The sequence below is a fragment of the Chrysemys picta genome, chromosome 1 (assembly GCF_011386835.1).
Source record: "Chrysemys picta bellii isolate R12L10 chromosome 1, ASM1138683v2, whole genome shotgun sequence".
NCBI classification, from domain to species: Eukaryota; Metazoa; Chordata; order Testudines; family Emydidae; genus Chrysemys; species Chrysemys picta.
The window spans coordinates 42,946,585-43,068,480 of NC_088791.1; the positions used below are offsets into that span (position 1 = coordinate 42,946,585).

Here is a 121,896-nt window from a genome sequence, read left to right on the forward strand (position 1 = left end):
AAAAAAAAAAATGTTTAGCTAACCAAAATTAAGCTCTGCCTTCAATGGTATTATTTTTTATTCTTATATCCTGTATTATTTACTACAATGTTTATAGACACACTATAGTAAATAATACAGTACAGTATTGGTATTATGGGAAGGCACTTAATAGAATGACAAAAATATATCTAATATATCTGTCTTATATTATTTATATATCAATATATGTTTGCCATTCTATTATGTGCTATCCAATAGTACCAGTTGTCCCACTGTGGCAGCTAAAGCCTTAATAATCTTAAACTTTTGAAACATTTGTTCAGAGACTAATTTTTCTCCAGGAGACCCAAAATCACTGAGTCATCCATATAATTTAAGACAGGGGACTCTGGACTCCTCCCATTTGTTAAATTAGAGCCTATTTATATTAATACCCTTCAAGCAACAAGAAATCAAAAGGGTAAATAATATTAGGATATAGTGACTAAGGCAGCTCATACATTTCATTGAAAAATTAACCAAAGTGTATATAATGGATTGCATCATGCTTTGATTAAATAAAAACATTATCATATAAAGCAAACAGACTTAAGGAGGCAAATGTTTAGGTACATCCAAGTAACATGTTATAAATTAAGAGCAAGTTATCACTTATTTCAATAGATACCTTTTTCAGTGTAAACGTTATGATTTTTATCTTCTCTGCAGAAAACTGCAGATTACAGCTTTAGAATTTGTGGGCCTGATCCTTGTTCCTTGCTTGCATTCTATCTGCTTTGCACCAGTCAGCAGATGAGCTACTCTCCTAGTGTGAGAAAGGTCCCCAGATGGCATAAAGCTGATGTAATGACCCTATACTGCCCTCTTTTATAGACTTGTCCTAGCATATGGACATGGCCCGGGAAAAGGGAGGTGTGGCCGTAACACCACTCCACTCCAGTGACCCTAGGCTGTCAAAACGGCTCCTTGAGGCCCAATACAGCTGGACATAATTTAAAGCTGCCTTGAGGCATCTCTAAATTACATCAATGGACAAATGAGCCCCTGTCTGACAGCAAAATTGTTGGATGGGAATGTGGCATAAAGATTGTATGAAGCTACATTTGCCTCCTACCACATCTATGCCAGACACAGCATCTATGCAGATGAGAATATGAACAAAGTCATGTGCATTCTAGCAAATAAATCTTCGCTAGACATTAATTAGAAACTTATATCTTTATTCCAGCAAAGTTCCATAGTCAAAGCTCTGCATGAGTGTATTTTGTGTTGGCTGTATTTTGGCTCTCCAGATGGCAGTCAATGGCACAAGGCAAATGGCAACTGGCTAGAGACACAGGGCTTCCAACTTTCTTCTTCTGTTAATATTCAATTTCTCAGTTAATGATCTGAGACACTTTGTGTTTGGTCACTGGAACCAGCAGGAACAGTGGACAGCACTCACATATCCAAAATTATCCTCTTAAGGTATAGAAATATCTTTCTCTTTAACTTAAGGATGATCCTATCTCTCATATAACTACCAAGTTACCAGTTCTTGGCTAACTAAATTCTTGGACATATGTTTCTATTTCCCAAACTAAATGTTTACACCTGGTATTTTCTTATGATGATATTACCATCTACTTTAGCTGGGTGTATGGTTATACCTTTTACTCCACCTCACATTCTCACTCACTCAAAAGCTTACTTTTCTTCCCTTCTGACTTCCTTTTTATGTCTAACTTCATTCTCTATTTGAATTTGTCTCCCCTCTTTCCTTTTCTGCTACTCTGTGAATAAAAATATTTGGCAAACACAAATCTAAGAATACCTTTCCCAACATATACAACTATCATAAGGACTCTTTTGTCTTATGTGAGAAATTTTACCAAGTTGCCTTCTCATATCTAGGAGTATTCAGCTCAGAATACTCCTTGTTCTTGTAGTAACGGGCTCTCTTCACTCCCCACCAAATCCAAGGACAAACTAGCTGACATAGTTAAAAATCCCATTAACCCTTAGTTCATCAGTTTTGAGCAAATGATTCCACACCACATAGAATGTAGACTTAGTTATTAGGAGGTTTATTGAACAAACATACTCCTCCTAAACAAATGCCACACAGGCTATACTTAAGGAAAATTATTCTCACAGTAATCAGCTGTAAATGCTGACAAACTGGTTCTCTTCTGGGTTTCCTATTTGTCTACCAAACCTCCCTCTGGCTCATTGCACTGACCTCTATGAAAAGGCAATATAGCAGCATTGATGTTTTCCCAGACAGCCTCATTGTCTCTGCTATATGTTTCTAGTCTCCAAGCAACTGCTTGTTTTAGTCTAATGAATTTTAAAATATTCTAAGTCAGCAAACTTGGTGTTATCTATTATACAGATGTGGAAAAATCCAAGGCCACAGAACATCATTGAATAAGTAAGCTCAGTGTGCAGATTATGGAGTAGCAGCAAACACTTCATCGCTAATGTTCCAGATGAGTTTCCATTATAAATCCAATTCTGACACTCTTCTAAAATCCATAAAACAGTCATATCAGCTCAAAATTAGTAAGTTAGATCTGGGGCTGATTAGAATTTCTGTCAGATTTGAAGTTACTAAGATAAGGGTTTTATGAATTCTGACTCCCTAAAAATAGAGACTTTCACCACAGTTCAAAAGTGGTATAACATTTATTAGACAATTTTTGGGAGAGGGACGAAGAGAGAGAAACTAGTTGACAAGTCTGTCCATCTTGAGCACCCATGATTACTTAATTACTAGCACACTTGAAAAGTTTTAACATTTTAATAGGAAGATCACTGTGGATGTTCATCTACAACAAGCGTAATATTTAGGGCTTTTTGGGATTCACCTTGGCTCTCATATGTGATTGTTTGTGACCTCTGGACATTACTGTAATACAAATAATAAATAACAATAAGAAGACAAAATAGCTAGACAGTTGCTTGAAAATAAAAAAGCCCCAACTTTTCCACCTCCTTCATGTTGTTTTGAATTAATTGGCAAGCATGTTAAGTGGGCATCTGCATACCACATACTCATTGTTATGTGTCGTTTCATAACAATTGTTTATAATAGGGGAGACTAGCTAACCAAGAGTAGTGATAGAGTAGCTATGAAAACATTACTTAGAATAATTTGGCTGTTTGTGTTAACATTCTTCTAGACATTCATAAGATCTTAAAAGAATTGTGTAATCTTCTTTAAATAAGAATCTTCTTTCTTTTGGAATCTAAACAAGTCTTCCTCAGAAAATGCAGATTTCTCAGACTCACTCAGACTTCACTTAATAACAAGACTGATTGTTGATTTTCTTGCCTCACAGCCCATTCATCCCCAGTACCTAGTAGTCAGCATAACATTTTTGCAAGTGATTTTCTTATATATCACTTTCATCTCCCTTTTCAAGATAGATGTTAATTTGTTTACTTTTTTCTTCTATCCACAGATGAAAAGCTGCCATATTTATTAAACATATTCTCTTTTTTCTACAAAAACGAAGACACAGGAAAGTGTATGTTCTATAGGCAAATTTTCTCTCCTAAATATGGATGTGAACATTTTATCCAATCTCTTGGAAAATATAGCATAGAAGTTAATGCAAAACCGGCCAGAGGTAGACAGTTATTAAAAACCCTTACAAAAATGTTTGAGCTAAATAATACTTAATTATTCTTCTGATATTTTATCAACAGTTCAGGTGAACTTATGTCACATTCAGGGCTGAAAACAGTGCCATTTTTCTTAAGATAAACATTAAAAAGAATTATAGTTACTGTAATGAATGATACCAACAAAGTCAACTATGAAGATCCAACCCGGGGGCGATACTTACTGACTGAACGTCATTACCATTTGACAGCTGTTCAGAGGCCTATGTGAATGAACTAGTGATATTGAATCAGTACTTAATGGACGGTTTTCACATCATACTTAGTAGTCTCAGCAGAAGTGCTGAAGTTTGAATGGACATGAAGATTATACTACCCTCTCCCCCAACATGTTCCTTCCTCGTTAAGAGAGAGGCAGGTTGGGGTGAGGGGGTTGGTGACATTACAAAAGAGAATCCACATTTCAAATCTAGTGGGAGCTTTTAGTTGTTAATGAAATGGCAAACCAGGTGCCAGCTCTTTCCAAGACTGCTGGTATTAGCTAAGAACTAACAAACTCATAGCTGGAGAGCAGACCAGTTCACCTGTATGTTAGTTTTGCTCAAAACAGGTATTAGCCTTATAAGTATTTTGTGTTTAGACTCTATGAAATGCTAGTAAATTGCTGCATGCACTAAACTCACTTGTATTGTCAGTATTCTATGCAATAAGTAGGGCCCTACTAAATTCACAGTCCACTTTGGTTAATTTCATGGTCCTAGAATTTTAAAAATAATAAATACCAGGTGTTCAGGTATTTAAATATGAAATTTCACAGGGAGCAGTGGGGGGCACAAGGTTATTATACAGGGGATCATGGTATTGCCACCCTTACTTCTCTGCTGCTGATGGCAGTGCTGCCTTCAGAGCTGGGTAGCCGAAGAGTGGCAGCTGCTAGCCAGGAGCCCAGCTCTGAAGGTAGTTCTACCACCAGCAGCAGCGCAGATGTAAGGATGGCATGGTATGGTATTGTGACCCTTACTTCTGTGCTGCTGCCTGCAGAGCTGGGCCCTCGGCCAGCAGCTGCCACTCGCCAGCCGCCCATTGCCACCCTTACTTCTGCACTGCTGCTGGTGGTTCTGCCTTCAGAGCTGGGTGCCTGGCCAGCAGCTGCCGCTTTCCGGCTACCCAGCTCTGAAGGCAGCGCAGAAGTAAGGGTGGCAATATCATGGCCGCCCTAAAATAACCTTGCAACCCCCCAAAACCTCCTATTGGGTCAGGACCCCTAGTTAGAGTAACAATAGTCTCCCCTATGAAATCTGTATAGTATAGAGTGAAAGTGCACAAAAGACCAGATTTCACGGTCTGTGATGCGTTTTTCATGGCCATGAATTTGGTAGGGCCCTAGCAATAAGAAAATATGTAAGTTTTGCTTTATAACTTTAAAAATATTTGCTCTGAATTTGTGAACCCAGCATGGGAATCGTCTCCATCACTATCCCTCCCTTGCCCATCCAGAAGGACTATCAAAATCAGATGGGCCATCAAGGAACACCACAATACAAATGATTGGTTAATGCACCTTTGAAATGCTATTGCAAAGAAGCTTATTCTGGGGACTTGGAAGCTGAATAAAGGAAATAAAACAAAGTTGCAGGAAAATTTTCCATCTCTCTTGGTTGTTTCCACACTGACATGGCCAGAGACTCTAAACTGAGGCAGATCTCCACGAGTTACCCCTGGGTCCACTATGAATTGAATTGACAGATCTCTACAATTCTGCCACTCTTAGGATTGAGATAACTCATTTGTGTACATAAGTTTGCTTGCTTTAACCTGTAAATAACTCTCATTTCTTTTTCCTGGTTAATAAACCTTTAGATAGTTTATTACAGGATTGGCTATAAGTATTGTCCGTGGTGTAAGATCTAGGGTACCAATTGATCTGTGGTAATTGACTCGTCTCTTGGAACTGGAAGCAACCTAAAATTTGAGAGGTTTTTTTTTGGTGAAAGTGACCATTTATCACTAAGTCCAGATTGTCCGGGTGGCAAGATAGACTGGAGAGTCTTAGGGGACTGTCTGTGACTCCATGGTAAGCATGTTAGCTTGTTCAAGGAGTTTATATTTGTTACTGGCTTGGTGAAATCTAATTATAGAACACATCACCAGCTTGGGGTGTCTGCCCTGTTCGGACAGACTGCCCTGAGGTGAGCCACTCCAGACAATGTGACAATCAGTTTGAGGGATTATTAGACCTATCTGGGAAATTAAATGGCAGTATGCCAAATTTTTGCTGTGGGGTTTTTGGTTATTGTAAATATGCTGATTAGAGGCTGAAGAGGGATTTACAGGAAGGTCTATTTCATTTCTGTATTATTTAAGAATTGTCAACCTTATAGAGAGGAATAGGTGCCCTTTTTCACAGATGTGTATATATAAATCAAAATAAATATATACCATCAAGCACATAGTTATTGAGTGTGTTTCCAGGTTTAAAATCAGAAATCACACTTCCACCAAGGTATGAACCAACTAAACAAAATAAGCTGAAAATACAAACAATACGCCAACTGTCCAAAAAAATCCAATGGTGGTGTGCTGATGTGTGGTGGGGCAGGGAAAGAAAAATACTTCCCTCCATGCTGTAGAGTGGCTGTTGAACTGCTCCGCAAAGGTTACTGCAGACTAATGGCCAGGACACTTGTGCAGCTCCTATGCAGGAAGGGTGTAGGAGCAGAGATAGGAGGTTCCTTGTAACACCAGATTTTCTGTTCTTTCCTTATCACTGAACAGGGGGCTCATGCAGGCCAAGGCTCCATGCCATTCAGGGACTCCACATGGACTCTCTTGGGTTATGGAGAAGTGGGCTGGATTTGCCCCTTAGTGATTCTAGGGTCAAATCAGTATCCCCACTAGGTTTATTCTTCAACAGTACATTCCAAGTCAGTGAAATCTGGCTCTATAGGTAAAACTAAATTGGTGTTGTCTTCTGCTGAGCAAACTGGAATGGGTACGAACATGGAAATTCCTCCTTCTTTATCTGAAAATAAACAGATCAAGGTTTAAAAGGTATATCCAAAAGATACAGTAAGCAGGAAGAAATGAACAACAGGCACAATTAAAACTCAGCTCTAGCTAGCACCCCTAGCAGTATTAATGAAAGGTGATGAAAAACCCTATTGTCCTACCACACCGAGTCTCAGACTTCAGTCTGGATACTCTGGTGGCTAAGGTGCATTTCCATGTGGTCTGCAGATCTGTCAATGTTCAAAAAGAAATGCTTCCTGCTAATAGTAACCCTGTCCAGGACTCTCAGAGAATTATCCATGGATTTATTGACTAATTAAAAGAAAACATAATGTGGCACCCATGTTAACCCTGTATGGCTGTTTCATGTCTTTCTGTGACAGGAGTTTCTCTGGCATAAATTCAGTTAAGAGCGAAACCTGCATACCACAATCTACCCAACTTTTATTTCAAAGAAAGAAAATAAAATCTCCATGGGAAAAAGAATACAGTGATTATGTCTGAACTGAACAATAAAATGGTAGATGCTTCAGAGTTGCTTCTGCAACAAGCTGGCATTTCCTCATATATTTAAAGGTTCAGTACCCAGAGAGTAAAAAAGTGAATGAATTAATCTCCTGACAGTAAAATAACTATATACTCATCTATTCAATAGCCTCATTGATTCAATAGCCATTTGAATGACTAGCTCTGTCAGACAAATTCTCTCTTGGGGGAAAAACAATGCTGTTTTCCTAAAAAGAGAAGTGTTTATTGTCACAGCTCAAACCGCATCTTCAACCACAACTGGAGTTTTTTCTTGGTTACCACAAGTGGTTTTGGAGGAAATGGAGTAACGTCCTCCACAAGGACGATGAGGGAAACATGGCCCCCCTTACACTCGCCCATTTTTTTACTATCCTGTTGATGTCCTCTTTCAATGTGGCTGCAATAATCATACATTCTCACTTCTGGTCTCCACCAATCATATTTATGTGGCAGCAACTATGATGTTCTTGCTCTTCATATGTTGTGTCATTTAGACTCTATCTTCTCTGAGATCTGAAGATGTGAGATTTGAACAAAAAATGTTTGTATTAAGATCTGCACTGGCCTTTGATTTTATTTGTTCTTGTGGCCAAATCACTTATCTCTTGGTCTGCTGGAAAAATTAAAAAACATTACTCTACCACATGTAGCAGTTACCTTGAATTCCTGCTTTAAAAAAGTTACACTGCCATGTAGGGCTTTAACACATTTTGATAAAGTTATCTTTACCATTAGAGTAATGGGGGAAATGAAGTGAAGGGAAATTTGGCTGAATAATAAAAAAAAAAATCCTCAGTGAGTTTCCAAAGGGATGTAATGGACGTCACTTTGGGCATTTAAAACTAGACCTGACAGAGCATTTAAAATATTCTATGAGTAGGTCCCTACCAAATTCATGGTCTATTTTTGTAAATTTTACGGTCATAGCATTTTAAGAATCTTGAATTTCACGGTTTCAGATATTTAAATCTTAAATTTCACATTGTTGTAACAAACATGAATCTGTATTTTAAAATGGCAAAATATAAACATGTAAAGCCCTTAAGACTACGCATTTCTCAAACTGGGGGTCCTGACCCAAAAGGGAGTTGCAAGGCTACTGTAGGCGGGTCACGGTATTGCCACCTTTACTTCTGTGCTGCCTTCAGAGCTGGGTGGCTGGAGAGCAGTGGCCGCTGGCCGGATGCCCAGCTCTGAAAGCAGCACTGCCACTAGCAGCAGCAGCACAGAAGTAAGGGTGGCAATATTGTGACCACCCCCCACAATAGCCTTCTGATCCTCTTTTGGGTCAGGATTCCCAGTGTTAGAAATGCTGTGTACTTTTGTATACTTTTACTCTATAGTATAGAGTACTTTTATAGTATAAAGTAAAAGTACACCTCTACCCCGATATAACGCTGTCCTCGGGAGCCAAAAAACCTTACCGCATTATAGGTGAAACCGTGTTATATCGAACTTGCTTTGATCTGCCGGAGTGCGCAGCCCCGCCCCCCAGGAGCGCTGCTTTACCGCATTATATCCGAATTCGTGTTCTATTGGGTCGCGTTATATCGGGGTAGAGGTGTATGCAAACGACCAGGTTTCATTGTCCGTGATGTGTTTTTCATGGTGTGAATTTGGTAGGGCCCTATTTAAGAGACAATACACTGCAGGGAGATTGACTTTAATATTAAACAGGCTTCTCCATCTCTATTCTCTATGTATGTTTTCTTTAATGTTATTTATAATTTCAGATTAATTCTGACATTCAATTCACAACCAATGACAAGTCATAAAATATTTTGTGGAGATTAATAACCAGAATTCATAGAATCATAGAAATATAGGGCTGGAATGGATCTTGAGAAGTCATCAAGTCCATCCCCCTGCACTGTGACAGGACCAAGTAAACCTAGACCATCCCTGACAGATGTGTGACAGGTTGGGTCACAGAGACCCCCTTGGGACTGTCACCTGATGTGCTGAGACTACCTCTGAGCCCATTTTCCCTGCCAGTTTGGGACTTCAGTACCCTGTCTTGTTGAGCCAGACATGCTAGCCTGCTGCAAACACAGACCCAGGGTCTGAACCACGTCCCCCAAAAGCTGCAGACTTAATTGAAAACAGCTTAAGAAGTGCTCCTGTCTCTAACCCGACTCCCAATTGGGTCCAAACCACAAATAAATCTGTTTTACTCTGTATACAGTTTATACAGGGTAAACTCATAAATTGTCCACCCTCTATAACCCTGATAGAGAGATATGCACAGCTGTTTGCTCCCCCAGGAATTACTTACTTACTCTGGGTTAATTTATAAGCAAAACGTGATTTTATTAAGTATAAAAAGTAGGATTTACATGGTTCCAAGTAATAACAGAGAGAACAAGCAAAATAAAATAAAATATGCAAGTCTAAGCCTAATACAGTAGGAAACTGAATACAGATGAAATCTCACCCTCAGAGATGTTCCAATAAGCTTCTTTCACAGACTAGACTCCTTTCTAGTCTGGGCCCAATCCCTTCCCCTGGTACAGTCCTTGTTCCAGCTCAGGTGGTAGCTAGGGGATTTCTCATGGCTGCAGCCCACTTTGTTCTGTTCCACCCCCTTTATAGCTTTGGCACAAGGCAAGAATCTTTTGTCTCTCTGGGTCCCCACCCCTCCTTCTAATGGCAAAGCACCAAGTTTAAGATGGATTCCAGTACCAGGTGACATGGTCACGTGTCTTGGGAGACCCCAAGTCTTCATTCTTCCTGGCCTGACCCACAGGAAGGCTTGCAAGTAAACAGGGCCATCTTCAGTCAATTGTCCTGGTTAATGGGAGCCATCAAGATTCCAAACCACCATTAATGGCCCACACTTTGCATAATTGCAATAGGACCTCAGAGTTATATTTCATATTTCTAATTTCAGATACAAGAATGATACATTCATACAAATAGGATGAACAAACATTCATACAAATAGGATGAACAAACTCAGTAGTTTATAAACTTTGTAATGATACCTTACAAGAGACCTTTTGCATGAAGCATACTCCAGTTACATTATATTCACACTCATTAGCATATGTTCATAAAATCTTATGGAGTGCAACGTCACAAGATGTTTGTCCAAGTTTTTCTCAAAAACCTCCAATGATGAGGATACTTCTTGGAAGACTATTCCAGAGCTTAACTACCCTTTTAGTTAGAAAAATTTTTCTAATATCTAACCTAAATCTCCCTTGTTGCAAATTAAGTCCATTATTTCTTGTCCTACTTTCAGTGGACATGGAAAACAATTGATGACCGTCCTTAATGATTACTAATGAAAGTCATTAATGAAAATATTTAATAGTACAGTGTTGCATGTTTTTTGTTCATTTCATGCTCAATATAGTCCTATGCACTTTTAGCTGTTTGTTATTACATTTACTGTTATTAGTACAGGTTAGACAGGTGTGTGTCTTTAAAAAGATTAAATTAGTCTGAGCAACCATTGCTCGGGGGATGTCCTTTATAGAGACAGTCAAGGTGCAGTCTTTTCTGTGCAGTGTCAGATCTTTGGATCAAGACCACCAGACCAGGCAATCAGATCAAGATGACCAGCAGCTGTAAAGACATTGAAGACTATTAACATCTAGCCACTTACCTTAAACACTGTGTTCCTGAGTTCCAACTGTGATGGGTTAGATCACAGAGCCCCCCTTGGGAGCAGCCACCTGATGTGCCAAGACTACTTCTGCCCCTGCTTTTCTGCCCTGTCAGCTTAGGACTTTAGTGCCCTGCCTGGTTTGAGCCAGACTCGCTAGCCTACTGCAAACCCAGACCCAGATTTGAATCACGTCCCCTAACAGCTGTAGGCTTACCTGAAAGCAGCTAACAGAGGTGTTCTTGTCCTTAACACTCAGATGCCCAACTCCCAATGGGGTCTAAACCCAAATAAATCCGTTTTACCTTGTATAAAGCTTATACAGGATAAGCTCATAAATTGTTCACCCTCTATAACACTGATAGAGAGATATGCACAGCTGTTTGCCCACCCAGATATTAACACATACTCTGGGTTACTTAATAAGTAAAAAGTGATTTTATTAAATACAGAAAGTAGGATTTAAGTGGTTCCAAGTAGTAACAGACAGAACAAAGTGAATTACCAAGTAAAATAAAATAAAACAAGCCAGTCTATGGCTAATACAGTAAGAAACTGAATACGGATAAGATCCTCACCAGTTCCAGAATGCTTCCTTTTACAGACTAATCTCCTTTTAGTCTGGGTCCAGCAATCACTCACACCCTTTACAATCACTGTCCTTTGTTTCAGTTTCTTTCAGGTATCTGTGGGGGTGGAGAGGCCCTCTCTTTAGCCACCTGAAGACCACATGGAGGGGTCTCCCCTGGGCTTAAATAGACTTTCTCTTGTGAGTGGAGACCCCCTCCTTTCTCCTATGCAAAGTCCAGCTACAAAATGGAGTTTTGGAGTCACCTGGGCAAGTCACATGTCCATGCATGACTGAGTTCATTACCAGCCAAGCCACATTCCTAGGAAAGCCTAGATGTGGATTGGTGTTTCCAAGTTCATTGTTGGCTTAAGTGTTTCTTGATTGGGCAGTTACTGAGAATAGTCTTTTCTCAGGAAGCTGACCAACTGCTTCACTACAGCCTACTTAGAATCAAACAAGTATGCAGCCAATATTCATAACTTCAAATACAAAAATGATACATGCATACCAATAGGATTAATAGATTCAGTAGATCATAAGCTTTACAGAGATATGTTATATGGCATATGTAGCATGAAACATATTCCAGTTGTGTCATATATATACACTCATAAGCATACATCCATAAAGCCTTATGGGGGGCACCATCACACCAACATCTTACCTTTGGGAATAGTCACCAGGATCCTGAGGGCTCTCACCTTTGGGTCCCACTACTTCAGCTTCCACATCCCATGAGCCCATGGATTACCTGTGAAGACAAATGCATCTTAACCTCATTCCTGCTGGCTAAGAAAACCTAGAGACAGTAAAGTATCTTGGGGTATTCTTTTATTCAGTTGTTGCCAAGGTTCGGGTTAGTTGGGGCCTGAGCTTTATACTCGCCTCTGTTAAACCACAACTCAGTTGTTATTTGGTTATAGTTCATGATTTTCCCGTTCCCGTTGTTACTTCCCTTAAATAAATCTGTTGTTGTTTTGGAAAAGTCCTCTATCTCTTTTGTCCACTACACTTCACAAGGGAGGTGGGAGGCACACCAACTTCTATCTAACCCCAGGTGATATATCCTGAGGGGTGAAAAGATCCCGCTGCTGAAACTAGAATTGTAGCTGGCCTATTTACTCTGAGTTTCAGGTTAACAACTGGATATAAGCAGTGTTCCCTCTAATTTTTCCACAACATGTGTGGAATGAATTTTGTTATGTGCATCAATATGGAGGTGATGTGTGACCTTCATATTAGTGCACATAACAAAATTTATGTGGTGGGGCCAAGGGGTTCAGAGTGTGGGAGGGGGCCAGGGCTGGGGCAGATGGTTGGGATGGGGGTGCAGGCTCTGGGGTGGGGCCAGGGATGAGGGGTTTCGGGTGCAGGCTACCCCGGGGCTACAGCAGGGAGACAGGACTCCCCTCACCTCTCTCTCTCCCCTCCGCAGCAGCTCCAGGAGGGGGGCGACAGGATAGGCGCCCTTCCCCTGGCCACGGCAGGTCAGGGGCTGGGTTGGGGCTGGGGCACGTCTCCCACAGCCGCGTCAGGTCCGGGTCGGGGCTGGGTTGGAGTCGGGGTGCCCTCCCCCGGCTGGTCTGGGGTTTGGGCTGGAGGAGGTGCACTCCTCCCCCAGCCATGGCAGGTCTGGACAGGAGCTGGGTTCGGGCCAGGGGAGGGGTGCCTCTCCCAGCCACAGCAGATCCCAGCTGGGCAAGTTCCTTAAGTGCCTGCATGGCGCTTAATAGGCTGCTGTGCAGCCGTACAGCTTGCAGGGAACTTAGGATATAAGACTGATCCCTGATGAACTCCCACTAGATACACCTTCCCAATCTGACAGCAAACCATTGATAACTATTCTTTGAGTAAGGTCTTTCAACCAGTTGTACACCCACCCTATAGTAATCTCATCTGCACCATATTTCCCTAATTTGCCTATGAAAATGTCATGTGGGACTGTGTCAAATGCTTTACTAAAATCAAGATATACCTTACCACAATCAAGATATTAACAGATATGTTTTGTTTACAAAGATAAGTCCTCTAACAAGAAATAAAAAATCACTAAAATTTCACATTTAGAAAAAGCCTACAAAAATAATTGAACTTGCTCATATTGAAGAATGTATGTCATGGTGTTATGCGATGGGCACTTTTATAAGTAGGTTCAAAAACAAATGCATTTGTATGACTCTAAGAACAGCCACCAGTTACCACAAACAGTGACAGAGTTGTAGTTACTGTCACCAGCAATCCACTCAGCTTGAATCTTAAGAGGACAAGGGAGAAATCTAGAACAAAGCCCAGCAGAAACAAGAATAGAACTTTTCAGGAAAAAAATCTAAGGTTCAGAAGCCCACCTGGGCAGTATATAGAACAGCAATCCCCCTAAGAGCTTTTCTCAGGAGCCTTGCAACCTCTTAAAACAGTAGCCCATAATTCTGGTTGGTGACCTAGCTGGAGATTTATTTGGGACCGGGGAACAGCAGCTCTTTGTTGTTGGTGCTGCAAATGCCATTATCAGAGACAAAAAAGTGATCCCCTGATCCCCTGGCCAATTACTGATATTTTCTATCCCACTGCTATGCCAATGCGTCAGGAACAGAAGAGAATTTTGCATAGATAGGATTCACACAATGATAGTCATTTCCCCTCTGCCTATCTACTACAATTAAAACAGTAAGTAAGATCCTTTGGGTGAGGACCCTATAATAACAGAGGTGGAATATTGGAGTTTGAAGGTTCTATGACAGTTAGGAATGATTGCTGAACAGCTGGGTTGACCAAAGAGATGCATGTGGCGGGGAAGAAATAATGCCAGTAGCATCAGGACTCTCAGGTGTGGGAGTGGATGGAAGAAATACAGGAAATGAGGAACAGTCAATAGGAAGTGGAGAAAATGTCAGAACAGTCAGGGTGAACAAGGAACAATACAAAAGATGAATCTGCCAGGTTTTAATGGCCAGAGGTTTGTCCAATTTCCAGTACATGGTTTGGCCAGCAGTAAAGCCAGGTTTATGAATTTATCTACAGTAGCTATTGGCTACAAAACAGTGCATTATTTGTAAGACAGAAAAAAGCTGCAGTAGCTTGTAAAGTATTTCCATGTGTTATCATCTGTGTATATTTTCAGTCAATGTAATGCTGCCAACATTCTAATAAGGGGCTTCCACTAAAATGTTTCTCTCAGCATGTGTCTCAAGGGTGCATACGCTTACACAGAAGAGGGATGAGGAACTGCAGTATCCATATAATAAAATTCCAGGATCATCACCTGTCTGCATCACTCTGAAGCCTAGAATGTCTGTTGAGTCAGTGTGAAGTGATGGAAATAAGCAGGGCTGAGGGTTCTTTTTGTTCAGAACATCACCAGGTTCAACCATCACTGGGATTCACGGTTTGTTGCCGTCCATTTTTTAAGTTTTCAGCCATTTTGACTTTACCAATTACACCCGTGCGACAGCAAGGCATGTATCGATGCCATGCCACATCCTAAGCCATTGTGATACAAGAAATAACTCAACCAATCACCACCCTTACTCTACAGCTAATTTGCATGCAAAATTTAATTGATTGTATGAAGGAGACTGCACAGATGTTGGATTACTTGGCCCAACTGTTACACCCATGCAACAGCACGGGCTTTCAGCTACAAGTTATTGAATGTTTTTGAAGGATCAGGGCCTAAGCTATTTGTTTTCACTTTTAAAATAAATTACTTTCTCATAACCAAGGCCCAGGTCATCTCCTCTTCCTCCAGAGATCTGCACTTCCCATGCATTGATCTCAATCTCTCCACATCGGAGGCTCAGGACTTTCCACAATACTATGCCTCCCTCACATTCCCAGATGCCACGATAGGCTCTCTTAAATTTGAACCTATTAATTTTTTGTGGTTTCCCCCCAAGCCTCCTCAGTTCATTTTTATCCAGGCAGGTGCCAAACTCCAACAAAGAGAGGGAAGCTGACACAATATTCCCTTTAAAATGCGGAGAAAATTTTAGCTAGGGGCTCTGATTGACACCTGCTTTCATCTCAGCCCTGGTGGAGGCTTGACTGTTTCCCCTTTGCAATTGGGGGCTATGTGAATTGTTCTAAAGTGTAACAGGAGTTCTAAAGTGTGTCTATAGCTGTCTTAAGCCTCCATCTCACGAAGACACCCCACCCCTGCCATAGGGAGGGAGGAGAAGCCTAATTGAAAAAAGTACTGACTTGTGTATCCATTTTATGATGATCTCTAATAGCTGGTCCACAGAGAACCTAAAGGATCTATTGCCATTACTACTAGCTAAAAGGAAAGTTTCTTTGCTTCAAATGGCCTGTGTTTCAGAGTCTAACATCCCATTATCCTACTTCCTGCTCTCCACATATGTGTGATTTATTATAGAGTTGTAATAGCCTCTCTACACTTAGGGTTTTATTGGGAAATTTATACAACCCTATTTTACCCACACTACAACTTTGGTTTGGGAAATTATATTGGCTTGAAAATTTGCCAGATGTATTCTGAAAAGAGAATTTTCCTACAATGAAAGAAAAAAAATCATAGGATTTTTAAGTTACAGGTCACTACAAAATTACCTTGAATTCAATTTTTGACTTCTATCTAATGTTCCCTTTCTCCCTTTCACTCAAAACCAATACCCCTTCAAATACTCCATAAAGTAAAACCTCCTTGAAAACTCAGACACCAATTATAGATAATGAAAATAAGTTACAACTAAGAAAATGTATCAAAGTTTTTTTAGTGAATAGTTCTTGATGCAATCACACTCCACTTAATTTTAATGGGGCTTAAGGGTCAAATCTCTCTCCCTTGCTCCTTGGAGTTGTTGAGTTTTTGTTGTTGTGCATGCTATTGACATCAGTGGGAGCAAGATCAGGCATCCTGGGTTTGATTTACAGAGATGCTGAACAACCGCAGCAATCATTGACTTCAGAGAGAGTTGCCAAATCAGGCCCGAAACCTGTGTGTGTGATGTTACCTGCGACTGTCACATTGCAGATTAGAACCAATATATGGATAGTTCTATAGCAGAGAGCTAATACAGAGCTTCATTAGAAGAAGTCGCAGAAGTCATTAGCAACCCAGGTTCCCTCACCCCATACCCTCCCAGGGCATTTGCAACCCAGGCTTCCTCCATTGCCTGCCCCCCTTGTCATTTGCAACTCAGGTTCCACCATCCACCATTCCCTCCCCCCCAGACCATTCACAATCCCGGTTCCTCCATCCCCTGGCCTCTCCCCCCAGCCATTCACAACCCAGGGCTTCCTCATCCCCAGGCCACTCACAACGTATGACTTCCTCATCCCCTAGTTTCAGAGTAGCAGCCGTGTTAGTCTGTATCCGCAAAAAGAACAGGAGTACTTGTGGCACCTTAGAGACTAACATGCTCTAATAAATGTGTTAGTCTCTAAGGTGCCACAAGTACTCCTGTTCATCCCCTAGTGACTCTCAACCCAGACTCCCTCATCCCTTCCCCCTTCCCCCTTGCCATCTGCAACCAAGGCTCCCCCTATCCCTTGCTCCCCAGACTATTCGCAAACCAGCCGCCCCTCCACCCCCACCCCTTGGCCCACAGAGGCCACTCACAACTGAGGGCTCCCCCCTCCCCGCCATTACCAACCCACGCTACCCCATCATCTGTGCACCCACCCAGGCATTAGCAGAGCATCAGGCTCCCCGCCCAACCCAGCCTATTTGCATCCCTGCAAGCGCCTTAGTCCCCGAGACAAGAGCCCAGCACCGCCCCAGGCCCCTCTCGGCTCCGCCGCGCTCGCCCGCCGCACCGGCTGAGCAGGTCGGACCAGGCGGCGGCGGGGCAGGTATTTAAGGGGAAGGTGAGGGCGGCGCTGCTCACTAGCGGCACCAGTTCCCAGCCAGCCAGGCGCGGCCCAGCACAGGGGCTGCAGGCGGAGCCGGGCTCCGTCAGCGTGTGGCGGCAGCGGCGGCGCAAGTCCCGGCCTCCCCTCTTGCTCCGGTGCCGTGTGGTCTCGCCCGCCCCCGCTGCCATGTTGGATTGTGCGGCCGTGGGAGCCGGGGAGAAGTTGGAAGTTTAGTGCTGGTCCGAGGGGGTGGGGGCGATCGGGCCGCGGGAGCCGGTGCTGCCCCGCCCCGTGCCTGGGCTGCCGGGCGCCGCCAGCTGCCCCCAGAGGAGAGGTGACTCCGCTATGCAGCCGCTGTGAGGCCGCTGGGCCAGGGGACGCGGACGGCGAGTTGCGAGAGGCGAGGGCACCGCGGAGCCCCGGCGGCCGGCCCCGGCCATGAGCAACAGCCAGCAGCAGCAGCCCCCGCCGCCGCGGAGGGTCTGCAACGTGGGCTCGCTGCTCCTCACCCCGCAGGAGAACGAGAGCCTCTTCGGCTTCCTGGGCAAGAAATGCGTGGTGAGCCCCGGGCGGCGAGGGCAGGGAGCGGCCCGGGGCAGTGGCAGCAGCCCCTGGGGAGGAGCCGAGCGCAGTGCTGGGGGCCAGGGGCTCGGGCGGGTTCATTCATCCACCCCGAGAGGGGCCCGGCCCTGCCCGGCGGGCTCCCTGTGCTGGGTGCGGGCAGTTCCCTGCCGCGGCCTTTCCCCGGGCCCCTTGGGCAGCTGCCTCGCCGAGGTGCTCCCCCGTGTCCCAGGGAGCTGGCCCGAGGAGGCACCGGGACAGCTCGCTCCCTGGGCGGCTGGGTGCCCTGCTCAGGGGGCTTCCTGCCTCCCCCGAGGAGAACCGGGGGAAGGGGCGTGAGGAATGAATGAAGCTGGGGCGAGGGGCAGCCGCCGCCGCCCCCGCGCTACCCGCCTCCTAGCGCTCTGCGCTGCGGAGGTGCTGGGCGCAGGTGACTGGGCGCTTCTTGCCGCCCCCTGGGCTCTTGAAGTAGGAAATGCCGCTGCTCTGCTTCCCCCGAGCAGAGCACGGAGGGCTTGTTTCCCCGAAATTCTCCGCCAGGCCTCGCCCTCTCCCCCCCCTTGTTGGCTCCTGGGATGCTGCCATGCGCAATGGAGCCAGCGTCTACGCCTGCTGGTTCTGGAGGACTCGGGAGTTGGGCCAGGTTTAGGGACTTGAACTGCTGAGGAGCTGGGAATGTCATTATGGGAAAGGGGCAGGGGTATTCATTACACTGCCTGGGTGGTGCAGATCTGCTCAGACCTGCTTTTTCAACGGCTGGTCTCGGAATGCTGTCGGCAGCTCAGTTCCTCCTCCCCTCTCCGTCTACCTGCTGCTGAGTACTTTTGTAGGTATGTGTGACCAGGGCTTGCCCAGTATGCAGTGCAGCTAATCTATGACTTGGTATGGGAGCTAGTCAACAATAAAGCTATTGCAGCATCCGGTAGAAAAGTTTAATCAGTTGACAAGGTTGAACAAATCTGGCAGATTGCACCTGTAGTAGGACAAAGCTACTGGAAAACTCTTAGCAGAGCTGGGTCTAACTTGTTTTTAGCTTGTCTGTCCACGTGACTTTGTTAGCCTAAACCAGGGGTCAGCAACCTTTCAGAAGTGGTGTGCCGAGTCTTCATTTATTCACTCTGATTTAAGGTTTCGCGTGCTAGTAATACATTTTAACGTTTTTAGAAGGCCTCTTTCTATAAGTCTATAATATATATAACTAAACTATTGTTGTATGTAAAGTAAATAAGGTTTTTAAAATGTTTAAGGAGCTTCATTTAAAATTCAATTAAAATGCAGAGCCCTCCCCCCGGACCGGTGGCCAGGACCCAGGCAGTGCGAGTGCCCCTGAAAATCAGCTCATGTGCCGCCTTCAGCACGCGTGCCATAGGTTGCCTACCCTTGGCCTAAACAATGGATTCAAACTTGCAGATGCAGTAACTCGGTTGCTGTGTTCATCCCTGCAGGAAAAAAAAATACAATAAAAAGATTTTAAAAGCCATTCATAGACCTGGTCCTAGCCACCTTAATTCATTTCAGGTTTCCTAAATGACATCTTGTATCCTAAAGGTAGAGGATAAGCTGCTTTGGGGCTACAAAAATGGAAAGATTACTGTTCAGATCTTTGCCAAAGAGGAATCAGATCTATGGAATACGCCTCATAATTTTTGAAGGTTTTCAGAATCATCCCTTGTTAATCTGGTATAAAACTCATTGATAGGCTATAGTATAGTACATTGACTTGATGCTGTTCTTTGTATGTCGTGCCTAGAACATCAGTAATAGGCACCTAATATTTTTATAATATATTTTTATTGTATGTATGGTTTATATTGTAATTTAATACTTATTTTTAAACAGGGTATCATGCACAAGTCTTAGCAGAAGTCACAAAGGTTACACATTTTAAGTGAGGTCTGATCAAACTGACTACTTTCTAAATTGTAAGGGAAGTATGGGAAATATGGTGATTGAACAGGAAGTATGCAATATTTGCATGTAGGCAGACTACATAAAATTATAGTAATTAAACTACTATCACCTTATTCTAGGTGTTTAGATGGTTCAAAATGTGTAGTCATAAAGCATGAAAAGGAAGAGAAAAGACAAGAGAAAAGATTTATAGGGTTAACTTAGAGCCAGCTTCACCCAACTACTTGAGCTACTCACTCGCACTATAGTAAATTATGCCTATGCATACTTCTGGGGTCTAGAAATAAGATTTGATTAGGTCAGTGAATTCATATATGCTTGATTACAGAAGAAAACTTAGTGGCTTGTTAATAAAAAAAAGCATACGAATTACTCTTTAAAAACAAAAAGAGATACAACTCTACCTCGATATAACGCTGTCCTCGGGAGCCAAAAAATCTTACCGCGTTCTAGGTGAAACCGTGTTATATTGAACTTGCTTTGATCCACCGGAACACTGCTTTACCGCATTATATCTGAATTCGTGTTATATCGGGTCGCATTATATCAGGGTAGAGGTGTACTTCCTGGGGAAAATTGTTGGTTTACAAGCCATTCTACTACACCTAAGACTTTCTAACTTTTCTTAGGGGAAGGGATAGCTCAGTGGTTTCAGCATTGGCCTGCTAAACCCAGGGTTGTGAGCTCAGTCCTTGAGGGGGCCATTTAGGGATCTGGGGGGGAAAAGAAAAAAAATCTGTCAGGGACAGTACTTGGTCTTGCTAGTGAAGCCAGGGGACTGGACTTGATGACCCTTCAAGGTCCCTTCCAGTTCTGGGAGATAGGAATATCTCCATATAGTATTATTATTATTATTTTTTTAATTATTAGCCAATAGTTTGCTCTCCTATAGTGCTTTCTCTGAGGCACTTGGAACTCACTATAAACACTGATGAATTAAGCAACTTCTGAGGTAAATACCACTATTCACATTTTGCAGACAAGGAAACTGAAACACAGATAGTTATTTGAGTGTGTCAGGATGTCCGTGCAGATGGCAGCTCTTTTGGGTTGACTTTTTAAACCGTGGTGGCCAAACAACACTGGATTTATCCCATCTTTTCTTAGATTCTGTGCATATTTGTGGCATACTCTGAATCTTGGTTATTTTTTAAATTGGTTGAAGATTTTAGGAATTTAAGAAAGATTATGCTTTTATTATGGTCTGACTAGTAGGGCTGCCTAGAAAACAAGAGTTCCATTTTGCAAAAACAATTGAGATTTCAGCATTTGGTTTTCTTCTGTAGCAGAATGAAAACTAGGCCTAAAAAAAATTTTTTTGTAGAAAAAAATCAGACTCCACTCTGGAATAGCCAATAGTCCAGTGGTTAGGGTACTAACTTTGGATAATAGGGAATTGAATCTGGTCTCCTGCTCTAAATTATTTATTTATTTATTTTTATTAATGGAGATATCCTATCTCCTAGAACTGGAAGGGACCTTGAAAGGTCATAGAGTCCAGCCCCCTGCCTTCACTGGCAGGACCAAGTACTGATTTTGCCCCAGATCCCTAAGTGGGCCCCCTCAAGGATTGAACTCACAACCCTGAGTTTAGCAGGCCAATGCTGAAACCACTGAGCTATCCCTCCCCCCAAGTGCAGAGCAGGCACTTGAACCTGGGTTTCCCACTCCCAATTGAGTTCCCTAATCGTTAGGCTCTGTGCGCATGTTTTTTTTTTGCTGGTTTTGACCAGAAATTCCATCCTGGATCTGCAAGACATTTTTGATTAAAAAAAAATTGTCAAAACAATACATTTCCACAGAATTTTGGTTTTGCAAATCAGCATTTTCTGATGGAAAAAATGTTTCATCTAAAAATTCCCAACTAGCTCTATTGACCACACAGCACACTCCAGTTTGCAATTAGGGACACCTTAATTATTGTTGTCGGGACCTGTAACTAAAGTCTGCCTAGGGAGTCTTCTGGATTAGTCTTCGGACATCTTGAGTGTAGTACTGTGGATGCATTAGGACCATCCACTATTCCACAACCATCATCCTTAACGCTGTCTCCTTCTGTATCATCCTCTCAAATTGCTGTGCTATGCATCTATATGACAGATGAAACATAAGGCAGAGGCTAGAGTACTGGTGACCTGACAGGCTTCAACATCAGAGTATTTAAAGTTGTATGCTATGCTGATGCACGCTTTCTTCTCTGTAACATACATAGTATTTCTTCACTTTTCTAGGTGATGAGCACTTGCCATTTTCTGGAAACAATCAAGTATTTCTCACTATGACAAGTTAACCTAACTTCTTGGGATCTGAGATCACTTGGATTTAGACTGGATTAACTGTGCAAACTGTGGGTTTGCGTTCAGGTCCAAGTCTAGATGGGACATACATCACTAGTCTGTTTTTACCAGTGTAGCTCACTAATACGTTGTATTAGATGTTCTGTCAGACTTCAAGCTATTACTGTTTACTCATCTAGTAAAATCAAACTAAGAGGTATGGGGTGCATTGCTGGTGGGGAATGTCATTGCCACCCGAAACACTCTTTTATATTAATAATAGATTTAGGGCTAATCTACACTGGCAATGTTAAAGCACTGCCGCGGCAGTGCTTTAACGTGCCTTGTGTAATCGCAGCAGAGCATTGAGAGAGAGCTCTCCCAGCACTCTAAAAAAAAAAAAAAAAAACACCTCCATGAGGGGCATAGCTACCAGTGCTGGGAGTGCGGATTCCAGCGCTGGTGCACTATCTACATTGGCGCTTCTAAAACTTGCTGCGCTAAGGGGATTGTCTTTTCACACCCCTGAGCGAGAAACTTGCAGCACTGTGTAGACAAGCCCTTAGACAGTACTGTTGGGGAGAACATGGTGCTGGCATCTCAAATATGTGGGTTTATTATCTGGGGCCTCATTACCATTGTTTGATATTAACTCTTGTGCTAAACTTTCAGCTGTAAAGTTTTAACACTCCTCTTTGGGACAGATTTATTTGAGAAGGTGGTAGGTATGGTGTCACCTGGAGGGTTTCATCCCATGCTAGCATATAGACACACAGATGGCTTTTTGTTGGTTATCTCTTCCAAGTGATAAAGGTGTAGGGTGTCCATGTCTTAGATTTGCTGGTAAAGTTGGTAATGTTGACCCTTTCAGGATGGTATGGCCTAGTGTGGCTGTGTTATCTTGGAAGATGTCTTTGTAAGTGCTCTTACACTTTGCATGTTCTGTTACCTATCTTGTTACTCAACATGTATTGTTGACCAGTAAGGAGATAGCAAGGTGATTTGGGCTTCAGAACAATGGACATGCAGATTGCCAGCAGGTTTGTCTTTCATTGGACGCAGACACTATTGATGCCTGACAGAGGATGGATGACAACAAGGTAGCGGAGTCTCAGTCCATACAAGAGAGTAGATCTTGTTCGGATAAGCATCTAAAGACGATGATGATGGCAATGTCTGCTCCATCATTAACAACAAATGAGTTTACCTGTCATTGAGAGTTGGGTTTAAAGGTTCTCATGTGGTCTGATTACTTCTGATGGTTTTGATCTATAAAAATACCCGTTTTGTTGGAAACTGGCATTATATTAATGGCTTTTATGAAAGAAGTGGTCATAGTCTTCCAGGTTAGACTATCGTAATACTCTCTTAGTAGACCTACATTTGAGATTATTTGGGAGCTTCAGCTGTACCAAATGTGACTGCCTGCTTGTTTAGTGTTAGTTTTTCTGTTTGGCAGACTATGTTGGCTTTTTGTTTGCTTCCAGGGGCAATTCAGGTGCTGAAACAAAGTTGCTTTTGGTCCTTGTTTGCACACAATCACATTTGCCCTCCCTGTGTGCCGCCACAACAGTTGAGACTACCTGATGAGTTCATGCTAACAATATTGCATTCACCTAAATTCATGTGTCCGTTTAACAAATGGAAAAATAAAATTGCACTGCTAGGTAACTTCATTACGCGTTTGTTCAACTTAATGAACATTTTAACAATAGATTTAAAGCTTATTTTTGCTCTGAATTGATCATTTTTAGTGAATATTGCTAGTCTTGCATTTTGTCTTTCAGACAAATCTACTGTTAGTTTTTATTTGTATATTGTATTTTAGCTAGTCTCTAATGACTTCCTGTCCATGGCTTTGTTATAAATTCAGTTTACTGATTATTGCTTATCTTCTAAAGTCACAGTTGGGCTCGATGGAAGACATTTTGGTGATCCTAGGTAGAGATTAATAAAGGTTAGCAAGGCAGGTCATAAATATTACTGCTGAAATTAAGTGCATTTATTTATAAGCCTGTAAGAAAGTTGTGTGTGTGTTGGGGGGGGGGAGGGTTGATCCAAAAGTTGGGGCTACAATGTGTTAGGCTGTATGTCTTGAACTGCAACTTTATCTTCCAGAGTTGGGCAGCAGCACAGAAGAGACACTATGGGCTTGTCTATACTTACGCGCTGGTTCGGCGGCAGGCAATCGAACTTCTGGGTTCGATTTATCGCGTCTTGTCTGGACGCGATAAATCGAACTCAGAAGTGCTCCCCGTCGACTCCGGTAATCCTGCTCGCCGCGAGGAGTACGCGGAGTCAACGGGGGAGCCTGCCTGCCGGGGCTGGACCGCGGTAAGTTCGAACTAAGGTACGTCGACTTCAGCTACGTTATTCACGTAGCTGAAGTTGCGTACCTTAGTTCAATTTGGGGGTTTAGTGTAGACCATGCCTAAGTCTCCCACTTAAGTCTAGAAGGCAAGTGTGAAGGAGGGGTGGCAGTGCTGAATTTGAGCAAGTGGCTTTGGAACCTGGTGTGCAAGAGTGGAACACTAGTCAAATTTACAGCAACTATAAGAAGGTGTGGTGTGTTGCAGTTTCTGCGATAAAATCACAACCTGTGACTTTTGTACAGCCTTATTTACTGTGAATGATGCCAGAATGATGTTACTAGGAATAGAAACTGAAGTCCTGTTGTCATAACTATAAAGGGAAGGGTACAGTACTCTCCTATGTACAGTATTCTAAAATCCCTCCTGGCCAGAGACTCCAAAATCCTTTTACGTGTAAAGGGTTAAGAAGCTCAGGTAACCTGGCTGACACCTGACCCAAAGGACCAATAAGGGGACAAGATACTTTAAAATCTTGGGGGGGAGAGGGGAAAGGCTTTTGTTTGTGCTCTTTGTTTGGGAAGTCGTTCGCTCTTGGGAGTGAGAGGGACCAGACATCAATCCAGGTTCTCCACATCTTTCTAAACAAGTCTCTCATATTTCAAACTTGTAAGTAAACAGCCAGGCAAGGCGTGTTAGTTTTACTTTGTTTTCTCAACTTGTAAATGTACCTTTTACTAGAGTGTTTATCTCTGTTTGCTGTACTTTGAACTTGAGGCTAGAGGGGGGTCCTCTGAGCTCTTTAAGTTTGATTATCCTGTAAAGTTATTTTCCATACTGATTTTACAGAGATGATTTTTACCTTTTTTCTTTAATTAAAAGCCTTCTTTTTAAGAACCTGATTGATTTTTCCTTGTTTTTAGATCCAAGGGAATTGGATCTTGATCCACCAGGAGTTGGTGGGAGGAAGGAGGGGGGATGGTTAATTTCTCCTTGTGTTTGGATCTGTATTCACCAGGGAATTGGTGAAGAGTTTTTCAAGGCTTCCCAGGAAAGGGAATTAGCTTGGGAATGGTGGCAGCGGACCAGATCTAAGCTGGTAGTTAAGCTTAGAAGTTTTCATGCAGGCCCCCACATTTGTACCCTAAAGTTCAGAGTGGGGAAGCAGCCTTGACACCTGTACTTCAGAATAGGCTTGAGCAGCCAAGGCTCTATGCTATCCTAGCAGTCCTGTTCTGGAAACACTACATGCAGGGCTGTGAATAGGTAAGCTAAGTCTTCATGGCCTCTCTGAAACCTGTCATGGCCTCTCTGTCATTGGTCTGTATGCTAAAATGAAAAATTCAGTGCCAAGTGGGCAGATTTCTCTAGACTGGGAGGATGAGGTAGAAGCAGTTCCTAAGTCAACTATTGCAGAATGTAAGTTGATTTATTTTAAACCCACATAGTTATGTAGGTAACTTGCCCTTTTGAAGGGGAGAGGGAGGGTAGGTGGATGAGCCAGGCTAACATGCTTTGGACTTCCAATTACCATCCTAGCAGTTATTGACAGGAACCGTTTACACTCAGCCAAATATTTACCATTATTTAGCATTGGTGGATAACACATTGGCTGTATGTTTCATTGTTGATAACTTCAGCTTAGAAATCATAGAATCATAGGACTGGAAGGGACCTCGAGAGGTCATCTAGTCCAGTCCCCTGCACTCATGGCAGGACTAAGTATTATCTACACCAGTGGTTCTCAACCAGTGGTCTGGAGCCCCCTGTGGGGCTGCAATTAGACTCACTGGGGCCCAGGGCAGAAAGCTGAAGCCCCATTGCATGGGGCTGAAGCCTGAGCAATGTAGCTTTTCAGGGGGCCCTGTGGTGTGGGACCCTGAGAAATTGTCCTGCTTGCTACCCCCTAATGCCAACCCTGGCTTTTATATCCAGAAAAACCGTTGTTGTGACACAGGTGGGCCGTGGAGTTTTTATAGCATTTTGGGGGGGCCTCAGAAAGAAAAAGGTTGAGAACCCCTGATCTAGACCATCTCTGACAGGTGTTTGTCTAACCTGCTCTTAAAAATCTCCAATGATGGCGATTCCACAACCTTATAGTTAACTCTGAAATCTATGGTCAATTTAAATACTTGTTAACAGCCCATTGAGATGAATTGTGTAATTAAGAACTTTTATAGCTGTTTTGTGCTGTCTGATCAAACTCTCTAAGACAACTCTCCATGGGCTTATGTTCCGTTCGTGTTTGTAAGATTTCCTCTGCAACCAAAAGAACTAAAAGCCTTTTAAAATGATACCTTAAGTTCTTCTCACACAGCTGCAGGTGTGGGTCTGTGCTTACTCCACAGCCATAGAATATGTAGGGCCCTTCCTACATATATTTCAAAGCTTTCTAATAGATTGAACCAGTGCATTCAAGGGTTTATTACAAGGCATTGAAGCACCTTACATTTTCTTCATATTCTGTCCAAATAGAAAGCAACAGTCTGCAGAAAAGACCTTCGTTATAAATTAATACTGACAATTTCAAAATCACAATTCTTATGTGCCTTTAATGAAAAGTTAATACCATTAAAATTACATGGGAGGGATGGGAGCAACAATATATAATTGTTTGGATCATTCGAGCTGGTTGGAATAATTCGGATAACATGTTTTTGTTAAAATCTGCTGTTTTAAAATCACAGATGCTGTTACATTTGACTGAACTTCTGACGGAACACTGCCTGCCAGGCAGATTTCAAAACCTGTCTAATTTCCTGACAGTTTCTCCTCTTCCCTCTCCATCTCTCTCGAAGGGGCTCCTCAGCAACATATATTATGGGCTGCTAGGGAGCCTGGGCTGTCCTGAAGCCAGGGCTTCCAGGGTTCACTGCTCTGGAGCAGAGATTCCACTCCTTTTTGCAGAGAATTCTGAAATTTTTGAATTTTGATCCAAAGCAGAACTAAACCATATTTTAACATACTGAAACAGAATGATCTTTCTCCATCCAGCTCTAGTCATGAAAATAAAGTGATTGTTTAATTTGTGACACTTTTTCTGAGCACTCTCATATCAGTGCAGTATTTAATATTAAAGTACTAAGTGCTAATCATAAAATAATTTGAAGCATTTAAGTTCTTTCTTCTCTCTGATATTCCATATCTTTACATATCTGGAAATGGCTTCAACATAGTTTAAACTCAAGCAAACTAGTATTGATACTTTGCTTCTAATCTTCATTCTTACAAGCATTCAGAGGAACATGAGCACTCTGTTTTCATGTTAGTACAACACCTAATGTAGTAGGGCCCCATTCCTGATTAGTCTCTGGGGCTCTATAAATAATGTGGTGCATTTCCACCCATAGTGCTGGAGCAGCACATTGAATCTGACAGTCATCTTGTCAGTTTTGCCTTTTTACTCTTGCCAATGTCATAAGCTGTCCTTGACAAAGGAAAAGTTGAAAAGAGGAATTGCTCCTGCAATCCAGGAGGAAACGGAAAACGAGGGAGACCTAAGTAACTGACACATGTAGCTGCTTGCATGTGTCACAGTTGCAGGGCTGGCTGCATCTGTCCTCTTTTTGATTAGTTGGAGTACATCCCCCTCAGGTGTCTATCCTTGTGACTTTACCTTTCCTGGGATGAAATACTACAATTCTCCCATTCTTACACAGGGTACTGGAGCCCAGGCCCTGGTGCATCAATCTTGCTTACCCAGCAAGTTGTGCACTTGCATTTCTTCCCTTTGTGAATAGGGAATACAGTGAATACAGTCACCAAGCAGCCTTTTTTTAAACCAAAGTATTTAATTTTAATAGTAGAAACAAAGTACTTGCAAGGAAAGGATTTTAAAACAATAAATAGTCTAACTACACATCTGTTTTACCTAATGCTCTACCATCTTGTTATGGTAGCCTTGGCAGGCCTCACTTCTTCAGACACACTTGTGGAACCTGACTTTCCCCAAATAACTATCTCCCTTTTTGAGAGAGAGACCCTCTTGTTAGTTCCCGGAATTTTGGCTCAGTTTGTCAAAACTGGGTCTGTCAGCTCAATGGGAGGCTGAGCCAAGCTCCTTGGAGCCATATGTTATTGTCCCATAACGACCCTCAAATGTTTGCTAAGGGGTAGCTTATCCTTAGCTTATTCTTCATCCTTCCTGCTTGTTTTCCTTACAGCCTGCTAGTAAACTAAACCAGCATATTTCTGACCATAAACATCCCAATTACCAGGTCAGCACATGGTATTCATAAAATATTTCAGAGGAGCTCCATGTGTGTCGCAGCATGTTTAGGTGAAAATTTCTCTTGGTGTAGACCCAGAGTGTATCACTCTTGTATGCCCTTCTGATCAGCTGAAAGGAATATGGACAGACTCTGGACAGGACTGGGTGTGATTCATTCCAAAGGGAGAGTCGCTGGTGTGGGAAAAGCAGAAATATGAGAAACTGGGCTCTCTGTCCCTTGCTCCCAGGCCCCCCCTGCTGTCTCTGATCTGCATGTGTAGAGGCAGCTGGGCAGAGTGCACTGTGATTGCGGTGAGTGGGAGCCAGCCCCAAAAATTCCTCACAGCCCTTCTGGGATTCCTTATCTCTGCCTCCTAGAGTGCAGCAGGGGCAGAGAAAAGGGATACCCCAGGCAGTTCTGGAGCACACTGCATCCCAAGCCCTGGGGTTGCACTTTACGGTTCAGCCGTTGGCGGCAGGTGGGGGGTGTATGTGTATGCTTTTTCTTCTGAAACCTTTATTTTACAAACTTCAAAACAGACAATAGTAAATAAAAAAGACAGCCAAACAAAAACACCTTAATTGAACATTCCATTTTAAAAATTAAGAATTGCAAAGTTTCATTTTAATAGTTTGACAGCTCTAGAGACTGATGTCCTTATTATCTTCAGAGTCAGGTGCACATGGGCATTTTCCTTTCAATGTGACTGAGTTTAGAGACAAGTAGCGCAATTCTCAATTAGATTGTCGTTCAGTATAAAGCAGTCATTCTACCGAGACAGCCATCAAAGTAGCTAATTAAGCACTTTATGTACTCATGTTGCACCTGCGTCCCATCAGTAGAACCATCAAAGTTATGAAATGGTGGGCAGTAGTTTTTTCCCATAGTACAACACATTCGTAGGGCTAGAGTGTCAACATCGGAGTGGTGGCAGGCACTAGTCTCTCTGGGATAGTTATTTTGTTTGACTCAGGTCTGTGCACTGCAATATGGCCACTAGAGCCATAGGTTTAAGAATGGGTCAGAAAATCCTTAAAATAGAGTTAAAATGCTGTGTAGATTTTTCAAGCCTAGGGTTCCCTGACTCGAGTCCCACTAACCTTAGGCTTACATTGCTGTGTAGACATATCCAGTAAGAGGTATCTGGTCTGGGTACTGCCATCCAGTAGGTCTGCAGAGCTCGTGCACTCTCTTTTGGATTAGCTTGCAGACCTCTTGAAACTTCTGCTGCTCTCTTGAAGTGGTCAAAAATGCGTGTACCTCTTGAGGAGGGTGCTAGATAAATCTCCCACCTTCCCCACAAGAGTTTAGAAGTGTTAGTATCTAGAGAAAAGATCAGCCACACTCATGGTAGTGCATCCCAGAATCCTGAGACGCACCACTGGAATTTAAAGGGAAGAAGCTGGACTGCATCTGCAGCCCCTTGCATCATAGACTACTAGGGCTTTATAGCCTGGTGCACTTTAGTATGAAGGCCTTTACTCTGGTCCATTTTCTTCCCCAAGAGAAATGTTGGAAAATGTTTAAAAAAAAAAACAAACAAAAAAAAACCTTGGCTCCATGTTGGGTACAGGTAGGGTGACCAGACAGCAAGTGTGAAAAATCGGGATGGGGGTGGCGGGTAATAGCCTATATAAGAAAAAGACCCAAAAATCAGGACTGTCCCTATAAAATCGGGACATCTGGTCACCCTAGATACAGGCAGCATTTAATGCATGTGTGAATATAGAAGGCAGCTGACTATGCTCACAAAGCACTTAGCTGCAAGCATTGGGGTTTCACCAAGAAGTCCAGAGAGATTGATGATCTGCCTTGCCCTGGAAAGAATTTGGGAAACAAGTGGTGGTTTCTTTGCCTTTTGAAAAGGAGACAGAAGTCACACTCCGATTTCTTGAGCCTTTATCTCACTCATCTACCTTTTTCTCCATGGGAGGAAAGGCAAAGGCTGTGCTTTGTACCTGCAGCATTGGAGTATATAGAAGTCCTGCTAGATGTAGCTGAACTCAGTGTTCTTCCCCATGACAGGATCCAGAATGTTGCTAGTCTGGTAAAAAGGGTGAGCATGAGTCAACAAATGACTGGTCAGACCATGCTTTAAAAGTTGGGTCTAAAGTTCATAACTATTATTAATGTACATGGCATGTCCCCTTGTAAGGCAGCCAGAGTGGAGCATTAAATCCTAGTGAAAGCCAGCATGACAGGTACTCTTGCATTTCACGTGGTTAATGTCCTACTGTCAATTCAGGGACATCTGACAGTTGGGAATGGACATCCAAATTGATTCAACCACATGTGCATCCAACTTGATATATGGGGGCCAACACAGTGGGACACCACACCCAGATAACTTGATTTTTCCAAAAATAGCAGTTGCACATAAACTTCTAGAGATGAGGGTAGTCCTGTATGGTTTAATGACCTTCAGAGATCTGGAATCTCTAGTTGAAACACTTTGTTTTTACATAACAAGGAAGTTACCAGTTCTTGCCTACTGGATCGGGAAGCGCTGCAGATCTGGAAATGAGCTCTGTGTCACAAAACATTCCTTGTTGCTATATTCTTGACCATGAAGAAGGACATTAGTGTGACTGATTTCAATATCCTTGAAAACCCTTATTGAATTAAGTTTAAGTATCTTTGGAGTCCAGTGCAAAGGTTCTGTATTGTGGGCCTGAAAAATCAGAGGACTATATTGAACAATGTGGCAGACAGGAATGGTTGGGTTTTTTTTTTTTGGGACAGTACGTGTGAAGTGGATTTCTTGGGAAGTATCTAGTAGTATGTGAAAACCCACTCTTTTGATGCTGTCCCCAGAGCAAAGGACCACTGTCTACTGATTACCCATTCCCGGAACCTGAAAATCCTAAGCGAGTGTTGAATAAAGGAAACACTAATCTATGTATGGGTATGCTTGCTCGGAGTTAAATCTGTTATGAACTTCTTGTAACCACAGAAAAACCTGCTGGTGGGGTTTGCAGGACTGACCCTTACTGGAGACCTTGTTGGAATTGGGGGTGATCTCTGGTAAGCTTATTAGCATGCATGCAAGTTCTTTTCTTGTTTTAATATGTTTTTTTCTGTAATGCTTTCACCTTAAGAATAAATGTGCTTGTAGAAAGAGCTGTGTGGTAACTTATAACTGAGGCTCAGATTTTGTCAGAGATCTTTTTAGTAAAAATAAGGGACAGGTCACAGGCAATAAACAAAAATTCATGGAAGCCCATGACCTAAAAAGTTCCCTGACAAAATGGGGAGGGAGGAGGGTCCAGCACCCACAATGGTTGGGGGCTCGGGGATCCCCTCTCTCATACACCCCCCACAGCAGCTGGGGTCTCTGGGATCCCCTTGTTCCCCTACACACACACACACAGCGGCTACACTGCTGCAGAGGGGTCCCTTGCCGGCTGCAGTCACTGGGAGCTCCGGGGTCCCCCTGCAGCCTGGCTAGGAGCTGCTGGCGGCCCACTGCCAGCAGCAGCTGAAAGCTGCGGGACTGCCTGCTGATGGCTCCAGCCCCGGGGCAGAAAATGTCACGGAGGTCTCTGGAAGTCAGAGATTCTGTGACCTCCATGACATAATCGTAGCCTTATAACTGTGGGCAATTACACTGTTGATAGCCTCTGGAGAGAGCAAAGTACAGATGCTGGCCTGTTCAATGGGTCGGATTTGCTGGGAATAACACTGTGTAGGCAGAGAAATGTGTAGCCTGGAAACCCCCAGTTAGGAGCGGGAGTGACGTGGTTCTCTGCCCAAGAAGTGTGATGGCTGAGAAACTTAGGGGCTGATCATGATTGTGGGGAGAAATACTGGTGCAGTTCCCCTGAACTATAACAGGTATCAGAGAAGTGGAATTGGTTCATGATAAATCCTTGCAAGGGGTTCCTGAGTCAGGGAGAAGCAGATCAGATTTCTCCCCGGTGGATAATGGCTATGCCACTTCTGTCTGTATAGGGCTCCCCTGTCTATTCTATATGCTATTCTAATACATCCCTCCTTACCATAGCATCTGAGTGGCTTCAAATAGTGCATTAAGTGACATGACTAACATCAGTCACCTGTGTTTTGTTTTCTTACAATTCTCCTGCTAGGGAGAGAATGAATGTGCAATCTAGTTTTCTTTTGGTAGGTTTTTAAAATGTACATGCTGCTATTTGTTGAACAGAGAAAGCAGGTCAAAGAAGTGTGCCTTGCACTTGAAGTGGAAGGTAGTGAAGTTTATAATCCTACCTTAGTTCATGTAGGAGTTGATTTCACAGTCTTAGACCAGCCCCTGAGAAAGCTGTGCACAGATGAGCGTTAGTTTTATGGTAGAACGTTCCTTTCCACCTGAGAAACTGAGTTGTTGACCACTGTCCTCGTTCCCGTGTATTAGGTGTTCTTTTAGCTATCCTGGGCCATGACAATTCAGTGTCTGGAAGATCAGGGCTAAGACTTTGAACTTGATTGCATAGGGGGAGGGATAGCTCAGTGGTTTGAGCATTGGCCTGCTAAACCCAGTGTTGTGAGCTCAATCCTTGAGGGGACCACTTAGGGATCTGGGGCAAAATCAGTACTTGGTCCTGCTAGTGAAGGCAGGGGGCTGGACTCAATGACCTTTCGGGGTCCCTTCCAGTTCTATGAGATAGATATAGCTCCATTTAAAAAAAAAAAAAGATTCTATATGAAGTTAGTGTAGAGAGAAAGGACAGGTTTGATGTGCTTGCAGGACCAGTATCCTGTGTTGCTTAGAAGACAGTGCAGAACTGTGACCTAGCTGTAGTTTCCTGAAGGCCGATGGCTTCGTAACCTCATATGTTGCATTGCTGTAGTCCAGATAAGAGGTGAAAGAGGCATTGCATAACTGAGGCCAGGTCATTATTGGAATCTTATAGCTAATCACAGATGGTAGAAGGTGTTACTTATTACCTTGGGATAGAGGGAATTCTCAGTTTGTTCACTGTGCACTAGTCAAACAGTGCAAAGCAGACTAAGTGGACCTGAGACTCCAACCTGGTCTGTGATTTTTTTTTTCTTGACATTTCGGAAGCAGTGTACCAGGAGGGCCAGGGGGAAGAGGATTGTTTGCACTGTACTACTCCTGTATGGCCCCCTTACTTGTCCCACGCAGCCTGAGTCTAACTTAAGTATGTTTGGCTGCTAGCTCAACCTTTCATGAGTGAGTTAATGGCAAGTGACTTTTTTCTGCAGCCCCTTGTCACATTGACGCAGAGCTAGACACCTTCGGAATCTCCTATTAAAAAGCTTCTTGTGTTGTGGAATATTAATGTGGTCCTGAAAAAGGTGATGAAAGCTTCTCTTGGACCGTTCAGTTCCTTTGAGCTTATTTTGGGGTGATTTTTTTTGCATCACGGGTCACTGTAACCAGGAAAGTGATTTCAGGTTGCAGGGTTTCAGGCCCTAATGGCAGATTCACTTTGTTTCAGATTTTACAAGGATAAAGTAGTGCTAAGAACTCATGCTAGATTCCTCTTAACGATTGTGATGGTATTATACACTAATAAGCATAACATCCTGTCAACATTTCTTAACAGCTGTACCCCCACTCCATTGAGACCTTTATTCTTAAGCTCTATATCAAAAGATCTTAGTATTCTTGTATTGCGCAGACTAAGGCCCTTAATATCCATCCAGCTTTCTTGTTTCATATACATTTGCTGGGCAGTGTGGTTGGTGGAGCTTCTATGGTTTTGATATGGCCAGTCTAAAGCTAGAAGGTTGTGTCAAGGCTCATGGTCAAAGGTGAGAAATATTCCTCATAGGTTTTCCATTTTTTAACGTTAACATATATTTTCACATGCTCATAATGTTAAAATGTCCTTTTGTGTAGAAACATCTATACCTAGCCATAACCCAAAAAGTGAGATTTTTTTCTCATATTTTGAAAAACTAAGGGAACTTTCACGTAGCTGTTTGAATTCTGTAAATACGGAAAAATACCTTTCCTATTTTTTTAAAAGTATGAGTTTTTAGACAGAATTGTAGGAAAAACACCTGAAACTTAAAATTTCCATGTAAATAACCTTCAATAAAGAGTATCTTTTTGCTAATTTCTCAAGGAATTTGTAAGTTGTGGTAGACTAGTTATGCCAATAAAATTGAACCCTTTATATGTCAGATGAGTAAATTGTGTCCTTTAGAACCAGGCTTTGTACTGACCGACTTAAATTTAAAATATACAGTAACTCCTCTCTTAACGTCATCCCTGTTAAGGTTGTTTCATTGTTACGTCACTGATCTATTAGAGAACAAACTCATTTAAAGTTATGCAATGTTTGCTTATAACGTTGTTTGGCTGTGGGGGCTTGGAACCAGGGTGGACCGGCAGCTCCCCTCCACACACCCCTCAGCGCCTCCCGCCCACCGGCAGCTGGATCAGCAACGCCTCCAGCCTGCAGCAATCAGCTGTTTCGCAACATTCAGGAGGCTCTGGGGGGGAAGCGGAGGAGCAAGGACACAACATGCTCGGGGGGAGGGGTGGACTGGGGGCGGGCCTGGGGCAAAGCTGGGGGTTGAGCACACACCCTCTCCCCTGGCACTTTGGAAAGAACAGCAAGAGGAGCAGCTGAACCAAGCTTCACCATCAGCATTGCTGATGTTTAAAATTGTTTAAAACGTATACTCTATATGTATATAATGTCCTTTGTCTGGTGAAAAAAATTTCCCTGGAACCTAACCCCCCATTTACCTTAATTCTTATGGGGAAATTGGATTCACTTAACATCGTTTCACTTAGTCACATTTTTCAAGAACATAACTACAATGTTAAGTGAGACATTAATACAAGAACTAGGGGTCATCAAATGAAATTAATAGGCAGCAGGTTTAAAACCAATAAAAGGAAGTTCTTCTTCACGCAGTGCACAGTCAACTTGTGGAACTCCTTACCTGAGAAGGTTGTGAAGGCTAGGACTATAACAGAGTTTAAAAGAGAACTGGATAAATTCCTGGTGGTTAAGTCCATTAATGGCTATTAGCCAGGACGGGTAAGGAATGGTGTCCCTAGCCTCTGTCTGTCAGAGGATGGAGATGGATGGCAGGAGAGAGATCACTTGATCATTGGCTGTTAGGTTCACTCCCTCTGGGGCACCTGGCATTGGCCACTGTCGGTAGACAGGATACTGGGCTAGATGGACCTTTGGTCTGACCCAGTACAGCCTTTCTTATGTTATTACTGTATGCCTTAAAGTTAATACGGAATGTTAAGGTTTTTATCAAGTGTATAAAAACTTGACTTACCAGTAGTACATTAATGGAACAAATATTGGATGGAAGATGGAGCAACAGCTACTTTTCAAGATGAGATTTGAAACCACAGAATTTTGTAGTATTGCTTTGAATGTAATGCAAGTTATTTCCTGTTTTTGTATTCTCATGACTTTTATCTCTTTCTCTAAGATATGGTCAGACTTTGTATGTAGACATTCTTCCTTTGCTCACTCTTGCCCCCAGCAGAAGCCAATAGAAACATCATTTGGTTTGTGAACAGACTTGGAAGGATAAGATTTTTATCAGTAAATGTTAATTTCACTGTACACATTCAAACCCAGACAAAATATTTCCATAGGTGGTGATTGAAATGTACAGATAAGCAAAGTAAGAAAAATACTACATGAAAACTTACTAGAATTTGATTTAAGGATATTTGCTTTGTATATTTTGCAATGTGATGCTTACAGTTTATGTTTTAACTGTTGTAAAGACTTAACTTTTTGAATCTCAGCATGTCATTAAATAATTCTGCCCCCCCATGACTGTCCCCAACATAACTTCCTGCAGCTGTGAAAATATAAATCAACAAAAATGCTTAAAAATATACATTGACATGTCAATTATAAAAAAAAAAAATCTGCCCAGCCTATTTATGATGCTAAATAGGCACAGCCACATCTGAAAAAGCTCCTCTCTATTTAAAGCCCAAGTTGCTTTTTTTGGTTAATTGAAAACAGAGAAAGAAAGTTATGAACCTCCTATGGTGGTGTGGTTTTGTGGCTTTCTTTTTTTTTTTTTTTTTTTTTTAAGTGAAATACCACAGATTAGCTTCCTCCTTCAATTGTTAAAAGGAAGCAGTAGGGTCAGAAAAATGAAACTACTCAAATGTCTTTCCTACTGACTTTAGTTGATAGTTAAGAGTATATATCAAACAAAACCTTTTTCTCCTAGAGGGAAAATGAGACTAAAGAATTCATTCAGTCATTTGACTAGTCAGTTAAACTTATTATTTTGTATACTTAGCAATTGCAATGTACCTATTTTGGGAAGGTGAAAGTTGAGGTGATCAATTTAGGAATTAGTCCCAAGTCTACACTAATCAGGCTCTTTATTTAAGAATAAAGGAGTTTAGGCCTACAGTAGAAGTAGAATATGCCTTATGGTTTGACCTTCCTTGGGCAATAACCTTGGCCTGCACCTTTGGGCATTATATTCCCCCATTCATCACCTTTTCAGTCTATGAATCTCTATTCTACCACAAACCAAAGTTCCAGTTTGCATTGTAGACAATTTAAATGTCACTGCAGAAATATGAATTGTATTAGCTTGATTTCTGGCAGAAAGCCCAATGTTGATATGACAAATCAATTCTTTAAATTAGAAGAAATGAATGATGTGTAGTTCTAAATTTGAATGATTAAATCAGCACAGATGTGGGTTCTTAATTGATTAAACCAATGAGGCAGATTGCTGCACACCTGAGATATTGCTGACGTGCAATTTGTACATCTGCCACAGTAAAGCCACTAAAATTTATTCCTAAAGTCCTCCATTTATGCAAGGAGTGACAAGCCCTTGACCTGTCTCCAGTACTACTGCTGTATTTTCTGTTGCATCAGAGAGCCACTAACCATTGAAGAGTCGCTCATCAATTTCAGTAAATTAAGAAAAGATTCCAGGACTTGCACAAATGGATATAGAAGTATATAACACTTCAGATCTAAAATGTGATTAGTATGCATTGATATTCTTTGGACTTGTGATACTTGCTGACTAAATTTCCGTTGAACTTCAGATTGAAAATTTTGTTTTTATATTTCATTCTGACTATGGTACAGAAAGGAGAATATTCCCTAGGAGTTATTTGGCTGTAGAATTGAAGCCACAACACTAACACTCAGCACTTTTTTGCTTCACGCTGTAGTCTGAATTAACTAAAAAAACTCACAAGACTAGCCCAAAGGAGTAGTAAATAGTGAAGTGTAAATGGAAATCTGTACTTAATGCAAAAAATGTGCTGTGGTTTTGAGTTTAGTTTTTTTTGTTTGGTTGAAGGTATTGAGTGTATTTTGTATTCAGAGCTTCTTGTTTTTCCTAAATTGAGTGAACTTCAAATGATTTTTATGGGTCAGAATAGTAAAAACTGGAAGCTTGTTGTATTTCTAATTTGTGTAATATTGTTTTATTTCTGTGGTGTACTGGGTTACTAGTACAAACCTGAGTGGTGTTATTGACACCTTGAAGGCTGTAACAGTATCTGTTATGGGAAAATTCACTTCTGGACAAAACTTAAATTCAGGTTGGTTGTATGTTTTATGACATAATGTACAGTTGTAATTCACTAATCAGTATGTTGCACAAACCTGCGAAGGCTCATGAACCGGTGCACTGGAAAACTGCAGAAGCTGATAATGCATTTTCCTGTTCTTGAATGGTCAACCTTAATTCTGGATTTCCTAACAATTGAGTGCTTGACATTGAACCACAATTTTCTTTTAACAAAGTTTATATAATATCAATATATGTGCAGCTACTCAAATTAATACATAGTCTTAACCTAGGAAGCAAATGTGATTGGTTGGAGTACTAGTCCGTTTTGTAAGCTTTCCTTAGGCTAGAAATCAAATCTGTCACATACTAGTACACAGTATGGTATATTAAGAGTGTCATTGATGTTTTTTTTTTCCAAGTTGAAGTTTTAAAGTTGCTTAAATGTATTAACACTTATGAGAATCATATTGAAGCCTGACTGCTATATTACCTCTTCTTTTCAGAGTAGCAGCCGTGTTAGTCTGTATCCGCAAAAAGAAGAACAGGAGGACTTGTGGCAGGTGCCACAAGTCCTCCTGTTCTTCTTTTTACCTCTTCTGTGCTCAGTCATATGCAAATTAGTTTGCTATTACAGTATTGCTCATTAGTGCTGAGCTGCTAGTGTTTAGCTGCCTGTCTATCTGAAACAGTTGTAGTTAGCAGAGGCTCACATTGATACTATCATCAGTACAGAGAGTCTGCTTTTTGTTTTGTGATGGTACATTGTGTTGTAAGGTATCAAAGCTAATACCTGATATGGAAAAACATCTTAAAATTTAGCATTTTAGCTAGAAGTTTCGCAAGTAGACCTATGTTCTCCTAAACAGAAAATTCCTTTTTTCTTTGTGTTCATGGCTTATGGCTTTAAATTGCTGCACATATTCACTTTTTTGTAATTGATAAAATAAGATTGGCTCCATTTTAAAGAAACAGAATATTCTCCAATGGAATAGTTGCAGTCCATTAAAGCAGTGGTTCTCAACCTTTTCAGACTACTGTACCCCTTGTCTGATTTGTCTTGTGTACCCCACTTAAACTGCTTGCTTAGAAAATCAGATATAAAAATACAAAAGTGTCAGCACACTATTACTGAAAAATTCCTTACTTTATCATTTTTACCATATAATTTATAAAATAAAATGATTGGAATATAAATATTGTACTTACATTTCAGTGTAATGTATAGAGCAGCATAAAACAAGTAATTTTATGAAATTTTAGTTTGCACAGACTTCTCTAGTGCTTTTTATGTAGCCTGTTGTAAAACTAGGCACATATCTAGATGAGTTGATGTACACCCTGGAAGACCTTTACATAGCCTCTGCAGCGGGGATTTAAAGCCCAGAGCCCTTTAAATCCCGCCCGCAGCTCTGGCAGCCGGGCTGGGGCTGGGATTAAAAGGGCTCGGAGCTCCCTGCTGTTGTGGGGAGCCCAGAGCCCTTTAAATCTCACCCGCAGCTCCGGTGGCCGGGCTGGGGCCGGGATTAAAAGGGCTTGGAACTCCCTGCCTCTGTGGGGACCCCGAGCCCTTTAAATCCCTTCAGCAGCTGGGCTGGGGCCGGGATTTAAAGGGCTTGGAGCTCCTCGGTGGCCAGAGCCCCGGCCCTTTAATTTGCTCCTGAGCCCTGGGGGCTCCCAGCCACCTCTGCAGCTGGGAGCACGGATTGATTTAAAGGCCCTGGGGCTCCCAGCCACAGCCGGTGCCCCAGGGCCTTTAAATCTTGAGGCCCTGCCTCTTCCGGATGAGGCCACGCCCCCTCAGGACTCCAGCAATACCGGTAAGTCCTGTAAATTACTTTCACCCCTGCCTCTTGAGTACGTGTACCCCTGGTTGAGAGCCACTGCATTAAAGGATGAAAGAAGCATGTGTATTATACAATCAAAGACTTGAATCCTATAAACTTAACGTCTTCCTGTGTCACCCCTGCCAAAGGTGTTGGGGGAAAAGGGACAAAACAGGTTTAGCTGCCCTCTTTCTTGGTGAGCATATTCTGTGAGTAAATTATTTTATGCAAGTCAGTACTTTATGCTTTTTGCCTGTAGATCTCCACAGTAATAGTGTTCATAGTCTTAAGTAATGGTAAACTGCTGTCTGGAAAAGCTACACCTCTACCCTGATATAACGCTGTCCTCGGGAGCCAAAAAATCTTACTGCGTTATCGGTGAAACCGCGTTATATCGAACTTGCTTTGATCTGCGGAGCGCGCAGTCCCGCCCCCCTGGAGCGCTGCTTTACCGCATTATATCTGAATTCATGTTATATCGGAGTAGAGATGTATTATCAATGAGATATTGGGATGGATTCTGAAAGAAGACTCATCTGTATGGGAAAAAGAGGAAAGGGTTTCTTTCCCTTTTGATGTCTGCTTGTGATTAATAGATGTCAGATTAAAAAGGCAAATGCTGTCAAGAATAAAAATAGTTACAATTACTCAAGAGTTAATTTCTTTTCTTCATCCCATATTTGCATGGTTTTTTTTCCATAATAGTCCAACCTGGCTTCTGAGCTTCTGTTCTCCTGATGTATCTGAACATTGCATTGCTTGGCAAGCCGCATCTCAAGATTTCAATTTTCCTTATTTTTACTCTCCATCAATAAAATAACTACATCCAGATATTACCCTGGTATGACTTCATTCAGTAAGCATTCTGTTTAGAGAGTAGCCTAATAAGGGGGAAATATATCAAAGCACACAAAATAACAAATGGCAAATGAAATAATTACTCTTTTGCACGACAAGAATCTAGGAATAAAATTGTGAAGGGCTAGAATCTTAAAATTTGATTAGTTAAAAATATATGTATTTCTTTTAGTTACTCATTAACTTATTGTTACAAAGTAGCACTGAGACAGAGGTTAGTAGGATTCAAAAAATGAATAAATCCAGAACTCCAAAATTCAAAACTAGAACTTTTTCATAGTTGTTTGTGTCTGATAAATGCATAATGATACAACCCTCATGCTTCATGGTATAAGCAAAACAGAAACTGATAGTGTTTGGATGAAACGTCTGTTGGCAGGTTAATTCATAATTCTCCATTTGATTCCTGATCCTGGCTGCTGTTAGACAGATGGACTATCACTTGGATGTGGATGGCAATTTCTAAATATCTCTCATTAGACCTCATGGTTTCCTTTCTAAGCCTCCTCTTTCCTTTAGGGCTCTGCTTTAATTTTTGTTGTGTCAAAAATTTCCCCCGTGGGTGTTTATAGAGAGTCCTGGTTTTTGTGAGGAGGGTTCAGGATGACTTCTGGTCCTGTGGTAATTCTGTGTTTCATCACTTGGTTTTGAGTCTCCTCTCTAATATTCTTGCTTCCTCAGTCTTAAGAAAAACAACCAAAAGGATTAGGTTGAAGTTGTATAGTGTGGAGGGAATTAATGAACAATGTAACAAAATTCAAAAACAACCCAGTAAGTAAACCCACAGTTTCTACAAAGAATTTAAATTTGTAGTACATATTACTTGAAAAGGAATTGTAGTACTTTTCTCTTCAAACTTGTTAAGATTTGTACAAGAACAACCACAAACAAAGGGCTTATCTTCACGGTGCACAATAGCTTTTGAATTCAGTCGATGATGTAATTATAACTGCTAAATTTTCTTTGCTACTTTTTCCAAAAGCACAGCTGCCTTTCAAAATTTGGCCTTTGAGGGTGGGTAGGCATCTTAACAGACTCAAACATTTTTCTATAAATTGACCCTATGTACATTTACTGACTTGCTTATCTCTCATTTCAGTGAGTAACAAAGCAATTATTGTACATTAATTACTGAAATAAGAGTTGGGCTTGCTGAAACATTTCCTAACTTTTGTGTATCCTAATGTCTTTTATATACACTAATTGGGTTTGCTTTTGAGTGAGCTGTCAGGACACTAGTGGAATGCTTATATCTTTAGCTGTCATTCATAGTGATTTTACTTTTTAGTAGCCTTCTCTGGAAGTTGGTTCATATTAAGGAGTGTGCTTGTTTGTGTTGGCATAAAAGTGATAGCTTTAATAAATAAGATTTAGTTGACCAACATTTTCTCTTTTATAAAGTACTCTGAGCTGTTTTTTATTCCAATGTTATTGAAGTTCATGTAGTCAGAACTCTTGAAAAGTGTTCCAACCCCGCTAGGAATATTAACCATGTTAGACACTCTGATGCAAAGAACTTCACGGAGCAGCCAGTGTGTACCTCACCTTTGTGATGTAATCATCTTCACTTTTTAAGTGGGAAACGAATTAAGTAGCATGCCAAAGGCACAGGCAGTTGGCTCCTGAGCTAGGATTATGAGTCAGGAATTCCTGGTGTTCAAACTTCTCACCACCTCCCACTAGACAACTTAACAAGTACAGTATTGCTCTGGACCCTTAATTTAGTTTTTACTCACACTAGTATAAGCAAGTATGCGAACATAGGGTAGGCCTATGAGGAATTTGTGCCTTCTCTTAATTGGGTCTAAAGGTTTTAAAAGAACGTTTGTGCCTATTTTGCTTTAATATGCAAGGACGGTATAAGATGTGTGTATTTTTCCCCACAAAGGTCTCTTCTGCATGTCTTTACATTCTGGCAGACTCCACAGTGAATGGGAAACTAGTGAGAGCGTCTGGAGAGAGATATAACTTCTAGTGAAAGGGAAGGATTTGATGGAGACACTGAGGGAAATAAGGTGCCTGCTGGGAGGAGGGTAAACTTGACACTTGGCAGGAGGAAAGGGGAAGAAATGTGGGGAAGGGAAGGGTTTTGAACTATATGGGCTGTGAGAGGATACGAGGGAACTGCTATGGTCTTTGGGCAGATTCCTGTCACTTGAAGAGAAGGGTTATCCTTCTCCCACAACTTTCTGGGAAAAATTACTCCACTGTTGCTAGGATAACAACAAATTTGTTATTCCCTATATTTCTTTCCCATCAAATAGAACCCAGTTGAAGGTTGCTGTACCAATATTTTTTTCAAAGCTCTGCACAGTACACAAACTAACCATAAGGAGAGAATCTCTGTTATGACCATGACCTCACATAACAGTGGTTTTTCACTGTAAAAAAAGTGTGTCAGCGGGAGACAGAACTCTCTCAGCAGCTGGACTAGGAGTATGAAACTTGCTGTGGTGCAATTAAAATGACCCCCCTTTCTCTGTGTCCAGACCTGAATGCAAAACCCATCTGTTTGACTTAGCTTTCCCACAATAGTAGTTTAAAACACATCAGCATCTTCATATTGTGGTGTGGGTTATAGAACTCTTTTAAAAACCCACTGTACAATAATCTTCAACTTCTTTGAGTACTGTCCCTATGGGTGCTCCACTGTAGGTGTGTGTATGTCCCCATGCTGTCGGAGAATTTCAGTAGCAGTCCGTACTGATTGTGTGGTACCCCTCCGGCCATAAGGCTAGCTGATGTGTGCTGGTATTCCCTCCTCAGATTCTTCTCTAGTCTAGAGATGGAGCTAGAGCAGTCCATTCATGTATAACAGGTTTCAGAGTAGCAGCCGTGTTAGTCTGTATCCGCAAAAAGAACAGGAGTACTTGTGGCACCTTAGAGACTAACAAATTTATTAGAGCATAAGCTTTCGTGGACTACAGCCCACTTCTTCGGATGCATTCATGTATAGTTCACTTCTGTAGTTTTGCAAATGTTTGCTTCTTTGAAGCACCTTTTCTCTTACAACTTAATTGTTGGGGTTTTTTTAAGTTGGCTGTGTCAAAAAAAGAAAGGGTTTGCCTACCGCCAAGCCTGGTGTGAGCGGGGAGGGCGGCCCTGGACAAGGGTATGTCTGGCTCCCAGGCTCAAAAAGTGTCAGAACTGCAAAGAATTCATCCCAGTAATAGTGGGCATTCGCAGTGTATTCGCTGTCCCGGGGAGAAGCACAATCCATATGTGTGGTTGCTGCCATCAGCTAAAACCCAGGTCCAGGAAGGACAGAGTTATGGCTAAAACTCCTGCTCATGGAGTTGGCCCTTCAACCTCTGGAGTCCCAGCGAGAGCTGTCACCGCAATCTTCTACATTGAAGGCAGGTGATTCTAAGAAGATGTGCCACTCACTAAAGACGTATAAGAAAAGGTCTCCGGCTCAGTGACAACACCGAAGCCACCTACAGTTTGTACCTATGCAGGGTACCGAGTTGGTAGACAATTGGAGCTTCTGAAGACCCAATGGGCATGGGCAAGGAAATATAGGGACTGTAGGGGCATGAGAAACAGATATTCCGCCCCAGGGACAGCTATATTCACAAGGCCACCAGCACTGACCCCGGTGCGTGTGGGCACTGACGGACCATATAACCAGATCCATGTCTCCGACAACCTTGGTACAAGCCTCCTGACACTGGCAGTCATTGGCACAGATACTGGTACCATCCACACTGACAGAATACAGGTGCGCATTGGACCTTTCAGTGTCCCAACACACCAGACTCTCCCCTTCCAGCACCAGGTTCCGGTACAGAGTTCGCCAGGACTAGCGGACTCAGTGACATCTCCAGGCCGTGCACCGCCTCTCTCCTATTTGGACTCAAATAGTGAGCCAGAGCACTTAGGTTCTCACCGCTCATACTATCCACCTTATGGGCCTCATTCTCACCATGGACAACAAGCGTACCAGCCAGGCTCTCAACCTCTGTGGTTCAGGAAGCCATGGTTCCCAGCCGCCAGCCCCCTACCTGCAATGGCCGTAATGGGACCCCTGGCAGGCCCAGAGACAGCAAGCCTCACAGGCCCGTAGCATTGTATACCAGCAGGCAAAGAGGTATCCTCCTTCAGTAGCAGCATCAAAGGTGTTGGACCCTCCTGAACTATTGGGGGGAGGAAATGGAGGCCAAGGCAGAAAAGGAAGATACTCGTCCTCACCTGACAAGGCAGTGATCTCCTCCCCCCGCCATCTTTGGTAGATGACTTTAAATTAGTGGTTTTCAAAGTTTTGTATTGGTGATCCCTTTCACACAGCAAGTCTGAGTGTGACTCCCCTCTTCTAAATTAAAAATACATTTTTAAAAAAAATATATTTAACACTATTCTAAATGCTGGAGGTGAATCAGCCTCCATCCCCATACCCCGACAGCTCGCGACTCCCACATAATAACTTTGAGACCCCCTTGGGGGGGTCACAACTCCCAGTTTGAGAACCCTTGCTTTAAATCATTTCAGGACTTAGTTCAAAGAGTGGGTGAAGCCCTGCAAATACAGCTGCATGAGGTGACTGAGCCTCATCACAAATTGGTGGACATTCTCCATTCTTCCACCTCTATCAGGATGGCTCTCCAGGTTAACGAAGTGCTCCTAGACCCTGCTAGGGTCATATGGCAGACCCTGGTATCCATCCCGCCGACATGCAAGCAGGCAGACAAAAAGTACTATGTGCCGTCGAAGGGCATGGAATTTTTATTTACCTACCTGCCTCTGAATTCCATCATAGTGGATATGATTAATTTTAGGAGCTGACAGTACCAATCCAAATCTATCCCATATGACTGACAGGAAGCGCTTAGACCTGTTTGGCAGGAGAGTCTCTTCTTCAGCCATCCTCCAGTTTACGGTAGTGAATTATTAGGCTCTTTTGGCCAATATGACTATCAGAACCATGCAAAGATGAACTATTTTATTGACCAACTCCCGGACTCCTGCAGGGACCATTTCTTGGCCATTATCAACGAAGGCCAGCTGGTGGCAAAAACATCTCTGCAGTGCACACTGGATATGGCAGACCTGGCAGCATGCTCAATCTCCATGGCTGTGGTTATTCATAGATTCATAGATTCTAGGACTAGAAGGGACCTCGAGAGGTCATCGAGTCCAGTCCCCTGCCCGCATGGCAGGACCAAATACCATCTAGACCATCCCTGATAGACATTTATCTAACCTACTCTTAAATATCTCAAGAGATGGAGATTCCACAACCTCCCTAGGCAATTTATTCCAGTGTTTAACCACCCTGACAATTAGGAACTTTTTCCTAATGTCCAACCTAGACCTCCCTTGCTGCAGTTTAAACCCATTGCTTCTGGTTCTATCCTTAGAGGCTAAGGTGAACAAGTTTTCTCCCTCCTCCTTATGACACCCTTTTAAATACCTGAAAACTGCTATCATGTCCCCTCTCAGTCTTCTCTTTTCCAAACTAAACAAACCCAATTCTTTCAGCCTTCCTTCATAGGTCATGTTCTCAAGACCTTTAATCATTCTTGTTGCTCTTCTCTGGACCCTTTCCAATTTCTCCACATCTTTTTTAAAATGCGGTGCCCAGAACTGGACACACTACTCCAGCTGAGGCCTAACCAGAGCAGAGTAGAGCGGAAGAATGACTTCTCGTGTCTTGCTCACAACACACCTGTTAATACATCCCAGAATCATGTTTGCTTTTTTTGCAACAGCATCACACTGTTGACTCATATTTAGCTTGTGGTCCACTATAACCCCTAGATCCCTTTCTGCTGTACTCCTTCCTAGACGGTCTCTTCCCATTCTGTATGTGTGAAACTGATTTTTCCTTCCTAAGTGGAGCACTTTGCATTTGTCTTTGTTAAACTTCATCCTGTTTACCTCAGCCCATTTCTCCAATTTGTCCAGATCATTTTGAATTATGACCCTGTCCTCCAAAGCAGTTGCAATCCCTCCCAGTTTGGTATCATCCGCAAACTTAATAAGCGTACTTTGTATGCCAATATCTAAGTTGTTGATGAAGATATTGAACAGCGCCGGTCCCAAAATAGACCCCTGCGGTACCCCACTCGTTATGCCTTTCCAGCAGGATTGGGAACCATTAATAACAACTCTCTGAGTACAGTTATCCAGCCAGTTATGCACCCACCTTATAGTAGCCCCATCTAAATTGTATTTGCCTAGTTTATCGATAAGAATATCATGCGAGACCGTATCAAATGCCTTACTAAAGTCTAGGTATACCACATCCACAGCCTCACCCTTATCCACAAGGCTCGTTCTCCTATCAAAAAAAGCTATCAGATTGGTTTGACATGATTTGTTCTTCACAAATCCATGCTGGCTGTTCCCTATCACCTTACCACCTTCCAAGTGTTCGCAGATGATTTCCTTAATTACTTGCTCCATTATCTTCCCTGGCACAGAAGTTAAACTAACTGGTCTGTAGTTTCCTGGGTTGTTTTTATTTCCCTTTTTATAGATGGGCACTATATTTGCCCTTTTCCAGTCTTCTGGAATCTCTCCTGTCTCCCATGATTTTCCAAAGATAATAGCTAGAGGCTCAGATACCTCCTCTATTAGTTCCTTGAGTATTCTAGGATGCATTTCATCAGGCCCTGGTGACCTGCAGGCATCTAACTTTTCTAAGTGATTTTTAACTTGTTCTTTTTGTATTTTATCTGCTAAACCTACCCCCTTCCCATTAGCATTCACTATGTTAGGCATTCCTTCAGACTTCTCGGTGAAGACCGAAACAAAGAAGTCTTTAAGCATCTCCGCCATTTCCAAGTTTCCTGTTACTGTTTCTCCCTCTTCACTAAGCAGTGGGCCTACCCTGTCTTTGGTCTTCCTCTTGCTTCTAATGTATTGATAAAAAGTCTTCTTGTTTCCCTTTATTCCCGTAGCTAGTTTGAGCTCATTTTGTGCCTTTGCCTTTCTAATCTTGCCCCTGCATTCCTGTGTTGTTTGCCTATATTCATCCTTTGTAATCTGTCCCAGTTTCCATTTTTTATGACTCCTTTTTATTTTTTAGATCATGCAAGATCTCATGGTTAAGCCAAGGTGGTCTTTTGCCACATTTTCTATCTTTCCTAACCAGCGGAATAGCTTGCTTTTGGGCTCTTAATAGTGTCCCTTTGAAAAACTGCCAACTCTCCTCAGTTGTTTTTCCCCTCAGACTTGATTCCCATGGGACCTTACCTATCAGCTCTCTGAGCTTACCAAAATCTGCCTTCCTGAAATCCATTGTCTCTATTTTGCTGTTCTCCCTTCTACCCTTCCCTAGAATTGCAAACTCTGATTTCATGATCACTTTCACCCAGGCTGCCTTCTACTTTCAAATTCTCAATGAGTTCCTCCCTATTTGTTAAAATCAAGTCTAGAACAGCTTCCCCCCTAGTAGCTTTTTCAACCTTCTGAAATAAAAAGTTGTCTCCAATGCAGTCCAAGAATTTGTTGGATAGTCTGTGCCCCGCTGTGTTATTTTCCCAACATATATCCGGATAGTTGAAGTCCCCCATCACCACCAAATCTTGGGCTTTGGATGATTTTGTTAGTTGCTTAAAAAAAGCCTCTTCCACCTGGTTAGGTGGCCTGTAGTAGACTCCTAGCATGACATCTCCCTTGTTTTTTACCCCTTTTAGCCTAACCCAGAGACTCTCAACACTTCAGTCTCCTATGTCCATCTCTACCTCAGTTATTGAGGAGTGCCTCTTAGCTCCATTTGTCCGGCTTCCCTAAGGAGATCTAAACAGTGGAGGACCTCCCCTTTGAAGTAACAAAGTTGTTTGCCGAGAAGACCGGTGCATCCCTTCACACGCTGAAAGACTCTCAAGCAACTTTTCAGTCCCTGGGGATATACGTGCCGGGCTACAAGAGAAAATACAGCCCTCAGCTATAGCTCAAGACCAGATCATCTCAGTACACATCTCATTATCCATCTCAGAGATCGTACAAGCCACAGAGAAAGAAATCAAAATTCTCTAAGGGTGAACAATTGGGGCCACAACAGTCTTCGTTTTATCCCTGAGCCTCGAAGCGGCAGTTTTGAGGGATTTGCTGAGGTGCCGATAGAACACTTTCCTTGTCCTCTCACGCTGGGAATCCCCACTCCTCCTTTCGGAAATCCTCTCCTCCCATTCTACAGCACCTGGGAGCGGATAACCTCCGACAAGTGGGTGTTAGAAATTGTCCAGAGTAGATATGCCATCCACTTCCTCCCTTCCTCCTCCCAAACACATTTCCCTGTCCCTCTTCAGGGACCCTTCTCACAAGAGTCTTCTATATCAAGAGGTGAATCATCTCCTCAGGTTAGGCGCTTTAGAGCCAGTACCCATGCACCTCAGGGGCAAAAGTTTCTACTCTCGTTACGTCCCGATACTGAAGAAAAAGGGAGGCTGGAAACCCATACTGGACTTCAGAGCACTCAACATACATAAAAGTGCAAAAAGTCAAGATGGTCACCCTTTTAACGATCATCCCAGAATTAGGAGGAGGAGACTGGTTCTTGGTCCTCAACCGTCAAGACCCATACTTTCGCATCTCCATCATACCGAGGCACTGACGTTACCTCAGTTTCATGCTAGGCCAGAACCATACCAGTACAGAGTACTCCCTTTCTGCCTCTTATCAGCCCCCAGAGTATTCTCCAAGGTCCTTTTGGTAGTGGCGGCCCAGCTACACGCTCAGGGCATCATGATTTTCCTTACCTGGATGATTGCCTTCTCAGGGCATGATCCTTTGCATAGGCTCAACGCTCAGGTGACATGGGACCTGTTTCTGAGTCTGGGCCTGCAGATCAACAAACAATCGACCTTAAGACCAGTTCAAAGACTAGTTTATAGGAGCAACCTTGACTCTATTCCAGCGAGGCCACTCATACCACATCACGGATTTCTCAGTCTCTCCTCGTTGATAGAGACCATACAATTTAGTTCTCAAGTCTCGGCCAGGCACTGCCTTCAGCTTCTGGGGCACGTGGCCGCAGGCAAATCGGTCATTGCTCAGACCAGCCTACACGTGAGATGCCTCCAAGCATGGTTTGGTTCAGTATGCAGACCAAACATACAATATAAGCAAGCTCCTTTCAATGACCACCAGAGTCAAGCAATCATAAGAATGGCCATACCGGGTCAAATCAAAGATCCATCTAGCCCAGTATCCTGTCTTCCAACAGTGGCCAATGCCAGGTTCCCCAGAGGGAATGAACAGAATAGGTAATCATCAAGTGATCCATCCCCATCACCCATTCCCAGCAAATCCTTAGACTGATGGAAGGACCCAGTGAATGTCTGCACATGGATCCTGTTCACTCAGTCAGCCCCATCCCTTCTCCTGACCACCAATGCGTCCCTCATAGGCTGGGGAGCACATGTCAATGGTCACATGATACAGGTCAAATGGTCCCCATCAGAGACTACTGTAACAGGGTTTAAAAAAAAATTAAATTAATGGAGGATAGGGGCGTCAATGACTATTAGCCAGGATGGGCAGGGATGTTGTCCCTAGCCTCTTTTTGCCAGAAGCTGGGAATGGGCAACGAGATGGATCACTTTGATTACCTGCTCTGTTCATTCCCTTTAAAGCACCTGGCATTGGCCACTGTTGGAAGAGAAGATACTGGGCTAGATGGACCTTTGGTCTGACCCAGTATGGCTGTTCCTGACAGTATTTTGTTCTTTCTTGTCTCCACATCAACCTGCTCGAGCTCAGAGCAGTTTGAAATGTATGCTCTCACTTCCTCCCACTGATCAAGGACACGGATACGAAGATCATGATGGACAACATGACCTGTATGTACTACATAAACGGGCAAGGAGGAGCCAGGTCTCATTCCCTGTGCATGGAAGCTCTGAAGCTATGGAACTGGTGCATCTCCCATAACAACCTACTATTAGCGGCCTACCTACCGGGAATACACATGACAGTAAATTCCCGATCGCCATGAATGGGAAATAGAGCTGACCATTCTGCATGACCTATTACAGCAATGGGGGATGCCGTCGATAGACTTGTTCTCAACTGACCAGAACAAGAAATGTCCACAGTACTGCTCCAGAAAGGGGATCGGACAACAGTCCAGGGGAGATGGTTTCCTCCTCCTTTGGGATAAGGGTTGTCTTTATGCCTTTCCCCTGTTCCCTCTGCTGCTGGAAGTTAAAGATAAAAAGGGAGAAAGCAAACATCATTCTGATTGCCTCCACCTGGTCCAGACTGACATGCCAGCTGTGATAGGTAAGGGATCATTAAGTCCACTGCTGACCCTACCGATTACCCCTTACCTCCTGTCACAGAACGAAGATCACATCCTCCACCCCAGTCCACGGGGCCTACATCTCAAAGCATGGCTCCTTCATGGTTCCACAACATAGGCATCTTGCTCTGAGGAAGTACAGGAGGTACTGTTGCACAGTAGAAAAGGTGCTATTCGTCATACCTACGTATAAAAATGGAAGAGATTTTAGATATGGTGCCAACCCAAGGGTGTTACCCCTGATTCAGCCATCCTCCTAGTGGTCCTAGACTACCTGTTATCCTTAACAAAATAGGGTCTCTTTGTCAGCTCGCTGAGGGTTCACTTAGCAGCAATCTCAACCTTCCACCAACAGATAAAAGGCTACACAATCTTCTCCCACCCAACTACGAAGAAGTTTCTTAAAGATATAGCAAACCTCTTCTCATAACCCAGGGCCCCCACTCGACTAGGCTGAGGTCCCATTGCATTCAAGGGCCTGACTAGACCATCATTTGAACCCATGGCCAGTTATGCATTAACTCACCTTTCTATGAAGACAGAGTTCCCTATCACCATTACCTCTGCCAGAAGAATAGGGGAGATAGCGGCAGTGATGGCGCATTCCCCTTTTACTGTTCTTCCCTGACAATGTCACACTCAGGCCACATCCAAAGTTCACTCCTAATGTGACTTTTGCATTTCACATGAAACAACTTATTCAGCTCCCAGCATTTTATCCAAAACCTCATGCAGCTAACAGGGAAGCCATCCTGCATACGCTCGATGTGAGAAGGGCCTTGGCCTTCTACTTAGACAGAACAAAGACCTTTTAGAAAATGTGAGACACTTTCTCTACAGTGCAGATAAGTCAAAAGGTGTGGCGATCTCAGCTCAGTGACTCTTCAAGAGGGTCTCTGGCCATATTAAACTCTATTAGCTGTGTGTGGAGGGTAACACCTCCATCTTGAATATGCATGCATTCCACAAGGTCAGTCTCCTTGTTGATGGTCTTCTCTGAAGGTATCCCCATATCCGAGATCTGCAGAGCAGCTACATGAGCATCTGCACATATCTTTGCAGTTCACTATGCCATCCTGAGTGATTCGGCTTCAGATGCCCAATTCGGGCCACAGTACTATCCTCTGTATCAGACTAGACTCCGAATCCCAGCCTCCAGCGGTGAGTACTTCTCAGGAGTCTCCTATTATGGAGCACCCATAGGGACACTTTGAAGAAGTTACCTAGTGCAGTAGCAATGGCTCTTGGAGATGTCGCCCTGTGGGTGCTCCATGATCCACCCTCCTCCCCTCTATTTCAGAGTTCCACTGACTCTGTGGTAGAGAAGGAATTGAGGAGGGAATGCCCATACACGTTGGCTAGCCTCATGGGCAGATGGGTGCCATGTGGGCAGGCAGGCAAGACCGACTGCTGTTGAAATTCTCCAGTCAACAGCATGTGGGCTCACACACACCTACAGTGGAGTACCCATAGTGTTATGCTTATAAGAAGCGCACAGAATCTTTTTATAGGGGATAAGGCAATACACGTGTTTATTGAGAGTACAATTTAAGCATTGAAATCAGCATATGCTTCCTTTCTCTCTCTCATACACAAGATTCTGCAGCTGGATCTTATAGTTAACAGTCTTTACTGTTGCTCGGTCAGTTTCAATGGCCAGCTGAAACTGCACATGAGGGAGGGGAAGCTGGGCTCTGTCGAACGCGTTTGAAGCTCTAACGTTGATGCAGAACGAACCCAAAGTCCCATGGCAATACACCCTTCTTTTATAGTAATAAGTTCCCATACAAGTCTCTGGACCTTGCTGTGTTACACCGGAGCTGTTCAAGGTTGCTCCAATCAGCATTATTTGGGTTGTTACTGGGAGTTATCCGCAGCTGTTTCTTCACTCACACCAAACAGTAAATAAGGCAATTGCAGCCATAAAACTTTTAACCTTCTAAAAACAATCATTAACACAATCAGTAAAGAATAAATTCAAAACAATTTCTTCTTACTAATTCAAAGCTAGCAAAATAAGCAAAATGGAGTACAATTTTGAGACAATTTTTTCCCATTAGTGTTTTGGCCTTCTATAGGGGGACACATCTTGAAGAAGCATCGTTCCTGCATAAGGTGATTAACTTTTTGCTCCTGCTGGCTAAGCTGGCAAAGAGAAACTTGAGGGTATTTTATTGGGTTTATTGTTTGTGGAAAGCACTACACAGTGGTATATGACTTTATTAAAACTTAAAGATGTCTTAGATAAAAAGGCAGAGTCTGCATCTTGCTAAATTATACCTGACAAATCATAATTATACTTATTTTGGGGTTTTGTCTGTTTTTTACCAAAAAAAAGTTTTAAGCTATATTTTTCTGAAAAATGGGGTTTTAGATGAGAGCCACTCATCACACACACAGCTGTTGAAGGAGTAAAGGAATGTACTTGGAGAAATCTTGTCACATTTAAAGAGATCAACACTGGAACCTCGTGATATTCTTCAAAGATTGCCTGCTTGGTTACCCAATGTAGGGAAAGTGCATATCCTCAGTTCTGGAGCTAAAATCTTTCTGGATGGAAGTACATCTTTTTGCCTGCCACCCAAAAATAGTAGGCCAATAGATGGATGAATAACAATTGCAGCTAACTGTAACTCTAGCTAACATCAGGCAGGAATGCAGTTAGAGAAAATTGACTCTGTTCATGTTTTAACTAGGTAAGGTAATTCACCTGTACTTTGGCACACTAGCTCAGTGGTTTGAGCATTGGTCTGTTAACCCCAGGGTTGTGAGTTCAATCCTTGAGGCCATTTAGGGAACTGGGGTAAAAATCTGTCTGGGGATTGGTCCTGCTTTGAGCAAGGGGTTGGACTAGATGACCTCCTGAGGTCCCCTCCAACCCGAATATTCTATCAACTTTTTTGGGGGAGGGATAGCGATAGCTCAGTGGTTTGAGCATTGGCCTGCTAAACCCAGGGTTGTGAGCTCAATCCTTGAGGGGGCCATTTTAGGGATCTGGGGCAAAATAATCTGTAAGGGACGGTACTTGGTCCTGCTAGTGAAGGCAGGGGGCTGGACTCAATGACCTTTCAGGGTCCCTTCCAGTTCTATGAGATAGGTACATCTCCATATATTAATTAATTATTTACCAAGGTTTGTGGCTGTTGAATCTAAGGGAAAGAAAAGCTCACTGAGCTTCTGTTTGTTGTGGGTCTTAGTGCCCCACTCCCACATCACCTGAATCCCAAAAGACAAGTGTAAGTCCACTATCTTCAAGCTCTGGCTCTGCTGGGACGGCTCTGTCCATGATGGGCAAGCAAACTCCACTCCAAGACAGAACAGACCCCATCTCAAGCACTGCTCTGTGTGCTACAACTTCTACAAAAGTTGCAAGCTTTAAGGCAGCCATATAGAACTTTTGTTCGGTTTTGTGAGGGATTTGATGTAAAATTATCCATCCAGGTCCACTAAGTATAGTGCTGGCAGCCAAATGTGCTACATGCCCAAAGGCTTAATGTCAGGGTTTGGGGCTGTCTTTATTAATAAACTGGTGGTTCAAAATCCTTAAATTAACAGAAAAAAGCTCAAGGAAATGTTCTTTACTTCCTAGATTTAAACCCCATATCAAAAATTGTCACTTAAATATGGCTGAATATCCAGTGTTTTGAAAAAAAGTTTTTTTTAATAAGGCAGGGCATATCTGAACTTCTTAGAGTGTTAACTATATACTCTCTATAGAGTAGGAAAGAAGAGCACCTGCAAGGTACATATGTTCAATCTAAAATGTCAGATTTTTTTTCACTTAGAAGTAACTGAAACTTAAAACTTCAGTAGCATGACACAGCTATTGTATGTCATGCGTGCAGCTACACATTTTGTCTATTCATATCTTCTAGGTTTATAGGCAGGAACACAATATACTTGAGATTATATGGATGAATGATGTAAACAGGTCTTTACAATAGTCACATGACACTCTTTATTGGTAGAAGGAAGTCAAGCTGGTATCTAGTGTAGTAAATCTTTGTAGACAAATTGGCAGACAGATGAATTAGTCAAATATTTACTGGAGAGCTTTGAGTGGCATAATTATACTGGAATGTGTTTATGGTTACATCCTGTTTCTGGAAGGCTTCAGTAATACTTGTTTTCTAGTTTGGGATTGAGGTTGCGTGTGTGGGGGGGGGGGGTTGTGGGTAAATTATGCTTTGTTTAGTTAAGGGTTTTTTTCTTCCTTGAACCAATCCTGGGGTTGTCTGATTTGAACTGAAGTTTGGTGTTTTGTCTAGCCACATCTTAATTGTAGGACTTCTGTGAACCACAATATGAGCAGCTCTGGTAGTCTGAATATTGGGGAAAGTGATGGGGATTGCTATTTCCTTGAATATAGCAGGTTGAGTGCTTATCAAACTGCATTAATAACATTTTGCAAGTTGTGTAGGTTATATATGATCAAAAATGTGAAGGTAGTTTCAGAAAATGTGGATGTGATATTGCTTATCTTACGGCATCTTCTCAAGGAGGAATTTTTGGGGTGTATATGGTAACTTTCTTAATCATAGGTGACTTAAAATGTGCAAACATCCTGAAAGCAGCTTCATTGAAAAATAAGCAGTATGTTTAATTTATGGAGTAGATTGTGGATATGTTTCTACAAATAAAAGTATGAAATCAGTATCTCATTGAAATAAATTGTGTGCTTTCTCTTTCCCTGTGCAAAAAATCCATTTTAAAATGGGCTGTAATTTCTTAGTCTGATCTTTTAAAGGAATTGTATGCCTTTTTTATTTAAATTTTTATATCCTGGACTTCTAGATGTATTCATGTACAAGGTGTCTTAAAAACTTCAAAGTTAAAAACTAAATACAAAGCATCACAACTGTTAATTTAACAAAAACCTATAGATAAACTATGCAGAGAAAACACATCAGCATTAAAATCTATGACATACCTACCTTTTCAACTTCTCCCAAAAAGAGAGAGCTCCCAGTTAGAAAAAATTTGGAACATTGAAGGCAAAGGAATCTTAAAATAGTCAATCTCAACTTTCCATTTTCTTCAGCATTAACTTTGTATTGTTTGAGTTACATCTCCAGCCACTCCTCTTCCTTTCCTCTTCTTCCCTCTTTTCCCCATTGTGGCATGACTTTATGGTCATTGGGGATTTCCACAACCGGGGAATCCTGAGCAGGGAACTTTTGCAGGTGATTTCTATTCCTATTGTGTTGATTGGAGCAGCACTGAGAATCGGTTGCAAAGGGTTGGGTTGTCTTTTGTTCATCCCTTGCCTTTTATTTTTTTAAATATGTTTTGTCTTCAGGGTGAATGTGTTGGATAAGACTCCTGTTCTAGCCCTTCTTAAGATCCTTTACATTTTGAGTGACCTGAAGTATTGTGGTGGCTCTCCATTGCACTTTCTCAATCACCTTGATTTGAATGGTGACGTAAAAGGTTGCAGCATCCTTTTATGTTGTGGACTTCTCTCTCAATAAATACTCTAACTTCAGGCAGAAAAATTGGCGAGCATAACAGTAAAGAGAGTAAAAAGTCATGTGCAGTGTATATTCACAACACAACTTTCAAGTAGAGCAGGCATTTCAGGGATGAGAGACAGGTTGTCTTAAATTAGAGTCCACAACAAAGGTTGTCTAGTAAAAACTCTGTCCGCTGTGTTCTAAGGCAAATGCATTAAGGGGGACTGCAGTTGAAGTGTGAGGTTGGTTTGTTCATTTAAAGGCTCAATCTTGTCCCTCTCCTCAGCAATCAATTTAAACCACAATTAACTTAAAAACACAATAATACTGGCAAGTCACCTGAAAGTGAGAACAGGCATTCGCATGGCAACACAAATACAATGCAAATATTTGTAATAAAAAATAAATATAAAGTGTATTCTGTGTGGTAATTGAAATCAATATATTTGAAAATGTAGAAGACATCCAAAACTATTTAAATAAATGCAATTCTATTATTGCTTAGCTGTGCAATTAAATTGCAAATGGTTTTTTTTTTTTTAATCGCTTGACAGCCCTACTCTCTACCAATTTTCCCTCATCCCCAGGATGATATTCAAAGTCAAATGAGACAGATCTACGCAGAGTTGTCTGACAGACCTGCTACAGGTGTCCAGCTACTGCCTATCCAGCTCCCAGGCTGCCTGGATCTGGTTTCACAGCACCATAATGAGATGCTTCAGCCAGACTTGAAGTCCCTGTTACTGACAGCCTAGATGATGTTTAAGTACCTCAGACAGGGTTTGCTGTAAACAAGTCCAGGAATTCCTGATACAGGAGAAGAAGACACTGAGCAGCGACTTACTTCTCAATATAAAAAAGTTCTTGATATGTGTCGTGAAACATACCCTGTGCAGGCTACGGTTCTGAAGATGCTCCTCAACTACTTGTTGCAATAAAAATACTCTGACCTTTTGTTCAACTCCATTAAGGTCCACCTCACAACATTCTCAGCTTGCCATCCTCCTATATAGTTGTGCTCAATTTTCTTTCACCTGACTGTTTTGAAGTTCAAGGGCCTACTACGTTCTTGCCAACTGGTCAGAGAACCTGCTCCTGCCTAGGATGTCAACCTCATCCTCTTGAGACTTGCAAGGCCTCCCTTTGAGCCACTTGAAGAATTCTGCTTGCTTTATACTCTGAAGATCGTCTCCTAGTTGCTATTATGTCTGTCAGGAGAGTGAACTTCAAGCACTTATGGCTGACCCTCCCTTCAGAAAGTGGTGCTGAAATCTCACCCTAAGTTCATCCCCAGAGTTCCATATCAATCAGTTCACTTGTCTTCTTCCCGAAGCACCATGCTATGTCATGAGAGACAGAACTACATACTAGGTGTTTCCTGTGCCTTACTTTACTACGTTGTCAGAATCAAACTATTCAGACTCTCTCTCCATTTATTTTTGGCTATAAATGGCCGTTCCAAAGGCCAGACCATCTCATCACAAAGAATATCTAAGTGGATAACACTATACATCTTACTGTGCTACTAAATGGCTTCCACCGAACATCAAGACTCGCTCCACCAACATCTGCCTGCCTGCCTGCTTCAGAAATGTGCCAATTTCCCAAATTTGCAAGTGAAGTCAAGTAACCCACTGACATTTATCAAACCTAATGCATTGGACTTAACTACCAAGTTCAGGAGAGCAGAATTACAATCATGGTTTGACTGATATAGCTGGTATTCCTCATTCTACCGTATGGGAGGAGGAAGGAGTACTACTTGCCAATTATCTACTGTGGGATCCACTCTGTCAGCAGAGAGAGAGGTTATCTACCCTACAGTAACTGTTGGGTTTTTTTTCCAGATGTTGTCACTGTATAGCCCATGACCCTCCCTCAAGCTCCAATTTAGGAGTCCTCCACTAATAGACTTCTTTTTCTGATGGCACTGGTGGGGGAAGGGGGTGTGTGTGTGGCTGTTCTGCCCTCACATGGGAGCAAAAGGAGGCAAAGGGGGCTCATGCATGGCCCTGATAGACACTATGGATCAAAAGACCATTGATCCTGAGCACATGCACACCTATGGTGGGATTCAAGCTGACATCTTGAAAAACCTCAGTTACTATATGGTAAGCAGCTCTTCTGTCGTTAATTCTTGCCCAACACAGAACTTATCAGAGAGCTTGGATTAGGAAGGTGAATAAACCACCACTCCTCAGATGGGTTTGTAGAGCTGCTAGGTATTTTGATAGCTTGTAATTTTAAATTTAATGAATAAATTGCATAATTAAGCCAATTAACTAAGTAAAATGGTAATATTTGAATATTCCTACATGAACACAAATTATTTTTCCAGGTATTTAGAGGATTATACAATAAAAAAATATTTGTGTGTAGTATTATGAACCGTAATTTGAATCTCATGCTCATTAACTTAATATCCAGGAAATAATTGCACAGCTAACCTCTATTTTAGAAATAAAATACAAAATTTAATGAAGTGTAAACACATCCATCTACTTAGAAACCTTTTTGTTTCTATGTGGTTTCCAGTCTGAGTAACATTTCTGCCTTTTTTTTTTTTTTTTTTTTTAAATAATAATAAGCTTGCCTCTGAGTTCAGGAGTAAGGAGTGGGGTTAAAACTCCCACTTCGTGGTTTTAAAAGTATCTGGAATTACCATGAACTAGTTGCCTCCTTCTTATAAATGACTTTTCTTTTCAAACAGTAGTTTAGCAAATGTGTAAGCTTTGACTCTCTCTGATTTTTATATTTATACATATTGCAAAAATATTTGAGCTCCTTGTCTCAAGATAACATTAGAAATGCTTTATATCTTATACCTACAAACGTGATTAAAATCCAGATTGTATCTTTCTATAAGAGGGCTAGGAATAATCCGTTGTTATGATCATGGGGTTGCAAGTTATTGATCAGCAATTATAATATCTAAACAAAGCTTTGTGTTGGTTAAAGGAGGGTGGAAATCTGTCTTTAAATGTGAAGTTAAGAGCCAGTCTTTCACCATCTGTGTGACACCAGCTCAAAAACCTTAACGGAGATTATAAAAGACTGGGTTTAGATTTCATGAAGGGTATAAGCATATGCAATTTATTAAAAGTTAGAGCTAAATCTATATAATATCCCATCAAGCCACTATAATTGAATCAATTTGGGGTAGGGTGTTATAGGACTAGAGGTGCTTTTTAAGTTGACTGACGTGGCACCCAGTTTATCATTGAGTACAATTCAAGATGCTGGCTTTGACCCAAAAAATTCTTTACGGTTTGGGTTCTTTGAATCTTGAAGACCAGGTAACAAGTGAAATCAGCTGTGACATCCAAGCTGAAAATTCCTAAACCAGTTTATTGAGAAGTCATAGATATGTGCCCTCAGTAGAGGGTTCTCTATTCTGGGTCTGCTGCTTTTTCCTTTTGCTCTCCTTAAGTCCAACAGAACCAGCTTCTTGACATTCAGGACATGTTGCAATGACTTCATATTTCCTGGGAGTAAGGAGGTTTGACGATAGTTTATTAAAGGGACAGTCAACTTGAAAATCACCTATTAATGATGATAGGTGCCAATAGCACCTAATCTTACGATAGCTGAAAAAGCTAGCAAAAGTTATTTATTTTGTATGGTTGGCAGCACTCTGTGTACAGTCACTCTCACTGTTTCCCCTATTTAGTTAGTGGTCCACTTTCTACCTTGCAAAAAGTCCCTTAAACATAAACAATGACATTTATTTTGCGAGAATTATTTTTTAAAAGGGCATGCTTTTTGTAGGATATGTGACGGGTTGTACCCCTGGGGGGACCCAGGAAGCCGTTGGAACCATTGTGCCCCCAAACCATTCAGCTGGGTTGGCCTCTGCCCCTGCTCTGCTAGTGACTTACAGACAGCCCCCTCTGGACCCTGTTATCACCCAGCACGACAGCAGGTGGTGCCACACACCCAACTGAGTCACCTGAGTGCTTTACATAGGCCACTCATGGACCGACAATGGAGGCACCAGCCAATTTCCCAGCTCCCAGCCTTGCACCCCCTACAGGAGTATAAACCCAGACTTACACTGTCTTGCACTGCAAAGAGGTCTGTATGGTGCAAGCTCACTTAAATTAGTCATTTTCCCCTCGATGTGGGGAAGATATGCAACAGCCTTTGTTACCAGAGCTAAGATTTCCAAACACTTCAGTCAAAGACACACTGGTTAAGATAAAACATAAAACAGGTTTATTAACTACAGAAAGATAGATTTTAAGTGATTATAAGTAATAGCAAACCGATGAAAGCAGGTTACCTAGGAAATTAAACAAATTTGCAATCTGTCTCATACAAACTAGATAGGATTTGAATCTGTAATATCTCACCCTGACTGATGATACAAGCAGGTTTTAGCTTCCTTACACAGACAGGGCATTCTTCTTTCCCGCCTGGAACCCCTTCTCCAGTTCAGTCTTTGTTCCTCTGGTGTTATCTTGTAGGGAAGCAAGTCCTGGTCATGTCACTTCCTCGTATATAGTTTTTCTACAGGGTGGGAACCCCTTTGTTCCAAGCCAGGTTTCCAGATCTGTTTGTAGAAAAGTACAGGTACCAGAAGAGTTCAGTATCATGTGATCTGGTCACAAGCCCTTCTGTGCTCCCGATGAGTCATGGCAGCCATTATCCAGGTGCTCTCAGGTGAGGACAAGCCTTTTCCATGGTCCATTGTCTTTGTTGATGGGCCATTAGCACTGTCTAACTTCTTCATTGTTGTACCTGAAAGGTTAGTTGTGAGTGTTTCCAACTTTACAGTATCTTTCAGTGACACATATATAGCAAAACTTTATAACTTCACATACAATGACATACAATCCAATGAGATATTAATGTTTAGCAGATCAGGACTTTTAGAATAATACCTCAAGGCATATTTTGTACAAAACATCATAATTACATCACCATGGTAAATATGGGATGCTTTGGAATGCAGAATGTCACAGGATGTTTTGTCAAATTGAACCCTTGAAATCAGAGGACTTCAAAAAAAATCTGAGACATCAAGCAACATACTTCAACTGAAATTATGTGGAGAAAGTCAAGCAAAGACCAACAAAAGTGACTAACGGTCTAGAAAACATGACCTATGAGGGAAGATTAGGGGGGGAAATATGGGTTTGTTTAGTCTGGAGAAGAGAAGACTGAGAGGGGGCATAACATTTTTCAAGTACATAAAAGGTTGTCACAAGGGAGAAGGGAGAAAAATTGTTCTCCTTAACCTCTGAGGATAGGACAAGAAGCAATGGGCTTAAATTGCAGCAAGGGCGGTTTAGATTGGACATTAGGAAAAACTTTTACTGTTCGCATAGTTAAGCACTGGAATAAATTGCCTAGGAAGGTTGTGGAATTTCCATCATTGGAGATTTTTAAGAGTAGGTTAGACAAACACCTGTTGGGGATAGTCTAATACTTAGTCCTGCCATGAGTGCAGGGGCTGGACAAGATGACCTCTCGAGTTCCCTTCCAATTCTACAGTCTGAGATATGTAAAATTAAAACTTGGTTCAGTGTTCTCAGGCTATGATACATGCGGTTCTTATAAATTGGAAAAATAAACTGGTTTTGAAGTTAGACTAAAATAGTTGATATTCATAGTGGTTGACTTGCAACATCTATTGGTACAGTAAACATTAATAAGTTAAGAGCTTTGCCAGCTTAGATTGTAAGCTTCCAAGTCTCTGGACCCTGAAATGAGACTAAGAATTACTTATGCTATCAGTCTTGCAGAAATTGAGTAATGTGGAGTGTCAGTGGAATGCATAAATTGCCATGTGAGGCCCTCAATGGTGGTTGATGCAGAAGAGTAGGAATTTGCTGCTTTTCCCAAGATGCTGCCGAAAAAAGCAAAACTTTCTGAAAAATGAAGCTGTTTCTCGTCTTTAAAAATCCCATTGGAGACACCCCTCAATTGTTTTTAATTGTGTGTTAACTAACCTCATTGTAAATTCTAGAGTTGACAGGACACATGTTAATTAACATGTAAAAACATTATTAAAACTCCTAGTGTAAGCAAGTCCTAATTGAATCAATTAAATTCTCTACATTGAGTGTTCTAGCTTTTGCATTAACTTTTGCATAGGTGCTTTGCCAATTGATGCTAACTCCATCACCTACACAATCACCCCAGTTACCTATCTGCCTCTTATTTCTACTAGCTGGTGTCTGGTTAAGAATTCTCAAAATCCTCTTCTTTTTAAAAGAACATCTAAAGGAGCTTACATAAGGATATAAAAAAAATAAATGCTTATCTTCTGAGCTCTGCTACAACTGGTGATTTGTTGCTGCCGCCTGATCCATAGAATCAAACTAGTTGTAGGTGTCTCTAGAAGGAGGAATGTGGAACTCTTAATTTTAAGCTTTAACCAATGTGAATTTTCTCATCTTCTTTTTTTTTTAGACAATGTCTTCAGCAGTTGTCCAGATATATGCAGCTGATCGCAATGCCATGTGGTCAAAAAAATGCTGTGGAGTAGCCTGCCTTGTAAAAGACAATCCACAAAGGTCTTATTTTATTAGAATATTTGACATCAAGGTGAGAAACCTTTCTCTATCTAATTTTATTTGCTAAGATAAGGTCATTTTATATTAAATGTGATATTTCCTTGAATTGTTTGTATGAATTTCATAAAGGGATGTTATAAAGTGAGTAATGCAAGAATTATGCATAGAGTTTAGTAAGACTTCGATAAAGTCCCATATGACATTTTGATAGCAAACTAGGAAAATATGGTCTTGATGAAATTACTATGAGGGGTGTGTATAGCTGACTGAACGACTGTAATCAGAATCAATGGCTTACTGTCAAACTGGGAGGACCTATCAAGTGGCATCCCACAGGAGTCTGTGCTGGGTCCAGTAATAGTTAATATTTTTATTTATGACTTGGATGATGGAATGGAGTCTTCCTATAAAATTTGTGGATGACACCAAGCTGGGAGGAGTTGTAAGCACTATGGAGAACAGGATTGTAATTCAAAATGATTTTGATAAATTGCAGAATTGATATGAAATCTACACTATGAAATTCAGTAAAGACAAATGGAGAGTACTTCACTTAAGTATGAAAATCAAATGCCAAATACAAAATGGGGAATAACTGGCGAGGCAATACTGCAGAAAAGAATCTGAGTGGTGTAGTGGGTCACAAATTGAACATGAGTCAACAGTGTGATGCTGTTGTGAAAACGGCAAATTTCGTTCTGGAATGTATTTAATAGGAGTGCCATATATAAAACATGGGAAGTAATTGTTCAGCTCTGCTTATCACTGGTGAGGCCTCTACTTCAGTTGTGGGCACCACACTTATAGAAAGGATGTAGACAAATTGGAGATGCACCAGAAGACAGCAACAAAATGATAAAAGGTTGAGAAATCGTGACTTATAAAGAAAGGTAAAAGAAGAAACGTGCAGTTCTAGAGAAGAGAAGGCAAGGAATGAGGGACACACAAAGCTTTCAAAGATGCCTAAATCCCATGTTCGAAAGAAACTTGAGCACTGAGGAGCCGTAAGTCTGATTTTTGTCACTTGATCATTAGGCACTGGACTGAGACCACCTATTCTTTTGATATTGAATTCTTGTATAATATAGTAACCTGTACGAATAATTTGGCTTTCCTGCAAGCTCCAATAATCATCTGACTTAGATTGTAAGCTCGGTGCGGAAGACACCATCTCTTCTTCGTGTGTGTACGGTGTCTACCAAAATAGGGCTGTAGTCTCCAATTGTGGCCTCTGAGCACTATTGCAATACAAGTTTGTCTAGTCAGTCTTTTAATAATTACTATCTTCAGTTTTCAATATCTGCATTTCTTTCCTTTCCAGGATGGGAAACTATTGTGGGAGCAGGAATTGTACAATAATTTTGTATATAATAGTCCTAAAGGATATTTTCATACCTTTGCGGGAGATGTAAGTTTCAATATTTACTTAATTCTTGAATAGCTATTTTTAAAATTTGTCCTGCTTTTTTTTCTTTGTACAATAGCTTCTTTTAATATTTCATGTTCTTCACCTTTCACTTTGTAAATCACGTAATTTTATAAAGTACAGTGTTACCTATATCTTCTTTCTAGCAACTAGTTACAGATTTAATTATAAATAAGAACTTTTTCTAATGTCAGTGATAAAATAGAAAATCTAAACTACAAATGGAACTGGAACACCTGTTTAGTGTGCTCTTTCTCTGGCAAAGAAATAACACCTTCAGTTGCAACTGACAGTTGCTTCATTAGTGTCACCAAACAAGCATTTTCAAGTACATAAGCAATTTTTATGTACCCTTAACATAAAATTTTCATTTTTGTCATTCTGTGTACTTGAAATATTGTTAAGATCTGACAAAATGTGGACTTCACACATCTTGTTGGGAAAAAAAAATCCACAATTTGAATATATTTTTTAATTGGACATTAATATTTGCTTCTACATTCTTCACTTACAACTATAAGGTGATGAGTTTTAATCATTTCCAACTTATTCCTTCATAAACCAAATCTGTTCACTTAATTTTTAGAATATTTCATAATTTAAGCTTTAAAAAAAAATCTTTTAAACAACTTTCTTGGTCTCTGTGGGGGGAGAAAAACTGATGATGTCTTCTTTCAGACATGTCAGGTTGGTCTTAATTTTGCTAATGAAGAAGAAGCTAAAAAATTCCGGAAAACAGTAACTGATTTGCTTGGACGACGGCAAAGAAAATCTGGTAAATATTCAATTTAACATGTCATTAAATTGAGGTTAGGCTAGGGATATAGGGGGGATTAGCTGATACTTCTATATCTGAAAGCTATTTCAGAACTTAGTGCATATTCAGAAGTTAGTTTCCCTGTGTAAGCTTATTTCATGTATGTGATATAGAAAAATATAGAGTACAAATTTCATGAAGGAAATACAAAAATTGGTTCATCTTAAAGTCTCTTTGCAATTTGAGGCTCTGCTAATATGTGGTATTTGAAAGAACAGAGAGGAAGGGGTAAAGAAAGTTTACTTGTGAACTGGAAATCTTGATGTAAATTGTGGGCAAATTAAACTAACCAGCCATTCAGTTCTGGGGTTCTCTTAACTAACTCTACTGTTTAAATTTGGCCCAAATTATTAGTAACTGAAATCTCTTACTATCGGGTATGTCCAGTAGTCCATGTGAAATTGATTGTTGGCATCAATCCAGTTATTAGTGGAGAAATGTCTTATTCACAATTGGTAAGGCTACCTGTGTGTTATGGCATGAAATAATCACAGAAAATTTGATACTTATTTTTTCTTGTTTGAATTTTTTCTGTGTCCGTGTCTCACCCCGCAGTGGCGGCTTCTGCAGCTCCTGTGTCCCTGCTCCAGGTGTTGTCTTAGAGCACCAGGTCACAGCACTGCTCAGGTACGGCTCAGCCATCCCTCCCATTGTGATGGAGGGTTGGGTGAGTGAAACCTGGAGGGTACTGCAACCCCACGTGCACCTGGTTGCAACACCCAGAGCAGAGTGCTAGGTCCAGCCCCTTGTTTAGGGTTGTGGCTCCAGAGGTAGATGGTGCTGCTGCGAATGATTGATGTCCCCTTGATGACGCAAAGAGGATATTTATAAAAAATCAGGTGGCAGTCAAGTGACTTTTACTAAATTTACTATGACTGCGCCATTATTTTTTATTTAAAAAAAAAACAAAAAAAATCTGCTGCCCTAACAATTGGTAATCAAATCAGAGGCCAAAACCTGAATACCTTTAGAGGCTATGGGCCTGATCCTGCAATGCATTCCCTATTGAATTCTGTTCTTCATTGGGGCCCCATGCAGCAGAGCTTGTTGCAGGATTGGAGCCTACATTTCTTTGGGTGGGATTCCCTAAATTGTGTAGGTTCCTAAATCTGGGTTTAAGCACCTAAATCTTAGTTTTAGGCTGTGCTTCAATTCACAAAACTCCTACCAAACTCTGTAGGCATCTAAACTCGGCACCTGAATTTTCAAAGTAAAAGTTCCCTAAACATTTAAGTTTCTGCCTCTGGGTATATGCACTACTGCCTCGCTGTAGTTGTCTGGATACCTTCTCCCATCTCAGCCCCAGAGAGATTCACAAACTGGAGGAAGATAGGTGGTTGGACACCAATCTTGCATGCAGGCCTGCTCTGTTAGCTGTGCTCAGAAGTCACCTACCAGATTGGATCCCGTTCAGAATCTGATGGAGGAGATGGTAGGGGTGCCCCTTATAACTTTTAGCTTGTGGCAAGAACACTCATCTGGGATATGGGAGACGATACCCAGGTTCAATCCTCCTCTGTCTGAGAGAGAGTGAGGATTTGAACAGGGATCCCCCATTTCTCAGAATTAGAGCTCAATGATTAGAGCAATGGGACTGCTTCAGTCTCTCCTGTTCAAGTTGTTCCACTTCAGATAAATAGTCACTGGAGCAAGGGGTCTGGACCCTGCGTCTCCCACCAAGCTCCAGGGTCATTCCATAGCTTTTGCACGTGCATGTGCCTAATGACTCTTTGACTATTTTATTATTAATTATAAAATAATGAGCTAACAGTTATAAGGTGGGCACCACCATCACCTCTTGTTTTGTGTGAGGCAGGCACCTAGCTCCTTCTCACAACAAACACCTTGGGTGCCTTTGCCTCCTGACTCCAGGAGAGAGGTTACCAGCTGTGAATCACTGGTAGAGAATAGGCACTTATCGCCAAGAGAGGATCGAGACTTAGAACACACCGATTTCATTGGCATCTCCCATTGCTAGCTTAGGTGGCTCCTCACTGACCATGCTGGCTTTTGTGAATCACTGTCTATGGTGCCTGTCTCAATTCATTCATTTTATAGGAAGCCTACGTGCCTAATTCAGGCTTTGAACTGCAGCGTTGTTCCTGTGATTATCTAGGCACTTAAAAGTTAGACATTGTGACACTTGACATCATAATACTTAAGTCCCTTTGTGAATGTCCAGAGTTAGAACATGTTAGTGGGGTACAGTGGTGGAAACTTGTAGGAATGGTGCCTTGCTTTAACTATTCATTGGGTAAATGTTCTCCAAAGCTATAAGCCTTGCAACTTTCACAAGCCCAAGGTTTCACTTTCATAAAGATACTACTACAAGCAAAGCAACATTTTAAAACTCTAAAAGCCTTTATTCATATATGGCTGCAGAGCAGACTTCTGCATGATGTTGGCCATGGTAAACTTTCTTCAAAAATACAGGAAAAATAATGTTAGTTTTTAATATAGTATTTTTCATGTAAAGACACTTTTACTTTAGTACACAATATAAGCACGCCATTATTAATCTATACTGCTTTGTGTGCTTGAATTTCATGTTTTATGCACCATAATAACACTGACTTATTCATCCTTTCTGTAAAGTTTCTTTGTTTTAATTAAAAAGGAGACCTAATCAACAGCTACTTAATTATATCGTTTTCAGTTGATTGCTGTTCTCCTTTTTAATTCATTTCTAGGGGTTTTTTTCCTTTCATGTACAAAACTCGTGAAGTTCTCTGATCAAGCCACCAGATGGAGTTCTGAATTTATATACCTCAGACAGGATTTTATCTAATTCTGGGTGTTTGAATTAATAGCTACTGTATTTTTCACTTATCTAAAGACTACACAAGTATAGCTTGATTAGTAAATTGATATGCTTATGTAATGCTTCTGATAAGTCTCCACCTTGATTCATCAGATGTAGAAATAATGTATTCTAATGCTCTTAGTGCTGTCTATGCACATGGTATTAGAATACTCATAAAAATTGAGCAGTCTTGATTGATAAAATTGATACTCTAGACTTCCAAGGAATTACTTTGATAATGCAAACATTGGAATGTTAATCTTTTTCTGCTTTTTACAAGAATCCTATCACTCTAGTATATCTCTCAGAATAAATTTCACCTGGAACAGGTGCCACCTGACATATTGGCAAGTGGTCACACTGCCAAAATACTCCTGGCAGGCTCTGACTAGCCCACAGGACTACTAGGAAAGTTTCCAGTTGTCCCTTGAGGCTTTTCATCATTGGAAGAGACTGCGCAGAACAATTCTATGCTCTTGTGAACTAGGTCTTGGAGCTGAGGCTTGCACATAGAATGCCTACTTGCAGCTTCCTGCTCTTTCTCATTTTCTGCCAACCTCTTCCTACTAGAAGTGCTGGGATGTGATAAGGACACTGATCTTTAACAGAGGTGCCCAGGACCAGCAGCAACAGCCACCCAGAGGTGCGCAGGAACTCATCTGGCAAGGCTAAAATAGAGACTTGGAAGACAGGAAGAAGAGGGGAGGCCCCTGATGTTCCTTAAAAGGGAAAGAACAGTGTGGAGGGGAGAGTGTAGCAAAATGGTCTGGTAGGTCTGAGTGCAGGTAAACAAACAAACAAAAGAGGATAGATTGACTGGGTAGTAAACAAGAGGAGAAAGAAATTGAGTTGGAGGAGGAATGGATGGATAGAAAGAGAATCTGGGTGAAGGAAGGAGAGAATAAAACAAGAGAGGTAGGATGGAGGGAAAGAACACCAATTACCAAACATGTTCTGATTGGGTGATTGGAGGTTTTTGGTGGTGCATGGCTGTGACTGACTCCTATTTAAGCACAGTTGAGAACTCCCACAAAACAAAAGTCTTAACCCCATGTAGCTAAATGGATAAAACAAAAGGAAATAGGAGCAAAGAGTCTTTCCTGTATCTTCCACCTCCACACCCAAGCAGTATTGGTTTGTGGAGTGTTAGGGAGAGATTTTCGTTCTAAAATGCTACAAGTTTTGGCTGGGAAGGTAATTTAACCTTCTTGTAGACCTGCAGCTGTGTCCTTTGCTTCTTGTCAGCCCCATCTCCCTTTACCTCTCCTGAAAAGATATCCTTACTTGCCCTCACCTTAATTTCTGAAGGAACAGAACTAGAAGTCTTATATCGGCTCCCAATTTAGATCTCTAGAGTCATCTTAAAAGCCACCCGGCCATTTCTAGAGTAACAGCTGGGAGCTTTTCTTTGAACATCTAACTGCGGGAGGAAAGCTGCCACTTCCCCCGCAATCCAGTTGCTACTCACCAGAGCTTTTATGATCAGTTTCAGTTGTCTTACTTTAAAACTTTCAGAGCTACCTATTTTCATTAGACAGCCTGCTTTGAAGAAGTTAGTCATCTTAAATCCATACTTAATCAAAAATGCTGAGTACATGCCGCTTCAGTTGACTTCCTTTGTAGTGTGGGTGCTCAGTGCCTTTAACATCAAGGCTGCTTTCATTTAGATGACTAATTTTAAACCAGAAACTTAAAATGTAGCTGCCTGCTGCATTGGGAGGGATAATCAGGAAGCTAATCTAGATGAATAAAAACACACAACCATTTGTGCAATAAAGTAAATCTAAAATAAACCTTCCCACTTTAATTCCAAAAAACAAATGAACTGATCCGAAATGTCTCACACATAAGCATTTACAAACAGAAGAGTGCATATGGGTGAAGAAGAGAATAATATTGTTGGAGGGAAAGCCATTTTAAATGGTAGAGTTCAACATCACAGCTGACCCCTTTGGTTGCTAGTTAAAGCTGTAGGTTGGTGGCCCAGTTGGCCCTATTTGGCTTGTTCAGCTTTAGACCTATATGAAATACTTGCAATTAAATTCTAATATTTCAAAATGTAATATTTTTTGCTTCAGTGGGGGACAGTGTTTCTTAGTGGATAGAACACTGGACTGTGACTTTGGGAGACCTGCATTCTAACCCCAGCCAAGCTACTGGCCTGCTGGGTGACGTTGGGCAAGTTGCTGCACCTCTGTGCCTCAGTTTCCCCATCTGTAAAATTGGGGTGATGCCTCTTTTATAAAGTTCTGTGAGATCTATTGATAAAAGCACTATATAAGCGCTTCAGATTGTGAGTAGTTTCATATAAATGACTAAAGTTGCATGATGTCTGTTCAGAGAGGACTCTACAGAGTAGAGTGCATTCTCTTTAGAAGTTCTGCTTTAACAATATTTGCATCAAACACATTTTTTAATTTTTCGTTTGAAAACTAACATTATGTGAATACTTCACCGTACAAAATGTTAAGGCCTCAAATTGGCCTGAATCAAATTTTCAATTGGGGAAAAAAGTTAGCTAGTTCCACACAGTCTTACTTAATGTAAACTGTTCAAACAGCTAATTCTTTCCTAATGTGGGGTTTATAGTTTTGTAACTTCTAATTTTGCTTGATGATTAGGCTCTCTGTGGCATATAATCTAAAGCCATGACTCTCCAAAGACTAAGCATATGCTTAGCTGTAAGCATGAGAAGTCCCAATTGTAAACTCTTATAGGATCGGGGGCTCTTTTGATATATAAATGATTTCACTGATCTGTTGTGCTAAACTTTGTTTCAGTTTTAAGTCAGTTTATAAATGACATAAATCTGGTATTTTTTCCTCTGTTCTTGGACGATAGAACTGCTAAAATAAAACGGCAATTATGGATAATTTGTATATTACTAGAAGAATAAAATTTAGATGTAGGAAGTCTGTGTAGTTTGTAAAACTACAAATTATGGAGATGTGTGTAATGTTGAAGAATTCAGTTTTACCTTTTGAATAAATACTTTTTTGTTTTCTTTTTAACAGAAAAAAGACGGGACCCACCAAATGGTAAGCTTTTGCATAGGGTTACTTCAATTCTTTTTCTTAACTCCTTCATGTTTAGATATAATCACTGACTTTTGGCTCTCTTTAACGTAACCTAATGGTTGTATTAACGTAACCTAATGGTTGTATTAAACAGTCCTGAAAGGATCAATTCCAGGAAATCAGAATTGTAATGTTTACATGATTACTTACCTGTACAGTAGTTCATGATCACTACCAGTGAAGATGAGGGGCAGCTATTGAATGAGATCAGAACTGAGGTTTGGAATTGTCTACAAGTAAGGCAAACCATAGATTCATATACAAACTGATTCCAAATTGCAGCAATCAAGTTGCAAACAAAAATAAAATCAGAGGGTGGGCCTTTTATCTTAAACAGGAGTGCTTAAGTCTTAATAGGCAGTGATTTTTTTTAACTGTGTAAAATTGACGTTTTCATCTTTCACAAGTATCCACAAGGTTCTGAACTGCAACAATGAAATTGATCCAATTCTTGTCAGTTTTGTGCAGCTGCTTGTAAAACTACCCGTTAATTTAGGAAGACAAAACTGCTATAGTTTACTTTGTAAAGTTTACTGTCTTCTCAGCCCAAAGTGCTATTAGAAACTTGAGAGCATGTGCTCAGCCTGACCTTCCAGAAAACTCTTTGAACCTATTTGTAGCATCTAAGATTACCATAACTGCAAACCCAGCAAAAAATCTACTTTTCTCAGTTCAGTTATTTTATGCACTTGACAGCACATTGTGTACAGTTGATTTCTCTGTCATGCTGGTCGTTTGCACTACCTTGTCTTCATGCTCAGTACTTATGAGACATCACTCTTGGCCCTGCTCTGAGTGGGAGAGCACACATGCACAATTTTCTCAAGGCACTAGAGTTGCTGTTTGAGTTTAAGACCAGAAGAGTGTCTCCTTATCCCAGAATCTCTGCATGGAGCTAGGAAGTAATGGGCAGCCAGAAAAAGTCCCTTTTTTCGCTTCCCAGGCCCCTGTACAGGGTTGAGGAGTAATGGGAGCCTGTGTATATTCAGAAGTCCCTCTTCAGTTTCACACAGCGATGGCAGTAGGGTGACCAGACAGCAAATGTGAAAAATCGGGACGGGGGTGGGGTAAGAGGAGCTTATATAAGAGAGAGACCCAAAAATCGGGACCCCTGGTCACCCTAGATGGCAGTGAGGAGAAATGGGGGCTGGATGGCTTGCCCCTTCACTCCCAAATATTTTTCAAGGGTTTGGGGAGCATCTAGCACTAAATGGGGTATGCATAACAACCCTAGACTGCTCCATGGGGTCTGGGGAGAAACCTTGAACAGTCAGGTCAGGAAAGATGCTTTTCTTTTTCACTTCTTCTGCTACCATGGACTGGGAGAGAAGGGAGGCAGTGGGTGGTGTGTGGGGATGGAATCCTCCATAGATATGGAGAAAGCAGTCAGGCATTAGACTGCAGGGAGAAAGGAGGCATGCTATTTCTACCAGAAAGACTTGAAGACAGAAGTGGGGTAGCCTTCAGCCTCTCCAGGGGATTTGAGGAAACAAGCAGTTGCATAAGGGGTGGATCTTTCTGTCAGATGGTAGGAGGAGGCACAAGTATGTGCACAGGTGGAGGTGAGGGAGGGGATTACCCTCCCCCTCCTCCCCCCCGATATCGAGCACACTGGGAGCTGAATGGGATTGAAGCTGGAAAGCAGTGATTCATGGGAAATGATTTTCCAAGAATGTCGTGCAGGAGGGAAGCAGTGGAACTCCTCTGCAAGTCCTGGGGAGGAGTTTGGAACCTGGTTGGTCTCATGCCAATGCTGCTGCTGAAGAGGCTGCCACATAGGAGGCCCCCAGGTCTGGAGAAGAGCTTGAGAAGGAATGGGCCGAGCATATTTGATGTCTTAGGCCTGCCCAGTCTTCCGCTTCCCTGTTGATGTTGATGTTTACATGTCTTCAGCAGGGAACTGTCCCTCATTCTTCTTTTTAAAAGAAGAAAAGATTTTAAACTGTAACACTTATTGAAAGGTTTTGCTATCAGAATTCTTTAAAGTAGCTGGTAGCAGAAAAATCAGACAATATTAATTTCATTCCAAAAAAGTTTTTTCTGCAAAATTTGTTGGTTTAAGCCCCTCATTAATTTCACAGCTGTCCTTGCATTTTGTGGAGAGCTCACAAAGACCAAATCAAAAAGACCTTTGGACACTCAAGGAGACTTAACCCTTTGCTACATATAAATGTTCTAGAGCTTTTTGATTAGCCGGTGTAGCTTTCCTCCCTATGATCCAGGGCCGAGCTATGACAGATAATACTGCAGCAATGTTCTACATGAACAAGCAAGGGCTTGATTGACCTCCCTCTCTGTCAGGAATTGGTGCATTCGGCCATCACATCACCTCATCTGCTAGGTGCCAGAATTAGACACCCTAGCAGATCACTAAGCAGATAGTTCTCATGAGATCGCAAATGTTCAGTCGAGGATTCCAACCTGCAGAACACTTCCACCAGTGAGATCTAGTAGTGGACTTGTTTGCCTCAGAGGCAAAGTGTCAATTTCTGTTCCAGGGAAGGTCTGAACCCTGGATCACAATCAGTTGCTTTCCTTATCCCAGGAGACTTGAGGGTAATGTATGCCTACCCACCAATTCCTCTAACATGAAGGGTCTTGAGAAAGCTTAAGAAACCTCTCGTGGTAATAAATCCCGGAAGCAGCAATTTGGCCCAGGAAACTTTGGTAGGCAGATCTGATGACAGTCAATTCAGCCATCACTAATGCTACCGCTAATTCCACTTTCCCAGAACAATGAAATACCCCAATGACCGCAGCTTCCTGATAGTCTAAACCAGATGCTAGACGCATGTTCTATGTCACCACATGGAATGCGTTAACACTGAACAGCATTGGGTACAGGACAGTTTGTCAAAGAACTCACCCATTACAAAATCATCATTGTCACAGAGGCTCATTTGCCATAAAGCAATCAAGTTACTGTTGAAGAAGCAAAATTCCTCCACTACTGAACTCAGGGTGTGATATTAGTGCAAAAGTAGAAGCATGGGAACAAAAAGGCATTTTCTGGCCCATTGTAAAACATGACCATGAGATCTACAGCAAACCCCTGGCTGATGAAGCAGAGGATGGCCTAAGTACAACAATCTACATCTTGCATACAGAACCATCAGCTCCCTGGCTGGCAGCCGTAAAAGCCTTCTAACATCATTATTATGAAACCAGATTGCTGTCCCTGCTCATCAGTGGACGAAGTTCTGGACAGATGGAAAATACATTATGAAAGCATGTTGAACCACAGAGCTGCTGATGACTGTCCAGAGCTGTGTGACCTGGCAAACCACACAGCTTCGGATGCTCAAGTGACAGAGGATCAGTGTTAGTCCCTGGAATTACAAAAGGGCATCCAAAAATTGCAGAACAGACTTGTAGCGGGACTTGATGGTATTCCACTCGAGCTGATCAAAGGTGCCTTGGAACCAGTGGGCATTGGCCTGCATCAACTATTGTTAAGTGTGGACATCAGAGTAGCAGCAAAATGGAAAGATGGCATCACAGTGTCCCTGAACAAGGGCAAGCATCTCGCACATTGTGGTGCACCTACAGGCCAATAGCATTAATGGTCCCTGGAAAGGGGTTCATTCACATTCTGCTTGGTAGGATGCAGGTGCTCCTTAATAGGTATTGTTTGTGTACAGCAATCAGGTTTCACTGTTGGATGGTCAATGATGGATGCTGTTCTTACCCTCCAGCTTCTGGTTGAGCTGCATCAAGAATTTAACCACCTGCTTCTCCTGGCATCTGTCAAAATTAAAATGGCTTTTCATTCCATCAGCAGGTCAGCACTTTGGATCATACTGATAATTGGCATTCCAGATATTCTGGGAAAGCTAGTGCAAAACCTTCACACCAGTACCGGTGCAAGAGTATGCATTGGTCCTCAGCTTTCACCACTTTTCTGTACAAAATCAGGTGTGTGGCATGGGTGCATTCTCACCCCGCCACTATTCTGTTGAGGTGCTGACTGGATATTGGAACTTGCTGATTCATACATCAGAATCAGTTTGGTCAAGAAGCATTCACCAACCAAGATTACATTGACGACACTGCCTTGCTTGTGGAAGAGACTGAGACCTTGGAGGGTAGATGCTGTCCATACTATGGGATTAAATGTTCTATGGCAGAAGACCAAGGTACAGAACCTTGGAGTTGGGCCACCAGAGCCCTCAGAGCAGGGGTGCTTGAGTACTGTGGAGAGCACTAACTAGTTCATCTACCAAGGCTGCAAGTAGAATTCAAATAGTTGCAGCAAACCAGATGTTCTTCAACGAATAGGGCTTGCTGCTTCTTGCGTGAAGTCCATGTCTCATTTATGGATGTAAATACGTTTGAGCTGAGACAAGGATCTATCAAACCTGCGTGCTGCCTGTATTGTTATGCAGAAACGTGGACCCTCTTACAGGCAGACTTGGATCAGTTAGAGGCATTCCATACACGCTGTGAGCGCAAAATCCTGAGCGTAGAGTGGTTTGACTTCTTGTGAAACTTCATGATCTCGCTCATTCTATTCAGAAGTCATTTTGCATGCTCTTCAGCTGAAGGAACATAAATCCACACCATGTAGAGGTCAAGCATAGGAGTTTTACATACTGCGCTGATGGAGTGTCACCTTGCTTATTAGGCTCAGAGACACTGTCAATCAATTGATTACAGTAGAATATATGGCTTTTCCATGGGCGGGGGGAAAGTGACTGGGTAGGCAGTTCCACACCCCCCGGGATAGGTCTAGCAGCAAGACAAGATAACAGTCGCCAATGGTTAAAAGGTTACATAATGTCTCTGCCCATGGTCTCAAGTTAGCAAGTTAACATTTAATTAATACTTTGATAAAATATTAGTATAAATATATATACATGTTGAATTCTGATTTGGGGTCCATAGGAATGAAGCAACTCCTTTGATTGTCCAACAGGTACATTCCTAGGGGTTAAAGCAAAGAAACAGTGAAAGTATATGGCAATAAAGATTGTCTTCCTTGTGTTTTAAGGCAGGCATTGGTCCCTGGGAAAGGGAGTTGGGAGGAGGCCCTATCTTATACTGACATGTTCCATCTTTCATAAACTCAAGGTTGGATGTGTGGGAAGAACTTTTCCCTACAGGAGAAACTAACACAATAGGAACAGGGATTCTTTGTTCAATTTGCAACTCGAATCAGACACAATTATTTAGTTCTCCGCTCCAACACCTGGCAATTTGCTGACTAGTCTTATTTTAGCAAAACAAGATTATCTGTTTACCCCAGCTTTCTCTTAGCTGATCACTGTTTGGTAGGCCTCTGGTCTCTTGACCAAACTCTGGACTTTGGGTCTGGAAAAGAGCTGGCACAATCCATATACCAGGTTGTTATATAAAATGCACATGGATTTTAACCCTTCATCAGCCATCTTGCCAGAATGGACAAAAACACCCTAGCCACTAGTCTCAAACGCTCTATCAGCATACAAAAGGGGGTATGTCCTGACCCCAGCTGTTGCCACCTGCAGGACTACCCTAGAGATTTGTGAATTTGCAGGATTGAAACAGATCTGTGAACTTCACTACATAATGTGACACCATCAACCGTGGTCACTCTGGCTGATGCAGTGGTCTTCAGTACACTATAGGTGTTTGATCACCCAGTTACAAAAAGGCATACTGTATTCTCACTCACAAAGGTAGGTAAGTTCCTGAGGGGCCTACTCTACTCATTTCCTCTAAGCTCCCCTTCCTTCCTGGGAACTCAGTGCACTTTCCTCTCTCCGGGAAGATGGTATTCCTAGTGGCAATTACATCAGTCTGCAGAGTAAGGAAGTGCAGCCACTCATGAGTGGGCCGTCATACACTGTCTTCCATCAAAAACAAAGTTCTCCTTAGGCCTATCCTAAATTTTTACCAAAGATGTTCTGTCTTCCGTCTGAATCAGATGATCCATTTATCTTCAGTCTTCCCTTGGTTGGCATGGGAATAAGGGAAGGATAGACCTCACACCTTGGATATATTTGCGGCCCTCTCCTTTTGCCTTAATGGAACTAAATTATTTGGGGTCTCCCCAAGGCTGTTTGACCTTTATCCATAGGATGTCAAGCAATATCCACCTAGATGCTTTATGTGGGTCGCTAATTGTATTGGGGCATGTTATAAGCTAGCTAAATTAGACCTTCCTTTACACACAGATCTTCACCTATTCTGAGAATGTTCGGGCATCCTCTGCAGCTTCTTTGAGAAATGTACCCACTTCTGATATTTGTAGGGCAACTGCATGGGGATCATTACATGCATTTTTTTAGGCATCTAGGTCAGATGTCCATTTTTATATATATAAACACACACACATAGTGTGAAATCCTGGCCCCGTTAAAGTTAGTGGTCATTGATTTTACTGGGGCCAGGATCTCACCCAAAATGTTTAAAAGTCTCTGAAGTTTTCTGCACATGTAGAGAAGGCTGATTGTAGAGCTATACTTCCAATAAAAAAAATCCTCTGTTTTGGATGACCTTTTTGATATTAAGGATTTAAGATTTCAAACAGAATTGCGGGATTAAAACCAAAGTAGCATTAATGGTTATGTAAAATGCATTAGCCAGTAATTTCCTGGGATTTGTTTTACTCTCATTGGTAATAGCAAAGTCTCTTTATGCAAATTGAAGGAGTTGCCGTGGTTATACTGACATCATGGTAAAATTCTGGATCAGAAAAGAAAGGGATTTGTCAGAGAATTAGGTTTTGAGAGATTCTAAGAACCACGTGGTACAATTTTTATTTCAGCTCTAATACATTACTACAACCAATTAAATTTATTCTAGAGTTGTCTGCACTCTGGGACAGATGACATGCAAAGCTTTAAAATACAGAGAATTCTATAAAATACAAAATACTGAAATGTTTTGTACTACTTTTTCTGGAGTCTCTTCTGAAGATATCACAGATATTAACATCAGTGGATGCTTAGGGCCACTATATTGTCAAGTACTTCCAAATGATGAGCTCTATTTGCCTCTCTCATCTTCATTTGTTGAGCTGTCTACAGCTGATGGGGAAGGTGCATGTGTTATGATGGGGAAAATTTTGTTGGATATAAATATGGCAGTACTAGAAGAAAATGATAGTTCATTCAGAGGTTCCTGTATTCCTCATGGACAACTAAGGTCTAAACCTGGTGGTAAGCATTTTCATCTGGCTAAAAGTTATTCAGTGAATTTTGGAATGGGTATTGTTAATATCAGGGAACCTGACTAACATTTCAAATATTACAGCTGAATAAAGATTAATTATGAAATTATCTAACTCTTTGAATGGACAACCATTTATAGTTATAGCATTTTACATACAGTGTGTGGGCAGAATATATTCAACATACTGAATATTTGAAGATTTAATCTTTCTGTCAGAAAAGGTGAGATATTAAATGTTTTGATCTCAAAAGAAAATGCAATACATTTCCCCCTGCTCCCCCAAGACAATGTTACAAGTTCCATTTGATTTTTGGAATAATTCTTAAGAGTAATATATTAAAACTACTGCTATCATGCAAATGCATACCCATAATCATGAAAACTAAGAGTAAAATCAATAGTTAAATAAGATTTATGTAGTGACTTCATTTTGAAATTCATCTATATAAGGAAGCTTGTAATTGTTAATGCATCATGTAAATATAAATGTAATTTCATTTTGGCTTAAGATTTGGCTGTGAGTCAGTGAGCTTCTTTTAAAATACTGGTTTTTTAAATGTGATCTACAAAATCCTGTCAGCTATAGCAGTATGTCCTCACTGCCCCAGTATCCAAGTACTGAGTATACGATTAGTCTGAATCTTATCTTTTTTCATTTATATTTAGTAAGTCTCTGAAACAATAATACACAAGCTTTCTTTCAAAGGACAAATTTCAGGAGTCAAACAATATTTAACATATTCAAGGCTGTTCAGAGAAAAATCTTTCCCTGCCAAGGAAAGTCCACTAAAAAAACAGGCAACTAAAAAAGGAGACCTATTAGCTAATACTACCAAAAATACATTTGAATAACCTTCTTATCTTAAGGAAAATGTAAGATAATTCCTGAATTCATTAGTATCGGGAATATCTGTATTTGAATGTAGTCAGTTGCCTTCAGAAAATAAATTCTAGTTAAGCTGAAAAAATAGAGCACTCAGTATTATCAAAGTCAGATGTTCAATTTATATTTAATATTACATCCAAAACAACTCTTAGAAGAACATATGCTAAAGTTACAAAGTCAAGTACCCAAAACTTAAGAAATGCCAGAATTAAGGTTTCTTGTACAACTTTAATCAGTCACCTTGTGTGATTGTATTTGCTAGACAGCCAAGGAATATTGAGACTAGTGATCCTAGGTTCAGTTCTAAATTCTGGAGAGGAATATCCTGTAGTGACTACACACCGTTCTGTTTGGCTCTCTTTTCTTCCTCCGGCCTGGTCCCTTCTACCTCCTCCCTGCCAGCTTGTCCAGTCTTCTTTCTATTCCCCCAAACTCTTCCCTCATCCATCTGCATTCCGGTGAGGCTGCTTCTTTCTCTATGGAGTCTGGGAGCCAACAGGAGGGGCATTGAACAGAAGAAAGTCTTGCTCTCATTTCTGGTGTCAGTACCACAACAGCCCTCAGTTGCGTTGAGGTCCAGTTGTTGAAAAAGTCCTGCTCAGCCCTGCAGCTTCAGGATGGAATATGCTCAGCCACTCTGGACATGGCGCATGCGCCGACTGGTCAGCACTAGGAGCAGTGAAGGATGGATTTTGGCTGCCAGCCTCTAACAAACCTCTATACTGAGCATGTGCAAACCGACTTTTCAGTGGCTTATAGCTTGGATAAACTTGGGCAGACTTTCATGGGGACTGTAAAATGCACATCCCTGGTACTATGACAACCCCCTGCCAAACTTCAAACTCCTGCTCCAAAGCATAGAGATGTTAGTGTGTCAATGAAAAGTTGTAGGAATTTAACATGGGTAAGACCAATGTTTTTCCCAAATTTTGTTTTCTGAAATGGCTGAACTGTTTTAGCCAATACTTTCCAAACCCAGGTCTGCCTGAAGCATATGTGGTTTCAGCCCAAAAGATTAAAGTTTTCTAAAGTTATAAGCAAATGAAAATAGGGTCTTATAATGCAAAGTGTTGAGCAGCCTTAACTTTCAGCTTTGCTATCAGCTCCACCTATAATTAATTGAAGGTGGAGAGAAATAATATTGACTTCTAGAAACGCAGACAGGTGTATTTGAAAGATGACTTTTTTTCCTACAGTGAGAGGTATTCTAGAAAAACAAGCTGCAGATTTACCTTAGTTTCCGTACCTTCGTTATTCAGTCTTTATCATATGATGTGTTCAAATTGCCCATGGTTCAAACAAAATTTAAAAATTGAAGCATTTCTAACACTATAAAGGATTTTTAAGGATATCTGATACATTAGGTTATATTCAGTTGACAGTCATTTGATCCACCACTGCCGTACCTTCCTGAGCTTGAGCAGGGACTAGCTAGAATGATCCTTGTGGCTGCCATTTACTTACAATATTAAAGCCCAATCCTGTGAACACTTGTACTGGAATCGAGGAATTGCCTTACTTAATCGGACCTTGAGGCTCATCTAGTCCAGTGTCCTGTCTCCGATAATGGCCAACAGAATTCAGAGGAAGGTGTAAAAACACTGTAGGAGGTAGACGTGGGATAATCTGTCATATTAAGTCTTGTTCTGGTATCTAATAGTTGTAGATTAGCTTGGGCCTTGAAGCATGAGTTTTAATGTCCTTTCCCAAAAATTTTCATGTGGATTGCTGAACTGAAAGAGTAAATGTTTCAGAATCAATGGGACTATCCATGGAAGTAAGCATAAAACTGTCTCATATATGTCTCCTTCCAGTAACCAGATTATTCACCAAACCCTGCTTTTTAAGGCTGCTGCTTCATCTGAATCTATTTTTTCTGCATCTATTTGTTTGGTCAGTTGTGCTACAAGTGTATATTACAAGGAGTAAGTAATTCTGAATAGCTCTAAGAGCTTAATTGGGCAACTCAAAAATAATTTGTGGCACATGAGGTGTGACCACTTCACTAAGTAGAGTGCTTCTGTAGAACTCTAGTTATTGTTTCCTAAAAACCTCTGGCCATGGAGAAATAGATCTGTCTTTATAAAGCCCCTTTAACTTGCACTGATGCATCATCAGTTGAACCACTACATTAATATCCTCCTCTTGATTGACATAGTACAAAAGAATGACTCGCTATCAGCATTGGTTTGTATAGATGTACAGGTATATCCTCAGCTGGTAAATTCTCATAGCGCCATTGACTTCAATAAAGAGATAACAGCTTACACCATCTGAGAATTTCATAGAATATGAGGGTTGGAAGGAACCTCAGGAGGTCATCTAGTCCAACCCCCTGTTCAAAGCAGGACTAATCCCCAGACAGATTTTTTGCCCTAGATCCCTAAATGGCCACCTCAAGGATTGAATTTGCAAACCCTGGATTTAGCAGGCCAATGCTCAAACCACTGAGCTATCCCTTCCCCCACATGTCATGACTCTCCTCTACCTTAGTATCCTCTTTATTATAGTGGAAATATTGATTGGATGAGTCGGAGGACCCAATCCCTACACACCTTACTCATGTCAATAGGACCACTTATGTGAGTAAACTACGTTGGAATTGGCTTTGGGAGAGTTGTTTAATTTTTGGCTGCTCTCAATCAGAAACAGAGTAGCTATCTGGCTATCTACTATCCTTTTTAAAAATTGATTGTCTAGGGTTTAGTGAACATCACAAGCGTCCAGCACAAAAATTTCAATCACGGGCTAACACTCTGGTAGTCTGAGGTTTCTTGTCTCTAGAGATCAGTTGTTTGCCATGATATGGTGATAGTGGTAGTACACTGCTACTGACTATATAGGGTTTAGTGTTCCCTATTTGAAACAGATCTATGTGCAAGCAAATCTTACTGTTATGCTTCAGTGAAAATCATGGAATGAACGAGCTTTCTTACTCTTGATTTGTTTGATTTCTTCTATACAAAAATGACACAAAACAAATGTCCTGTTTGTGAAATTGTTGTGGCAGTACCCCAAATCAGACTAAAGTTCAGTCCTGTATAATGAATAATTTATCTTGAGCCTCTCTACTGATTCGTAATCTACTTACACTGAGAACTCAAGCAAAGTACCACGTTTGGGGAGCAAATGGATGCAATATCTATATGTCAGCAATACAGAATGATCCAGTTGGTAGGTTAAATGTGTAATCCACTTTGGTTAAGTATAGTAGTGAAATCCGTGTCCTCTCTTCATAGGTCCAAGTCTACCAATGGCAACTGTTGATATCAAAAATCCAGAAATTACAACTAACAGATTTTATAATTCACAAGTCAACAATATTTCATATACCAAAGAGATCAAGAAAAAAGGAAAAGTGAAAAAGAAGAAATTGACAAAGGCAGATATTGGAACTCCAAGCAACTTCCAGTAAGGACACTTGTATTACTGTTCATTTCCTGCTTAGAAAAACAGTTCAGCTGCATAAATATGGCTTGTTTAAATGGTTGTTAGCAAATTAGCCCTAAATTTCAAATTGACTGCTTAATCAACAAATCTTCCTCTTAACATTTTGTTAAGCTATATAAAGAGATATGATACCTAACAGTTCTTTTCTAATTTCATTTCTTTTTACACATGAAATATGTTAGATCCTATTTCACATATTATTTTTAAAATTTCACAGTCATACTATTTTAGGTTAATTCTTATCAGTTTCCTGAATTTAACAGGATTTAATTTCAATGCTTTTTAAAGTGCATTATCCACTCGTTAGAGAAGGAGAAGTAATGACAGATAACACCAAGAAGACTGAGGGGTTTAATGCCTGTTGTGTTTGTCTTCCCAAAAAGGTCCATCGTGACCCAGATGCTTAACACAGTATTAACAATAAGGAGGAAAGGAACACAAGCTAGAGTAGGGAAAGAACAGGTTAAAGAATATTTAAATAAGTTAGATGTGTTAGTTTGCAGAGCCTGATGAATTTCACTCTAGGGTACTTAAGGAACTAGCTCAAACTCAGAACCATTAGTGATTTTCTTTGAGAACTCATGGAGGACTGGTGAGAGTCTCAAAGGACTGGAGATGGGCAAACATGGTAGCTATCTTTACAAGGTGGAACAGAGAGGACCTGGGGAATTATAGACCAGTCAGCTTAACTTTGATACTCAGAAAGACATCTGAATAAATTGTTAATCAGCGAGAAGATAATAAGGTAATAGTAACACAACAAGGAGTCTGGTGGCACCTTAAAGACTAACAGATTTATTTGGGCATAAGCTTTCGTGAGTAAAAACCTCACTTCTTCGGATGCATAGCATATGCATAGCATATGCATCCGAAGAAGTGAGGTTTTTACTCACGAAAGCTTATGCCCAAATAAATCTGTTAGTCTTTAAGGTGCCACCAGACTCCTTGTTGTTTTTGTAGATACAGACTAACACGGCTACCCCCTGATACTTGACAAGGTAATAGTAGTATTTGTCAAGAATAAAGCATACCAAACCAACCTAATTTCCTTCTTTGACAGGTTTACTGGCCTAATGTATAGCGGGAAGCAGTAGAGATGATATATTTTGATTTTTAGTAAGGCTTTTGACAGTCCCACATTACATTCTTATAAGCAATTAGGGAAATGGGGTATAGATGAAATTACTATAAGGTGAGTGTACAACTGGCTTAAAAAAAAAAAGTACTCCGTAGTTATCAATGGTTTACTGTCACTCTGGGAGAACATATCTAGTAGAGTCTTGCCAAGATCTGCCCTTGGTCTGGTACTAGTCAATATTTTTGATAATTTTGGATAATGGAGTCGAAAGTATACTTATGAAATTTTCAGATGACACCAAGCTGGGAGGGGTTGCAAGTGCATTGGAATTCAAAATGACCTTGACAAATTGGAGAATTGGTCTGAAATAAACAAGATGAAATTCAGTAGATACAAATGCAAAGCACTACACTAAGGAAGAAAAAAATCAGATACCAAATACAAAATCAGGAATAACTGGCTAGGCAGTACTGCAAAAAAAGAATCTGAGCATTGTAGTGGATCACAAATAGAACATCAGTCAACAGTGGTGATTCTGTTGCACAAAAGGCAAATGTCATTCTGGTATGTATTTAACAAGAACATTGTATGGGAGACTTGGGAGGTAATTGCTCAGTTCTACTCAGCATTTGTGAGGTCTCAGCTTGAATTGTGGCTACCAAACTTAGAGAGAGATGTGGGCAAATTGGAGAGAGTCCAGAGGAGAGTAATACAAATGATAAGTTTAGAAAACAATCTGAGGAAACCTTTTTTTAAAAACAAGAATGTGCAGATTTTAGTCTTGAGAAAAGAAGATTGGAGGATGGGGGGAAGACTTGGGAATAGTCTTCAAATATGTAAAAGATTGTTATGAAGAGGATGATGCTTAATTTGCAGGGAGGAATATTTAGGTTAAATATTAGGGAAAAAATTCTGACTATAAAGATAGTTAAGTACTGGAATAGGTTACAAAGGGATGTTGTGTAGTCCCTGTCATTAGAGATTTTTAAGAAGAGGTTAGACAAACAAAAACCCAGGGGATGTGGGGTGGACTAAGTGACCTCTCGAGGTCTCTTCCAGCCCTGTGTTTCTACGATTATCCACTAGGCTTCATAGTCATATTATAGCAATGGGAATTTAAAGAGCCTGAGTTAGCTACAGAAGGCATCCACTTCAATTCCCTTACTACAAAATCAAGATTTTCTTCAGTGTGGGCTTATGCCCTTGTCCAGCAATCCTGTTTTATTGAACCCTCATCCTCCATCACTAGCATGCTGGGATAGCCTGGTAAACTTTCCCATGGAACTAGTAGCACTACCGTTATAGTAATCTCATGTAATAGTGTTTGGAAAGAATGTGGACTATAGCGAGAGCTCAATAAAGGTGAGGAAAGAGGATAAAATGTATCCTTTTTCCAAATGTGATGCTTAAGTTCTTTGAGGCAGGAATCATTTTATCTGTTTGTACAGTGCCTAGTACAATGGGGTCCTAGTTCGTGACTGAGGCTCCTAGACTGGACCAGAATACAAACAATAAAAGAAGCACTACTGCCAGAAAACCAGACAGTAGGGAAAAGCTGAACTGTGAGACCTAAAAGAAGGAAAAACTCAAGTGACCATCAGGCCTTAGCTGAAATCCCCAGTGTAGACATCTGTGGCCCACTAATGGTGGCGCTCCACCGACGTATATCCCTAGCATAGATAAGCAAAATCATAATAAATGATCAATTGCACTAGTGGAGTTTATCGTTGCTTCAACCAACACTCTGCACTAGTGCAGCCACACCAATGGCTAATCAGATATCTGTCGCGAAGGCAAAATTCCTACTGAAGAAATTCATTTATAATTTTTTTTTTCTATGGTTTTTTACTTTGGTGGGACATGGTCTTATTCTGATGTGTGTGTAATGTGTGTATATATACATACATACATTATAAGCTTCCCAGTAAAAGGACACCTAGTATTGTGGGATAAATGTTTAATATCTGCTTTTGTTACAAACATAGGGAAGTTCTAATACTTGATATTGTCAAGACAGCACAGTAGATGTTGCATAATTTGGTCCAGCATAGATATAAATAAGTACTGGGGTTAAAGTGCTGAACTATTGAGCCTCATAACTAGAGCTGGTTGGGAAAATTCCAGTGAAACATTTTTTCATCAGAATTTGCTGATTCCTCAAAAATGAAACATCATGTCTTGTTACACTAGCCAGAATCTGGTCGGTTTCATCACTATTTGATGGTGGGCAGCACTGAAGTGATAAGAATCATGTCCATTTCAGTCAACACCTGCAAAGGCTTTCAGGGTTCCTGGTTCTACTTCAACCTGCCAGGGATTTCAGGGAATATATTTTGTTTTAGAAATGCCACATTTTTATCAGGCCAGAAAATACTTCCTGAAACTCAAATTTCACAAACCTAAAATTTGGCTTCTCTGCCAGCTCTAAGCATAATTCATGTTACATATATCTTGTATAAATCAAAGTTGAACCTGGCTAACTAAAGATGTCATTTGAAACCAATTTAGTTAGTGTGCACCCATGAGTTAACTGAATGGGTTTAAAAAAAAAAAAAAAACCTCTTCATTACACTATTGCAACTTTCTTGTGTAGACAAGGCCTTACCTTACACACAATCATAAAACTTGCATGCAAAATATTTTAGCATTTTCATAAAAAATAATTTTTGTTTATTGGAAAGAGTAATGTGGCATTTTCCAAAATAAATTTGGTCAATACATAAAGGTAATCTGTGTGATATTTCTCCATGCTTGTTTTTCCAAAGATTTTTTTAAAACTGTTTTTAATACCACTGGGAATAACCATGAATATGTAAGAAACAAATGAACATATACATGTTTTTAATTTAGTGCCAGTCATGATCTTCTGTCCATCAGCTGTAAGTCTTTTGAGGAGCAGTGTGAAATATGCAACTAGCTTAAATGTTTAATTTCTCTGATAATTTCAGCTGACTTTATACAATAAGTATTAGGAATAAACTGTATATATAATTATATTTCATATTGATATGAGACAGTAGGTTTATGTAAATACTTGTAAAATGATTAAGTTAGAGATAGCTCATGTCACTTCATATGAATGTTTAGAATAATAGCATGATTAATAAGGGGTTTTTTAGAATAGACTTTTGTTCATTTTGCCTGTCTTATCTAAAAGACTTCTAATTATGCTGCGTAAAAATGGTCTGTTACAAATTCGATTAAGACCAAAAAGTATCATTCTTGTAAGGGAATATTTGTATTAGAGTAGCACCTAGAAGCCCTAACCAAGATTGGGACCCCAGTGCGCTAGGCACATATGAAGGCAGTCTTGATTAACTTAATCTGAAGTATGCTGTTTGTCAGCTGGATATCCCCCCTGATGTATTTTTGTGACTATCATGACTTACTCAGCTTGTGCAGAATCTCAGCTTGATTTTTAAAAAGGTGTTTTTAAGCCCTTGTTTTTGTCGGAAGATGTTCCAAATATGAAATGCTTGTAAACTAATGTAGTGCTGCCTTCCTGATTCTGCAGGCAGCCTGAAACAATGGCTCGGAGAGGTGTGAACTCTTGTCTTCTATTAATCTCATGGGAATGTCAAATAAAATGCTGGCACATAAATGTCAACACTAACTATTTTAGTGGATGGAAGGGTGTGGGAGACTGAGAACTGGGCTGATGAGAACTGGGAATTGCTTAGGGAAGGAAATGCAGCGTAGAACTAAGAGAAGGAAAAGGAGAGAAATGGAGAAAGGAGCAGTAGGTGAGGAAAAGGAGCAGAGCAAAAATGGTGGTGGCCCAAAGGAGGGCCAGTATACTTTCCCACTGTGTGGTATTGAATGTGACAATAAATAACTTAAATGATACTAGCCAGAAGTGTAGTTACTGTATAAAAGCCAAAAGCTATCCTTGATTTTTGTGCAAGCCTCCAGTTAATGTCAATGTATTATTCTGGGGTATGGAGTCCTAAATTTATGCCACACTCCATAACCAAAAGTAGTGGAATTCGATCCTCTCCACCAAATGAGTGTGACTCATGTTCCGGATGAACAAGACAACAGGAGAGAGAGAGACTATTTTATAGTGCATAATACAAATGGAGAGCTGAAGCACTGAGAGGTGTTAATTGTTGACTTACCCAGTGTCTCACAAAAAGACTGTGGCATAACCTGGTATTGAACCCAGAACTCCTGGAATTCTAGTCCAGTGTTCTAACCACAAGACTGTCATTTCTCTGACATGGATTAAATGGATTTCTTTAATTTTGCTTTTTTAGACACATTGGACACGTCGGTTGGGATCCAAACACAGGTTTTGATGTAAGTAACTTCAGTATTGTACTTAACATATCAGATGGTTAAAGGCATGTTTTTGACTAAGGTGTCCAAGAATGGTATCAAAAACTAAAAGTTCCATTGCAAACCATGCAAAGCATGGCTACTGTGATGCTACAGAATGATGCACTCTGGAAAAATTATATGTGGAGGGAAAACACTAAAAGGATTTGGGGTGGGGGGATAGTTGTAGAAGACTAGCTAATCCTTAAATTTTGTGCTTAATATTTTCTTTCCACACCAAGAAAAGTCTGTTCTTATTAAGGAATTCAGCACAGAAATCTGTGCTTGAGTCTCATTTTTTGTTTAGCTGTTCCTCTTAGCTAGATGGGATTTTTTTAACCAAAAAAAATGGTTTATAAGTAAAATAAGAATCTTTCTTCTATTTGTTTACTTCAGGCGAGAAAAAACAGTATCCATAAATAAATTATAGTACTAAGTGTCTGATTTGCAGGTGAACAACTTGGACCCGGAACTGAAAAAACTATTTGATCTGTGTGGAATTTCAGAGGCTCAATTAAAAGACAAAGAAACATCGAAGGTGATATATGATTTCATTGAAAAAACAGGAGGAGTAGAAGCTGTTAAAAATGAGCTGCGTAGGCAAGGTAAATCTTCAGCAACTATTGCATCAGACTGAGCTATTTGATTTACAGATTAAAAAATGTTACTCATGTTAAGCAGTTTCTGGAAGTCTTCTCATGCCTTTACATTGGAATAGAAATTGGATATTGAGTTTGAGATTTCTGTGCATTATAGCATACTACATAATTGTCCCAGTGTCACCCATGTGTATAGTTCTAAAATATTTTTCTTTATGATCAAAATGTTTTGCATGTCATAAGTAATTTTTACTTTCACTGACTGCAAAGCTATGCAATATTTCCCATTTGAATTTTTAAAGTAGTTTCCATTGCATATTTTATTTTTGATCTTGCAAAATCATAAATATTTAAAGATAGAATTCAAGAAATCCATTGCTGCTGTCAGTTCAAGGTAAAGAACTTAAGCTTATTAGTACAGTAGGTAATGAACCTTCTAATATACAGAGGCCTGCAGATTGTTCTCCTTTTAACTCAGGTAGCAGAACTATTGCTTGGTAATCAAAGAGTCTCTGAGTTAAGTTTCTACTGGAACTTTATTCATAAATGAGCCATTTCCAGCATAATACTACTTAATGTATTTAAGAATGGCCATACTGGGTCAGACTAAAGGTCCATCTAGCCCAGTCTCCTGTCTTCTGACAGTGATCAATGCCAGGTGCCCCAGAGGGAATGAACAGAACATTCCCTGTGTGACAAACAGAGGCTAGGGACACCATCCTTGCCCATTCTGGCTAATAGCCCTTGATGGACCTATCCTTCATGAACTTATCTAGTTCTTTTTTGAATCCTGTTATAGTCTTGGCCTTCACAACGTCCTCTGGCAAGGAGTTCCACAGGTTGACTGTGCATTGTGTGAAAAAATACTTCCTTTTGTTTGTTTTAAACCTGGTGCCTATTAATTTCATTTGGTGACCCATAGTTCTTGTATTATGAGAAGAAGTAAATAACACTTCCTTATTTACTTTCTCCACGCCAGTCATGATTTTATAGACCTCTATCATATTCCCCCCCCTCCCCCAGTCATCTCTTTTCCAAACTGAAAAGTCAGTCTTATTAATCTCTCCCCATACAGAAGCCATTCCATACCCCTAATAATTTTTGTTCCCCTCTTCTGAACCTTTTCCATCTCCAATATATCTATTTTGAGATGGGGTGACCACATCTGCATTCAGTATTCAAGATGTGGGCGTACCATGGATTTATATAGAGGCAATATGATATTTTCTGTCTGTCTTATCTATCCCTTTCTTAATGATTCCCAACATTCTATTAGCTTTTTTGACTGCCACTGCACATTGAGTGGATGTTTTCAGATAACTGTGCACAATGATGCCAAGAGCTCCTTCTTGAGTGGTAACAGCTAATTTAGACCCCATCATTTTATATAGATAGTTGGGATTATGTTTTCCAATGTGCATTACTTTGCATTTATCAACCTTGAATTTCATCTGCCATTTTGTTGCCCAGTCACTCAGTTTTATGACACCCTTTTGTAGTTCTTCGCAGTCTGCTTTGGACTTAACTATCATGAGTAGTTTTGTATCCTCTGCACATTTTGCCACCTTACTGTTTACCCCCTTTTCCAGATCATTTATGAATATGTTGAATACTACAGGCCCCAGGGGGACACACCACTGTTTGCCTCTCTCCATTCAAATATTTGTTGCCATCATATTTATCTGCTGTTTTTCATAACATATTAATGTAACTATAGTGGTGGGAGGGTGTAATATGACATGTCATTCTGCTAAAAATACATTGATATTATCAAAATTCAAAGTAATTCCCTGATTATTTTTCAAGGCGTACCGATATTAATGCTGTTGGAATTGTAGCAGTTTCAGGCTGCTTGGTAAATTGCTACATTTATTCTCTAGGTCCCCCACGTTGGAGTGGTATGTATTGAGCTGTCATTTAAGCCTATATCACTAAAAAATGTTATGTTGTGATTGCGTGACCCTTACTTAATGGATCAGAAGTGTTAGGCCAAAAACTCATTTATTAACAATAAAATACACAGTAATTGTGACACTAAAAAAATCTAGTCAAAAACTACCTTTCTGTGTTGGTTTACCATTGAAATTTGGCTTGGATTAGGACTTTTTATATTAAAATATTGGATTTGCAAATTTCCAATTATATTTCTCTCCTTTAAAAGTTTGAGTCTCCTTTAATCTTAAAATATGTATAAAGTACCGAATTTTGAAACTGCCTGACCATGTTAGTCTTTGAGTTGTTTCTTTACTTGTCCTTGGTGTTTTACAGATAGCGTACAATGCTAGCTTTTACAACGTGTACATTAACTTTAAAGTTCCACCACTTTGCATGGGTGTAGTTAAACAAAAAGCTGCTGCCTCATGTTAGCATGCATGACAAATAAGATGGGGGCTTCCTTTGTGTTAGAAGTAGCTCAATAGTTCTTAAAGGTCTTAACTTTGTCAGCTAGAATGTTTTTATCTATAACTATTCTACATCATATACAAGATAATGTTTAATCTTGACTGCAGTTTGAAGTGCTTTCTGATTTTTCACTGAAAAACCACCTCTCCTCCTCCCCCCCCGAATTTTTCATTTTCTGTGTTTTATTGCAAGATTCTCTGTGCTTATGGATGGCATTAGGCCTGACAGGATGCTGGGTAGAGGTTTGAGTCCATTCTGCTGCTAGCTGATTTTGAAATAGGAGTCATTTGTCTTGGGTTTCTTTCCCCTAACTCTTGCAGAATTGATGGGGGGGCTTTAGCAAGGGGGTTTTCATTAGAAGGTTTTAAGAAACTTTGAACATAACTATTTGCAAAAATAGAGTAATTTGGTTCAGTTATATCAATCTTGATAAAACCTATCTTTTGCTTGGAATGTTTCACTTACTTTTTTTCTCATAAACCTCTGATATACTCTGTCATTCTGTTTTCTGGTGTGAGGTTACTCTCGCTCTTTGAGTTGTACAGTTTTGAAAATCCATAAGGCATTCAGCCATTCCCTTGGTGGTATGTAACATTTGTTCAACAAATTGCTTTCTTTGCATGCAAGTGAGCCTCATAGAACCTCGGACTCTTATTTCCAGTCATCAGGTTGGTGGTTTCACTATACTGTCTGGGATATGGCATGTTTTTCCCCTCTAGATATGAATCTAATGCATGTGGTAGATAAGTTTTCTCTGTAAATCAGAGAGATTTTAACACCACTCTGTCAAGGAAAGTGGACTGCAATAAATTACGGAGGCAGCACAAATTCTGAAGCATGGCAAAGTTGTGTATTTTTCTAGTAATCCAGAAAAATATACGTAGCTATTACTGAAGATGTTGCATATGGTGACAGTGACATCTAGCGGCCAAAGGGGAAAATTCCCCCAATACAGCCCATACTCATGATACCATGGGTGTTGGCAGCATTGATTTCTGATGCAATAGATCTATGAAACTGAGGTGTGGGCAGGGAGTAGAATATCTTCCTTTCCTCCTTTTTGGAAGGAAGGAGGAGGTAATAGCAAGGAGAGATCCTCCCTCCTTTAGAGGAGAGGAAGTGAATGTTGAACTCTGTTGGCACACACCTTTTCTTGTCAATGCTATTCCTGCTTCACGTACAGGAGGAATGGTTGGGAGCCCCTGAATCTTCCCAGTGAGATTCAAGGGCTCCCAGCCAATCTTCCCTGTGCCTCCTGCAGTTCCTGCTTCAAATTCCTCTTCCTGGTGATTTGACTATAATCAAACCTCATTCTTCAGGGCATCAGCCAGTCACACACAGGGGTCAGGAAGCTCCATCCCCACCCCCTGTGCATAATTGGCCAGATGTGTTCTGGTAGTTTTTCCTTTGGAGCATTGGGAATTGGCCACATCTGAACTCTGGACACGAGATGGGATGGACCAGTGCTCTGAGGAGGTACAGATAATGATCTTTCTTAGATGCCTGTCTGGTGTGTCTTGCTCACATGTTCAGAGAGAAATGATCAGCAGATATGGGGTCTGGAAGGAATTTCCCACAGCTCATATTGGCAGGGACACTAGGGTTTTTTCTAGGGCTGTCAATTAATCGCAGTTAACTCACGCGATTAACACAAAGAAAATTAATTGTGATTTAAAAAAATGAATCGCAATTAATTGCACTGTTAAATAATAGAATACCAATTGAAATGTTTTAAATATTTTGGATGTTTTTCTACATTCTCAAATAAATATATCGATTTCAGTTACAACACAGAATACACAGTGTACACTGCTCACTTTATATTATTTTTTATTACTAATATTTGCACTATAAAAATGATAAACAAAAGAAACAGTATTTTTGCAATTCACCTCATACAAGTACTGTAGTGCAATCTTTTTGTTGTGAAAGTGCAACTTACAAATGTGGGGTTTTTTTTGTTTGTTTGTTTTTGTATTTTTGTTTTTGCATAATTGCACTCAGAAACAAAACAATGGAAAACTTTAGAGCCTACAAGTCCACTCGATCCTACTGCTTGTTCAGTCAGACAAACAAGTTTGTTTATATTTGCTGGAGATAATGCTGCCCGCTTCTTATTTACAATGTCACCTGAAAGTCAGACATTCGCAGTGCACTGTTGTATCTGGAGTCGCAAGATATTTATGTGCCAGATGTGCTAAAGATTCGTATTCCTCTTCATGCTTTGGTCATCATTCCAGAAGACATGCTTCCATGTTGATGATGCTCGTTAAAAAATTGATGCATTAATTAAATTTGTGACTGAACTCACATGGAGAATAGTATGTCTCCTGTTCTGTTTTACCTGCATTCTGCCATAAATTTCATGTTATAGCAGTCTCGGATGATGACCCAGCACATGCTGTTCTAAGAACACTTTCACTGCAGATTTTACAAAAGGCAAAGAAGGTACCAATGTGGGATTTCTAAAAATAGCTTCAGCACTTGACCCAAGGTTTAAGAATCTGAAGTGCCATCCAAAATCTGATAGGGTTGAGGTGTGGAGCATGCTTTCAGAAGTATTAAAAGAGCAACACACTGATGCGGAAACGACAGAACTTGAACCACCAAAAAAGAAAATAAACCTTCTGCTGGTGGCATCTGACTCAGATGATGAAAATGAACATGCGTCAGTCCGCTCTACTTTGGATTGTTATCGAGCAAAATCTGTCGTCATCATGGATGCATGTCCTCTGGAATGGTGGTTGAAGCATCAAGGGACATATGAATCTTTAGCGCATCTGGCACGTAAATATCTTGTGATACCAACTGCAACAGTGCAATGCGAATGTCGCACTTTCAGGTGACGTAAATAAGAAGCAAGCAGCATGATCTTCTGAAAATATAAACAAACTTGTTTGAGCAATTGGCTAAACAAGAAGTAGGACTGAGTGGACTTGTAGGTGCTAAAGTTTTACATTGTTTTGTTTTGGAATGCAGTTATTTTTGTACATAATTCTACATTTGTAAGTTCAACTTTCATGATAAAAGAGATTGCACTATAGTACTTGTAATGGGAGAATTGAAATACTATTTCTTTTGTTTTTTACAGTGCAAATATTTGTAATGAAAAATATAAAATGAGCAGTGTACACTTTGTATTCTGTGTTGTAATTGAAATTAATATGTTTGAAAATGTAGAAAACATCCAAAAATATTTAAATAAATATTTTATTATTAACAGTGCAATTAATTGTGATTACTTTTTTTAATCGCTTGACAGCCCTAATTTTTGCACCTTTCCTTGTAGCATAGATCGCTGGTAGGTTTGTGTGGGCTTCTCACCTATTCAGTTTCCTGACATTGCAGGTACTGCAAGCATTGGTAGCACCTCGGTCTCTCCTGTTCTTTCCCTGTGGCATATAACAGCTTGCTCTTTTGAGGACTGAAATGCTTTACTATAACTCAAGTTATTGACTTAGGTATAGGGGCAGCTGGATGAAATTTAATGGGCTGTGATGTACAGACTAAATTAGTTAATAATGGCCCTTCTGGTCATAAACTTATTATGAACTCCCCCCTTCTTGTGAGGCAGGGAGGGAGCTCTAGCTCTGCATTTCGCAGGACAGAGGAGCTGAGCTTACACCTTCAACTCCTCCTCTTGTACTTCCCCCTTCCAGAGCCCAGGACTTCACATAACTTCTTCCAAAGCATAACAAATGAAAAGAATGCACATTCTTCTCAAACAACCTAAAGACCATCCATCTAGCTAAGTATTTAAAGTACACAAACTATAATATCATACGAGCCATTAGAAGAAGCCCAGTTGAAAGTAAAGTGATACTATGCTATTGAAGATAACTATTGTTCAAATAAACTCATTTCAATATAAAATTCAGTTAAGCTAAAAAGTTATCAAAAATGTATTCAGGCGGACATCTAAAAAGTCGTTTCCTTCTGTCATTCTTTCACATAAGGATATTGTTATAAAGAATAAATTTGTCATCTGAGCAAGATGAAAGGCAGTTCAAAAAAAAAATCCGCATCTACAAGTTAATTATAACTTCAGATTCACTTTGAGTGATGACACTCAAACTGTAAGAGTTGAAACGTCACATGGGCAATAGAGCATTTTTTCTATCAGATAAATGGAGAAGCATCAAAATTAATTTTTCCACAGTTATATGTGTCTGTCCATTCAGGACTAATGTTCATCTGTTCAAGCACTTCTGGAGAGCTCAGGACACACAATCACAGAAAAATAAGATCTTTCCAATGTGAAACTCTATACTAAAACTTGTCTCAGAAAAAGCCTGAGTACAAAGATGGGTTATTGAATAACATAAAATATGCTGAACTATCAAAATGCACATATGCTGTCTCTAGGACAGAGTATTTTCAAATATGGAAATTAGAAGCACTGAAATACTTAATTAGACAAAACCATAGACTAACTGGCATATTATCCAATTTTGTGCACATAATCTGTGGGGTAGAGGGCAGGTTCTAATAGACACTAGTTTGGGAGGTATATTACATGCCATATTAAAAATAAATGTTGAACAAGAAACATTGCCTATAACTTGAGATGCTGTATGTGCAGTACTGTTTAATCCTAACAGGTTTGGTTTAATGTGCATTGCTGAGAGTAAATTCTTAAGATTGCAATTGTTTGCTATTGGCCTGCACAATAGCATAACTGTACGTGCAATATTGTGTGCCATCTTGTCTTAGCAAGAAAGTAATTATGGTCGCTCATGTTAGTATTATCAGAAAAGGGTTACAGAATTACTAACAAGGCATGCTTTTAAAAATACACATTTCCCTAATTTGAAAAAATATACTATTCTCTCCATATTTAGGGTAATTACTAGGTTTCCATTTAATGAGTATTTTCGACCTGCTCATCCTTAACTTAGCAAAGACTAAATAGTCTTGAAATCTTACCTGTGTATCTGAGGTGAATGTCTTGGAAAGCTTAATGTTAACTTCCTAAAATATTTCCCTATACAAAAAGGATTATGGATATTCAGGGAAATTCATACCCAATGATAACACAAGCCACTCATCGACCCAGTTTATGGTTTATAGCTTATTTGTTTTTTTTACAAACATAGTGCAGTGCTGATAGCTGGTATTATCACTTCTTTTCTTGTAAAATACACGAGAAAGATGACACATGGACAATATTTTTCAGCGTACCAAGATCAGGACTAGTAAAATTTGTATAGGCACAGAGATCCTTGTAAAAGACATGGCACAGGTGTTTTGGCACTGTTACATTTTACTCCTTCCTATGCATCTCAGCTGGAATGACTTGGTACAAGAATTTTGTGTAGTATATAATTAGGCACTATCTTATGTGTTTTGTTTCAGCTCCACCACCGCCACCACCATCCAGAGGAGGACCCCCTCCACCACCACCACCACCTCCACATAGCTCAGGTCCTCCTCCTCCTCCTGCAAGGGGAAGAGGAGCCCCACCACCTCCTCCTTCAAGAGCTCCCACAGCAGCGCCTCCACCCCCACCTCCATCTAGACCAGGTGCAGCAATGCCCCCTCCTCCTCCAAACAGGATGTATCCTCCTCCACCTCCAGTGCACTCATCATCTGCACCGTCTGGCCCACCTCCACCGCCTCCACCACCAGCAAGTGGATCATGTGTACCTCCGCCGCCTCCTCCACCACCTCCCCCTCCTGGTCCTCCTCCACCACCTGGCTTCACTTCAGAGGTTGATAACCAATTTCCAGCTCCTGCAGGAAACAAAGCAGCACTCTTAGATCAAATCAGAGAAGGGGCCCAGTTAAAGAAAGTAGAACAGAACAGTCGACCTGTATCCAGCTCAGGAAGAGATGCGCTCTTAGACCAGATACGACAGGGTATACAGCTGAAGTCAGTAAGTATCTACTGTTTGTCGTCTTCTACATTTCCAAAACTAATTTAGAGCAATAGTCAATGGGTTGGTTTTTTTATTATTATTATTATTATTATTATTTGGTGGGGGTTGTGGGGAATTGGCATGTTGTATATTTGTTTTTGGGTTTTTTTGATAAATCCTTGGGCCACCTTTCTTTAATGTTATGGCTTGGCTGTTGCTACACCATAATTAAAATTGATTCTCCATTTCTAATATTTATGACTTTTGGCCCACCTCTGAAATCCTTAAAGGAGATTTTGGCTACAAAACTCTGGTGTGATCTATGATTGTGTCCATCAGAGAATTTTTCCATTATTTTTTCGGCAAATCAAATCTTTTTTCAGTGACATTTTAAATAATAATCATTGAATAATTCTTCTAGATTTTAGTTTTAAAACAGAAATTAAAATTTAATTTATTGGAATTATCTAGTATAGATTTAATGTGCAGTCCCATACCTCTGACGTTGCAATCAAATTACATTTTTTATTAAATGTTGGTTTAGTAATGTCAGCATGGCTCATGAGGTTATGGTGACCTTTACCAGGAGCATCCATGCTTTAATAAAGTTTTCTGAAGAACTGTAGAGGATGAGTTCCATGGGAGACAACACCCGGATTTCTCCTTATGCTCCACTTCTCGTCACTGTTTCCCATCCTCATAGCTCTGCTCCAACTTTCAACTCCTCTCCTAATGCATGTATGTAAACACCCTTCGTTCTGGTCACTTTTCTCAATCTGTAGCTCCAACAGTCCCTCTTCCAGTGCAGCAGGCATACTCATTCTTGTCAGATCCCTTCTCAAACCGCTCTGCACCATCTCTCATCTTGCTGTCAGTCTTTTAAAGAAACAAACAAACAAACAAACAAAACCACCTGAATTTGTAACATTTGTTGATAGTGCAGTACTCACATAATATTTGTTTCTTTCTTTACCCCGGATCCTTGCCTGGTCTGCTTCTAGGTTTTTCTGAGCATGTTCTAAGCATTTTGGGACAGACCAGGTCTTTCTGTAAAGCACCATGCAAAAGTATGGAGAACTATAAATAATAATAGACTTGTTAATACATGGGTGCAGTACCCAATTTTATAAATCCCTACTAGGGAGATGCAGGATTTATCTATGTAGGCTAGGACATAGTCAACAAACTTTGGCAAAAAAATTTCCTACGTTTTCTGTTATCTCGAACATAGAGCATTATGCAACTGAACAAGGCTTGCTATTCAGATACATTACGGAACTTTCCCTCAGCTGTGGAGGTCTCTTCCTGATAATAAGACTTGCCGAGTTTAGTTGTATGTATTTAATCATCACTGTGTCAATCACAGTATTGACTAACTGGAACTATGTTGTCATGCAAAAAACAGTGGGAGAACTTGTATTTAGAAAACATGGAGTTTCCGAGCTTTCTTTTTTCTTAGTTTTCTTAGCTCTAGCTATATCTGAGCTTGTACAACAAATTTCTAATCTCCCTCCATAATTGAAAATGTTTTCAATTTTCTAAAAGAGGATTTGCCTGGAAATATAAAGGTTCTCCATTTAATTATATCATAGCATTGTATTCGTCTTTCAAGGTATCTGATGGCCAAGAGCCTGTGCCACCCACAGCTGCACCCACCTCAGGAATTGTGGGTGCATTAATGGAGGTTATGCAGAAAAGGAGCAAAGCCATTCATTCTTCAGGTAGGTTTGTGGGAACTTTTGCTTTGGTTTGTCAAAGTGTAGGTGTTAATATACTGTGGACCATGAAATGTTAATGACATTTGTTTTATTCCTGATGGCTATACTGAATTCTAGATGTATAGTGAAACAGAATATACCAGACCTAGCCACTGGCCCATCTGCAGTAATCTAGCATACTTCATCAGGCAATGGCCAGTGTTTTGTACTTTGCACTAATGCTGTATTGAAAATTACCAGTTAAGACTAGCCACCACCTGATGTAAAATCTTAGAATATAGACAGTGATTACTAATTATGTCTGATCTTAAATATAATTATTTTGGCCAGCCCAGTGTTTGGTGCAATACCAGATGAATGAACACTGCATACAGGAGTCCTTCATTCAGAAAAACCTTTAATTGCCAGAGAGTCTGTTTCTAACTGAAGATGAATCTGTTAGAACTGTAACTATGCTCTTTGAATGTCACGTGCTGCCCAACTAACAAGTGACTACCATCACTTGCTCATGTCTGCCTTGTTGCAATTTTTAATGCTTGGGTACATGCAAAAAGTAATGTTTAGGTTGATAGTGAGAAAACTAGCCAAAAACTATCTTGTTAATGCTGTGGTTACAGCTGTTTTGCTGTATCGCTTCATTTTGCCAAATCTTCCCTTGCTGCCTGCAGATACCCTTACTTTGATATCCACAAGTCACTTTGCAGTTTGATTCTGTGTGTGAACATTTTGATTATTTTGGTTCTATCTTTGTGTGGGAACCTTCTAATTTTGATGTCCTCTGCAAACTTGATCACTATTGAATTTACTCCAGAGAAACATCACAAGGACATTAAGCACAATGCTATGCCCTCCTTAGCTGATTTTTTTTTTTTAAACTTCAGTTAATCAAAAAAATAATTCTAGAAATTCTAGCAATTCTGGACTACACGACCACGAGCAGCAAACAATACTATTTGAAGACTGATACATATTTCACGCTTAGGCAGATATAGCTTCACACACAAGTTAGAAGTATTCCATGAACCACAAGTGCTCTGTGGACATGATAGAAATACTTTTGTCTGTTTTTGAAGGGAGAAGAAACCCCTTTGGTAGGAGTTTAAATTTGGAGAGGCAAACATCTAACTTGCTTTTTTCATCTTTGCAAAAGTAGAAAACCGAATTTAGAACATGTTTTTCACCCTGCCTCACTCAAAGAAAAAGCGGGAGGGCAGGAGTATTTGAAAATACATTTTTTACATTTACACCTCTGCCTCGATATAACGCTGTCCTCAGAAGCCAAAAAATCTTACCACGTTATAGGTGAAACCGCGTTATTGAATTTGCTTTGCTCCACCATAGTGCGCAGCCCCGCCCCTCCTCGCCCCCCAGAGCACTGCTTTACCACGTTATATCCGAATTCATGTTATATCGGGTCGTGTTCTATCGGGATAGAGGTGTATATCTAAAAACTGTTTTTTGTTTTGTTTTTGTTTTTCTTCCTTGGAGAAGAAAACACCCAGAACTGGAACTCGTATATTAGGTATTGATAATAAGAGCAATTTAGAGTTGTAAATTTCATTTCTTATGATGCTAGTAACTATACTTCAGCTATGCAGCTACTGGATTGATTTCTAATGGAAAGGTAATATTTTTTGTCATGTAAATTTTGTATACTCAAATGACTGTTGCTCCTCTTCTAGATGAAGATGAGGATGAAGATGATGAAGAAGACTTTGAGGATGATGACGAATGGGAGGATTGATCAATATATTATATTATTATTATTATATATATATATATTTTTTAAGGTGAATGAAATACTAAACACTACTTTCTGTCTATGGATTCTGTAAAATTATCATGTAAATGTTCTACCAATTTGCTGTATATTTTTGTTGCCTTTTGCTTTTTTATTAATCTGTGCAATACCTCATTTAATCTGTAAAGGTTTGTCATAATCCTCTACAAAGCTACTCCCTATTAATGTGTGCAAGTTTACATCTGGATGCTCAGTGTACATGTGAATATTTTCCATTCCATCAATAAGGGAGTTTAAATGTAATATGTGAGACTGACAAAAACCTTAATGTAATTTAGTTATAATGCAAGAAGGAAAACACTATTTTCATACCCTACTTTTCTGTATCTAAATTTTCTTATTAAAAACTAGTATAGTACTACATTCTTTAAGTGATGCAGCTCTTAGTTTATTTAGCCCCTTCATTTCAAATACAATGCTACATGAATGTTGAGGCTGATTATAATATTGTACGGTTTTCAATACATCACAAAATTGCAGTTGTTTGAATCTTTGCAGTATGCTTTTCGTAAAACTACAAAAATACACAGCTAGTTATGAAAATTAATAACTTACCATTATACTGTAGCAATATTGTCTGCTATTGGATAGCAGTGATATTTGAAGGCTTTAATTAGGGAACTCTCTGCCTGAGATTAAACAGGATGGCTTTTTACTATAGCAATGGTGACGGCATCTTTGATGCAAACCAGTTTAGTCCTGCTGTCTTTCAGAATGAGGAAGAGCCTAAATTGCTGGGGCTATACTGTAATCTGGCTGTTGCTACAGTCATTTGATTTTTTTTTTTAAATCAATTTTACGTATTTTGGGCTGAAGGGCTGCGTTTAATGCTTGCTTCAATAATGTTGGGTTTAAATTCATTTTAAAATGTGTAGGGCACTGGTACACTAATAAAGTAAACTTACGTGGTGTTACTTTGCAGTCTTTATGGGTTATGGTAATACCAAACACTAAGACACCAGTCCTACACTTTAAAAAAAAAAAAAAAAAAAAAAAGCATATAAATCAGAATATACACTTTAAATATGTACTGAACTTTATTATTGCAATATTCTGTCTGCGTACGTTGGCTTTAAGACCAAGAGTTGTGATAAAAATCAAGGGCCCTATTCATAAGAATAGTGTTTGAGTACATAATTGGAAAATGGGTTTCTTGTTTCACAGCTTTCACCTTTATATAAGATGTACTTAATAGTGAGGTAAAAATTGGAGTATCTGCCTATTAAAATACACTACTCTGCTTTAGCCTGGGTATTTAATGTCTGCAGCACTAATTATTGTACTTGCAGTAAGATTTAGGTAGAAACTCTTTTTAAAGAACCATATTATCTCACTGATACAGAATGTTTAGTTAAGTCAGTCATATTTGGAGTATAGTTAACACATAGTATCTTGAGACTTTCTGACTATAGTCAAGGTACCAAACTACATTTAAGTTATCCAGAGTTGTATTGACTGAAACCCAGTGTTGGCCTGATCTTGACAGGCTGGACCTGCATGATGTGGCTTGGGATTTCTAACCCAGCTATCTAGTCTCTAGTGATCAAGTACTTAATCGGGTGAGAAGAAAAGAATTTAAAAGGTTATGTTGCTGAAAACTGGTGTGAGAGGAGTTAAATCATTCCAGCGATGCTAACTCCCTTCCAAGTGTAACTTAAGCATGTAACTTGGGAAATCTCTTCCAAGTGGTCTCATTTTCTTGCAGTAATATTCACATTGCCCTCTGCTGCTAGCAATACTTCTACTGGCTTTGCTGCTCTAATGGCTTGAGCGTTCTGAGTTGACTATGGGTGAGGCCTGGGGAAGCTACTGTCCAGTGGGTTTAAGAATGTCCATATGAAGAATATTCTATGGCTTTGATATAACTTCCAGCATTTTCTCTCTTTTTATAGCATTAAGGGCATTTTAAAGTTAAGTGGACAAGGCCCAGATACTCTCCTAATACATTGCTTAATAGGGCATGTTTAACCCCTATGGAGTTGGGATTTCTGTACTTTAATGCATAATTAGCATTCATCAAGAAATCTCCATTCCCTGTGTTGGGAGAGCGGGAAGTTAAACACTGTATACTTGGGATAACTGTGTTTGATCCATGGATCACTTAGCAAAGAAGGCATTTGATTCTGATCTTCTATAAAAATATATCCACTTTATTGCACAAAGTCCAAATTAATATTTGCTTAAATCTAGGCATGAAGCCTGCAAGTGCAATTAAGCTAAAATAATGTCATGGCTGCATGTTTCAGTGCTCCACCACTTGCACTATGGGCAGAAGAGTGTTTCATGTGATTGATTCACTATCACTAAACATTGTAAAGAAGGCCTCTCTATATACTCCAGTTAAATGACTCTGTCCAGATAGCCTTAGCAATTAACAAACTAGCATGAGGCTTTTAGTATCTCGACACTATGTGCATAGACAATATCAGCTAGCCACTTATTGTACGTATGGAATTCATAAGAACTTCTCAATCATTCAGTTTTCCATTTATCAAATTGAAACTTTTAGTATGTGAATTTTTGAAATGTACAGTGAATAGGATGTTGCACTGGTGGCAATTCATCATTGAGCATAATAAAATTAATTTGACCCAAATAGTGTAAAACTGTGTAGTTTTTTTAAGTGCTAACTGTAGCACAGCTTTTAAAATAGCTCTACGTATTGATTACACACTTTAAAAGTAATTTCAATTGCTGAGCCAGGACCACAAAGCAGTAAATAGTGTCCTCAAATCTGAATAGTTCTCATGTCTGGAAAGTTGGATTGTGCCACTGAATAAACACATTCTCTTACTCATCGTAACACCCAGTCCTGCTGGCAAATGTGACAGCTGCTCAGCAGCTCCCTTGGAAACAAGTGCTGCTACAGGCAAGTGCAATAATGAATTAACACTTCAAGGTCAAACAATTGTGGCCTGACTAGTCAGCATTCCCAAATAATCCCCAAATGTTTGAGGCTTTTTGTCACAAGTATTGTATGTAGTTTGACACACTTTTCTAGATGTAAATCCAAACTTTGTACCTAATATTGCAATGTTTGAATTTCAGAGGACCACTTCTTACCCCAATAAGCATAAAAATTGGGACCTTTTCTAAACTATGAATTGAATCCTTATCCTCCCATGTTTGCAATCTCACGCCTTTCTCTGCTGTAATCTAAACATCTCCATTCCTAAACTTGGAGATCCAAAATATCTCCCAACAATCCTAAGTGTATGGCAAGGTACATTCAAGTTTAGTTTATGTATTTTAAAAACAACATACTAATATTAACATTCTCTCAATTTAGTTATTATTGAGAAATAAGAATGTTTTTATATTGAATGACCGTATTCACTAGGATTACTTTCAAGAGTTAAATGTGTGTAGGAGTCTTGGGGTTTTTTTGCCTTTTCATCACAACAGCTTTTATCTAATCGTTAGAGGAATTCCTGGTCTAGTTAGTAAAGTTCCTGAAGTTAAAGTACAGTGATAAAGTCTTATTTATAGTACAGCAAAAAATTGTTTAAGGGATGTTTGGGAGAAATTAACACTTGGTTCTTTTTTCCCCCACAATAGGACACTGTCATGTTACAACATCACAAGACAAGGTTAAGTTATTGTGTATTAGTTTCCTGTCTGAGGCTTGAATTAGGGTGTCAGTGAAAGGAGAGAATTGAGGCTGGGAGAGTAAAGAATAGAATTTGAACTGCAGTTTTCATTCAATTTGGTGAAACACTGGCATCAACCTTGCTTTATATTCTGACCATCTGTTTAGTATTTCTGCGCATGTTTACATAGTAAAGAAGGAAGCTTTTTTTTTAAAAAAAAACTCTTCACTAAGGAGAAGAGGTAATAAACTTCATCAGTATATGCTACTTTCCAATACAATCAGCAGTTGACTGAATACAGTAAGGTTGCTTCATGGATGTTTTAGAAGCAGAGATTTGAAAGTAACAAGAACATTGAGGGTAAAATAGAAGCATTACACATTCTGCTTATTTCACTGCTTCGTTGTCAAGAAATTGAGCATAGCTGGAGTTATTTCTATATAAAAGATACTTGTGCTGAATTTTAAAGCCATTTGCAGAGTAGCCTAGTAGGTAGACCACTTTTATGGTGGGTCAGGACACTTGCTTTCTCCTCAGCTAGCCTGCTGTATGTTTGGGCTTGGGTAACTTGCACAGCCTCTGTTCCTCACTTTTACCCTTCCCTAAAATGGGGAATAATACATACCTTTCAGACACGTTGAAGCTTACTATTTATAAAGCATTATGTACTCAGTAAGTGCTGCAACTATGCTGGTAATAGCTAACGTTGATTCTTTCGTTCAAAGCCAGTATTGTCAATGGTGTACTTTTTGGGAAAGTTATACATCTTGGGCTAAAATTGCTTAGGGAAGCAATGACTGTATAGAAGACTTAAGAAAATAATCCTCCCCCACCCCCCTGGTTTTGACTGCCTATTTTGATAGGCTTGAATCAAACCATTTGGATGCTGAACTTGCATTTGGGCAGGGGGATGGGAGGCATTTCTGAGGACTTCCTTGCAAAGTTGGGAAAATATAATGACGGGGAAATATTGGTGGCTACTAATTACAATTTTCTGTTTAGGATGCAACATGGTCTGGAGTGTAACTTCAGAAGGATAAATGCGATGAGAATGTGCAGAAGATACTCACATATATCCCTTTGTCCCCAAATACTCTTAAGGTGATAAATACAATGGGAATGCAATTTATTCCTAAGAGGGTTTCAGGTGAGGCCTGCCAGCTTCACAACAGCTTGGTGCAATGCTACACAACAGTTTATAATCATGGTATTGTATGTAACTGAAATCATAAGTAGAAAATTTCTTACCAAACTGCAATTTAGCTAGACCATTAAGGGGGACACCTTCATATAGAAGTTCTGCAATGAATAGGAATCTCTGGGACTTGAGTTTTATATTGCATCTGAACAATGGCATTTCCAACTATTTCCCCAACTGCTTACTAGGCAGGGTAGTGGTTCAGTGGAAATCGGGAGAATACCATCTCTTGAAAGCAGAACCTCCTGCAGTATTTAGAGGTTTCCTTCAAGTGCTGCTCACTTCCTTGTACCAAAATTTCCTTTTCCTCCACCTCACTCCACCATAAAGAAATTGCAAACAATCGCATGTTTACTTCTCTACATGAAAATCTCAGTTGTTTGACTTCTTGTACATATATATTCCATTGTCTGTATCCATCTGCCAAACATGCTCAAGTTTGGGTTCTTTTGGCTAGCAGTGTCAGTTGGGGACCACGGCTGCAGCCTGATTGTTCTCGCCCTTCCAGTCAAGGGCGTAAAAAGCCGGGTGATCCCAAATGCCTTCAGTTGCTGCTCACTGCCAGTGTCTGAGTTGAAACTTGCAGTCTTCAAGCCTCTTCGCTTGCTGTGTAGTTTACCCATTGTTTTGTAACCTGAGACTTAGCAGTTAATTTCCTTTCTTCTTAAATAGAAATCTTATTTATTTTCCCTGAAAGTCTGCTCTGGTAATGGGATCAGTCACAATAACTAAACACAAATCTCCAGGCTTTAAGAATTGTCCTTAATGTCAGTCAGTAATGCCTCTTAATGATGGTCACACTAGATGTTTAGTGTGTCTGGGCTAAGCTGAAAGATGTGCCATATATAAATTCTTTTCTAAGAGAACTGAAAGAGCTAGGAGTCTAGTGTGAAAATGTTTCTTCCGCTGGAGCGGTCAGTGCAGACTTCGGAATGCCTTGGGCAGAAACTTCTGAGCAATAGGTGCTCCTGCTCTGGGAGAAGAACAACAAAGGGCACTCAGACCAGAAAGAGGAGAGATCAAGGTCTCCTGCAAAGGCTCCTTCCTTGAAGAGCCACACATCCTCTTAATCCTTGGTTGAAAAGGATAGCACAAGGCCCAGCAGGGGTCTCTGATACCCAGTCAGGTGCCAGTGACTGTGCCTCTAGACCATGTTCCATGATGCTACAAAAATCACCTCTTAGCTCCAAGGCTCCCGGTACACTCTACTCTGGTACTGACCTCAACCACTCATCTGACTTAGGCACAGACATATTCAGCACCAAATTCCTATATGCATCAAAGGACCTACTGGTTTGTTGGGTACCACACTCCCCACTAGTGGCAGTAGCTAAGGTATCTCCATTGGCAGTATGTTCCAACACCAGTAAAGAGCAACATAAGTGACACCAACCAGAGAACAGTTTGAGGATGCTCCAAGCACACCATCTGGTACAACTTCTCTTGAGGAGGACTGTTCATTCTCCTCTCCAGTCTCTGAAGCCAGTAGGGAGGTTTCCTCAATAGACAGCTTAGAGGAACTCATGAGATGAGGTTGAGTTTTCATTGTTTGTGATGGTGTAGCCATGGTGGTCCCAGGATATTAGAGAGACAAGGTAGGTGAGGTAATATTTTTTTATTGGACCAACTTCTGTTGGTGAAAGAGACAAACTTTTGAGCTACACAGAGCTCTTCGTCAGGTCTAGGGAAAATATTCAGTCACAGCTTAAATACAAGGTGGAACAGATTGATCAGTATGAGTAACTCATATTGTGAGAGGCTATTCAAAATGAAGTGGCCCACTAACATCTCTACAGTCATAGGACAAAAAAGGGGAGTTAGTGGGTTAGAGTGTTGTAATATGCCATAAATCCTGTGTCTCTAGTGTCTCTAGCAAAGTTAAGAATTTAAGATCCCAGGCTCGTCTTTTGAAGGTATAGTGCAGGTTTCCTTTGAGGACAAGGACTGAGGTTGGATATGGAATGATTGCGTTTGTTTGCCCACTAGTGCTGTGGTGGTTTTGTCTTTTATCATTTCTCTGTGAGAGTTTGTGAGAGCATAGTGATTTATCTGGTTTCATCCTACAGCCAATTCTCTACAAGAAATTCACGGATCTCCACACTTCACAAATCCGTAACAACCCCAAACACTAAGCAATGTTATCTACAGTCAGGCAAGATACCTTAGAATGTGCTCTGAGGAGAAAGTCTGGGGATACAGACCTTAGCACGCTTAAAACTGCCTTCAGCAAACAAGGATGCTCCACCAGAGAAATAGAGCTCATCATGGAACAGGCCACTTAAATAGCTTGAGAGGGGAAAAAAGCCTCTGACTGCACCCCCGTAGTTATCACCTACCACCCCGCATTGGAATCCATCTGGGGTATCATAGAACCATAGGATTAGAGGGACCACAAGGATCTAGTCTAACCCCCTGCCAATGCAGGATTTGTTGTCTAACCATCCAAGACAGATGGCTATCCAGCCTCCTTTGGAAAACCTCCAGTGAAGGAACTTTCACAACCCCCAGTTCATTCCATTGTCTTACAGTTAGGAAGTTTTCCTTGAGATTTAATCTAAATCTGCTGTGCTGTAGTTTGAACCCATTGCCTTTTGTCCTGCCTTCTGTGGCAAGCGAACAACTTTTCTCCACCTTTTTTTTTTTTTATGGTAGATTTCAAGTATTCGTAGAGTACTATCACATCTTTCTCCCCCCCCCACACACACATCTCCTCTTTTTCCAAACTAAACATACCCAGTTCTTGCAATCTTTATCATTAAACAATTACGATACGTACTTAATGGGGACTGCATTCTGAAATAAATCTTTCCTGAACCTCCTTTTCTGGCCTTCAAATAATCTCCCCTCCTGCCCAACCTTGCCAAACTCATCGTCAAAAGCAAGCTGCCCGCAGACCAGGACACCCCAACTCAAAGTGGCACCCAACCCTCCCATAACAGATGGAAAACCTGCAGACATATCTCCAGTGCTGTGATGATCAACACACACACACCACATACATACAGATACACAATACACTTTTCAAGATCCATGGGTCCTATGTGTGCCTATCACGTGTGTACCTCATCCAGTGCACTCATTGCCCCAATAACTATGTGGGTGAAACAAGATGATCCCTATGCTCTCGAATGAACTTGGACAGAAAAATGATAAGACGAGAACACTATCACCCGTGGGCGAATATTCTTCACAAAACATCACTCCATATCCCCCTCAGGCCTACACAAGAAAGCACCAAAAATTCCACAGGAGAAAGTCATCCGCATCCACCATCTTGGCTGATCATCAGCCCTTCATCATCATCAAGGCAGCAAATTTGCCACTGTTGCCATCACAGATGTCAGTGACAGATATGTCCCCACTGGCGAGCCTACTTAGACAACCTTCAAACATGTGGGCTCTTCAGGAAGCCCAGCTTCCCATAAATAGCTTGCCACAAAGGGCCATTCATCAGTTTTCCTCCCAGTTTGAAAATGCTGAGCAAGTGAAATCATTACAATAAGCCATTTTTATCTACACAAAGGGGAGTATTTCCCCATGATGGTTCTTGGGGTGCCCTTGTTACTACTCTGCCTCCAGAAAGAGAGAAACTTGCTTATGCTTACCTAGCCATCAGTGTTAGTCACCCAAACTTACCTATACTTGCTGCAAAGCCATGGCCAAGCATTGGTAATTCAAATAAATAATAATAATAAGCTTCACACCCTAGGTGCTCTTAGAGGACACTCTATTCAGATAGAACTAAGCCATTTAAGATGTCCCCCAGATTGGTCATAAGTTATGGAGATAGGGTAAAAGATCAGGCCATATTAACACATGCTGTAACTGGATTAAGCTGTACAGTAGAACCACAGAGGTATGGACACCTCAGGAATGGAGGTGGTTCGTAATTGAAATGTCCATAACTCTGAACAAAACTTCATGGTTGTTCTTTCAAAAGTTTAAAACTGAACATTGACTTCATACAGCTTTGAAACTTTACTATGTAGAAGGAAAATGCTGCTTTTAACCAGCTTAATTTAAATGAAACAAGCACAGAAACAATTTCCTTATCTTGTCAAATATTTTTTTAAACATCCCCTTTATTTTTTAGTAGTTTACGTTTAACACAGTACTGTATTGTATTTGTTTTATTTTGGCTTCTTCGTCTCTGCTACCACGTGGTTGCGTACTTCCGGTTCCAAATGAGGTGTGTGGTTGACCAGTAAGTTGATAACTCTGGTGTTCGTAACTCTGAGGTTCTACTGTACTATGAGTTATCCAACATAGACCCAGCAGGGAGAGTGAAGGTTCAGTCTGTGAGTGCAAGCAGCTTCTGAATTTCTTTGAGAAATGTTCCAAAACTAGAACTATGTAGGCAACTGCTTGGGGTTCAGTGCACACATTTACCCAGCATTATTCCAAGTGTCAAGATCTGATGCTCATTTTGGTAGAGCTGTGCTACAATCATTGTTTAGGTAGACTCCTATCACTCACCTCCTGTGGTCTGGGTCACTGCTTTTGAGTCACCAGAAGTGGAATCCATGTGACAAGCACTCGAATAAGAAGCTGTTACTTATCTTACAGTAACTGTGGTTCTTTGAGATGTGTTGTCCATGTTTATTGCATTTCCTGCCTGCTATCACAGAATCTGATAAGTCATGGAGGCTGCTGGTGAAGGAACTGAGAAGTGATTAGGTCGTCCTGCTCTTTATGCCTTGGGTGGAAGCATGAAGACACTCCAGGTGCAGGAATGGTCCTCAACAACCACTGCTGGGCAAAAGAATCCAAACTCAAGTGTGTAGGATGCATGTGCACCAGCAATAGAATATAGGTAGAGATGATGCATCTTGAAGAACCACAGTTACTGTGAGGTAAGTAACCATTTCTTCCCTCATCAACCTTAGCCCTGCCTGCCACATGGCACACACATTAAGGGCCAGACTTTGCAAGTCTTTTCTATGTATATGCAATGTATGTGTTGGGGGGCAGGGACAGAGTCATAAGAGCTTTCCCCTCCTGCCCATGTGGTCCGTAGAAAAGGCAGGCTGAATTTGACTCTATGCCATGCCTGCATCCCCTTTCACACTGGCCTGCAGAGCATGACTGGCATGGGGGGGGGGAGGGGAGAGAGAGAAAGTGAGCTACTTTTCTGTGCATTGGTATCGGGCATGTTGCCTTCTTCAGACAGAATGTCTCCTGGTACAAACTCAGGGATGGTGCATCTCTGCACAGCCCCTTGCCAAGGACTGTGCCTGTGTGGCATAAATCAGCTTTAATTGTAATTCCATAATGAATGCCTCAAGAGTGAATTGAGTTACGGTGAGCCCCATGTATCTGAATTTGCTGACTTCTCTGGCTATCCTAGAGGAAGAATGGTCTGGTGGTTAGAGCACCAGTTTAGGACTCAGGAGACCAAAGTTCACGTTTCCTGCTTTGCCACAGATTCCACATGACCTTGGGCAAGTCATTTAAGACTTGTCTACACAATACTTTAATGGGCACCATCAGGGGGGTAAACTCAAATGCACACCAATGTGTTGCATGCTAACTGGTCCATGTGGGCCTGCTGGCATGCACTGAAAGTTCCCTAGTGTGCGTTAATGCAGGACTGTTTGAAATTTTTAGTGCATGCCAGTGGGGCCCACATGAGCCCGTTAGTGTGTGAGACACTGGTGTGCATTACAATTGACACCTCTGCTGGAGCTCACAGGAGTACCACGTAGACAAGCCCTTATTCCTCTCTGTGCCTCAGTTTCTCATCTGTAAAATGGTTATAATAGTATGTAATCAGAAGTGATGAAAAACGGGTGCTGATAACTACATTAGACTGCGAGACACTCAGATACTGTGGTAAGGGGAGTACATTTTTAAAAAATTTAATCTGATTTCATTAACCTTAAGCACATTTATTCATAGAATGGATCTTACCTAATGTTTTTGTTCTTTCTTGCTACTGGGTCTCATTCTCAGAAGCAGCAATTATTTCTAGGCAGCTCAAAGCACTGCAGGGTGCCAAACCATGCAGTTAAACTGGGCAGTTACATTATCCATGTCTGGAAATACTATGTCATGCTCCAATCAGTTTGTTGGGTGTCCAGTAACTTAGAAACCTAAGGCTGGATGAGCAAACATTAGCGCCTGAGTCAGGCCACTTTGACCTGTTAAACTTTTTACTTTCATTTTCTGACATTTTCAAAATCCCTTCTCCCAACTTTCCTGCATGAGCAGAATCCTGGAGAGCCAGTTGCAGTACATTTCCCAGTGCATTCAGTTTTACTGAACTACGTGTAAGGACGTGGAGTTTCTGTGAACCACGGTTTTGGCTTTCAATTATAGAACCAGTGCTAATCCTGCCTGCTTATAAGTGAAATGGACTCTCTGGTTTCTGTAGCAGTTCATGTCCCAACCCACCATACCAGATGTGCCTTGGTATGATTGACAGTATCAGAAGTTGAGGTTTAAACTTGCACACAAAGTCCTCGGTGAGGATGATTCCCTCCTGCTCAAGGTTGTGATTACAGAACCAGTATTCGTCTAACTTGTATCATCTCTTCCCGTGTCCCTGAGCGCTGTGTATGTAATAAATCAGACTTTTCATTAGGCTGCCATGAACTGTTGCCAAAGTTTCTCTTCCCCAAAGATAAAAGAGCAACATCACATTTGACCAGGTCTAAATCACTAAAGGATCAATTCCATTTCTGAACCCTCTAACAACCGCAAGACCAAAGCAAGCGGTAGTGGTGCATCTAAAAACTAAAGGGCTTCTGGAGGTTTTAAGTATAGAAGGCATTTTGTTTATAGGATGGATTTAATACTGGCAGCTCTGTGTGGGTTGGCCCCTGCTGGTTTCACCTTACTGCCTTGCCTGTGCCTATCGTTCCTGGTTTGAAAGGGGCCATCCTGTTTTCATCTCTATGCATGCTAAAGCTCTGACTTTATTTGAGCAAGGGCAGCCAATAGTTCTGAAGTGTGTGATAACATTTTTGCTGCATGATGACAGTCACAATCTATAATCCCCAGCCCCTCAGATCATCTTAGGACACTAGGGGAAAAATCATTCTGGATAGGGCTGAAATTAGATTGGTTTCTTTCCTTTTACATTCCAATATAGTTTCCTACCTACATTTGATATATTAAATATTACAGTGGCATGGTAAAAAGGTGCCTGATCTCTGTTTCAACTGAACAGCTTGATCCATATAGTACTTCAAACTGTCAGACTTGCTATATATTCTGAGAACCAGCTACAGAATTTATTAATCTTTCTGAATAATTTTCTGTGAACAGCTGCACTGTCGATTTAGAGTCCGGGAGTTCTTCCAAGAACCACAAGGGCAAACAGAGCACTTTAAATCTGACCTACTGGTTTTATTATTACTAAGGCAGGGAGGTTCTAATTTAGTAGCATCCATTTTGCAATACTGAAGAAAGAAGAGGAAAACAAAATCTTTGCCCAGGCCTTCTGTGCTGCTAACGTAAGGCAAACTGGCAGCATGCTCCTGCCCTGTTCAGGAGAGCTTGCAAAAAGGAAGATTATGTAGATGTTAGTCACAGAGTTTTTAACCCATTTTAATTACTGATAAGCCTTTGCACTTCTGTAGCACCTGCCATCTCAGGATCTCTAAAGCATTTTACTAACACTCATCAATTAAGACTCAAACACCCTTGTAATCCTGTACAGAAGCAAAGCATTATATTCCTTGTTTTACAGATGGGGAAAACCGAGGAACAAAGGTTAAGTGAATTGACCACGGTCCCAAAGGAAGTCTCTGGCAGAGTCCAGAATCAAGCCAATTTCTCCTGATGCCCCATGCTATGCTTTAACCACTGTGCCATCCATGGAACCTTCCAAAGAAGCACATGATTAAAACTACTACATTAAAATGAAATGCTTGTGCTGTCTTGATCAGTTAAATTCTTGGACCGCTGTACTGATCGAATGGGAATTCCTGTGCAGAATGAATCCTTCATCGTGCTTTATTGCATTTACTGACTAGTATGGTTTGGGCACGTGTGTCTGAATTTAAAAATTTGTGCTTAATTGGTGTCATACTTTAAGTATAAGCTTGTCAAAAATTGGTGATATTACCATCTGTTGAGAATTCCAATAGATGTTTCCCTCTGTTCAGTATTTATAGTGTACTGTACATATCTTTAGTATTTATTTGCATGATAGGGTCTAGGAGCCCCAGTCATGGATCAGGACCCCATTGTGTTAAGCACTGTACAAACACAACCAAAAGACCGTCCCTTCTGCCAATCAAATCAGCTTCCAATCAAAGTTTAAGACAAGAGTCAGCAGCTGGTTACAGAAAGACTGACAGGAAGTGCAAGGAAACAATGAGACTATATTGATCAGCATGATATTCAGTGGTCTCAGCACACAAGCAGCCTAAGTAGATGTTATATTAGGGTGTGTCTGCTTTTCATCAGCATTTCTTTTCCTCTATGTGTCATCTTCCCAGAGAGAGCAGGGCCAACGTATAGGTTGCAAAAGTTAGCGAAGGAGCTGGGAGAGTATTAAGGAGTCTGCACACTATGTACAATTCAAACAACCAAACTTATCTGCAGCGCATATGAGCACTTGGCAGACTGTGTAAAACAGAAACAAAGGCTGGAATTACAGGAGTGATAAGGGGTTTTGTTGCATTATCTCAGGCAGTGCCGATTACACACATATATAGGAATGAAATCAAGGCTCATACAAACATCATCCTTGACAAGGATACATCAGGGAATCCACAAGTTCATGCTACAGTTTTGGTAACTCTTTCAAACCACAAAACATTTGCCATTAAGAACACTTATAGCTGCCTATTTATCCGTCATAGATTTGTGTGTATTTAAAAATCAATAAATCTATCCCCGTGGATCCAAGTACTGTCAAAAGAGAATATACTTTAAACGGGAAATCAGTTAAGACTGATTCTGAATGTTGCAGACTGGCATGCTGGGAAAATACTGCAGATTCTTCTCTTGAAGGACAAAAGGGTTATTAGTTTTGGAATAGATTATTTTATCAAATTCTTCTCATAGGAAATTTTGTAACAGATAATATATATATTTCCCTCTTGAACCTTAAATTGTGTTTATATATGACATTAGTGAAAGTACAGCAAAATGTCTCTCTGATTTCCCTCCTCTTTCCTAATAAAACACTTTAAAGAGAATAGAGAGAGCCGGCTTTCCTAAAAAAGAAAACCGTGAGAACTGCATTAAAAGTAGCTTACTTTCCCCCATCACCACTGTGACATTTTAGTCAGTGTTTGTTTACAGCGGCAGCTTCAGTTTCACATCACTTCACTGGCTATGGGAACCTCTTGTTTCGGGTGACAACAATTCTGTCTCTCAGAATCAAGATGCTCCACCTCAATTATACCCCAGGGATTTGAAGATCTTTCACTGTTGTGTATTTTTATCATGAAATGACTCTCTTCTAAAGTAGTGTGAGGGTGTCTGGCTCGCAACTCTGTCAAAGGTAGCTTCACTCTTTGTTTCTTTATCCGACAGGTTACTTGGGAAGAAAAAAGCAGCTTGATGGACTTCTGATTTAGTCTCCCTTAGTTAATAGTAAAGTCATCTTTTCTTTACCTCAGTGAATTTACTTCTCATATGTCAGGAATAATGGCAGGTGAGATGAAAAAAATTAAGAACTTTTGCAATATGCTTTGTCACTGGACACGGCTAAGCCCAGCACAGATACTTACATGCAAAAAGTGACCTAAAATACAGTAGGCTGAGCACAAGGTGATAAAAGAAATCTTACACTTTTCTTGTGCAATGTATTTTTCTGAAAGGAATAGTTAAATGGACAAATATCCCACAGCAAACAATGAGGAAATAAAGCCTCTTTCATGCAAAACAAAAGTACTTATCTCCTGAACTGTAGTGGGAAAAGAGAAAGGGGACACTATTGATTGTCTTCGACAGTAGTTGTTGCAAAAATGGGAAAGGAAATGAGCAAATAATAGAAAAGTGCCGGTAGCTAACCAGATGTAATCAAAGACACAATGTAGTGGTAAGGTCAATGTGAGGATTTAGAGCTTTGAAGTGGGAGGTTATTTATTTGTAGTATGTTGTACACTACTTCCTCACTCTACTACTTTAAAAAAAATCCTTCGGTCGATGCACACGGGGGCCCTAGAACAATGTGTATAGTGGGTGTGCTGAGAGCCACTGAACCAAATTGTAAACCCTGTATATGATGGAAACCACTTCAAGCCAGGTAGTGTGACAACACCCACAGCACCACTAGTTCCAGCACCTTTCGATGCACAAACTACTAGTACATCAGGTTTCAACTTGCTAGAAAAACATAATGGAATATATCGTGTTATCAGTCATTGAGCAGAATTCCCTTAATGATTTCAATGGGGAGGCCTGCTCCAAAACTGATGAGCTGAGCTGATCCAGGGAATCTTGCCAATGGTAACCAAAATGTTTGCATTTGAAAACTTCCTAGATCATCTATATTACCATGCAGATGATGATATAGATACAGCTGCAACAGCAGCTCCAATCTAAACCCCAATTTTTAATTTCTTTAACGCTGTTTTTAATAAATTATCCGGTGGTTGAACTGCCTCATGGTTGTTCCCAGCTCAAAGTTCCAACCAAGTCAGATGAGCTGCTTTTAAAATTGTGCTGGTCTCTATAAAAGTTACGTGTTCCTGTTTCGAAAAGGGGTCTAACATTCTGTACTCAAGTAACTTGCTTTAAAATGTCAACCTTACTATGGGCTAAGGCCTCAGGGAGGATTCAATGCCTTTGGCATATTTGTAAAGATTTTTGTTTTAAAAATCAGAATGTTATGAACCTAGTGGATGCTTACAAGGCAGCAACACAGAGCTTATCTCAACACTTGGAGCAAGTCCTCTGAAATGATGTGGCCTTTTAGGTTATACCTTCATGGATAATTTTCTAAAATGCTCCCATTGTCCCAATGCTGCAGCTCCACCAACAGCAGTTCTGGTCTACACTGACCCTCCCCGCACCCTGATACTTTAACTCCTTCATTGCAAGTCTAGCTCAGCACCCCTACTAGTGCAGTGGTGGGAGAATTTCAGAGAATTGACTGCTCAGGCAAGGCGGGGGAGAGAAGTTCTGGGACAAGCAAAAGCGGATTAGGGGTTTGTGGGGCCCTGGGCCCACCCCTTCCACCTGCAGTCTGCCTGGTGCTCCTGCGGGGGCAATGGGGTTGGGGCACCGGGGCTTCCCCTGCTCTCCAGCAGGAGCGCCAGGGGGAGTGGGCAGGAGTGGGGCAAGGGGGCTTGAGTGGGTGGGCAGGTGTGGGTTGGGGCACAGGGGTGCCCATTTTTCTGGGGCACCCCAATTATCAGGGGCACCTGGGCATGGGTCCCTCTGGCCCAGTGGCTAATCCGCCACTGTGGACAAGCAGTCTCTCAAACCTTCAGACCTTTGGCTGTCCTACAGCCCAGATATACACCTGCTAACGAGCTTAGACTTGGTACTCCAGTTACTCACTGCATAACCCTTTTCTGAAGTTGCAGCTGTATATCTATCCTGGGGTGAAGACATTAGAGGAGTCCCAAAGCTCTAACTGAAGCAGCAGTGGCTGGATGCTTCAGAACAACTGATGTCATTGGTCTGATCATGTCTAATTACATTGTGTAAAGAGGGTTGGGCCCAATTAGTATTTGAATGGATGACGAGTGTCCTTTTCTTTTTATGGGCCTGTTCAGCTCCCACTGAAGTCAATGGGATAATCACACGTAACCTTTTATATGCTCAAAGCATTGCACAAATAGTAACCGATCAATCCTCCCAACACCCTGTGTGGAAGTGCGTGAGTATTATCCCCCTTTTACGGATAGGGAAACTAAACCAGAAAGACCAAGGGACTTACTCAAGGCTACACAGTAAGCCAATGGCAGAGCACAATGGCTTGTTTATATTTTAATTGCTGTCCTAGAACTCCAATGACGTGTGGACATTAGGGGTTTGATTCTGCAGGGCGTTGAACTTTCTGGCAGCAACGCATTTAAGCAAGAGTTTAATTTTAAGCATGTGGGTAGTTAATTGGACTGCTCATGGGCTTAAAGTTAAGCACATGCTTAAGTGCTTTGCTGGTTCAGGCCAGAGGGCTCAGCACCTGGCAGGATCTAGCTGTGTATAAAGAAAATGTATTGCTGAAGGCAAAATATCTTGTAAAGCTTCCACTGGTGGCCCCTTTGAAAATGCTATTGGAAATACAAATAATTCTGATATTGAAGAACTGTGAACTAAGAGGGTCACACTGTAAGGATGATTGGCTAGTCTTGGTCTTCTTTGGCCTGCAAGCTGTTTCATCTGCAGACTCAGAGATGCTCTAATTCCGGAGTCTTCCATATGTTTTTTGGCAAATCTTCTCAAGAACATCATTCAAGGGGGCCCAATTCCTGCCCACCCCCAACCAGGATCTGCATGCTACCCTCCACGCACGTGTGCAGAGTGCAGCACGAAGACCATGCTATTACCCAGAACCTTTACGTGAGGATATACACATGGGGTTAGAACAGAAATTATGAGGTTTTTAAAAAGATGTGACGTAAAATCTCATGTACCCTATAGGCTGCCTTTCTGCCTATAAACCTCAGCCACCTTTCTGGACTATCAGATAACTATGTAAAAGATAAAGGGCCAGAGTCTGCCAACATTGCTCAGGTTGTGTAGTACTCTACTCCCCCAATTCAATGGGATCGCACTAGAGAAAGGTACTGCTCAGTGTGAGTAAGGGTGGCAGAATCTCCTTACTTTCCTTATTCATCCAACTGCAGTATCTCTGCTCTTCAGGGGCTCAGTCATTTCAATGGCTGATGACAGGAAAAAGTAATGTAAGGCATTCCTAATGGAGTGTAGTGTGTGAGTCAGCAATTCTGCACCTAGATCCTGCTCATTCTGTTACAGCCCAGGCAGAGCAATCTTGGTTACCTTGTCAGCTTTTCCCTGCAGTTCTTACTCACGTGGACCATCCAGTTGATTCAATAGGGAAAGGTTTGCTAGATCAGACCCCTTTTACTATGCAAGTGCTTGCTTTGCTTTGAGTGTGAGCAGACAGGTGGTCCCATAGCAGCACCACCATCATCCTGCTACAAATCTCAGGAAATCAGATAAGGAAAATACTTGCATTGCTGGACTCCATTGTAAGGTACTACAATCAGCTTCAAGGAGAGCAGATTACTGGATACACTGCAGTTGACCCAAGGATCACATTCTTTAGAGGTCAAACAGGAGGCCGTCAGCTTTCAGAGGAAACTATTTGCCTGCCTTGATGGGGAAGACTCAAGGGAATAGTACAGAATGTGAACTAAGCCTGCAAGCAGGAAATGGGCCCAAGGAAAAATGCAAGCTTCTGGTGCTGCTTGTTCCCCATGAGATTTTAAACTAGGTAGTAACATAACCTTGCCAATATTTCACTTGTGTGAGGCTTGCAGACCCTTACATAAACTCACAAGTCTCATTCTAACCTAAACAACATCTCCCAGAATGTTTTTGTGTGCATCTCATTTGGTGCAAGCGGGTCTAGTTAAATGCAAACAAATTATTCTCCAGCACCATTTGTAAGTCACCTCTGGAAGGGAGAAGATAGCAACATCAACAGAAAGAGCAAACTTCTTCAAGGTAGGGAAATCATCTTAACCTTTCCTGCAGCTGGGTGGCAAAATATTAACTAGGTGTGCCCGGAAACCTTCCTGTCTAGCACATCTGTGAACAGAGGGCAGGCTTTGCAATTTCTTCAGCTGAAACGGGGACATTTAGGTAGGCAGAATGTAATGCCCCAGATTTAGAATTTGACCAGAACACAGGGGAACACTTCATCATGAAGAGTGCCATGGGATCTTGAATGACTGTAAGTGATCAGGGCCGCCTTGTTTTTACATTTTATCTATAATTCTCACCTGTATCAGCGCAGTTGGGCCCCAGCATTCTGCAGGCATATTGAACAACTTGTCAGCAACTATAAGGGTCCATGTCTGTTTGCCTGCCCCCGTTATCGCAGTTAGAATAAATGAAGTGTTTAAAATCATGGATAAATTAAGCAATGTTTACTACTGACCTGAAAGCTGAGTATTTGTTTTCTTGCTTTTTCTTCCCTTTTTCAGGTTTTCCATTCTCTTCACACAAACACTTTTTTTACCAGCAACTTTCCCTCATTTCTTTTTTCTGTTTGTTTTCATTTTCTGTACATTTTTTCTCCCTTTTTATTTTCTCCTCTTCCTCTCCCTGTTGTCTTACACACTGCTTGCTTGCCTTTTTCCTTTCAACCTCCATATCTTTCTTTACCTCCAAATTTCCTACACTGCCCTTTCCCTGAATCCTGCATTTGCACTTCAGTCTACTTTCCAAACACTGGCTTGCCCCCCTCCGTATTTGCCTCCCATTTCACTGTAGCTTATACTTACTTCAGAATGGGTTCCTGGTGCAAAAGATCTTGGGCTCGCATGCCTCCTCCTGGTTGCAGTCTGTGTTCCAGTGTAAGGTTGCCATATTGCATCCACCCTTTAAGCATCCTGATTTCAAACCTCCATGGGCTTGAGGGAGACTGTGGATTGTGCCTTGGGCCTCAAAAGCCTAAAGAATTGTAGAGGTTTCCAAAGAGTGGATAATCAGACAGACCATATTTATTGTGATACTGAGGCAAAAGGGTAAGTCATGGAAGCAGCCTCAGTCATCTATCAATTGCTTTTGATGGATTATACTGTATATTATAAAAGCAAGTAGAAATGGAAAAGATCCATTAGTTTATGTCGTCTATCCCGCTGCCAGTGTACGAGTATTGTCCACAACATAGTATTGTATGGTTCGTCCATTCTGATTTATTTAACTCAAGCAACCTGTGTCTTTCACCTCCTGCCTAAGAAGGATAGACTATATCTCAAGAATCTCATAGCTTAAGAATATTTCCAGAACTTTAGCTTACATTTATTTTTTCAGTTTCAGCTAATTATATTTGCTTGGGACAACATAAACAATTGTTTTGTGTTTATATCCTTCCAATACATATAAAGAGGTAGAACAGATATTATTTAATGTTGAAACAAAATAAACATATTTAGTTCTTTGTTTTCCTCACAAACTCACATCCCTTTGAACTTAATGTCTGGCTAACTTTCTCTGAGTTCCCGCCAAATTACACTGGTCTACAATTTTTGAGAAGTCGTCTGCTTCAGAGATAAAATGTGCTATTTATTATGTATTTTTATGTGCTGAATTCAAATATGACAATTAAAACAACTGATTGGCTACTGTTTCTAAGATATTTAAGTTTTTACATTTTATGTCTATGTATATTGTGTAGATAGAGTTTTAATCATAAATTGTAAACCTAGGTCTTTTCATGTGTTTAAGGTTGCTTTACATGATAATATTTCACCTGTCCTGTTTATGTAACACTTTAAAAATCAGCAAAAGGGTTATATAAATAAAATTTATTATGAAACAAAAGGCAAAAACTATTATGTACATAGTTTAGTCCTATTCAGTGTCTACTCGGCGCTTCTTGGCTTGTCTCTTGTATTCATTAAATGGAGCATCTCTTGTCACTGTCCAGCAATAGTCTGCAAGCATTGATGGGCTCCATTTGCCCTGATAGCATTTCTCCATTGTTGCAATGTCCTGGTGAAATCGCTCACCGTGCTCGTCGCTCACTGCTCCGCAGTTCGGTGGAAAAAAATCTAGACGAGAGTGCAAAAAATCTTTAGTGACATGTTGCAACCAAGGCTTTTGTATGCCTTGAGGAGGTTTTCCACCAACAACCTGTAGTTGTCTGCCTTGTTGTTTCTGAGAAAATTTATTGCCACTAACTGGAAGGCTTTCCATGCCGTCTTTTCCTTGCCACGCAGTGCATGGTCAAATGCATCATCTCGAAGAAGTTCACAAATCTGAGGACCAACAAAGACACCTTCCTTTAACTTAGCTTCACTTAACCTTGGAAATTTTCCACGCAGGTACTTGAAAGCTGCTTGTGTTTTGTCAATGGCCTTGACAAAGTTCTTCATCAGACCCAGCTTGATGTGTAAGGGTGGTAACAAAATCTTCCTTGATTCAAGAAGTGGTGGATGCTGAACACTTTTCCTCCCAGGCTCCAATGACTGTCAGAGTGGCCAATCTTTCTTGATGTAGTGGGAATCTCTTGCACGACTATCCCATTCGCAGAGAAAACAGCAGTACTTTGTGTATCCAGTCTGCAGACCAAGCAAGAGAGCAACAACCTTCAAATCGCCACAAAGCTGCCACTGATGTTGGTCATAGTTTATGCATCTCAAAAGTTGTTTCATGTTGTCATAGGTTTCCTTCATATGGACTGCATGACCAACTGGAATTGATGACAAAACATTGCCATTATGCAGTAAAACAGCTTTAAGACTCGTCTTCGATGAATCAATGAACAGTCTCCACTCATCTGGATCGTGAACGATATTGAGGGCTGTCATCACACCATCGATGTTGTTGCAGGCTACAAGATCACCTTGCATGAAGAAGAATGGGACAAGATCCTTTTGACGGTCACGGAACATGGAAACCCTAACATCACCTGCCAGGAGATTCCACTGCTGTAGTCTGGAGCCCAACAGCTCTGCCTTACTCTTGGGTAGTTCCAAATCCCTGACAAGGTCATTCAGTTCACCTTGTGTTATGAGGTGTGGTTCAGAGGAGGAGGATGGGAGAAAATGTGGGTCCTGTGACCAGAAGTTTCATCGTCATCCTCGTCCTCTTCCTCGTCTGACTCAAGTGAGAATGATTCTGGTGCATCAGGAACCAGCAGTCCTTCTCCGTGGGGTACTGGGCATATAGCTGATGGAATGTTTGGATAATGCACAGTCCACTTTTTCTTCTTTTACACACCTTTCCCAACTGGAGGCACCATGCAGAAGTAACAATTGCTGGTATGATCTGTTGGCTCTCTCCAAATCATTGGCACTGCAAAAGGCATAGATTTCCTTTTCCTGTTCAACCACTGGCGAAG

The 121,896-nt window shown here is 40.9% G+C and overlaps 1 protein-coding gene and 1 long non-coding RNA gene across 4 annotated transcripts; one reads left to right on the forward strand and one right to left on the reverse strand.

Annotated features, from left to right (window-relative positions):
* Positions 1 to 9,416: 9,416 nt before the first annotated feature.
* Positions 9,417 to 18,536, reverse strand: LOC135973262 (uncharacterized). The gene is made up of 3 exons (XR_010590078.1): positions 18,423 to 18,536; positions 11,974 to 12,060; positions 9,417 to 10,698 (listed from the first exon to the last, which is right to left on the reverse strand). It is a non-coding gene; the product is annotated as an uncharacterized LOC135973262 (long non-coding RNA).
* On the forward strand, positions 17,143 to 101,165 carry WASL (WASP like actin nucleation promoting factor). 3 transcript variants are annotated; one of them, XM_005305705.4, is made up of 11 exons: positions 17,143 to 17,678; positions 62,669 to 62,803; positions 64,094 to 64,180; positions 64,877 to 64,973; positions 70,833 to 70,856; positions 82,176 to 82,347; positions 87,721 to 87,763; positions 88,233 to 88,386; positions 96,139 to 96,659; positions 98,254 to 98,362; positions 100,042 to 101,165. In XM_005305705.4, exons 1-11 carry the CDS (start codon positions 17,559 to 17,561, stop codon positions 100,101 to 100,103), a joined length of 1,524 nt encoding a protein of 507 aa, XP_005305762.1. In that variant the 5' UTR covers positions 17,143 to 17,558; the 3' UTR covers positions 100,104 to 101,165. The 3 variants fall into 3 exon arrangements, with proteins under 3 accessions (XP_005305762.1, XP_008171002.1, XP_065411929.1); XM_008172780.4 differs by lacking the exon at positions 17,143 to 17,678 and adding an exon at positions 18,337 to 18,511; XM_065555857.1 differs by lacking the exon at positions 17,143 to 17,678 and adding an exon at positions 58,261 to 58,362.
* The last annotated feature ends 20,731 nt before the right edge of the window (positions 101,166 to 121,896 follow it).

Bases quoted from the DNA above. Each gene is read 5' to 3' on its own strand.
- WASL (XM_005305705.4), top strand. From the start codon at position 17,559: ATGAGCAACAGCCAGCAGCAGCAGCCCCCGCCGCCGCGGAGGGTCTGC. The intron at 87,764-88,232 runs GTAAGTAACTTC...TCTGATTTGCAG, and splicing joins ATCCAAACACAGGTTTTGAT to GTGAACAACTTGGACCCGGA. The intron at 98,363-100,041 runs GTAGGTTTGTGG...CTCCTCTTCTAG, and splicing joins CAAAGCCATTCATTCTTCAG to ATGAAGATGAGGATGAAGAT.